A 108,606-nucleotide genomic window follows, 5' to 3' on the forward strand; every position below is an offset into this window, starting at 1 on the left:
CCACGAGTTCCTCATTCCTGCTTCTCTCCAGATAGACCTTTTAAAGGTCTGCATTTCTCTTTGACTTTTTTTTCTGCAATAGTATTCTTCATTATAGAAATACACAAGCAGACTTACTCTGTGGCCCAGGCTGCAGTGGAGTGGCACGATCTCAGCTCGGGGCAGCCTCTGCCTCCGGGTTCAAGCACTCTTGTGTTTCAGCGTCCCCAGTAGCTGCACCAACACACCCAGCTAATTTTTTTTCTGGAGACAGAGACTCACTCTGTCGTTCAGGCTGGAGCTCAGAGGTGCAATCTCAGCTCACTGCAACCTCTGCCTCTTGGGTTCAAGCAATTCAACTGTCTCAGCCTCCTGAGTAGCTGGGATTGCAGGCACCACCATACCCAACTAATTTTTTTTTTTTTTGAGGTGAAGTTTTGCTTCTGTCAGCCTGGCTGGAGCGCAATGGTGCGATCTCGGCTCACTGCAACCTCCACCTCCCGGGTTCAAGCAATTCTCTTGCCTCAGCCTCCTGACTAGCTGGGATTATAGGTGCCTGCCACCATGTCCGGCTAATTTTTGCATTTTTGGTAGAGACAGGGTTTCACCATGTTAAAGGCTGATCTCAAACTCCTGATCTCAGGTGATCCACTTATCTGGCCTCTCTAATTTTTGTAATTTTAGTAAAGACGGCGTTTCACCATGTTAAAGGCTGGTCTTGATCTCCTGATCGCAGGTGATCCACCCATCTCGGCCTCTCTAATTTTTGTACTTTTAGTAGAGACGGGGTTTCACCTTGTGGGCCAGGCTGCTCTTGAACTCCTGATCTCAAGTGATCCACTGGTCTCAGCTTCCCAAAATGCTGAGATTACAGGTGTGAGCCACAGTACTCAGCTTTATTTTATTTTTTTGAGACAGGGTCTTGCTCTGTCACCCAAGCTTAAGTACAGTGGCCTGATCTCGGCTCAGTGCACTCTCGAGTTCCTGGGCTAACGCAATCCTCCCACCTCAGCCTCCCGAGTAGCTGGGATTATGGCGAGTGCCTCCATCCCCATCTAATTTTTGTGTTTTTCATAGAGATGGGGTTTCACCTTGTTGGTCAGGCTGGTTTGGAATTCCTGACCTCAGGTGATCCGCCAACCTTGGCCTCCCCCCTAAGTGCTGGGGTCACAGGCCTGAGCCACCGTGCTGGCAGCTATTGTCCAGTTTCTGAGTGACATCATCTTGGTGATGGTTTTTATTTGCATTTCCCTGAAGGCTTGTGTGTTCCATCTCTTCTCCATGGATGTTGACCAACACGTGTGTAAATGTTCAAGACCCACATATTTAAAAAAGTAAAAAGAAACAGATGACATTGGCCGGGCACAACATGGCCAACATGGCCAAACCCCGTCTCTACTAAAAATAAAAATATTAGCCCAGTGTGATGGCACACGCCTGTAATCCCAACTACTTGGGAGGCTGAGGCAGGAGAATCACCTGAACCCGGGAGGCGGAGGTTGCAGTGAGCCGAGATCGTGCCACTGCACTCTAGCCTGGGCGACAGAGCGAGGCTCCATCTCAAAAATAAGATAAATAAAATAAAATAAAATAAAAAATAAAATAAAACAAATAGAATTTTAAAAATTGCCCATCCTTCTGAGGCCTCCTGTGCAGTCACAGCGCCCTGTGGCCCTGCGGCCAAGCGGGAGAAGCAGGCAGGGGACGTTGCTTCCAGAACGCCAGGACACCGACTGCAGGTGGAGAGAAACGGGAGGGGCAGCTGTGGTGACCCAGGCATCCCCCTCCCGGCGATGTGACCTACCAGGGACCTTGCCACGGGGCCTCAGTCAGCCTTCTGTTGATGACACGCTGAGGTCAGGACCAGGGCCACGGCCTGTGCCTGATAAGAAGCGGTTTCCAATTATTTGGTGAATCGGTGCTGGGGGTCTGGGCTGAGGGGTCCAGGGAGCCACACCTGACCCCATGTCCCTCTATCCCACAAAGTAGAGGAGCGTCATGGGTCACCTGCCCGGAAAGGCAGGTCCAACCTCTGCCTGCGGTCAAAGCTCAGAGGGGATCCCTGAGGCTGGCAGCAGAGCCACAAGGACACAGTGGCCTGGCGGCAGAGGTGGGGCAGCGCAGAGCCGCTTTCCAGGACAGACAGATGGAGCCCTTCTCCCTCTGGCCTTCCTGGGAGCAGGATCCCATCCAGTGACGCGAGGCCTGCAGTGGGGACAAAGCTGCTCTGGTTTCCCATCTGCTTCTCTGGCTTGGAAAGAAGGGCAAACAGCTCCAGAAATACAGAGGAACGTGGGCCACGCCCCCGGGGCGGCCACCTGGCGGCGGCACCAGAAGGTCAGCAGAGACAGAGCATAAACAGCAGCCACACAAAACACCCACGTGGGACACAGGCCGAGTGCACACATGGACACCTGATGCCCAGCTGCTGAGAGGACGGCACGGCCTGAACACCTGGCAGGAGGGGATGGCTGGGCATAGCGTGGTCCATTCACGCTGGAACGTTATCCCATGACCAACAGGAGCCAAGCCACAGCGTGAACCTGGAGGACATCATGCTCAGTCACAGATGCTAGACTCAGAAGGCCATGCAATGTGTGATCCCATTTCTATGAACTGTCCAGGACAGGCCCATCCAGAGGCATGGAGGGGATGTGTGGGTACCGGGGAGCGCTGGGATTACAGGCATGAGCCACTGCGCCCGGCCTGTCCCATATACATTTTGATTCACCTTGATCATTACGATTGCAATTGCTGGCCAAGTGTGGAGGCTCATGCCTGTAATCCCAGCACTTTGGGAGCTGAGGCTGGTGGATCACAAGGTCAGGAGTTCAAAACCAGCTTGGCCAACATGGTGAAACCCTGTCTCTACTAAAAATACAAAAAAATTAGCTGGGCGTGGTGGCGGGTGCTGGCAGTGCCAGCTACTCAGGAGGCTGAGGCAGGAGAATCGCTTGAACATGGGAGGCGGAGGTTGCAGTGAGCCAAGATTGTTCCACTGCACTCCAGCCTGGGTGAAAGAGTGAGACTCCGTCTCAAAAAAAAAAAAAAAAAAAAAGGTGCAATTGCTTTTTCCTCCTGGTTTGCTTTATTTGATATACCTATGCTGGCTGGGAACAGTGGCTCACGTCTACAATCCCAGCACCTTGGGAGGCCAAAGAGGGAGGATCGCTTGAGGCCAGGAGTCAAAGATCAGCCTGAGCAATTGAGGGAGACTTCATCTTTACAAAAAAGAAACAAAATCAGCTTGGCATGGAGGCACATGCCTGTAGGCCCAGCTACTTGGGAGGCTGAGGCGGGAGGATCACCTGAGCCCAGGAAGTTGAGGCTGCAGTGAGCTGTGACTGTGCCACTGCACTCCAGCCTGGGCAACAGAGCAAGACCCTGTCTGAAGAAAAAATTATATATATATACATATAAACGTTGCCTAAGCTTCTGCTTCTGCCAGTCTATATCTTTGTTATAGCAATTTTATGGGGACATAGTTCACACCTTATAAAATTCTCCCACTAATGTGTACAGTTCAGGGCGGGCGTGGTGGCTCATGCCTGTAATCCCAGCATTTCAGGAGGCCGAGGTGGGTGGATCAACTGAGGTCAGGAGTTCAAGACCAGCATGGCTAACATGGTGAAACCCCATCTCTACTAAAAATACAAAAATTAGCCGGGTGTGGTGGCGGGTGCCTATAATTCCAGCTACTCGGGAGGCTGAGACAGGAGAATTTCTTGAACCCAGGAGGCGGAGTTTGCAGTGAACCGAGACTGTACCACTGCACTCCAGCCTGGGTGACAGAGTGAGACTCCGTTTCAAAAAAAAAAAAAAAATGGCCGGGCGCGGTGGCTCACGCCTGTAATCCCAGCACTTTGGGAGGCCGAGGTGGGCGGATCACAAGGTCAGGAGATCGAGACCATCCTGGCTAACACGGTGAAACCCCATCTGTACTAAAATATACAAAAAATTAGCCAGGCGTGGTGGCGGGTGCCTGTAGTCCCAGCTTCTCATGAGGCTGAGGCAGGAGAATGGCGTAAACCCGGGAGGCGGAGCTTGCAGTGAGCTGAGATCCGGCCACTGCACTCCAGCCTGGGCCACAGAGCGAGACTCTGTCTCAAAAAAAAAAAAAAAAAGCCAGTTTCTAAATTAATTTCAAAATCATGAGATTTCCTATATATACCAGACTTCCACGTTTATGAAGTATAATGGAAAAAAAGGTGTCATGGAAAAATATCTCATTCATATTAACCACCAAAAATAATTACGAATTACCTTGGAAAGAAATGTACAGATAAGAAATGCCCAGAATAGGGCAACCCACAGAGATGGAGGGTGGATGTGTTTGTCAGGGGCTGGGGAGGGGATGGGAGTGAGTGCTGATGGGGACGGCGTTCCCTTTGGGGTGATGGAATGGTTTTGAATTTGACAGCAGTGATATTTGCATCACTTTCTGAATATACTGTACACAGCACCACTGAATTTCAAATTGTTTTTTTTTGATACAGGGTCTTGCTCTGTTGCCCAGGCTGAAATATAGTGGCACAATCATGGCTCACGGCAGCCTCAACTTTGGAGGCTTAAGTGATCCTCCTGCCTCAGCCTCCCAAGTAGCTGGGACTACAGGCATGCACCACCACACCCGGCTAATTTATTTTTATTTTTAGTAGAGATGAGGTCTTGCCATGATGCCCAGGCTGGTCTCAAACTCCTGAGCTCAAGTGATCCTGCTGCCTTGGCCTCCAAAGTGCTGGGATTACAGGTGTGAGCCACTGCACCCAGCCAATTTTAAATTTAGAAATGGTGAATCTTGGCTGGGTGTGGTGGCTCACACCTATAATCCCAGCACTTGGGGAGGCCGAGGTGGTGGGATAACCTGAGGTCAGGAGTTCGAGACCAGCCTGGCCAATATGGTGAAACCCCGTCTCTACTAAAAATACAAAAATTTGCTGGGCGTGGTGGTGGATGCCTGTAATCCCAGCTACTCGGGAGGCTGAGGCAGGAGAATCGCTTGAACCCGGGAGGCGGAGGTGACGGTGAGCTGAGATGGCACCACTGCACTCCAGCCTGGGTGACAGAGAGGGACTCCATCTCAAAAAAACAAAAACAAAAACAAATACAAAAATTAGCTGGGCATGGTGGCACATGCCTATAATCGCAGCTGCTAGGGAGGCTGAGGCAGGAGAATTGCTTGAACCCAGGAGGCGGAGGTTGCAGTGAGCCAAGATCGCGCCATTGCACTCCAGCCTGGGAAGCAAGAGTGAAATTCCGTCTCCAAACAAACAAACAAACAACCTAGTAAACAGCAGCCTCTCTGGAAGGCGGTTCCCAATCCCCAGCTCTGCCTAACAGGAGCCCGTCCCTTCCTAGCGCCACGGTGCCCTCTAGGGACGAGGTGTGGCAGCACAGCCTGAGGGGCATAGGGCTGAGGTTTCACCCTGTGGGTCCCAGTCAGCCCCTCCCTGAGGCGCAAAATACCAAATCGCGAGCCAAAGCTGGTCTTCCGTTAGGCCCCGGACCCACAACGTTTCACGTTGGAAGGGACCCCAGAGACTCACTCACTCAATGCCCACATTTTTCACATAAAGAAAACAAAAAGCAGCCGGGCACAGTGGTTCACGCCTGCAATCCCAGCACTTTGGGAGGCTGAGGCTGGAGGATCCCTTGAGGCCAGGAGTTTGAGACCAGCCTGGCCAACATGGTGAAATCCTGTCTGTACTAAAAATACAAAAATTAGGGCCGGGCGTGGTGGCGCACGCTTGTAATCCCAGTACTTTGGGAGGCCGAGGCAAGAGGGTCGCCTGAGGTCAGCAGTTTGAGACCAGCCCGGCCGTTATGATGAAACCCCGTCTCTACTAAAAATACAAAAAAATTAGCCGGGCGTGGTGGCGGGCGCCCGTAGTTCCAGCTTCTTGGGAGGCTGAGGCAGGAGAATGGCGTGAACCCGGGAGGCGGGAGAGCTTGCAGTGAGCGGAGATCACGCCACTGCACTCCAGCCTGGGCGACAGAGCAAGACTCCGTCTCAAAAAAAAAAAAAAAAAAAATTAGCCAGGCGTGGTGGCGGGCGCCTGTAGTCCCAATTCCTCGGAAGGCTGAGGCAGGAGAATTGCTTGAACCTGCGAGGTGGAGGTTGCAGTGAGCTGAGATCAGGCCACTGCACTACAGTCTGGGCAACAGCAAGACTGTCTCAAAAAAATAATAATAATAAAATAAAATAAAAAGAAATTTAAAAATGAAATAAATAATAAAAAGTTTTAGTGTATGTTAATTTGTCCAAGGCCATAGGAGCTAGGTAGTAATGGGCTGGCCTGGAGGTCACCCCTTTGGTCTTTTCCCTCTGAATCTGTTCCTCAGCACAAGGTAAAAACTTTACTGCTTCATTTTCTTTTCTTTTTTTTTTTTTTAAGACAGGGTCTTGCTCTGTCATCCAGGCCGGAGTGCAGTGGTGCGATCTCAGCTCACTGAAACCTCCATCACCTGGGTTTAAGCAATTCTCCTGCCTCAGTCTCCCAGTAGCTGGGATTACAGGCACCTGCCACTGTGCCTGGCTAATTTTTTTGCATTTTTAGTACAGGCGTGGTGGCTCCTGCCTGTGATCCCAGCACCTCAGGAAGGCTGAGGCGGGAGGATCACTTGGGGAGTAGAGTCTGAGACCAGCCTGGGCAAGAGAGCGAGACTCTATCTCTAGAAAAAAAATTAATTTTGCTTTCTTTTTTTTTTTTTTTTTTTTTGAGACGGAGTCTTGCTCTGTAGCCCGGGCTGGAGTGCAGTGGCCGGATCTCAGCTCACTGCAAGCTCCGCCTCCCGGGTTTAGGCCATTCTCCTGCCTCAGCCTCCAGAGTAGCTGGGACTACACGCGCCCGCCACCTCGCCCGGCTAGTTTTTTGTATTTTTAGTAGAGACGGGGTTTCACGGTGTTAGCCAGGATGGTCTCGATCTCCTGACCTCGTGATCCGCCCGTCTCGGCCTCCCAAAGTGCTGGGATTACAGGCTTGAGCCACCGCGCCCGGCCATTAATTTTGCTTTCTTTGAGACGGAGTCTCACTGTGTCACCCAGGCTGGAGAGCAGTGGTATCATCCCCACTCACTGCAACCTCCACCTCCCGGGTTCAAGTGATTCTGCTGCCTTACTCTCCCAAGTAGCTGGGATTACAGGCGCGCCACCACGCCTGGCTAATTTTTGTATTTTAGTAGAAACGGGGTTTCACCATGGTGGTCAGGCTGGTCTTGAACTCCTGACCTCGTGATCCGCCCGCCTCGGCCTCCCAAAGTGCTGGGACTACAGGCATGAGCCACTGCTCCTGGCCACTTTTTTGTATTTTTAGTAGAAATGGGGTTTCACTATGTTGGACAGTCTGGTCTCAAACTCCTGACCTCAAGTGATCTGCCTGCCGTGACCTCCCAAACTGCTGGATGACAGGCGTGAACCACTGCACCCAGACTACAAAAAAAATAAATAAATAAAAAAGAAGAAGAATAAAGAACATTAGCTGGGCGTGGTAATGTAGCTGTGGTCCCAGCTACTTGGGAGGCTGAGGCAGGAGGATTGTTTGAGCCTTGGAGGTTGAAGCTGCAGTGGGCTATGATCGCACCACTGCACTCCAGCCTGGGCCACAGAGTAAGACCCTGTCTCAAAAAAAAAAAAATTAAAAAATTAAAAAATAAAATAAAATTAGCTGGGTGCAGTGGCAGGTGCCTGTAGTCCCAGCTACTCGGGAGGCTGAGGCAGGAGAATGGTATGAACCAGGGAGGTGGCACTTGCAGTGAGCCGAGATCACGCCACTGCACTCCAGCCTGGGCGACAGAGCGAGACTCCGTCTCAAAAAAAAAAAAAAAAAAAAAAAATTTCTCAGCCCCAAGACCTGAAGCTCACCCCTGGGATAGGGCACCCTGTTAATAATGGCAGGAAAAGGGAAGTGAGCACCAGCCGCCATGGGCACCAAAACGACACCATTTATTCCGACGTCTGCGTCTGTAGTTTTATTCCGTATCTGGCCGGGGGAGGGTGGTCTCTGGGGTGGATGGAGTGAGGGTGAAGGGGACAGGGATGGTCCCTGCTCCCACCTCCCAAACCCACCTGGGAAGCTGCATGGCTGGGCTGCTGGGACATCCTGAGCCCTGGGGGAGACACAGGTGTGGGTGTGTGGGCTTCATCTTGCAGGTACAAGGGGATACATTCCATCAAGCAGATCCTGGTTTCATGGAGTCCTTCGAGGGCTCGGCTGGGAGGTCCCTCTCCTGGGGGCTCCAAGAGCCAGACCCAGTGGTTTCTGGATCAAGGACGAGTCCTGGGAGCTTCAGGCTTCGGTGGTGACAGTGTTAATTGCACTTGTTCGATTTTCTGGCAGAAGCCAGGAGAGACGGGGACAGCGTCCTTCTCTTCGGTGACCATCCCAGGCACCCAGAGGTGACCAGACTTCTGTGTGGTCTGGGACAATGCAGGGCTCAGGCGGGAAGGGCCACCATCATGAAAGGCCACTGACAATTCTGGTGAGGAGTAGGGTGGCGGGGGTTCAGTCAGGGAGAGGAGGTGGCTGCCTTTGCTCAGTGCCCTGCTCTCACCTTCCAAGGGTCTAGGGGACACAGAGCTCATGGATTTTGGTCCTGCAGCCCCAGGGGCCACACAGAAAAAGGGGTTCAACTGGAAGTCTGCAGCATCTGCGAAAGGCCAATTCTAGAAGAACTGGAAGATTCCAGACCGGGGGAGAGGCGTCAGGCACAGAAGAGTCCTGCCTGGGTTGGTCAGAAGGAAAGAGGACATCATGCCGAGGAGGCAGAGGGCTCACTATGTTATTGATTTAAAAATTCTTCAGGCCGGGTGCAGTGGCTCATGCCTGTAATCCCAGCACTTTTGGAGGACAAGGTGGGCGGATCACCTGAAGTCAGGAGTTTTCAGACCAGCCTGGCCAACATGGTGAAACCTCATCTCTACTAAAAATACAGTAATTAGGCTGGGCGTGGTGGCTCACACCTGTCATCCCAGCACTTTGGGAGGCCAAGACGGGAAGATCACGAGGTCAGAATATCAAGACTATCGGCCGGGCGCGGTGGCTCACGCCTGTAATCCCAGCACTTTGGGAGGCCGAGGCGGGCGGATCCCAAGGTCAGGAGATCGAGACCACGGTGAAACCCGTCTCTACTAAAAATACAAAAAATTAGCCGGGCGCAGTTGTGGGCGCCTGTAGTCCCAGCTACTCAGGAGGCTGAGGCAGAAGAATCACTTGAACCCAGGAGGTGGAGGTTGCAGTGAGCCGAGAGCGTGCCATTGGACTCCAGTCTGGACAACAGAGGGAGACGCCATTAAAAAAAAAAAAAAAAAGTAAAAAAAAAAATCTCAAGATGGTTGTAAATGTGACTATAAAAATCAAACCCTTTATGATACACAAAGGGGCCCTTAGGAAATGAGTCAGCAGCCGGGGTGCAGGACGTGGGCTCCCAGGAGTCCAGGAAGCCCTGAATGTTTCAGCTGAATGTTTCGGAAGAACTGAGGAAGCAGCGTGCACGGGGTAAGAGAGAGGGCTGCGGTGCGGTGGCTCACACCTGTGATCCAAGCACTTTGGGAGGCCGAGGTGGGAGGATCACTTGAGGCCAGGAGTTCTGCGAGACCCCTGTCTCTAGTTTGTAAAAAAAAAAAATCTGTAGGAAAATGGAAGAGATTGGGGAGGGAGGAAAGAGGATGCCCGGGTCCAGGTCGTGCCTCTGTGTGAAGGGACACCAGCGGCTGCCGGTGGGGAGCGCAGAGTAAAGGCCTGTGGCAGGAGATGTCCGCCCTCAGGGGCTCAGAAGCCCCTCAGCCTCTTGCCTCCCCAACAGGAGACATGTAGGAGGCTGAGCAAGCTGGGTGCCTTTGAGAGACAGGCCCAGGCAGGGCTGTGGCCATAGCAGCCCCGGTGGCTCCCCAGTGAGGTGGAGGCAGGATCAGGTGGGGACGAGGGTTGGGGCAGAAGTTCCAGGAGCCGGGGAGCCACCCAGGGCGGGGAGTGACCCTGGAAGCCGTCCAGCCTCCTGGAAAGTGGAAGTGGTTTAAAAAACACAGTGGCCTTTTCCGGTTGCTAGTAACACACAGAATTACACAGTTCACGTTCGGTCCCAGACGGGAGACTGAGGCTCGAGACGGTGAGGAAGGCGTCTGCCGTCCAGGGCTGGAGCTCCTGAGGACCAACACCTGCTCAGCGGCCCAGCCCCTGGGCTCCCTGAGATGCTCAGGCTGGAGAGAAGCGTGATGATGGTTCCAGAGCATCCTCCTCCAAGTCTCTGAGGCCCCAGCGGCGGTTCGGGCACCGGGGGGTCCGCGGGGCTCTTAGTGGCACATACGGGCGGTCATTTCTTTCTGTTAAGAGCAAGCAGGACATCAGCTCCCACCAGACACTCCCAAAAGGGGTGATGTGAAAAGCAGACACACGGAGATGCACAGGTGGAGGGATGGCAGCTGGGGGCTTCCCTGAACCCCCAAACAACAAAAACCATACAGGCAATCGCACACCTGGGACCAGGGGCAGCAAGCTACCCCTTGAGGCCAGAGTCAACATTTTCAGATCTGTGGGCCAGACGGTCCCTGTCATGATGGCTCAACTCTGTCTTGTACCTCAAAAGCCACCTCAGACAACTGGTAACCTCATGAGTGTACCTCGCTGTCAATAAAACTTTATTTACAGCCAGGCATGGTGGCTCATGCCTGTAATGCCAGCAGTTTGGGAGGCAGAGGAAGGCAGATCACCTGAGGTCAGGAGTTTGAGACCAGCCTGGATGACACGGTGAAACCCCATCTCTACTAAAAATACAGAAATTAGCCGCGCATGGTGGCGGGCGCCTGTAATCTCAGCTACTTGGGAGGCTGAGGGAGGAGAATCGCTTGAACCTGGGACGTGGAGGTTGCCATGAGCCAAGATAGCGTCACTGCACTCCAGCCTGGGTGACAGTGCGAGACTCCGTCTCAAAAGAGAAAAAAACAACTTTGGGAGGCCGAGGTGGGCAGATCACGAAGTCAGGAGATCGAGACTATCCTGGCTGACATGGTGAAACCCCATCCCTACTAAAAATACAAAAAATTAGCCAATCGTGGTGGTGGTCACCTGTAGCCCCAGCTACTCAGGAGGCTGAGGGAGGAGAATCACTTGAAACCTGTGAGGTGGAGGTTGCAGTGGCTGAGATCGCACCACTACACTCCAGCCTGGGCGACAGAGTGAGACCCTGTCTCAAAAACAAAACAAAACAAAACCCTACAAACTTTATTTACAAAAACAGAAAGCCAGCCGGGGGCTGCAGTTTGCTGACCCCTGTCTTATACAGACTGGGACACTGGAAGGAAAGTTCTAGAATACAGAAAAAAAAAGAAAAGAAAAACAAAGAAAAAAGAGAAGACCCCACTACTACCTTTAGACCCACCCAGTATGCAACTATTAATTTTAAATTTAGCAACATGTTTACCGGTAGCAAAGCCTGAAAGGGGATGCACAAAAATGAGGAAGTTATGTGAAGATTTTTTTTTTTTTTTTTTTTTTTGAGGCGGAGTCTTCACTCTGTCGCCCAGGCTGGAGCGCAGTGGCGCGATCTCGGCTCACTGCAAGCTCCGCCTCCCGGGTTCGCACCATTCTCCTGCCTCAGCCTCCCGAGTAGCTGGGACTACAGGCGCCCGCCACCGTGCCCGGCTAATTTTTTTTTTTTTTTTGTATTTTAGTAGAGAAGGGGTTTCACCGTGTTAGCCAGGATGGTCTCGATCTCCTGACCTCGTGATCCGCCCGCCTCAGCCTCCCAAAGTGCAGGGATTACAGGCTTGAGCCACCGCGCCCGGCCATGAAGATGTTTTTAATCTTTTTTTTTTTTCCGAGACGGAGTTTCATGCTGTCATTCAGGCTGGAGTGCTGTGCGCAATCTTGGCTCACTGCAACCTTCACCTCCTGGGTTCAAACAATTCTCCTGCCTCAGCCTCCTGAGTAGCTGGGATCACAAGTGCCCACCACCAAGCCTGGCTAATTTTTTTTTTTTTTTTTTCCCGAGACAGAGTCTTGCTCTGTCGCCCAGGCTGGAGTGCAATGGCGTGATCTTGGCTCACTGCAACCTCCACCTCCTGGGTTCAAGCGATTTTCCTGCCTCAGCCTCCTGAGTAGCTGGGATTACAGGTGCCCGCCACTACCACGCCCAGCTAATTTTTTGTATTTTTAGTAGAGACGGGGTTTCACCACATTGGCCAGGCTGCTCTTGAACTCTGGACCTCATGATTTGCCTGCCTTGGCATTCCAAAGTGCTGGGATTACAGGCGTGAGCCACTGTGCCCGGCCTTAATCTTTTTTTTTTTTTTTTGAGACAGGTTACTGGCTGTCACCTAGGCTGGAGTACAGTGGCACAATCTCGACTTACTACAGCCTCGACCTCCCAGGCTCAAGCGATTCTCCTGTCTCAGCCCCCTGAGTAGCTGGGACCACAGGCGTGCACTACTGTGCCTGGATAATTTTTTTGTTTTTTATAGAGAAGATGTTTCACTATGTTGCCCAGGCTGTTCTCAAACTTCTGAGCTCGAGTGATCCTCCCTCTTTGGCCTCCCAAAGGGTTGGGATTACAGGTGGGAGCCACCTCGTCCGTCCATTTTTAACCATTTTTTAAAGTTGTAAGAGAGTGATGGCTCCCACCTGTCATCTTAACCCCTTGGGAGACCAAGGCGGGAGGACTGCTTGCATCCATGGGTTTGAGAACAACCTGGGCATCCTAGTGAGACCCCATCTTGAAACACAATAAAAAATCAGCCAGGCGTGGTGGCTGTGGTCCCAGCCACTGGGAGGCTGGTGGGGTCCCGCTCTCATATCAGGGCCACCACATCCATACAATGCTCCACAACCTGGGAACAGAGCAGCCCCTGGGCAGGTTCCAGGGCCAGGCCCTGAATCACGGGCACCCACTCCACTGCTGGTCCCCATCACCGAGTCACAAATGTGGGCCCCAATTTCAAGAAGCCACATTGGCTTCAGGGACGTGGACTCCACACTGAGGAATCTGGTCCCTGGGTTCATCTCTAGATAAAACCTGGTAACCTGGAAAGCAGACAAGCAAGGGTGGGCGCAGAGGTACCAGGCTGGCTGCAGAAATCAGGTGGAGTCTAGGCCAGGTGCGCTGGCTCTCGTCTGTCATTCCAGCACTTTGGGAGGCCGAGGCAGGCAGACCACCTGAGTTCAGGAGTTCGAGACCAGCTTGGCCAACATGGTGAAACCCGGTTTCTACTAAAAACACAAAAATTAGCATGGCGTGGTGGCACGTGCCTATAATCCCAGCTACTTGGGAAGCTGAGGGGGAGACGTGCTGGAACCCAGGAGGTGGGGGTTGCAGTGAGCCAAGATCACACCACTGCACTCCAGGATGGGTGACAGAGGGAGACTCCAGCTCCAAAAAAAAAAAAAAAAAAAAAAAAAAAACCAGGCACGGTGGCTCCCGCCTGTAATCCCAGCACTTTGAGAGGCCGAGGCGGGCGGATCACGAGGTCAGGAGATCCATCAAGACCATCCTGGCTAACACGGTGAAACCTCGTCTCTCCTAAAAACACAAAAAATTAGCTGGGCGTGGTGGCAGGCGCCTGTAATCCCAGCTACTTGGGAGGCTGAGGCAGGAGAATCACTTGAACCCGGGAGGCAGAGGCTTCAGTGAGCCAAAATCGTACCACTGCACTCCAGCCTGGGCGACAGTGAGACTAGGTCTCAAAACAAACCCAAACAAACAAAGTTAGGGTGGAGTCTGCGCCGGCTCCTATCCCTTTCATAAGGGACACTGAGCTGCGCTCTGGGACACCTGAGCTCTGGACTGTGAAGGCGGAGCGAGCAGGAGGCGGGGCTGGCGCGGAGGAAACTGCACCTACCGCCCGGATTTGTTCCATGGGAAAACGCAGGATCCCTCCCGGCTACTGCCGCCCCGATTTGCTCCACGGGAGAACGCGGGATCCCTCCCGGCTACTGCCGCCCGGATTTGCTCCGCGGGAGAACGCGGGATCCCTCCCGGCTACTGCCGCCCGGATTTGCTCCGCGGGAGAACGCGGGATCCCTCCCGGCTACCTCACCACCTGTCCCATCAGCAGGGTACCCGGGACCCAACTCTAGGGCCCGGAGCTGTGACCCAGGGAGAGCCGGGGCCGCCAGCTGCTGGGCCGACCGCGGGCAGTCAGGGTCCTGGCCCCGGAAGGGTGCCTCTGCCACAGGCCGCCAGCCCCACCGTAACCCCAAGCCCTCAGCCCCAAGCCCGCGCACCAGTGGCTCCAGCTCCTTGGTGTCGATGAGGCCGAACTCCTTGACGAAGTAGTAGAAGTGCTTGTAGCAGGTGTTCACGTGGGCCTCGGAGCCCATCTGCGCGATGCGGTCAAAGTGGTGGATGTAGACGTGCACGAACACGCGGAACAGCCGCGACAGGATCTTCCGCACCGTCTGCAAGAAGTTCTTGGGGAACGGCGTGCCTGCAGGGAGAGGGGTGGGGCGGGTCCACGAACTCAGTCAAGTCCATGTCCAGAACCCTTTGCTCCTGGATGTGACAAGGGGCTTCCAGACAGAAATTGCCGGCAGACCGGGGGCTGGTGGCTCACGCCTGTAATCCCAGCACTTTGGGAGGCCGAGGCAGGCAGATCACTTGAGGTCAGGAGTTCGAGACCAGCCCGGCCAACATGGAGAAACCCCATCTTTACTGAAAAATAAAAAAAATTAGCCGGGTGTGGTGGCTCACACCTGTAATCCCAGCTACTCAGGAGGCTGAGGCAGGAGAATCGCTTGAACCTGGGAGGCAGAGGTTGAAGTGAACTGAGATGGTGCCACTGCACTCTAGTCTGAGTGACAGAGTGAGACACTGTCTCAAAAAAAAAAAAAAAAGAAAAAGAAAAGAAAGGTCTGCTGTACTCTGGAGGGACGTGCCCCAATGATCACCCACAAACCCACGTTTACGGGGTGCCCCGAGAGCCACACAGAGCATTACACATTGAGCTGGGCGGAAGGTCCCACCAAAGGGTGATGATCCTGGTGGGCCCAGGGGTTCCATGGCAGTGATTCTGAAACCACTGAGAACACTGGGCCCAGCGCTGGCGGGGGTACTTGTCTCCTCTGCGAAGGACTCCAGGCCTCATGCTGATCCCGCCCTTCTTTGCTTTGGGGTGAAGGAGACAGGAGTCACCAGGAGCGATTCGGGGTGAAGCGGGGCTACTAAGCGCAGCCCGACTTAGGAGAAGATTCAGAAATGGAATCTCTTTTTTTTTTTTGAGACAGGGTCTTGATCTGTCGCCCAGGCTGGAGTGCAGTGGCACGATCATAGTTTACTGCAGCCTCAACCTCCTAGCCTCAAGCAATCCTCCCACTTTAGCCTCCCGAGTAGCTGCAACCACAGGTGTGCACCACCATGCTTGGCTAATTTTTAAAATTTTTCATAGAGATGGAATTTTGCTATGTTGCCCAGGCTGAGCTAAAACTCCTGGGCTCAAGTGATCCCTGGGCTCGGCCTCCCAAAGCGCTGGCATTACGGGTGTGAGCCACTGTGCTTGGCCTCCCTGACTTTTCCGGAAGGCTGTGTATCCCCGAGCCCCTGCCCACCACTGACTCACCCACGTTGGTGGGGAAGAGGTCCTCGTTGTTGATTTGCGCCTCGATCCAGTCCATCAGCAGGTCCATGTACCTGGGGGCGGAGAGCGCCGTGGGCTTCCGGAACTTATGCTCGTCCTGCCAGCGGTACTCGTACTTGGGGCCCCCCGACATGACGGGGCAGGACTGCTCCGTGCAGCCGTCGCTGATGGTGCCGTAGATGAGGTTGACGCGGTTAAAGAAGTCCACCACGTGAACGGCCACCCAGTCGTTCAGGTCCTCGCCCGGGGGCAGCTGCACGGCTAGCCGCAGGTCCAGCCCGGCGTTCAGCGACGCCTGAGCCTTCTTGTGCAGCTCGAAGCGCTGGGTGCCCGGCTCGAACTTGCGCTTGGGGCGGAATGTCTTGTCCTTGTTGAAGACTTGCTTCAGGAAGGGGTTGGACATCTTGGTGACGCCTGCTCTCCTGGAATGCTTCTGCAGAGGGGTCCTGGGCCAGCGGCTGGGGGTGCCGACCAAACCGAGAGGCCACGAAACACTCACCAAGCTCCACAGCTCTCCCGTGGACCTGAAATACACAGGGGAATCACGACCTGCTGGAGGTGACAGAATTTCCCAGAAACTTGTGCTGACGGCACAAGCGGCAGGATTTTTTTGTTTGTTTGTTTTATTTTCTGAGACAGGGTCTCGCTCTGTTGCCCCCGGCTGGAGTGCAGTGGTGCCATCATGGCTCACTGCAACCTCTGCCTCCCAGGCCCAAGAGATCCTCCCACCTTAGCCTCCTGACTAGCTGAGACTACAGACACACACCACCACACCTGGGTAATTTTCTTTTAGTAGAAACGGGGTTTCTCTATGTTGCCCAGGATGGTCTCCAACTCCTGGGCTCATACAATCCTCCCACCTCTGCCCCCCAAAATGCTGGGCTTACAGTCCTGAGCGACTGCACCCAGCCCCTAGTGGCAGGCTTCAAAACATCCCCTGGACTTCTGACTTTAAGGAGTTTCACCCAAAGGGGGCCACCTCCTCAGTGGACAGAACAGAACTGCACATGGCGAGGCCTGACTGGCTCACAGCAGAAGGTGCAGAGAGCCGGGCCCCAAGAGCCCGCAGTGGCCGCATCTTCCCCGGTGCTGATGCCTGGCTGGGGCCTGGACTTGCTGCTACCTGGCACTCTGGGGCTTGAGTGTGGGGGCAGGCTAAGATGCCAGTTATAGGGGACTATGCAGGCCGGACTGTGGCCTCCACAAAGGAAGCCACACCCCAATGCCCGCACCTGTGCATGGCAGCCTAGGTGGAAAAAGGTCTTGAGGGATGTCATCTTGGATGACCTGGGTGGCCCTACAGTCAGAGACAAACGTCCTTATGAGCGAGGCGGATACGGGGGAGACGGCTGTGTGAGGACGGAGGCGGATATGGGGGAGACGGCTCCATGAGGACGGAGGCGGATACAGGGGATGATGCTTCCACAAGCGAAGGGCCCACGATGCTGGCCACTGCCAGGAGCAGAGAGAAGCCTGGCAGATGCCCCTCGGCCTCAGAGGGACCCAGCCCCGCCCACACCTTCGTCGCGGACGTGCGGCCCCAGAGCTGACAGAATGAATCTCCGTCATGGCAGTGTTGTCCGCTGTGCCCAAGTCACTGGTCACTGGGTCAGAGACCCCTGCGAGGCCGGGCGCGGTGGCTCAAGCCTGTAATCCCAGCACTTTGGGAGGCCGAGACGGGCGGACCACGAGGTCAGGAGATCGAGACCATCCTGGCTAACACGGTGAAACACCGTCTCTACTACAAAATACAAAAAACTAGCTGGGCGAGGTGGCGGGTGCCTGTAGTTCCAGCTACTCGGGAGGCTGAGGCAGGAGAATGGCCTAAAACCGGGAGGCGGAGCTTGCAGTGAGCTGAGATCCGGCCACTGCACTCCAGCCTGCGTGACAGAACGAGACTCCGTCTCAAAAAAAAACCAAAAAAAAACCAGAGACCCCTGCGATTGGTGTGATCCCTCTTTGCTTGATTTCATCTGCAAAGACCCCCTTCCATGTTGGATCACATGGCGAGATGCTGGGTGATTCCAGGGGCAGCTGTCCACCTCAAGGCACCGTATAAATGAGGAAACTTCCAGGCGCCAGCCCAAGTCTCACGCACACCTGAGTGGTGACTTGTAAGACACCTGGGGGTTGCTCTGGTGTGGGGCCCCGGCATCCGCCGACTCCCCTGAGAATCCTCAGGGGAGAGAGACAGAGTCCATCCCGCACAGGGCGGAGGGACGACCTGGATCACACACCACGCATGTGCCAGGTTCACACTCAGCACGCAGGGCCTGTCACTGCCAACACTGTTGTCACTACCAGGACGCCGGCACCGTGGCAGGCCCAGAGTGGACGCAGACCCCACCCTGCTCTGCTGGGTGCATCTCCTGGACTGGCAGACTTGACTGTGACACTTGGGGCAAGGCCCACGCAGGGCACTGGGCAGGGCAGGGGTCCTCACCACAGCATGAAGAGGACCCAGCAGAAGGGGGAGTCAGAGAGGGAAGAGGGAGTGAGGCCCACACATGCCCAGGCCCACTGGGCTCCACGCAACGCTCCCAAGAAATAAACACACATTCATTATGTTCTAGCACGTCCCAACCCCACCTCATTTTTTTTTTTGAGGCAGAGTCTTGCTCTGTCACCCAGGCTGGAGTGCAGTGGCACGGTCTCGGCTCACTGCCGCCTCTGCCTCCCGGGTTGAAGCAATTCTCCTGCCTCAGCCTCCCAAGTAGCTGGGACTACCGGCACTTGCCACCACGCCCGGCTTATTTTTGTGTTTTTAGTAGAGATGGGGTTTCACCGTGCTGGCCAGGCTGGTCTCAAACTCCTGACCTCATCTGATCCACCACCTTGGCCTCCAAAGTGCTGGGACTACAGGCGTGCGCCACCGCGCCCGGCCGTGTTGCTGTTACTTGTGACCAAGTCCTGTCTTGCGTCTCATTCCTCACGATGCATGACTGGGAGAGTGTCCTGGGGTTGCCATCAAAAATCACCACAAATTTCGGGCTGAAAACAACACCCATGTATCACGGGGAAGCTCCCAGCTGTTGGGACTGGATCCTGTAGGGTTAAATTTAAGGTGTGGACAGGCCAAGCACAGTGGCTCACGCCTGTAACGCCTGTAAGGACTTTGAGAGAGTGAGGGGGGTAGATGGTTTGCGTCCTGGAGTGTGAGGTTTGAGAGGGTGAGGGGGGTAGATGGTTTGCATCCAGGAGTGTGAGGTTTGAGAGGGTGAGGTGGGTAGATGGTTTGCGTCCAGGAGTTTGAGGTCAGCCTGAGCAACATGGCGAGGCCTCATCTCTACAAAAAAATTTTAAGGCCGGGCGCGGTGGCTCACGCCTGTAATCCCAGCACTTTGGGAGGCCGAGACGGGCAGATCACGAGGTCAGGAGATCGAGACCATCCTGGCTAACACAGTGAAACCCCGTCTCTACTAAAAAATACAAAAAACTAGCCGGGCGAGGTGGCGGGCGCCTGTAGTCCCAGCTACTCGGGAGGCTGAGGCAGGAGAATGGCGTAAACCCGGGAGGCGGAGCTTGCAGTGAGCTGAGATCCGGCCACCGCACTCCAGCCTGGGTGACAGAGCGAGACTCCGTCTCAAAAAAAAAAAAAAAAAAATTTAAAATTAGCTGGGTGTAGTGGTGCATGCCTAGGAGGTCCTGGGAGGACCGTTTGACCCTGAGAGTTCGAGGCTGCAGTGAGCCACGTTCATACCACTGCCTGGGCACAGAATAAGACTCTGTCTCAAAAAATAAAAAATAAAAACAAGGCGTGAGCAGAGATGGATCCTTCCAGAGGCCCCAGGGCTTACGGTTAGGGTACCCCCCAAGAGACAACAGAACGGCCCCCACCAGAGAATGATCTGGACCCAAATGCTCACAGGGCCTGGGCGTCGGGGGAAGAGATGCTGCATTGTTTGGAAGAAAAGCAAGTTAGAGGCTGGGTGCGGTGGCTCACGCCTGTAGTCCCAGCACTTTGGGAGGCTGAAGCGGGCGGATCACCTGAGGTTGGGAATTCAAGATCAGCCTGGTCAACACGGTGAAACCCTGTCTCTACTAAAAATACAAATATTACCCAGGCATGGTGGCGTGCACCTGTAATCCCAGCTACTTGGGAGGATGAGGCAGCAGAATTGCTTGAACCTGGGAGGCAGAGGCTGCAGTGAGCTGAGATCATGCAACTGCACTCCAGCCTGGGCGACAGAACAAGACTCTGCCTCAAAACAAAGCAAAACAAAACAAAACACGGTGTCCACTGTGAACACAGTGGCAACAGAGTCTGCACCATAAGAAGGTACAGGGTCAATGGTTTGTCACAAGGGAACACCTGGTGAGGACCGGCTGGGGGCACTGCTCAGGGCAGCCTGGGCACAGGTGGCAGGAGGACTCGGGTCCCACACACTCTGCGGTGACCAGAAAGGCCTGAACTTCCCCAGCGCCAACCTGGGGCCCTTAGCCACCATCGTGACTTCCTGCCACCAGGGTTAACACCCAACTAGGAACTTACACTTTTCATTTTCCTGGGACAAAAACCCCATCTCCACTTCACAGATGAGAAAACCAGGGCCCAGACAACCAGGCCTCTACCCGCTGGCTCTGTGGACATCGGGGTCGGATCGTTCTCTGAGGTGGGGCCGTCCTGGGCACTGCAGGGTGCTGAGCAGCGTCCCTGGCCTCCACCCACTCCCTGCCGGGAGCACCCTCAGTTGCGACAACCACAGATGTCCCCAGACATCACCCAGTGTCCCTTGGGGTTAAGATTAGATCGCTCTGGTGAGATTGTAGCTCAGAAGATTATGACTGACTCTACAGCCGTGTCTCACGCCACACAGCTAGTGGGTGGATCGGCCGGGGCTCGAACCCTGGCTTCTGTGGGTGAAGCCACCGCTGTTTCTGCCCCACAACTCCCTGAATTCAGCAACTCTCGGGGACGCGGGCAGCCGTCTGATCACGAACCTAGTGACACACGCTTCCCGGGCCAGTGCTGCTCCACCATGGGGCCCCTCCACTGCCCAGCAGAGCCACGTGGATGCTCCGAGTCCAGGGGCTGCTGACCCGTCCTGGTTTTGCTGGGGGGCACAACCCCAGGGTGAGCACACAGGTACCCCCCTGCTTGCTTCTATTTTTAGAGAGGTTCTTGCTCTGCTGCCCAGGTTGGAGTGCAGTGGCGGGATCACGGCTCACACTTCAGCCTGGACCTCCTAGCTCAAGGGATCCTCTTGCCTCAGCCTCCTGAGTAGCTGGGAGCACGGGCACTCACTGCCATAATATTTTATAATTTTTTCACCACCAGTTAATTTTTTTTTTTGTAGAGACAGGATCTCACTCTGTTGCTAGGCTGGTCTTGAGAACTCCTGGACTCAAGCGATCCTTCTACCTTAGCTTCTCAAGGTGCCAGGATCACTGGCGTGAGCCACTGTGCCTGGCCACCCCCGCCCACTTCCCAAGGAAGGAGCGATCCCACAGCCGAGTCTCAGACCCTCCCTGGGAAGCGCCTGATTCAAAGAGGCCACCTCGGTGCTTACGGTATCCCCCTGGGGCTGGGGAGCCCAGGACGCATCCATGCTGGGGCTGAGCAGGTGGGAGCCATTGGTGGGGACCTGAGGCCCTTCCCCATTGATGGCTCAGCACCCCAGAGGCCTGCACCTGCCCCGGCGATGAGCTCTGCAAACCACACCTGCCCTCAGGCCACACCGCCTGCAGCACAAGATCAATGAATCCCCTCCGGAGAAGGGAAAATGGCGGCCACCTCCAGGCCACGGCCCACCCGGCGCGGAGCGAGATGCTCCTCCGCACCGGGGATCAATCACCTCCGTCCCCACACGCCTGTCTAGATGGGGCTAGTGCAGGCCTCACTTTACCAGAGAGGAAACTGCGCAGGCGAGCGCATCCCCGTCCACCCAGCCAGGCCCACTCGCCTCCCTCCTCCCCATTTCCACTTCACGCCTGGGCCGACTCACAGCCGACTTCCCAACACCAGCAGAAATCACAGCACAGAGCAAAACCCAACCCGCCACGGCCCGGTGCTACCCTTTGGGGATTTCAGGGTCTCCCGTGCCAATTTGGGGGCTCAGCTTCCAACCATGCCACCTGGTTGGGCAGGCGGGGCCTTCCAGCAGTGTATGGCAGCCCTGGGCTGACTGCAGCCACAGGAGGAGACGCCTACCCGGGCTGCGTCTCAGGGAGAAAGTGGCTGTTCCCACAGGCCCCCGCTTGTCTTTTTAAAACTGTTTGTAGAGATAGGGTCTCACGACGCTGCCCAGGCTGGTCTCGAACTCCTGGTCTCAAGTGAGTTCTGCCTCGGCTTCCCAAAGCCTCTCCTCCTACTGCCTCGGCTTCCCAAAGTGCTGGGATTACAGGCGTGAGCCACCATGCCTGGCCGAGGCTTCTCTTTTTCTATATCCCTTTACACTTCTCTACCAGACTCATGCCAAAGACAGTTAGTTCCAGAAAACAAGACAGGGCAGCCCGAAGAGTTTGTAAACTCCCTCTCGGCATGTCTGTCTCCTTTCAGAAGGTGACGGGTGCGGGGCGAAGGGGCTCATGCCTCTAATCCCTGCACTTAGGGAGGCCAAGGTGGGTGGATCAGTTGAGGTCGGGAGTTTGAGACCAGCCTGGCCAACATGGTGACACCCCATCTCCACTGAAAATACAAAACACTAGCTGGGTGTGGTGGCGTGTGCCTATAATCACAGCTACTCAGGAGGCTGAGACAGGAGAATCGCTTGAACCCAGGGAGGCGGAGGCTGCAGTGAGCTGAGATCATGCCACTGCACTACTCCAGCCCGAGTAACAGAGTGAGACTCCGTTAAAAAAAAAGAAAAAAGAAAAAAAAAAAACAGGTGCGGGATTTTAAGTGGAAGTTAACATCTTCTGAAGAGCCCTGTGGACGGGCAGAGTTCCTGTCACAGCAAATGGTTTTCTTTTTCCTTTTTATTTTTTTTGAGACAGGGTCTTGCTCTGTTGCCCAGGCTGGAGTGTAGTGGCACGATCTCGGCTCACTGCAACCTCCACCTCCCGGGTTCAAGCGATTCTCCTGCCACAGCCTCCCCAGTAGCTGGGATTACAGGCGCCCGGCACCACACCCAGCTAATTTTTGTACTTTTAGTAGAGACAGGGTTTCACCATGCTGGCCAGATTGGTCTCAAACTCTTTACCTCGTGATCTGCCCGCCTCAGCCTCCCAAAGTGCTGGGATTACAGGCGTGAGCCACCATACCCGGCCTAATTTTCTTTTTTTTATAGAGACAGGGGTTTTGCCATGTTGCCCAGGCTGCTCTCAAATTCCTGGCCTCAAGCAATCCTCCCGCCTCAGCCTCCTGAAGTGCTGGGATTACAGACACGAGCCACTGTGCCCGGCCTAAGCAAACCGTTTTCTATCAGGAACAAACACAGGCTCCTTGGCGAAGGGGTGATCGGCCACAGAAAGGGGTTTTTTTCCCAAGAAAGGCCAGGACGGCCTCAGGACCCTGCCTCCCGCCCTCGTTGTCCCCTGAGGCTGGGGGCCGGTTACCGTGTCTGGGGCTCCCTCTGCTCTGCTCTTCTCAGATTTCTCCAGGGACAGTGTGGGGAAGACAAGGCAGGAATCAGCTCCCAGAATTCCACACCAAGGCCTTCTCGGCTGCCCTGGTCTTCCCACGGACGAGGCACAAGTGATCCTTGGAAACTTCTAGAGAAATGAAAGGTGAGATGACAAATTCCCCTGCTGCAACACTTTTTTTTTTTTTTTTTTTTTTTTTTTTTTTTTAAAAAAAACAACACAGTTTCTCTAAGCAACCAACTGGTATGACCCCTCCCCCGCCAAGGTGCAGCAGCTCACAGACCAGTCACCCACTTCCTTCCGGAGGTTTCCACATCCTGTCACTGCCTCGGGGACTGCTGCCCCAGAGCACAGGAGGCGCCTGAGAGACAAGCCCTGAGCAGAGACGTCAGTTCCCTATGTTCTAGGTCAGTGCACAACACTGGCTCCCGGCCTGGCAGCCCTGATACTTGGCTGGAAGATGCTCCCAGTCCAGAATCTGTCCTGTTAAAAAAGGCAGCGTCGGCCGGGCGTGGCGGCTCACGCCCGTAATCCCAGCATTTTGGGAGGCCAAGGAGGGCGGATCACGAGGTCAGGAGATAGAAACTATCCTGGCTAACGTGGTGAAACCCCGTCTCTACTAAAAATACAAAAAATTAGCCGGGCATGGGGGCGGGCGCCTGTAGTCCCAGCTACTCAGGAGGCTGAGGCCGGAGAATGGTGTGAATCCAGGAGGCGGAGCTTGCAGTGAGCTGAGATCGCGCCACTGCACTCCAGCCTGGGTGACAGAGAGAGAATCTGTCTCAAAAAAAAAAAAGCAGCATCCCAGAGTCACCTTCCAAAATTTGAGTACTTATTTTTTATTTTTACTGTTACCTTTTTTTTTTTTTTTTTTTTGAGACGGAGTCTAGCTCTGTTGCCCAAGCTGGAGTGCAGTGGCCGGATCTCAGCTCACTGCAAGCCCCGCCTCCCGGGTTCACGCCATTCTCCTGCCTCAGCCTCCCGAGTAGCTGGGAGTACAGGCGCCCGCTACCTCGCCCGGCTAATTTTTTTTTTTTGTATTTTAGTAGAGACGGGGTTTCACCGTGTTAGCCAGGATGGTCTCGATCTCCTGAACTCATGATCCGCCCGTCTCGGCCTCCCAAAGTGCTGGGATTACAGGCTTGAGCCACCGCGCCCGGCCTTACTGTTACTTTTTTGAGACGGAGTCTCGCTCTGTCGCCCAGGCTGGAGTGCAGTGGTGCGATCTCAGCTCACTGCAAGCTCCGCCTCCCGGGTTCACGCCATTCTCCTGCCTCAGCCTACCTAGTAGCTGGGACTACAGGCGCCCGCCCCCATGCCCGGCTAATTTTTTGTATTTTTAGTAGAGACGGGGTTTCACCGAGTTAGCCAGGATGGTCTCGATCTCCTGACCTTGTGATCCACCCACCTCAGCCTCCCAAAGTGCTGGGATTACAGGTGTGAGCCACTGTACCTACTGCATCTCTGACTTCTCTTGTGGGAAAGCAGGCAGGCAGGAAGTAAGGCCTGTCCAGGCCACTCCGCGCCAGGTGTTATCAAGGGGTTAGCATACTGTCCTAATTCTCCTGATCATCTTTTCTTCTGTTTTTAGATTGACATTTGACTCACATACCACACATTTTAACCTTTTCAGTTACAGTTCAGGAGTACAGTTACGTGACTCCTGGCATGTTTGGAGTTGCGCAACCACTACCTTTATCTAATTCCAGAACACTTTCATCAGCCCTAAAAGAAATCCTGTCCGGGTGCAATGGCTCACGCCTGCAATCGCAGCACTTTGGGAGGCCAAGGCAGGAGGACTGCTTGAGGCCAGGAGCTCAAGACCAGCCTGGGCAACAGAATGAGACCCCGTCTCTGCAAAAAATACTTAGAAATTAGCCAGGCATGGTGGATGTGCCTGTATAGTCCCAGCTACTTGGGAGGCTGAGGTGGGAGGATCGCCTGAGCCCAGGAGGTCGAGGCTGCAGTGAGCCATGATTGTGCCACTGCACTGCAGCCTGGGGGACACAGTGAGACCCTGTCTCAAAACAAAGCTAAGATCATGTCACCTAGGGGACAGTTACAGTGATGAGACATCACGGACACCTGTGGTGCCTGCTTCAGAGGACCCAGCCCAAGGTTTCAAGAAACAAGAGCCCAAGTGTCAGAAAGAGGAAGCCACATGGAGGAACGCCCCAAGCTCCCGTCCAAACCCAGGGCCACACTCCTTTCACGGAACTTTTACTGCCGGGGCCACAGGGTCTGGGCTTGACTGGGCACCACCGACTTGGCACCGCCTTCTTGGTCTCCTGGATGGCTTCAGTCTGAACGGTGAGGCAGGAGCCATGCTCTGAGCCCGCCCAGTAGGAGCCAGGGGCCCACCCCAGTCTCCCTCCTCGTGGCCACTGTGAAGAGCTCTCAGCCACACCCAGCTGCAGTGGGGGTCTCAGCTGGGGGGCGATTCTGCACCCCGGGGGATACTGGGTGATGTCTGGGGGCATTTGTGGTTGTCATAACTGGGGGATGCTCCTGGCACAGAGTGGGTGGTGGCCAGGGATGCTGCCCAGGGCCCTGCAGTGCCCAGGACACCCCACCCCAGAGGACAATCCGCCTTGAATGTCCACAGTGCCGAGGGGGAAAAAGCTTGTCCTGCCAGTGGCAGAGCCAGGGGCCTGACTGTTCTTGTTTGCTTTATTTATTTATTTTTTGAGACAAAGTCTTGCTCTGTCACCCAGGCTGGAGTGCAGTGGCACAATCATAGCCCACTCTAGCCTCAACCTCCGGGGCTCAAGCAATCCTCCCACCTCAGTCTCCTGAGCAGCTGGGACTACTGGGTGTGCGCCTGGCTAATTTTTGTATTTTTTTTTCTTTTTTCTTTTTTGAGATGGAGTCTCGCTCTGTTGCCCAGGCTGGAGTGCAGTGGCACGATCTTGGCTCACTGCAACCTCTGCCTCCCGGGTTCAAGGATTCTTCTGCCTCAGCCTCCTGAGTAAGCTGGGACTACAGGCGCCCACCACCACACCCAGCTAATTTTTTTTTGTATTTTTAGTAGAGACGGGGTTTCACCGTGTTGGCCAGGCTGGTCTCGAACTCCTGACTTCGTGATCCGCCCACCTCGGCCTCCCAAAGTGCTGGGATTACAGGCGTGAGCCACCGCGCCTGGCAATTTCTGTATTTTTTGTAGAGACGGGGGTCTTACTATGTTGTGCAGGCTGGTCTTAAACTCCTGACCTCAAGTGGTCCTTCCACCTTGGCCTCCCAAAGTGCTGGGATTATAGATGTGAGCCACTGAGCCTGGCTGTCTCCCTCTTTATTTTTTTTTAATTTGTTTTTTTTGAGACGGAATCTCACTCTGTCGCCCAGGCTGGAGTGCAGTGGCTGGATCCACCCGTCTCGGCCTCCCAAAGTGCTGGGATTACAGGCTTGAGCCACCGCACCCAGCCCTTGTCTCCCTCTTTAATGAGTACTTTTTACAAATTGCCAACCGCATTACTAGTTAGTACACAGTGACTGGGTTGTCAGAGGTGCAAACATGTATCTGCCCACCCGTGTTTCTCCTGCTTTCCGGGGAGCACTTCCCTATGCACTCATAAACTAACCCTACGGGGGTTCATGCTGCAGCCCTGTGAGGCTGGCAGGGTGGGTAGAAAGTGGACACTCTCATTCCTGCTAAGTGATCATGGACCTTTGCTGTTATTAGTAACAGGCCTGGCATCTGCTGGGGCCCTGGAGGACCTGCTCTTGTGAAACTCATCATTCCCTGGCTGGCGGGAGGGGCTCACCCATGCTACACGTCCAGAAGCTGAGGCCAGCTGCCCCGCCTGAGGGTGCGAGGTGAAAGGTACGAGTCTGGGCTTGAACTCAGATCCTTCAATTCTGAATCTGGTGTGTCTGCCACTAGGGCAGCGTCTCTGCACTGTGGACGTCAGCGTGGGTCACTCTCTGGGGAGGGGCCATCCTGGGCACTACAGGGTGCTGAGCAGCGTCCCTGGCCTCCACCCACTCCATGCCAGGAGCACCCCCAGTCATGAGAAAAACACAAATGTCCCAGGCTTGGCCCAGTGTCCCCTGGGGGCAGAATCACCCTCCATTGACACCCCTTGGGTTAGGGGATTCCACGGACCCCCAAGAGACTCTGCGGCCCATGATCCTCTGCTCTGCTGAGGTCCCAGGAGGCTACACACATTGAAATCCACACCCTGAATGATGATGGGGAGAGGAGGAGAATCCCAGGAGCTGGGGTCCCCTGGTTTATACTGTCTGCCATATTGGGAGTTTATTCTGGTGTCTGGTGTGAGGAGGGAGCAGACTTGATTTTCTTTTTCCAAATAACTAATGCAGTCCCCCACTTGGCATTCAGGGCTGGATCCTTCTCTGGGGTGGAGTGTCCTGGGCATTGCAGGTGCTGAGCAATGTTCCTGGCCTCCATCCACGCCATGCCGGGGGCACCCCCTCCTCTAGTTGTGACAAACACAAACGCAGCCCCCCACCATTTCCAAGTTCCCTGGGGGCAAAACTGCCCTGGGGCAAGACCTCAGTTAGATTGGCATCTTCCCCTCTGATGTAATCTACAAGGGACTCCACTGAGGGGACTCTGAGGGGATTCTGGGGCCCCCGACACCCGACTCATCTTAGCCCAGCCAAGTCCGCATCCTCAGAGATCCTCAGCTGCTGAGCGCTTCTGAAACCAGCATCTGCAGCCCAGGAGAGCTGGCCTGGTGACTCAGGCTGTCTTGATTCTCCAGGGCACTTAGGGTGCGACTCCCTGCCCAGGTGTCCCAGCTCAGCCCATCCCTTTGTCCCCTGTGGGAATTGTCCATGCTTTGAGTGGTTCACACCCCCGACCATTTCCTTTTTTCTCCCATTTGCCTCATGGCCCAGAGGGTGTTGGGGGGCAGAGTCAGGGCCAGACCACCCTGCCCCCTGCTCCCACAGGCCTGAAAACAGTGAGGATTCTGCCCCTCAAGGCTGGGTGATGTCTGGGGACATCTGTGATTGTCAGGTTTTGGGGGAGCTCCTGGCATGGAGTGGGTGGAGGCCAGGGACATTGCTCAGCACCCTGCAGTGCCCAGGACACTCCACCCCAGAGAATGACTCAGTACCCAGGGGGAGACCCTGGCCCCAGCCCCACACAGGAAGTCAGTAACAACTCCCTCCTTTCCTGTGGGACCTATGGTCAATGAAATGTGACATTAAACATAGCAATGATAAAAATATGTGCATTATTTTAACACACTTTTAAAACGAGTAAGCTAAATATAAGCTCTGCATTAAGACCAAAAGACCTAAGAGAAAAAACCCAGGATTTGCGGGGAAGAAAAGGGAGAGAAACCTATGTGAAATTGACTCCTGTAGTAAGTAACTCTACAACCAAGACTCTAGGCCAGGCGCGGTGGCACAGGCCTGTCATCCCAGCACTTTGGGAGGCCGAGGTGGGTGGATCACCAGAGGTCAGGAGTTCGAGACCAGCCTGGCTAACACGGTGAAACCCCGTCTCTACTAAAAATACAAAAAATTAGCCGGGCATGGTGGCGGGTACCTATAGTCCCAGCTACTCGGGAGGCTGAGGCAGGAGAATGGTGTGAACTCGGGAGGCGGAGCTTTCAATGAGCCGAGATCGAGCCACTGCACTCCCTGCACTTCCAGCCTGGGCGACAGAGCGAGACTCCGCATCAAAAAAAAAAAAAAAAAAAAAGGATTCCAGCACCGGCTGCAGGCCAGATCAGGGAACACACACTTCCTGCAGAATCATTTCCAAGCCCATCTGGCTAGAAAGAAAAGCCTTTAACTTGAGCCAAAGCCTGTCAATCCAGAGGAGACTTCTCCTCGCGTAATCCAGGACAGCCCAGCCACACAGTTTTAAGAAGAATGAGACACAGGCCCTGATGCGGAAGGACACCCAGTATCCAATAAGTGCAAAAAGTAAGTTGCAAAACAGTATGGATAGCCAGATCTTTTTTTTTTTTTTTGGAGATGGAGTATCGCTCTGTTGTCCAGGCTGGAGTGCAGTGGCGCCATCTCGGCCCACTGCAAGCTCTGCCTCCCGGGCTCAAGCAATTCTCCTGCCACAGCCTCCCGAGTAGCTGGGATTACAGGTGTGCGCCACCATGCCTGGCTGATTTTTGTTATTTTTGGTAGGAGACGGGGTTTCACCATGTTGGCCAGGCTGGTCTCAAACCCCTGACCTCAAGTGATCCGCCCACCTTGGCCTCCCAAAATGCTGGGATTTCAGGCGTGAGCTACTGCACCCAGCATCTAAGACCTTTTTTTTTAAAGAAGGAATAAAAGTCCAGGCGCGGTGGCTCATGTCTGTAATCCCAGCACTTTGGGAGGCCGAGGCGGGCGGATCACGAGGTCAGGAGATCAAGACCATCCTGGCTAACACGGTGAAACCCCGTCTCTACTAAAAAACCCCCAAAAATTAGCCGGGCATGGTGGTGGGTGCCTGTAGTCCCAGCTACTCAGGGAGGCTGAGGCAGGAGAATGGCGTGAACCTGGGAGGCGGAGCTTGCCTGGCGACAGAAAAAAAAAAAAAAAGGAAAGAATCATAAATTGGTACAACCATGAAAAAAATAAGGAACTACTGTGTCTGGAAGGAAGGTTTTTTTTTTTTTTCTGCTGTCTGTTTGAGACAAGGTCTCACTCTATCACCCGGGCTGCAGTGCAGTGGTGCGATCATGGCTCACTGCAGCCTCAACCTCCTGGGCTCAAACGCTCCTCCCACCTCAGCCTTTCAAGTAGCTGGGACCACAGGTGCATGCCATCATGCGCAGCTAATTTTTGTATTTCTGGTAGAGATGTGGTCTTACTATGTTGCCCAGGCTGGTCTCAAACTTCTGGGTTCAAGCTATCCTTCTGCCTTGGCCTCCCAGAGTGCTGGGATCACAGGCATGAGACACAGCACCCGACCCTCTGTAAATCTTTTGTGGTACACTGACACACTTTTCCCAGTCTGGTATGAGCAAAAAAACAGTCATTTTGATATACGCAAAAGGAAAAGGGGGTGGGGCGCTGTGGCTCACCCCTGTAATCCTAGCACTTTGGGAGGCCGAGGCAGGCAGAGTGCCTGAGCTGGGCAACGTGGTGAAATCCAGTCTCTAATAAAACACTAAAAAATTAAGTCGGGTGTGGTGGCGCACGCCTGTAATCCCAGCTGCTCAGGAGGCTGAGGCACGAGAATCTCTTGAGCTCGGGAGGCGGAGGGTGCAGTGAGCCGAGGTTGTGCCACTGCACTCCAGCCTGGGCAAGAGACTCCATTTCAAAGAAAAAAAAGGAAAAAGGAAGAGGCCAGGCGCGGTCCCCAGAAGGTATCGTGTCAACGTCCGAAAGAAAACCCAAGTTCAGCCTTTTTTTGTGTGCAGTCAGGCACACGCTGGACCACAGCCACCCACTGTGTGTTCCAGAGGCTTCGCTGGGACTCCGAAAGGCAGAAGTGAAGGCCTCCTCCCAGAACCCCGTTTCTGAAGTCGGATTTGCCTTTTCTGCTTAAGCCATTTGACCTTCTAAATGCCAGGAAAACAGACACAGAGCTCGTCGGCTGGGGAAGGTCTAAAACTCCCCACCTCAAAACCCCAAGCTCTGAGTCAGCTGTGTGGGGAATTTTTCTGAAACCTCCACTATCAGGTCCCTAAGGTGGGAGAATACCTCCTCGGAAGGGAATTTTCTTTTTTTTTTTCAAGATGTTGCCTCACTCTGTTGCCCAGGCTGGGGTGCAGTGGCATGATCTTGGCTCACTGCAAGCTCCGCCTCCCGGGTTCAAGCAATTCTCCGGCCTCAGCCTCCTGAGTAGCTGGGACTACAGGCACGCGCCAGCATGCCCGGATAATTTTTGTATTTTTAGTAGAGATGGGGTTTTGCCATGTTGGCCAGGCTGGTCTTGAATACGTGACCTCAGGTGATCCGCTCTCCTCCGCCTTCCACAGTGCTGGGATTGCAGGCATGAGCCACCCGCAGCTGGTCAGCACATCCCAGTTCGGACCAGCCACACTGCAAGGCCTCCACAGCCACAGGTGGTCAGCTTGGCTGCAGAGTTAAAAGAAAAGTCAACCTGTTGAAAGAGAGGGCGCTGGGAAGGGTGCAGTGGAGCGGGTGTTGCCTGAGGTGGGTGCCTGAGTCATTCCTGGGGAAAGGGAAAGACATCCGGGGGTCCGGAGGACAGGGACGTGGCATGCTGGGAGTTCACTTTCTTAGTCCTCACTCTGTAATCGGTAGATCTTCTCAGTGAGTTCTAATAAGCAGGTCCCTGACAACTGCGGTTAAGAACCTAGCTTCTGGAAGTTCTCAGGGCTGCAACTCTGCAACTCTGACAGCCCGGGGGCTCATCCAGCCCTCCTTCCTTTCCCTCTGTACGTTTTTTTTTTTTTGAGACGGAGTCTTGCTCTGTCGACCAGGCTGGAGTGCAGTGGCGCCATCTCGGCTCACTACAAGCTCCGCCTCCCGGGTTCACACCATTCTCCTGCTTCAGCCTCCCTAGTAGCTGGAACCACAGGCGCCCGCCACCACACCTGGCTAATTTTTTTGTATTTTCAGTAGAGATGGAGTTTCACTGTGTTAGCCAGGATGGTCTCGATCTCCTGACCTCGTGATCTGCCCACCCTGGCCTCCCAAAGTGCTGGGATTACAGGCTTGAGTCACCGTGCCCGGCCTTTTTTTTTTTTTTTGACAGAGTCTCACTCTGTCGCCCAGGCTGGAGTGCAGTAGTACAATCTCGGCTCACTGCAAGCTCTGCCTCCCCAGTTCATGCCATTCTCCTGCCTCAGCCTCCCGAGTAGCTGGGACTACAGGCACCCGCCACCACGCCCAGCTAATTTTTTTGTATTTTTAGTAGAGACAGGGTTTCACCGTGTTAGCCAGGATGGTCTTGATCTCCTGACCTCGTGATCCGCCCACCTCGGCCTCTCAAAGTGCTGGGATCCCAAAGTGCTGGTTCACAGGCATGAGCCACCGTGCCTGGCCATGCCCAGCTAATTTTTGTATTTTTAGTAGAGACGCAGTTTCGCCATGTTGGCCAGGCTGGTCTTGACCTCCTGACCTCAGGTGATCTGCCTGCCTTGGCCTCCCAAAGTGCTGGGATCGCCTGCATGAACCACCGCGCCTGGCCACCCTCTTGCACTTCTGAAACAACCAGCAAACCAAACAACCAACCAACCAAACATCCAGCTTTCCCTACACAAAAGCAAAACCAGGCCTGGAAAGGAAGTGAATCCAGGAGAACAGAAAAGGAAGGTGGGTTTTGTCTCACGGGTCAAAACCCATATTATCGCACACATGCAGGGAAATGAATGACTCGCTCATCAAGGCATCACTGTGGGCTCTAATGGCTCCAGCCCTCAGCAGCACCCCCAGCTCTGTGTCCCAACGCCTCTTCCGTGAAAGGGAAGCCCCTGTGACTGCATGATGCACAAGAAGGAAGGCGGTCATGACCACGGCTTAGAGGCCGGCCAGGGCACTCCCTCCTGCCTGTGCAGGAGGCGACTCCCAAAGCAGAAAGCACAGATGGGACGTGAAACATGCAAAACACACATCTCAACATTTATCCAACCATCTGCTTTGAATATGGGAAGTTTACTGCATGTCAATTAAACCCGTATAAACTGTTAAGGAGAAAACGAAGAAAAAAGCAAGTGTAAAAAAGCAGTGTGGGCCGGGCGCGGTGGCTCACGCCTGTAATCCCAACACTTTGGGAGGCTGAGGTGGGCGGATCACCTGAGGTCAGGAGTTCAAGACCAGCCTGGCCAACATGGCGAAACCGTCTCTACTAAAAATACAAAAATTAACTGGGTGTGGTGGCAGGTGCCTGTAATCCCAGCTACTCGGGAGGCTGAGGCAGGAGGCTCACTTGCACCCGGGGGGAAGAGTTTGCAGTGAGCAGAGATCCAGCCACTGCTCTCCAGCCTGGGCGACAGAGTGAGACTCCAGACTTCGTCTCAAAAACAAACAAAAAAGCAGTGTGTACAAAGACTGGAAATCTTACCCCCAGGATGAGCTGGGGCTTGGAGCACTGATTTTCTGCTCTGTGATTGGATTTTCCAATCTCCCCACCCCTCTCAGTGACTCCTAATAAAAATGCACCCTCGCTTCCACTTTCTAGCCCCTCCTCGCTGCAGGGAGGCGCAGCTTGTCCTTGGTGGGTGCCTCTTTCCGGGGTGGGGGGACCCCGCCAGCGACTTTGGGGACCCCGAGCAAGAAGGGCCTATTCGAAAGGGCCCCACTGCCGCGTGGGCTTAGGGGTCCTGACGCCCTGCAGCATTTTCACACACACCGGGAGGTGCGGGGTCCTGCGGCAGGACAGTGGGCAGGGCCAGGAGCTCGCCCCCGCAGCTCGACCCCGCACCCTGTATCCCCCTCCGGGGGAATCGGTCTCCCTGCTGCCCGCGTTCGCCCCTCCTGGGGAATCGGCCTCCCTGCCTGGGTTCGCCCTTCCTGAGGGATTCCGCTTTCCCGTCGCCAGAGTTCCCCCTTCCTGAAGGCTCGGCCTCCTCGCCGCCTAAGTTCACCCCTCCTGAAGGATCCGGCTTCCCCGCCGCCTGAGTTCGCTCTTCCTTTTTTTTTCCCCCCCTCTCTTGTTGCCCAGGCTGGAGTGCAGTGGTGCGATCTCGGCTCACCGCAATCTCTGCCTCCCGGGTTCAAGTGATCCTCCTGTCTCAGCCTCCCAAGCAGCTGGGATTACCGGCGCCCGCCACCTCGCCCCGCTAATTTGTATTTTTGGTAGAGACGGGTTTCACCGTGTTGGCCAGACTGGTCTCGAACTCCTGATCTCAGGTGATCCGCCCGCCTCGGCCTCCCAAAGTGCTGGGACTACAGGCGTGAGCCACCGCGCCCGGCCTCTCCCTTCCTGAAGGCTCGGCCTCCCCGCCGCCTAAGTTCGCCTCTCCTGAGGGATCCAGCTTCCCCGCCGCCAGGGTTCGCCCTTCCTCAGGGCTCGGTCTCTTCGCCGCCTAAGTTCGCCCCTCCCGGGCACCCACCTGGTCGCCTCTGCCGCCCGCCTTCGCGCCTCCTGGGCACCTACTTGGCCGCCTCTGCCGCCCGCCTTCGCCCCTCCCGGCACCCACCTGGCCGCCTCTGCCGCCGCCCCGCCTCGCAGCCGCCGCGGAAGGACACGGTCGCGGAGGACGCCTCACACGCAAGCCCGACCGCACCCACGGACCGGACCTACTTTCCTTAAAGGGCCCGGGGCTCCGCGCAGAAGCGGCCTGTAGGGGTCTCCCGTCCTCGGCCTGGCGGGCTATAAGGGGCCCGGGCGGCGAAGGCGCACGGAGCCAAGTTCCAGGCAGCAGCCCTGGGACGCCCTGACAGGGCCGGGCCAAGCCGGGCCGGGCAGGGCGGAGGTCTCCGTTGCCTAGCAACCGGGGCTGCGGCCTGTGGGCGGAGCCTGTACCGTCGCCGGGACACGGGGCGGGGCCTCAGCGGGAGCTGGCTGAGGAGCCGGCACGGGCCATTGGCGCATGCGTAGGGCGCGGCCTGGAGGCGGGGCCCACCTATCGGCGGAGTCTCCTAAGGGGCGGATCGTGGGCGGGGCCTGGAGGCGGAACCGGCGCCGTCAGTAGTCCGCTGAGGACGGAGGCGGGGCTGGGCCCGGGAGGGGGCGGGGCCTGCGCCGGTGGGGCGGGCGGGGTAGGAGGCGCGGCCTAGTGCCCGAGTGGGGGCCGTTGGTTGGTGCGCGGCTGAGAGGTGTGGCGCGAGCAGCGCCGTTGGTTGGCCGGCGGCGGGCCGGGACGGGCATGGCCCTGCTGCTGTGCCTGGTGGGCGTGACGGCGGCGCTGGCCCACGGCTGTCTGCACTGCCACAGCAAGTTCTCCGAGAAGTTCTCCTTCTACCGCCACCATGTGAACCTCAAGTCCTGGTGGGTGGGCGACATCCCCGTGTCAGGGGCGCTGCTCACCGACTGGAGCGACGACACGATGAAGGAGCTGCACCTGGCCATCCCCGCGGAGATCAGTGAGTGCCGGAGCCCAGCCCAGTCCCGACTACCCCCCAGCGAGACCCCCGGGCAGGCCGGTCACCTGGCTGCTTCTCCTGCCCGCAGCCCGGGAGAAGCTGGACCAAGTGGCGACAGCAGTGTACCAGAGAATGGATCAGCTGTACCAGGGGAAGATGTACTTCCCGGGTAAGGGGCGCGAAACCGAGGCAGGGCACGCCCACCCCAGGACACCCCGCCCACCGCCTGAGCCTGACCTTCTCCTGCCTGGACTCCTCAGGGTATTTCCCCAACGAGCTGCGCAACATCTTCCGGGAGCAGGTGCACCTCATCCAGAACGCCATCATTGAAAGTGAGCAAATAAGGCTTCAGGGGAGGGAGGTGTTGACCAGAGCCTCGGAGACCCACGGGGCTTGGCTGAGGCTGGAGCGATGTGAACAGGGCACCTGGCACCGGGCAGCTGGGGAGGAGGGCAGCTCCCCAGGGAGGGACCCAGCCCAGCCCCTGAAGGATCAATGCCATCACCCCGCGGGACCTCCCCTAAGTAGCCCCCAGAGGCGCTGGGAGCATTGCCACACCCTCCCCTGAAGTTTGCTCCATCCCACGCTGGGGGTCACCTTGGGGACCCCTTCCCTCCGGGCCATGGACACACATACATGAAAACCACGCGAGCCTGGGCCCCAGTGTCGAGGGACAGGCCCCGAGGCTTTGACGGATTGGGAGGAGGCAGGACTGGGGACAAGGCTGGGCCTGGTAAGACGGCACTGTCCTGCCTTCCCACAGGTCGCCTCGACTGTCAGCGCCACTGTGGTAAGCGAGGCTCTGTCCAGGCTCAGGAGCGCGCTGGTGGCAGCTTGGGGCCCTGGAGGCCGAGGGGAGCCCTGGCAGCTGTCGTGTGTTTCAGGCATCTTCCAGTACGAGACCATCTCCTGCAACAACTGCACAGACTCGCACGTCGCCTGCTTTGGCTATAACTGCGAGTAGGGCTCAGGCATCACACCCACCCGTGCCAGGGCCCTGCTGTCCCTGGGGTCCCAGGCTCTCCTTGGAGGGGGTTCCCCACCTTCCACCTGGCCCTCGTCATCGGGGTAGGGTGGGTCCGGGGGTTCAGGGGCACACCACTTCCAAGCCCATGTCCCATAGGTCCTCGGAGCAGTGGGAGTCGGCTGTCCAGGGCCTGCTGAACTACATGTGAGTGGGGTCTTGGGGCAGCAGCAAGCTCACCTGGGCCTGGGAGGGAACACTGGCCGTGGCCACTCGGCCTCCTGAGTCCAAACCCACTGTCCTTGTAGAAATAACTGGCACAAGTAAGTCCCCTCCTCAAACTGACACAGGCAGTGCGCATGTGTGAGCACCTCGTGGGTGAGTATGTGTGGGGCACAGGCTGGCTCCCTCAGCTCCCATGTCCAACCCAGCTCTGCGCAGGAGGTGGCCACAGTCCCTTTCACCCTCAAAGGTCTCTGACCCTTAGCTGGAGGGGGGCATCCTGCTTAAAGGGTCCCCATAGGGTCTGGTTCCACCCCTGCCCCAGGTCTGTGGTCAGAGCCTGGGAGGGTTCCCTGTGATGGTTAGGGGTGCCCCATGGAGGAGCTGACTGCCCCATATTGCCTTTCAGACAGGACGTGAGCATGAGGTAAGGCTAATTGACCTGGCCTTCAGGGGAAGGGAGTAAAGGAAGGGGGGGGACTGGGGGTCCTCTAGGTCAGTGGGGGCACCGCAGGTGGGGCTCTCCCTATACCTGGGACACCTGCTGGATGTCACCTCTGCAACCACACCCATGTGGTGGTTTCATGAACAAACTACGCTCCTCCTCCTTCTCCTGGCCTGGGACACACAGAGCCACCCCAGCCTTGTGAGTGACCTAGAGAAGGGAGGCCTCGGGAGAAGGGGTGCTCCTAAGCACTGCGTGCCGCGGCCCCCACACCATTCTGAAATCCCAGGCACGCGGGTGTCGTGGATGTGGCCACACGTAGGACCACACATCCCAGCGGGGAGGAGAGGCCTGGGGCCCCCCAGCAAAGACCCCCAGGGAGGGAGGCAGGGGGTGGGGGACATGGAGAGCTGAGGCAGCCTCATCTCCCCACAGCCTGGTATCGCCGGCCTTCAGGTGTCTGGAGCCCCCACACCTGGCCAACCTGACCTTGGAAGATGCTGCTGAGTGTCTCAAGCAGCACTGACAGCAGCCGGGCCTGCCCCAGCGCAACGTGGGGCCAGGACTCAGCTGGACAGCCCACGCCTGTCCCTCTGGAGCTGGGCTGCTGCTGCCTCAGGACCCCCCCTCCAACCCCAGACAGAGCCTGAGCTGGCCAGGGCCTGGAGGGCGGGAGGGAGGGAGCGGGGGTGGGCCGTGTACAGCGTCAGCACCTGGGCAGGTCTGCGGAGCTGTGAGACGTGATGATTAAAATCCCTGATGTTTCTCTTTGCAGAAGAGTTCTTGTCGGAGCAGGGGGAAGCCCCTGGGGGCTGGAGGTGGGCTTCTGGGGAGGCCTAAAAGTCCCAGACAGAGCAGGGCAGGTCCTGGCCTCAGGTCCGCAGCCATGGGGGACCGACTTGGAGCCAAACTCACAGGGCCTCAGGGAGTGTCCCCGGACTCCTAGATGTGGAGCCGTGGCCCACCTGAGCACACACAGGTAGGCTCGCACAAGCCCACAGAGCGCCTGGGTTCTTCCACCCAAAGCGAGGCCACAGTATGGTCGAGACCAGGGCCAGCGCTAGTGCGTTTACGTGTTGTGGTCACATCAGACCCGAGCCAAGGAACGCAGGAACTGTGGCTGTCTCATCTCTGTGGCAGCAACAGGTGTGGCATGATGGCCAGAGCCGGGGCCACGACTGCCTGACCCTGGCTGACCGGTCCTGAGACACAGGAGGGAGGGACTCGTGTTCCATCTGTGCAGTGGTGCCGCTCCAAGTCCCATTCTCACTCGGGCGACCTCAGCCCGGTGGTCTCCTCGCTTCTGCCGGTCTCCTCACTTCCTCGAGTGTCCCTTTGCTCCGGCGTTGGGGCGGCTGCAGGACACTGTCGAGAACAGCCCTGCGCACACTGACGCTGCCAGCACGGGCCCCGCGCACTGTTCCGCGGCCGCCTCAGGCTTCCGTCACGGGAGGGGCGCATGGGCACATTCGCTGTCAGGAACGGCGTGTGGGAAGGTGGCCGAGCGCCTCCCAGGCTCCGTGGGACATGGAGCCACACGCGTGTCAGGGGAGAACGTGGTAGTGGCCACTGAGGACAGCGTCCGGAGTGGTGGCGCCGGGTCCTGGCTGTGAAAGATGCTTCCTTCGAGGCCGGCGAGCGTATTTAACAGGAAAGAGGCTTGCGGCAGGTGCTTTCAAGGCACTGTTTTCTATAAAGGACGCTGGTGTGGGCCGCGGCTGGGGTCCCGTCTGTGCTGCTGTGCGCCCCCTGCCACCAAATGCCTGCCACCACGGCCGCGTCTTGGGTTAGAGTTGGCAGGGGCTTCACTGACCCAGCGTCACCTTGCTCGAGGCTCCCATCTTCAAGGTGTAAGGCTGGTGTAAAGGAGGCAAATTCACCCAGGGGCGGGGTGGCTGCTCTTCCGCAGTTCTCAATTCTGGATCTGTCCCTGCCCTGAGGGGCTCCTGCGGAACGGGAGGGAGAGTGGGCACCTGCTCCCCTGCACAGCCCTGGGGGGAGATGCTGGGAACCAAGGCCTCCACAGGGTGGGGGATTCCCTGGCCTGTGCCTGCCCGAGCCCCAGGCCGGCATGCTGCTGGGGACGGAGGCCACCTCCCAAGGGCCCGTGAGCTGAGGCGCAGAGGCTCCAACCCTGCAGCGCCGCATGACCAGGTCAGGCAGAAGGCCCCATGTGGAAATGCCTGTTTTACAACTTTATTGGATCATCTTGACACAAAATCATGACAGCAGCGTGATATGTCTCTCTTCTTTATACGGGAATGTCGATAGCAAATAAATTCTTATGTAACACATCATATAATTTCAAATCCTAGAATCACTGCACGGGATTCTGTAATAGATTACATGCTAAAGTGACAGTTTTCATCAAAAGGAAAAGATAAAATGTCATTATCTCTGAGGAAGGGTCAGTCCTGTGCCCACGCTGGCCACGGGGATTGAGCGGAGTCCCCTTGCCCTGCCTGGTGGGGGCTCTCCTAGGTCCTGCCCAAGGGCACTGGGCACACTCCTTCAACACAGGAGAACAGCCCGGGTCGGGTGCTTCCAGGCCCTGCCCGGGCCTTCCTAACAGTGCTGGGAAGGACGTGGGGAAACCTTGGTGCGCACAGTGGCAAGCAGGGGACGCGACCACACACCCCCACCCCAAACCTAAGCTCGTCGAGCTGCACTTCTGCTGACCAGGAAAAATGGTGGCAGAGGCCTCATCCCGCCCGGTCCATGGTTCTCACGGCATCCTCTCTTCGGCGTCCCTGGCCCCTCCCTGCCCACAGCCTGGCTGGTGCGTGGCCTGGGATCCCAGGGCCCAGCCACCAGCCCACGAGCACACTGACGATGGACAACGCCGGCAAAACCGCTTTCCCACTGTGGGTCCTGGGACAGAAAACCTTGGCAACAGCGGCCCTTCCTTGCCCTACCCCGGACGCCACTGTCAGGACCTTTGGGACAAAAGCAGGTGACCCCAGAGGAAGCCACGTCAGCCCCGCCCTGTCCACCAAGTGCCCCTCATGTGGTGCCCGTTGGGCCCTGGCCCAGGACAGGAGCCCCTGAAGCCACATTCAAGGACTCGGCCTCCAGCGCGGGGCAGGCACAGGCCAGGTGGGGGGGGCCCTTGCTGGTCTGGGGACGTGAAGGGGACTTCCTGCCAAAGAGAGTGGAAAGAGTCACAGTAAAAAAGGACGGTCGGATAATTCAACGCAACGTACGACCTCGGACGTCTACACGGCGGGCGACAACAAGGAGTTAATTAAATTAACACTCAGGCTTGCGTACAGTACACACGACCGAGGAGAGGCGAGACACGTCAGGGCTGCGGTCCCCGGGTGGGCGGGGCTCGCAGGCAGCTCTCAACACTTGGCCAGCGTCGCCTTCATCTCTTCTAACAAGTTGCTCAGCAGCGTGGAGTCACTGCACTTCCCATCGACCGAGACAGAGTTCTCCCCCTGTGTAAGGAAAAACATTGGTATTTTTAAAAGTGTGTGCAGAGGCCAGGCATGGTGGCTCACACCTGTAATCCCAGCATTTTGGGAGGCCAAGACGGGTGGATCACCTGAGGTCAGGAGTTGGAAACCAGCCTGGTCAATACGGTGAAACCCTGTCCCTACTAAAAATACAAAAAACAGACCAGGCGCGGTGGCTCACGCCTGTAATCCCAGCACTTGGAGAGGCCGAGGCGGACAAATTATGAGGACAGGAAATCGAGACCATACTGGCTAACACAGTGAAACCCCGTCTATACTAAAAATACAAAAAAAATTAGCTGGGCGAGGTGGCAGGCTCCTGAAGTCCCAGCTACTCGGGAGGCTGAGGCAGGAGAATGGCGTGAACCCAGGAGGTGGAGCTTGCAGTGAGCTGAGATCGCACCACTGCACTCCAGCCTGGCGGAGTCTCACTCTGTCTCAAAAAAAAAAAAAAAAATTCGACAGGCATGGTGGCAGATGCCTATAACTCCAGCTACTTGGGAGGCCGAAGCAGGAGATTTGCTTGAACTTGAACCCAGGGGGTGGAGGTTGCATGTGAGCTGAGGTTGTTCCACCACACTCCAGCCTGGGTAACAAGAGCAAACCTCTGTCTCAAAAATAAATAAATAAAAGTACATGCAGGTCAGGCCGGGTGGCTCATGCCTGTGGTCCCAGCTATGCAGGAGGCTGAGGCGGGAGGATCCTATGCAGAGCGGGGCTGGGGTGGGAGGATCCTATGCTGGGGGCTGGGGCGGGAGGATCCTATGCGGGGGGCTGAGGTGGGAGGATCCTATGTGGGGGCGCTGGGGCGGGAGGATCCTATGCAGGGGGAGCTGGGGTGGGAGGATCCTATGTGGGAGGCTGAGGCGGGAGGATTCTATGCAGAGGGGGGCTGGGGCGGGAGGATCCTATGTGGGAGGCTGAGGCGGGAGGATTCTATGCGGGGGAGCTGAGGTGGGAGGATCCTATGCGGGGGGACTGAGGCGGGAGGATCCTATGCGGGGGGACTGAGGCAGAAGGATCCTATGTGAGAGGCTGGGGCAGGAGGATCCTATGCAGGGGGAGCTGGGGTGGGAGGATCCTATGTGGGAGGCTGAGGCGGGAGGATCCGATGTGGGGGAGCTGAGGCGGGAGGATCCGATGCGGGGGAGCTGAGGTGGGAGGATTCTATGCGGGGGAGCTGAGGTGGGAGGATCCTATGCGGGGGGACTGAGGCGGGAGGATCCTATGCGGGGGGACTGAGGCAGGAGGATCCTATGTGAGAGGCTGGGGCAGGAGGATCCTATGCGGGGGAGCTGAGGCGGGAGGATCCTATGCGGGGGACTGAGGCGGGAGGATCCGATGCGGGGGAGCTGAGGCGGGAGGATCCTATGCGGGGGGACTGAGGTGGGAGGATCCGATGCGGGGAAGCTGAGGCGGGAGGATCCTATGCAGGGGGACTGAGGCGGGAGGATCCTATGCGGGGGGACTGAGGCGGGAGGATCCTATGCGGGGGGGGCTGAGGTGGGAGGATCCGATGCGGGGGAGCTGAGGTGGGAGGCTGTATGTGGGGGGACTGAGGCGGGAGGATCCTATGCGGGGGGGGCTGAGGTGGGAGGATCCTATGCGGGGGGGCTGAGGTGGGAGGATCCTATGTGGGGGGACTGAGGCGGGAGGATCCTATGCGGGGGGGGCTGAGGTGGGAGGATCCTATGCGGGGGGGCTGAGGTGGGAGGATCCTATGCGGGGGGACTGAGGCGGGAGGATCTGATGCGGGGGAGCTGAGGCGGGAGGATCCTATGCGGGGGGGCTGAGGTGGGAGGATCCTATGCGGGGGGACTGAGGCGGGAGGATCCTATGTGGGGGGCTGAGGTGGGAGGATCCTATGCGGGGGGACTGAGGCGGGAGGATCCTATGTGGGGAGCTGAGGCGGGAGGATCCTATGCGGGGGGGCTGAGGTGGGAGGATCCTATGCGGGGGGACTGAGGCGGGAGGATCCTATGCGGGGGGCTGAGGTGGGAGGATCCTATGTGGGGGGAGCTGAGGCGGGAGGATCTGATGCGGGGGAGCTGAGGCGGGAGGATCTGATGCGGGGGGGCTGAGGTGGGAGGATCCTATGTGGGGGGAGCTGAGGTGGGAGGATCCTATGCGGGGGGACTGAGGCGGGAGGATCCTATGCGGGGGGCTGAGGTGGGAGGATCCTATGTGGGGGGAGCTGAGGTGGGAGGATCTGATGCGGGGGGGCTGAGGCGGGAGGATCCTATGCGGGAGAATGAGGCAGGAGCATCACTTGAGCCCAGGAGGTTGAAGCTACAGTGAGCCGTGTTTGCACCACTGCACTCCAGCCTGGGCAATAGAGCGAGATCCTACCTCAAAAACATAAAAAAACAAAACAAAACACCCACTATGTGCAAATACTGCCCCACAGCTGTATGTGCTGACCTTTTAATTTTGCGAATTTGCTAATTATTAAGACACAAAACGGGAAGGGCTCGGGTGAGGGAGTGGCCCATGGCACCCGGGTGTCCCATGGGAGGGGCTCCGGCCTACACAGAAGTGGGAGCCGACACCTGAGGGCCCCGAGGCAGCCAGAGGCAGCTGGGGACAAAGACCAGAATCCGAAAAGCTCCTGAGCTGGCAGTGAGTTGAGCAGTCTGTCCTTCCGCCCTCCTGCCACTGGGCCCCCGAAGCGACTGTGGAAGAAGCCAGTGGAGTGGGGTAACCAGAGCCCCAGCGAGGGAGGTGCATGGGAAAGCAGCGGCTCAGGATCTGCTGGGCCCGCCCCTTGCCACGGAGCCCGCCCCAAAGAGCAGCCCAAACACTGAGTCCAGAGACCGCGGCCGGGTCCTGCCAGGCCAGGGACAAGAGGCAGCACTGAGAGGACAGAGGCTGGGCAGGTGGCAGTGCACTTGAGGCCACGGTCCCCAGAAGGCAGGAGGCACCTGCAGCTGAGACCTGACTACCCACGTCCTCTACAGAATGGAACAAGGCCCAGAAGCTCACAAGACTCCAAGGAAAAACCAGGAGAATCCACTCATACGGAGAGGCCCTTGGCAGACCCCAGTGCCAAGACCCCAGCCCCAGGGCACCAATGCCAAGGCACTAATGGCAAGGCTGTTGGTAGACCCCAATGCCAAGATCACATCACCCAGATGCCAACACCAAGGCACCAATGCCAAGGCCATCGGCAGACACCAACACCAAGGCACCAACACCCAGACCCTAATGCTGAGGCACCAATGCCCAGACCCCAGCACCAAGACCCCAACACCAAGGCCGTGAGCAAACACCAATGCCAAGACACCAACACCCAGACCCCAACACCCAGACCCCAACGCCCAGACCCCAACGCCGAGACCCCAACGCCGAGACCCCAACGCCCAGACCCCAACGCCGAGACCCCACCGGCCAGACCCCAATGCCCAGACCCCACCAGCCAGACCCCAATGCCCAGACCCCACCGGCCAAACTCCAATGCCGAGGCACCAACGCCCAGACCCCAATGTCCAGACCCCAACACCGAGACCCCAACGCCCAGACCCCAACGCCCAGACCCCAACACCAAGACCCCAACGCCCAGACCCCAACGCCCAGACCCCAACACCGAGACCCCAACGCCCAGACCCCAACACCGAGACCCCACCGGCCAGACCCCAATGCCCAGACCCCACCAGCCAGACCCCAATGCCCAGACCCCACCGGCCAAACTCCAATGCCGAGGCACCAACGCCCAGACCCCAATGTCCAGACCCCAACACCGAGACCCCAACGCCCAGACCCCAACGCCCAGACCCCAACACCAAGACCCCAACGCCCAGACCCCAACACCGAGACCCCACCGGCCAGACCCCAATGCCGAGGCACCAATGCCCAGACCCCAATGCCCAGACCCCAATGTCCAGACCCCAATGTCTAGACCCCAATGTCCAGACCCCAATGCCGAGGCACCAATGCCAAGGCCACTGGCAGAAACCAACATCAAGACCCCAACCCACAGACCCCAACACCAAGGCCACCGGCACACCAAGGCGGATGGATACTAGGACTCTCTGACACAAGTTTTCTTTTTCTCTTTTTTGGAGTCTCACTCTGTTGCCCAGGCTAGAGTGCAGTGGCACAATCAGGGCTCACCACAGCCTTGAACTCCTGGGCTCAAGAGATCCTCCCACCCCAGCCTCCCGAGTAGCAGGGACTAGAGGCTTGCTGTACTAATTTCTTAGTACTGGCTAATTTTTTAAATTTTTTGTAGTCCTGGGGTCTTGCCACGTTCTCAGGCTGGTCTCGACCTCCAGGGCTCAAGCGATCCTCCTGCCTCAGCCTCCCGAGTAGCAGGGACCACAGTCACATGCCACCATGCCCAGCTGGCCTAAGCTTTAAAGTAGCTCTTAGAAAACACTCCAACAGATCACCAGGGCATCAGCAAAGACATGGAAGATACAAGAAGAGCCCAGTGGGAATTTCAGACCTGAAAAACAGACCCTCCCTGTGTGGGCTCAACAGCAGAACAGCCAGGACAAGGCAGAGTGGTGAGCTTGGCAGGAGAGCAACAGCCATGAACCCATCTGAACACAGCCTCGGGTCATGAGGGGCAGCAGCCCAGGCTGGGGAGGAAGAGCGCAACACCCAAAAGCAGCAAAACAAATCAGCTCCCAGACGCCTCACGCCCATCAGAATGGCTGCTGTCAGCCGGGCGCAGTGGCTCATGCCTCTAATACCAGCACTTTGGGAGGCTGAGGCAGGCGGATCAGGAGTTCGAGACTAGCCTGACTAACATGGTGAAACCCCGGAAACCCTGTGTCTACTAAAAATACAAAAAAATTAGCCAGGCGAGGTGGTGCATGCCTGTAATCCCAGCTACTTGGGAGGCTGAGACAGGAGAATCGCTTGAACCCGGGAGGAGCTTGCAGTGAGCTGAGATCGCGCCACTGCACTCCAGCCTGGGTGACAGAGCAAGACTCTATCTCAAAGGAAAAAAAAAGAATGGCTGCTGTCAGCATAACAATGACAGGTGAAGAAATGGGGCCTCCTGCCTGGCGGCAGATGGGATACACGGTGCAGCGCTGGGGAAGACAGTCTGGCAGCTCCTCAAAACCTCAAAACCTCAAACATGGAATCACCACAGGACCCAGCAATCACACTCCTGGGTGTATATTCAAAACAAATGGGCTCACTCCTGCAATGCCAGCACTTTGGGAGGCCGAGGCAGGCGGATCACCTGAGGTCAGGAGTTCCAGACCAGCCTGGCCAACCTGGCAAAACCCCGTCTCCACTAAAAATACAAAAATTAGTCAGGCAAGGTGACGCACACCTGTAATCCCAGCTATTCAGGAGGCTGAGGCAGGAGAATCGCGTGAACCCAGGAGGCGGAGGTTGTGGTAAGCCCTTGGCTCCACTGCACCCCAGCTTGGCCAAGAGTAAGACTCTATTTCCAAAACAAATACAAAAACAAAAACTAAAACACTAAAACACAAAAACAAAAGTACTGAAGGCAGGGACTCAAACAGTTATTTGTTTAACAACAATGTTGACAGCAGCACAATTCACAACAGCCAGAAGGTGGGAGCAGCAATGGATGAGGGGACACACAGCACGGTCCACCCGCACAAGAGAATACGATTCTGCCCTGAAAACGAAGGGAATCCTGACAGAGGCTGCGATGTGGATGCACCTTGAGGACATGAGGCGGAATAAGAGTAGCCAGACACAGAAGGACACATCCCGTGTGGTTCCACTCCTAGGCGGTCCCTAGAGTCATCAGATTCACCAAGACACAAAGTAGGATACGGGGTGCCAGGGGCTGGGGAGGCGACGGGGAGTGAGTGTTTCATGGAAGGCCGTGAACCAGGAGAAAACTGGAACGTTAGGAATGAAAAGAACATCAATGGCAAGTCGGATGCAGTGGCTCACGCCTGTAATCCCAGCACTTTGGGAGGCCGAGGCAGGTGGATCATGAGGTCAGGAGATGGAGACCATCCTGGCTAACATGGTGAAACCGTCTCTACTAAAAATACAAAAAACTAGCCGGGCGTGGTGGCGGCGCCTGTGGTCCCAGCTACTTGGGAGGCTGAGGCAGGAGAATGGCGTGAACCCGGGTGGTGGAGCTTGCAGTGAGCCGAGATCGCGCCCCTGCACTCCAGCCTGGGCGACAGAGCAAGACTCCGTCTCAAAAAAATAAATAAATGAATAAAACAAAGTGTGTATGCACGATCCCTGGACACCCACACATAAAAATACAAAGCAAGGGTATCAAAACCACAACAGACCTCTAGGAACTGAGGAATGCTGAGTAATGAACATGAGAAAGAAGGCGGAGAAGCGAAAGAAACACGTGCAAACTGGAAATCCTCAGTATGCTCCCGAAGGGTACTGGAACCAAACCAAACATCAAAAAAAATTGGTTCTTTGAAAAGTGCAATAAAATGGACAAACCTCTACCCAGGAGAACCAGGAAAAAAGAGACACAAACCATGACCATCAGAACAGAAAGTGACCCAGGATCATCACAAGGAGCAGTGAAAAGAAACGGAGCAGCGAGACCGCGGCGCGCACCGCTCCGCACATCAGCTCAGTGACCCTGATGATTCCTTACGCTTGTTCTTTGAAAAGTACAAACCACCAAACTCACCCAAGATGAGCGATAACTTGGGGATTCCTATAACTGTTAACACAAAAAACTGCAGTTGTAGCTAAAAGCCTGCAGAAAAGGAACTCCCCAGGCCCAATGGTTTTCTGATGAATTCTGTACACACATTTCTTTCGAAGGAAAAAATGCCACTCATCACACAGTCTGTCCCAAAACAGAGAGGACACACTCTCCTGCGTGTCTGATGAGGTCACTGGATGACAAAACCAAAGGCGGTACCAGAAAAGAAAACTAAAGACCCAACTCCTCATATACACACACGAAAGCCCTCAACAAAACAGTCACACACTGAGTTTGGCAGTCGACACACTGCGAAGACAACCACCCTGCAATACTCAGGAGAGGGAGGCCTGGAGCGGAGCGAGCGAGGAGTCATTCTGGAAGCTCAGCAGTGAGAGGTGGAGAGTCCGACCCCAGGACCTTGGCTGCCTTGTGCACAGGGGTGGGGTGGGGGGCAGGAGTGCAGTGGGAGTGGGGGCCCCCGGAGCCATGTGTCAGCCTGGGGTGAGCGGCACAGCAGGAGGCGGAAGCCCCGTCTTGCTGAGGGAAGGTCTGCGCTGCCGAGTGGGGCTGGCGCAGGTGAGGGGCTCACGGCTGTGGTGCTGCCATCACTGTCCTTGAGCCCTCAAAGTCCCAAGGCTCACCCCTGGGGATGAAGGCCTGGGCATGGCCCCAGGAGAGGTGGGAGCCAGGGTGTGTGCAGCGACCTAGGCTCACCTTTTTCACCAGCAGGCAGACGTGGTGGCCCTGGATGGAGCGGCTGTACATGGAGGCGCAGGAGTCCACTCGCTCCACAACTGCAACAGAGCGGGCGGCGTCAGGCCCCCGCACCCCGCATGGCTGCAGCCCCACCCCCAGAGCAGAGGCCACCTTCCTGGGCTGCCCTTGGCCACAGCTTCAGGTCTGCAGGAGCAGGGTGTGGCCCTGGGAAGCCTGGGGTGTGGGGAATGCAGCCCCCGCGCCAGCTCCCAGGCCTCGGGGCCACCAGTTACCCGGGATCCCAAAGGGTGGGAGTTTGGGTGCGAGGGCCACAGACCCGGCTCCAAAAGGAAGGGACAGCCGCCGCGCGTGTGAAAGCCCCTCACTCTCCTTACCAGAAAAATGGTGGTGAAAACAGATCTTTGCCAGAAGGTTCTGGAAGGACATCCGAATGCCATCGACTTTGACTGAGCTCATGCTCAAGTCCCCAGACTCCAGCAACTTGGCAAAGGCGTCACTGTGGGAGGGACAGGGAGGCTGACTCCGGTGGGGCCGGGTTCCTCAGGCTCCCTGGCACAGAAGCCGACAAAACCTGCCACACATGCCACCTCCTGCCTGTCTGGGCCGGGAGGACTCGGGGGTCCTGGAAGATGTGGCTTATTTTCATGTGTGGAAGCCCTCACACCCAGAAACTGATAATGACTTGTCTTTAAAGAGGTCACAGAGGTGCCTGAAGTCATGGGGTGGGCCCTCCTCTGACAAGGACGGATGTCCTGTAGGAAAGGACTAGCGGGACAGGCTAGGACACAGGCACACAGAGGACAGCCTGCAACGACTCAGGGGGCAGGTAGTGCCGCACGCCAAGCCGTGCTGAGGAGAGGCCTCAGGAGCAGCCCGTGCTGCTGGCTCCTTGATCTCACTCCTCCAGCCTCCAGGACTGCCAGGAGCCAGAGCCTCTCTGGGTGACGCTGCCAGGCCTGTGGCTTCAACTACGCGGCCCCAGCTGGTGCAGACACCAGGCAGCCTGACCTGCACCAGCCACGAGCCAGGCCTCCAAATCCGTCTCTAAAGTCCTGCCCAGAAGCCTCAGTCTCCAGGGCACAGGTGTCTGTAAGGTCGAGGGAGGCGGAGGGGTGCGGGAGGCGGAGGGGTGCAGGAGGTGGGCGTGGCCGGGCCCCACCTGTAGCAGGGTGTGGTGGTCAGGTAGGAGCTGCAGCTGAAGTGCAGCCGGAAGTCCAGCTTCTCGTGGGTTGCGACCTCGTCATTCTGCAGTGGAGGGAAGGTGGTGCAGCTGAGTGGGGAGTGAGGCCCAGGTCAGAGCTCCGGGCTCCCCAGGCAGGTGGCCCACTTCCCCTAGGGACACCTGGACACCCACTGGAATGGGGCAGGAGGAGCCCCAGCCTGCAGAGTCGGCTCCCTGACGCCGAGTGGAGCCCCGCATACCTTGGCAATGAAGGACAGGGTTCCCTTGAGCTTCTGCGCCATGACGATGCTCTGGATGGTGAACACATACTGGGCTTCGTTGGAGACGCCTGGCGGGGAAGAGGGGGAGTGGGGCCTGAGACGCAGCTGGGGCTCAGCATGGGCGGGGCCCCCGGGTCTGTCCTTAGCCCCAGCTCCTCGATGGCTGATTAGGAATCTGAGCTCAGCCCCCAAGGGAGCACCAGGGGACAGGAGCAGAAACAAGAGGCTAGTGGAGTCCCCAGTTTGGCCTGGACCTGGCCCCATCCCTGTTTCAGAGGACAGACTCGGCCACTGGAGCCGTGGAACCCAGGAAGGCCCCAGCCCCCAGCCCAGCCCTTGGGGCTCTAGCCAGGTCTATCCGAGGCCATCACACTTCTCAGAGAGCTGCAGCGAGACCCCGACACTGAGGAGGCACTGAGGAGGCACTGAGGGCCTGGGGACCAAGGGAACGTGAGGAGGAAGCAACAAGAACCAGTGGATCCGGGCAGCCACCAGCTGCCACCGTGCTCCCACAATCCCCAGGAGAGGCCGTGAGTGGGGCAGGGCTCACCCGGGGGCAGCTGGAAAGGCACGGGGACACCATCATGGACGGAGGAGCCCTGCGGCCGGGTCATCCTGGCATTGAGTGAGTCCAGCACGCTGAGCTCCATGCCCTTGAGGATGCTGCTGCTCCGGTTCTCCAGCACGATGGCCACGGTGACCTGACTGTCCTCCTGCAGACTGCCCCGGATGTCACAGGTCTGCAGGGCATGGCCAATGTAAGCAGGGCAGGCACAGCTGCCTGTCTCTCAGTGACCACAGAGGCAGCACGGGTCCCACGGGCACAGGAAGGCACGGGGAGAGGCGACCCCCAGCTGCAGCCAGGCGCCTCCTGTGGTTGCTCTTTGAGTGCATGGCGGGGGCCCTCCTGCCAGCTCAGGGCATGTCTCTAACCTTACCCAAGCCAGAGGCGCTGCCCAAGCAATGCCCTGCCAGGGATCACAGGCCCTGGGTACACCAACATCTGGGAGCTGTGGGGGCTGCCCCGGTTCTGTGCAATCCCATGCCAAAGAGCAAGGGCTGGCCCACCCTGCCCCGGGGAGCAGCTCACCATTTTAACATAGGAATTTTCAGCGAGGAGGGAGTAGCTGGACTCAGGCTGGAAAGAGAAAAGGCCCATCAGCCTTGGGGGCCTCGAGCTCCGTCCTAACGAAGACTCCAGCGCAGCCCAATACCCTAGGTCAAATGCCACGACTCCAAGAACGCTTGGGGTGAGGGGCTTCAAAGGGGCCTGCGAGGGATGCCCGTCTCCCACACAGCCCACCGCGGGGGTGCCGAATGTGGGGCTGCAGGCCAGGGCCAGGTCCCTGCTCCCGCCAGGCTCAGCTTCTTCAAGAATCTGCTGTTCTCTCCCGCATGGAGGCCGCAGGAGTGGGGAGCAGCCCGCAGCCCGCCAGGAACCCTGGCACGGGGCGGGGGCGCTGAAGTACCCCTCACCGGGAGCGGCTCCTCCTCTGGTGCGCCGTTCTGCACCGGCTCCCCTGCCGCCTCCTCGCTGCCCAGGGGCTGCTTCTTGGACTTCTTCTTGCCTTTGGTGCGCTCCTCCTTCTCCTTCTTGTGCTTCTTCTTCTTATGCTTGGGAGATTTCTGGAGCAGGAGGAGGGTCAGGTTCAGTTCCCAAGCTGCTCCAGCGCGCCCCCCTCACAATGCGAGGTCGGGGCCACAGGCTGGGCTGCTCAGGCTGAGGGGCCCACGTGTCTGGGTGGGATGGCAGGACCAGCCACGCCTCAGGCCTACCGGGATGAGCTCAGGCCAGACCCAGCCCAGCAGAGGCTGGGGCCATCCCTGGCTGGCGGCAGGCGGCAAGCGCCAAAGCAGCTCAGGGAACAGTCCCTGCCGACCAGGGAGCCATGGATGGTCAACCGGTGAGGACGCCACGCTTGACGCAGCAACCCCACACCCACGCACACACCCGAGAGGGCACACACACGTCCATGCACACTGCACAAATGTTCGAAGCAGCACACTGTGTGGCCACAAAGTGGAAGCGGCCCAAGTGGCTATCAACAGACGAGTGGGCCGGCACAGCGTGGCCCGTCCGTGGAGGAACGGGGTCAGCAGAGGGCGGCCTGTCCACGCACCAGAACATGACCCAGCCATGAACAGGAACCAGGCTCTGACCCAAGCCATAGTGTGGATGCACCTTGAGGACATCACACTCAGTGACACGCCACACACAAAAGACCACACAGTGTATGACCCCATTTCTGTGAAATGTCCAGGACACACTGATCCACAGAGACAGGAAGGATGCGTGGGTGCCAGGGCTGGGAAGGGAATGGGGTGTAACGGCTGGTGGGAATGGAGTTTCTTTAGAGGTGATGGAAAGTTCCGGAACTAGGCCGGGCGCGGTGGCTCAAGCCTGTAATCCCAGCACTTTGGGAGGCCGAGATGGGCGGATCACGAGGTCAGGAGATCGACACCATCCTGGCTAACACGGCGAAACCCCGTCTCTACTAAAAAAAAAATACAAAAAACCAGCCGGGCGAGGTGGCGGCGCCTGTAGTCCCAGCTACTCGGGAGGCTGAGGCAGGAGAATGGCGTGAACCCAGGAGGCGGAGCTTGCAGTGAGCTGAGATCCCGCCACTGCACTCCAGCCTGGGCGACAGAGCGAGACTCCGTCTCAAAAAAAAAAAAAAAAAGGAAAGTTCCGGAACTAGACAGAGGTGATGATGGTTGCACAACGCTGTATATATACGGAAAACCACCGTATACATATTTTAAATGAATAAACTCTATTAGACTTATGAACCATGTGTGAATAAGGAGATTATTAAAAAAATAAAAGACCACAACCACAACAAAAGGCCTGTGAGAAGTCCGATGCAAAGGCGAGAGCAGGGCTGCCCTGGGATCTGGGTGGCGGAAGCTGTCCGGCCCCACATTGGGATGCTGGGGCGCATGCAGCCCTCCACAGCCACTGGGGAGTGACAGCCTCACCTTGTCCTGGTCTTGCCCCTCAGCGTTGTCCTCCTCGTCCTGTGCCTCCGTCTTGGCGTCCTCACACTCGTCCTTCGGGGTAGTGACAGCGTTCACACTGAGCTCCTCCTGCAGGGAGCCAGGGCTCAGGGCTCATGCTGGGCAATGAGGGGCCCCACTGCACTTCACTCCAGGCAGCCTCCACGCCGCACACCCTCAGCTCACCCTCACCCCTGCCTGAGAGGCCACAGTGCCCTCTGAGTGACAGGGAGCCTGTGGGCGCAGAGGCCCTGGCCATCCTCCCCTTCCCCTGGCCCCTGCTTGGCCCACTGGTACGTGGGAGCACGACCCCGGCCCCACTCAGTGCTGCGAGAGTGACTGCGAGAGCACAGGGCCTCAGGAGACCCCAGGGCTCTTCCCTGAGTGCCAGGTATGACCTCTGGAGACACGAAGGCTGGCAGTGGCCAGCTGCCGGTCTCTTACCGTGGATGGAGCAGGGGCAGGGGCGGGGGCAGGTGGTGGGGTGGTGGACAGCCAGAAGTCCAGGTCCTCAGCCTGAAACCACAAGACAGGCTGTCAGCAAACGCAGTGCATGGTCCTGGGAAGAGGCGCCGGGGACAGCAGGGGACAGCAGGGGCCAGCTGCCCTTGCTGCCCCCAGGGCCCTGGACCAGCTGGGCCTTGCAGAGCCTGGGAATCCAGGAGCTGATGGTGATGTCCTCAGCCAGCCCTGCTGGCTCTGGCTTTCGCTGCCAGAAGAGGGCCAGGGACATATCTGTGGGTGGGCATGCGCCATTCCAGTGGTCAGAAGGCCCCTGGCGGCCCGTATGTCTGCCTGGGCCCCTGACGTGGGTGTGCACAGGCCCCCAGGCCCTGCGAACATGCGCTCCTCTGAAACCCCATTTCTTTCTCTCTGTGAACATGTGCACACAGATGCCGCAGAGACAGTCCTGGAGCTGCACACGAGGGGGCATCTGGACCACACTGAGCTCTGACCATGGCTCCCCAACACAGGTGAGGACACGGCTCACCTGTCAGATTGTCGGCTCCTCCTCAGTCTCCCCTGACGCAAGCGCACAGCCAACTCCCCTCGGAAGCCACGCGTCCTCCCTCCGCCAGGGCACAGGGCGAGGCGGCTGGCGCTCACTGCCTCAGACTCACAGCCATTTCCCCTGAGCTCACTGCTGTCCCCAGGCTGTCTGGGAGTTCAGGGCAAGAGAGGGGAATGGAGAAGGATGCTACCCTGGGCACTAGGTTTACCTTCTTCTCCTTCTGCTTCTTCTTCTCCTTGTCTCTCTCTTTCTCTTTGTGCTTTTTCTCTTTCTTCTTGGGTTTCTTGCTCTTCTTTTCTACCACGGGAACGTCCTTCTCGGGGGATTTTGAGGTCTCGGCGTTTCTGTGTTTCTGAATAGGCAGCTTCTCGCTGTCGGCTAAGGGCCTGGAAAGGGGAATGACTGGGTCGCACATCAGCACCACTGGCCACCCCCCAGGACCACCAGTACATGCTGTGTCCAAGCATGTGGCAGCGCGGGACCTGCTCCTCCAGCCCCTGGCCCCAGCCATGGTCCGACGTGGATCTGCCCAACACGGCCTGCTGCAGGCTCTCACGGGAGAGTCTGTCGAGGCATGGGGACCTTCTGAGCACCCCAGGCCTGGAGACTTCAGAGCCCACACTTAGGGTCTTGGTTGGGAGGGCCAACCAAAAGCAGTGCAGTGAGGACATGGTCTGGGGAAGGCCCGCCTGCACCCCGTCCCAGCCTGTCCACCCTGCAGAGCCCGGCCCCGCCCGGGAGGACGAGAGGAAGGGAAGCAACCACCTGTGGCCTCCAGCCTCATCCTGAACCCCTGTGCACTCACTTATCCAGGTCAATGTCCAGAGCCCTGTAGGGATCATTGGGGTCTTTGTCATCCTCGTCGCTGGGCAGAGCGTTCTGACAGGAAGAGGTGAACACCATCAGTGGAACCCGCGCCCGTGGCCTGGTGGAACCCCATGTATCTCGGACGCAATGGGACTGCCTGAGACAGTCATGGTCATGGCCACGCCCACACAGGCCACACGCACATGCGGGCAGTGACATGGCTCCACCAGAGGCTCCGTTCAGCATCCAGGCACCAAGGGCGGCTGGGCCCCAGGACGCAGCCAACCTGCATCTGCCTCTGAAGCTGCTGGCCCCGGGGTGGGTGCGTGGGGACGTGCGCTCAAGGACAGAGGCGCCTCTCCTCCTAGGCTCTCTGGGGCAGGGCCTCATCCTGGCCACCAAGGAAGACCACGGGGAGATGCCGCTGTGCATGGCCCCAGGACACACACGTGCGGACAGACAGACATCCCCGGGCCGGGCCCTCCAGCGAGGCTGACCTCAGGCATCTCCTCCGTGACAATGTCCACCTGCTGGGCAGGGGCAATGTCCTCGTCGCTCTCCGTGGGCAGCGAGCTGTGGCGGCGCTTGCCCTTCTTCTCCTTCTCCTTCCTCTTTTTCCTCCTCTTGTCCTTCTCCAGCTTCTGCCGGTGCCGCCGCTCCTCCTCCAGCTTCACGTACTGGTCCGACATGGGCAGCCCTGGGGGCCGGCAGCGGGCAGGCACTCAGCACCGGGTCCCAGGGGCTCAAGGGGAGGGCAGCAGGAGCGGCCTACAGCCCATGTGACAAATGTGGCGCTGACACACGGGAGACACTTGCCTGGAACCTTCAACGGGACGGAGAGGTCGATCTGCACCACGGGAATGTGTTCCACGCCCGGGGCGTCCTGGTACCGCTGCGAAAGCAACATCCAGGCGTTACTGGCGCACTGAGGGGTGACACACGGGCAGGACAAGCCTCAGGGACACAGGGGGCGTGACGCAGCACTGACATCCTCAGGAGCCAGGGGTCCTGCCAGGGCTCTGGGCCACGAGGAGCACTGTGAGCATCTGGAGGAACCGACTCTTAAAGACAGTGAGGGCTGGAAAGCTCGTCACGCGAGTGACCCTGCAGGCCTACTGCACAGGGAGTAGCAAATCCTCATCCACTTTTTCTACCTGAATATTCTGTTTTCTCCTCAAATGAGAAAAGTAATGCGGCTTCAAGCCCAGAGTGAGGCAGCAGGTTGCCCACGACCGTGAGGTCAGGGCTGGACATCAGCTGGGCTGCCGTGCACACGGAACAGGCCCCTGGCTGGAGGTTCAAACGAATGGGGCCCACAGGGAGGCACCCGCCCCTCAAAGGCTCCGCACAGTCATTGTGTGGCCCCAGCTCCACTCCCAGGATCTTCCAGAAGGAACCTGAAACTCAGAAGGACGCCACAGGGCATGGGTGGTGAGGGTAGAGGGTGCTGAGGGACAGGCAGCCGGGGATGGGCCTCACCTTCTGTGGCGACGGCGAGCTCTTGATGTAGAAGGGGTTGTTGGCCTGCTCCTGCTTCCGGGCCTCTCGGCGCTGCGGGACACGACTAGGCATGAGCCCAAGCGAGCAGGCAGGATACCTCTCTATGGACGTCCACTACCAGCCACCCAACCAGGGAAGGCTGGATCTTTGGCTATTTTCACTACTGAGCTTTTACTAACAGGGAAACCAAGGCCCGCAATTGGGAAGAGCGCATATTGGAGAAAAGGAATCGCTAACCCTCTGGGAGGCAGGGACACACATGCCTCCACTGCCAGGGTCAGGACCAGGACCCACGGAGGCCGCTGACCTGCCTGGGCTACCCGGCTACTGATGAGCAGCTCAGACGGGCTGGGGCTGCTGAGCTCGGGACAGGGCCTCCTGATCGCCAGGGCTGCCTGAAAGCACGGCCTGGAGGATGCAGGAGCACAAAGGCCCGCACGCAGCCCACCGTGGGCATTCCCTCTGTCGGTGCAGGATGGAAGGAGAGGACTGCTGGAGGGGCTCCCCTCTCTGCACAGGTGAGCAGGGCGAGGTGGAGCCCCACACGGGGCACAGGGGCTGCATCTGCCTCGGGAGGATGGGGTCCAGGGGCCTCCTTCACCTTCCCCAGCTTCTGGTCTGGGTGGGCTGCACGTGTCTGCAGTGTCTTACAGCAGCTATGGCAGGGTCAGGGAAGGGCCCCACACAGGCACCCACAGGCCCCCAGCTGCAGGTCGGGTTAATGGAGTTCTCCTCAGGGGGGCTCCTGGATCTAGAGAAGCTGTCCCCCATGTCTTTTTTTTTTTGAAATGGAGTCTTGCTCTGTCACCCAGGCTGCAGGAGTACAATGGCATGATCTCACTGCAACCTCTGCCTCCCGGGTTCAAGCAATTCTTTTTTTTTGTTTTTTTGAGACGGAGTCTCGCTCTGTCGCCCAGGCGGGAGTGCAGTGGCCAGATCTCAGCTCACTGCAAGCTCCGCCTCCCAGGTTTACACCATTCTCCTGCCTCAGCCTCCCGAGTAGCTGGGACTACAGGCGCCCGCCACCTTGCCTGGCTAATTTTTTTGTATTTTTTAGTAGAGACGGGGTTTCACCGTGTTAGCCAGGATGGTCTCAATCTCCTGACCTCGTGATCCGCCCGTCTCGGCCTCCCAAAGTGCTGGGATTACAGGCTTGAGCCACTGCGCCCGGCCGGTTCAAGCAATTCTATTGCCTCAGTCTCCTGAGTAGCTGGGATTACAGGTGCCCGCCACCACACCCAGCTAATTTTTGTATTTTATTTTATTTTTTTTGAGATGGAGTCTCGCTCTGTCGCCCAGGCTGGAGTGCAGTGGCGCGATCTCAGCTCACTGCAAGCTCTGCCTCCCGGGTTCATGCCATTCTCCTACCTCAGCCTCCCCAGTAGCTGGGGCTACAGGTACCCGCCACCACGCCCAGCTAATTTTTTGTATTTTTTGTAGAGACGGGGTTTCACTGAAACCAGGATGGTCTCGATCTCCTGACCTTGTGATTCGCCCGCCTCAGCCTCCCAAAGTGCTGGGATTACAGGCGTGAGCCACTGCACCCAGCCAATTTTTGTATTTTTCGTAGACACAGGGCTTCACTATGTTGGCCAGGATGGTCTTGATCTCTTGACCTCATGATATGCCCACCTTGGCCTCCCAAAGTGCTGGGATTACAGGCATGAGGCACCGCGCCCGACCAAGATGCTCCCCATTTCAGTGAAGCTCAATGAAACTCAACCATAACATGAAATACCCACTTGGGGCGTCCTGGAGGGCGGCGGTGCACAATCTTGAGCCAACAGAACCAAGCCCCGGACTCAGGAGCCTCAAAGACTCCCTGGGACAGGAGGGAGGAGGCGAAGGCCCACCAGGGGCACCCAACAGCTCACCCGAGCCAGCTCTTCCTCGTCTGCCTCAGACGGCCGGTGCTTGGGGCGCCGCTGCTCTTCCTCGTGGAAGACGGCCCTGGGCCTCTCGTCCTCTGACTCGCTGTCCGAGAGTGGCTCGTTGATCCAGGCGTCTAGGTCCAAGCTGTGCCGGACAGGAGGGTCACACAAGGCAGTGTGTGTGACCGAGCACGCGCCTGCAGGCGCCCACCCTGAGCAGGCTCACCATGTGCCTGGCCATGTGAGACCCCAAACAGTGGTGCCTGCTACCCACACAGGGCCAGCGAGGCAGGTGTCACTGCCCCTTAGAGAGGATGCAGAGACCCAGGAAGGCTACAGCAGGGTCACAGTGGGGCCCTCACGGCAGGTTCAGGCTGCCTCAGAGCTTGATGGCAAGGGTGGAGCAGGCCCACCTCCCAGGGAGCATCCCCAGGTTCCAGCCAGGTCCCAGAAGCAGCGAGAGCCCCGGTGAGTCCAGCGAGGGGCGCCCGCCCCAGGCCTCCAATCAGCCCCACACCCTCCTGGCTGTTGAGGGCTGCAGTAGCCCCCTCTGTGCCTCCAGGCATCAGGCGACCACGTCAAGGCTGTGGTTGCAATGCCCCCACCCCCGTATCCTTACCCTTCAGGGACTGGAACCTTCTTCTGGGCCTTGGGGGCCACTGGGTTCAGCTCCCCAGCAAAGAGAGTGCTGACCTCCTCTGCCACGGGCACGTCCTTGGCCTGAAGCTTCTGGATATGCTTGACCAGCTGCAGGATGCAGGACGCCTGCGGGGGACGCAGGAGTCACCGCTGGCACCTGCCCGGAAGGCCATTTGGCCACCCTCAGGGACACTGGGTGGCTAAGCCCCTGGCACAGTGACGTGCGGGCCCTCTGGCACAGCCAGGTACCCACAGAGAGCCCAGCCTTCATGCCATCTCCATTGTCATCCTTGACAAGCAGCGGCGGAAAAGACCAGTCCACAAACAGAACAGAGATGGGGGCACAACAGGGAGCTTTGCCCACTGCAGAAATGCCTCCCATAAGTCCTGTGCCCCGACACCAGAAGCACCACCTTGTTCGGCCCCTGCGGGCTCCCTGCCTCTGTGCTGGCTGCAACTCAGACACAGCCAGGCTGGGCAGCTCCAAGAGTGACCATGGGCCAAGGATCATAGCCAGCCCCCAGATAATGCCACTGCTCAGAGAAGCCCGGGGCCACACCCCATGCAGCCTTGACGCTGGGTCTCCTCAGCCACTGGATGGGCTGATGCTGCTCCCGATCTCTCTCACAGATGACCAGGCGCAATGTTTCACATCTGTAATCCTTGCACTTTGGGAGGCTGAGGTGGGAGGATCATCTGAGGTCAGGAGTTTGACCTGGCCAACAAGGTGAAACTCCGTCTTTACTAAAAATACAAAAGTTAGCCGGGTGTGGTGGTGGGTGCCTGCAATCCCAGCTACTTGCGAGGCTGAGGCAGGAGAACCCCTTGAACCCAGGGGGCGGAGGGTGTCGTGAGCCAAGATCACGTCACTTCACTCCAGCCTGGGCAAAGGAGGGAAATTCCATCTCAAACAAAACAAAACAACAAACAGAAAAACAGAGACCTGGGAACTGGTGGGCACCAGCTGGCACAGGTGTACAGTCTGCTCAACCCAGAACCCACGTCACCTGCAGGGCACCAGAAAGAGCCACAGCCAGCCCCAGGCTCTCACACCTGCTGTCTCGCCGCATGTGAAACAGGCTCTTCCTATGGCCAGGAGCAGCACCCCCACATACCCAGCACCCCAGAGACCTGCCCAGTCCCACCGACCTAAAGGTCCCACTGACTAACCCCAAACCCCAGCTGGCACAAGTGGCAACAAAGGAATCTCAGTGAGTGGCTTCAGAAGAGGAAGGGAGGCCCCGTCAACCTGGCCGCCGCTGGACAGAAAGGCACTGAGGGCTCCCCGAGGCTTGGCCCAACGCCGAGTGCAGCCTTACCCGCTCCTGCACCTCCAGGTCTGCGCTCTGCACAAACTGGGGCAGCCGGTCCACCATGAGCTGGGTGACGGCCTGGGCGCCCTCTGCCTCCCCGGCCTGCTCCTTCTGCTGCAGGATGTTGGCGTACAGCTTGACCACGTTCTGCACATACACGGCCTGGATGTGGCCTGGCAGCGTGGTGACTTTGGGCCGTAGCATGGCCTCCAGAGTGTGGTGCGGTTCCTGCAGATGCCTGAGGACAGGAAACGCCGTGAGTCCCCAGGATGCCCGCCCCGGGGCTCCTCTCCAACAGGTGAGGACCTGGGAGGCCTGGGCTTGTCACAAACGAGGTGACTCTGGGCCTTTCCCATTCCCTGAGCTGTCTCCGGGGGCTGAGACACGAAGTAGAAGAAACCAGGGGCCATCCATAGCCCATAACACGAACAAGACAGAGACGTGGAGATGACAGAGCCACTGAGCGGAGGACAGGTCAGAAGAGGAAAAAGGACAATGGGGTCGACTGTGCAGTTGGCCCTGGGAAGATGAGCAGGACGGGCAGGGAGGAGACGGAGCCAGGAGACCCTGATCTGTGGGACACTGGGGCCTGGGGGTGTGCCTCACTCACATCTGACACAATGTCTTGGGACTTGGATATGTTTCTAGTCCACTTTTCTCCCACCAAGAAAATAATAGAAGTGGCCGGGCACTCACCTATAATCCCAGCAGTGTGGGAGGCCAAGGCAGGCAGATCATGAGGTCAGGAGTTTGAGACCAGCCTGGCCAACATGGTGAAAGCCTACCTCCACTAAAAATACAAAAAATGAGGCCAGGTGCAGTGGCTCACGCCTGTAATCCCAGCACTTTGGGAGGCCGAGGCAGGCAGATCACAAGGTCAGGAGATCGAGACCATCCTGGCTAACGCGGTGAAATCCCGTCTCTATTAAAACTACAAAAAATTGGGAGGGATTGCATTGGGAGTTATACCTGATGTAAATGACGAGTTGATGGGTGCTGACAAGTTGATGGGTGCAGCACACCAACATGGCACAAGCATACATATGTAACAAACCTGCATGTTATGCACATGTATCCTAGAACTTAAAGTATAATAAAAAAATATATATATATACAAAAAATTAGCCAGGCGTGTTGGCGGGCGCCTGTAGTCCCAGCTACTCGGGAGGCTGAGGCAGGAGAATGGTGTGAATCCGGGAGGCGGAGCTTGCAGTGAGCCGAGATAGCGCCACTGTACTCCAGCCTGGGCGACAGACAGAGCAAGACTCTATCTCAGAAATAAGAGATCGAGATCAGCCTGGCCAACATGGTGAAACCCCGTCTCTAATGAAAATACAAAAAAATTAGTCGGCCTTGGTGGCAGGTGCCTGGGATCCCAGCTACTCGGGAGGCTGAGGCAGGAGAATTGCTTGAACCCGGGAGGCAGACGTTACAGTGAGCCGAGATTGCGCCACTGTACTCCAGCCGGGGCAAAGCTTGGGAGACAGCAAGACTCTGTCTCGGGGTGAGGGGAAGAAAAGAAAATGACAGAAGCGCTCGTCTCCAGGATGCAGGCTGGCTGGGGACCCTTTTGGCATCCCAGCTCAGGGCGCCCTCCTGAGCTGGCACAGGCCCAGGGTGAGAAGCGCTTGCTGTGGCAGTAACGGGTGAAGGTAGCGGCTAGTGGTGCTGCTGCAGGGCCCGGGGCAATGAGGCATAGTGGCAAATCTCATGAATTTCCAAGAGAGCCTGGAAATCCAGACTGCTGTGAGAACCGTGAGTCTCAGCAACACATTCCCACCTCCAAGCAGGCCCCGTGACCCAAGCCTGCCCAGCAGTGGCTGTGATCTGTCCTCTCCGCTAGAGAGAATCTGACGCTCCTGGAGATGGCAGGGGCAGTTTCAATAAGACCCATCCCTGCGGCCCACCTGGAACCTGGCACTAAGACCCCTGTGCTCCCAGAGGGGCCTGGCGTGGGCAGGCTGGGGCTGAGCAGATGCCTCCCCGGGCCACCTAAATGCCACATGGAGCTCCCACCCCACCTATGGCAAGCAGGGCTCAGAGGGGCCGCCACTCGCCCAGCTGGGACTGAGTCTTGCAGACACCCAGGGCCAGCCCCCTATCTGCAGCCCACCCCATGGATCCTCCCACCTCCCAGTCCTGGTGCCCACGGGATCTACAATCTCCTGGGAGCTCCACAGATGCCCAAGGGCAGAGAGCAGGCAGGGCGGCACAGACTCGCCTCTGTAAAGGGGGGGATGGGTCCGACCATTGTCGGGGACAGCTGCTGGAAACCCATGGACCTGTGGGCTGGGACAGAGGGCGATGGGAGACAGCGGGAAAGATCTGCCAGGCACGTCCCTGGCCCCTACCCCTCTGAAGCTTGGAGAAGCTGCCGGCCCGGAGGCCCAGCGTCACTCACTCTGAGAACTCCCCGCAGATCCAGGCGGCAGCGTAGAGCACCTCGCAAATCCCGTTCCGCTGGGTGCTGCTGGCCAGCAGGTGTGCGCTGTCGAGCAGCGCGGACATCTGGGAGACGGCGAACTTGCGGATGGCCTTCACACGGATGGCCACGTCCAGCATCTGGGCAGCGATGAGGTGGCCGTGCCGCGTGCCCTCCAGCCGGGTCAGCTCCACCAGGATGCTGATGTACCTGCGGGCAGAGGGGGTGAGTGAGCAGCAGCGCAGAACCCCCAGCCGCGCCCCTGGGAGTGGGACGCACCACTCGAAGTTGGTGATGTACTGGTAGTTGGACTGGCTGCAGATGTCGATGATCTTGGTGAGCAGCTCGTCTCGGTAGGTGGTGCCCTCTGCCTTGTCCACGTGGGTCATCAGCTTCTTCACGATCTCCATCAGGTTCTTCTTGGACACCTGGGCAAGAGCGTAGGGACAGTGGTGAGGGTGGACCCGGCCTGGGGCCTGCTTGGTGAGACACCCAACACCTGCTTCTGAGACAGAATCCACGGGACACAGGCGGACCCAGATTCACAGATCGACCCCAGGGAGGCAGCAGGCCCCTGCGACATGGGCTGGGTTAGGGGCACCCAGCCCCCAGCCAGGGAGCAACAACTGGCCCAGCATGGTCTGTTCTATGGGCTTGGCCCCGCCCCCTCCACACACGCCCTCAAAGACACTTGTGGGCTTGGCCCTGGCCCCGTGTCCACACAGGCCTTGGAAGACAGGCATGGATGAGGCTGGCGCCCCTCTGCCCTGCCCCACCATACTAGCTGATGGCCGAGTGTGAGGGGACTCCATACGTTCCACGTGGCTCTGCACCTGACACTTAACGTCCCCGAGAGCACTAAGGCGGGCAGGCGGGCAGAGGGCACGCACCATCCCATAGAGCAGGTCGAGGGCCCGCAGCCGGATGGACTCGTCCTTGTCATCCAGGCACTGCAGGATGAGGTCCTTGTGGGACTGCACGGACTTAGGGTGGGTCTTCAGGATCTTGGACATGGCCAGCAGCCCCAGGTACTTCACTGCAGAGAGAGGCCAGAGCTAGGTCACTGGGATGGACATAGGCAGCAAGGTGCAGGCAGGGCCCAAGGCTCTCTGGGCCAAGTCTCCACCTCAGGAGGCTGCCTGGCCTTGGCAACCCGGGGGCGGACAGAGTGACACCAGCAGCTGGAGCCGGGGGCGGACAGAGTGACACCCCCAGCTGGAGCTCACACGAGGGATGTCGCCCCAGCAGAGCCCCCACACTGGGAGCCGGGGTGCAGGCTGCCCCATGCCGGCTCCCTCGGGAAGGCCTCCCCTACCTACTACCACGCTGTAGTAGCTGCTGTCGGCTTTCCTCTCCCACCCAGCCAGCACAGGGAAGAACGCAGAGAAGACTTTCCAGCAGCATCAGGCACCCTCAGCCCGGGGCAGGGTCTCACCCGTACCCAACACTCACTGTTCACCCGACTAGCCCAAACTAGCTCATGGAGAGCTAAGGGTGGCTGAGCATGAGGCACAGATGCCACAACCTAAACCAGGGACGCTCCAGCCACAGGGCACACAGCCGAACCCGTTCATACACTGCCATCTACGGCAGCTGTCAGGCCACAGGGCAGCACCGAGCAGAGACAGACAGCGTGAGGTCCACGGAGAAAACACAGCAGTCCCCACCTCGCCGCGGGGGATGGGCCCATGGCCCCCAGTGGAAGCCTGACATGGTGGGCAGTACTGAGACCCGCGTGTGGGTGTTCTTCCGACACATCTGTGCCTATGGCGAAGTTCAGTGTGTAAATTAGACACAGTAAGAGATAAACAACTAACAGCAACTAAGAACAGAACAATCATAAAACACACAGTCATGAGAGGTATGTCATCGTGGTCTCTCGGAATACCCGACTGTGCGGTCCTTGCCTATTTTTGGACTGTGATGGGGGTACCCAAAACCTCAGATAACAGGGGCGACTCCACTATCTGGGCTGTTGCAGGCGAGTTTGCCAACTCCTACTCTGAACAAAAAGATCTGGCTTCAAAATGAGCGTCCAAAACACCGCCCAGGTACCAGGTACCAGGCAGGGGCCATTAATTCTTTTTTTTTTTTTTTTTGAGATGGAGTCTCGCTCTGCCACCCAGGCTGGAGTACAGTGGCCGGATCTCAGCTCACTGCAAGCTCCGCCTCCCGGGTTCACGCCATACTCCCTGCCTCAGCCTCCGAGTAGCTGGGACTACAGGCGCCTGCCACCTCGCCCGGCTAGTTTTTTGTAGTTTTTAGTAGAGACGGGGTTTCACAGTGTCAGCCAGGATGGTCTCGATCTCCTGACCTCGTGATCCGCCCGTCTCGGCCTCCCAAAGTGCTGGGATTACAGGCTTGAGCCACCGCGCCCGGCAGGGGCCATTAATTCTAATTCCTCAGCAGAGCAGCACAGGGGCACCCACACACGGGCAGGCACTTAGGCAAGGGCGCCATACGCTGCTCCATCTCACAACACAAAGCCTCAGCATCCCTGCAGAAACATGCAGAGGCTGAAATATCCAGAAATCTCGGACCAAGGTGCTCAGTGAGTGGCATCTGTCCAACTGCCAGGGTCTCCCCAGTGGGGGTCACTGCCACGCCCCCTACATCCCTCCTGGGACTGGGGCTCAGCGGGAGCTGGTGTTTCCCAGCCTCCCCACACAGACAGGTCGGGGTGCAAAGGCGCCGCAGGGCAATGGCAGAGGGGTGCCTCTGAAGCGAGTGTCATACATCAGCGAGAGAGCTGGGGTCGCAGACGCCACGTCCACTTCCTCCTCACGCTGGGAGGACCCCTAACTTCACAGAGGGGGGGGACACGCAAATGACAGCACTGGGGAGGGGACGACTCACAGTTCTGATCGGAGTCCTCGATCAATATCCTTAATTTCTGAACACAAAGCTGAAAAAAAGAAAAAACAAGGCTGGTTAATTCCTCTAAACCAAGGGTGAGTCCCAGGAGCCCTCCAGATTCAACCTTAACCTGGCCTAAGGACTGGGGTCAGCCCCACCCAGCAATCAGAGCCCAGGAGGGAAACAAGCAGGGCCCACATGGGGCACTGGGGACAAAGGAGGCCCTGCTTCCCACGGGCGCACTACCCCACTCCTCAGTGCCCCACGCGTCTACCCCACAGACACACAACGGGGAGCCCAAGCAGGCTCGGGCCGGTAGTGCACACGGGACGCGGCCGTGCCCTCCCAAGCCCCAAGGATGGCGTGGGGGGGCCAGCACCTTGGTCACAGGGTGGGCAAGCTCCCGCCCGTGGAAAGGCGTGGCCTCCGCAGTGTGGGACCCCACGGGCCCTGCCCTGTGCGGGACGTACCTGGATGCTGGCGCTGTGGTTGGGCATGCCAGAGGACAGGGAGATGAGCACTGCAACAGACAACCTGGTCAGCACCGTGGTCAGCACCATGGCCAGTGCCGAAACTCACTCAGGGCCATGGGGCGCCAGCATCCCCTCGCCGGGAGCAGGGATGGGAGTAAAGACAGAAATGCCACTGGGTTTGGGACCCGCGCATCCCAACTGTGTTTGCAAAAATCTAGCTCCACTGCAGGCCTGACGTCAGGAACCTGCAGGGGCCCCCACCCTCACTGACAGGACAGCTCCCAGGTCTTAGCTGTTCCTGCAGACACTGTGGTTTACTTGCAACCCCTGCTTCCCTCTGGAGTCTGGAATCCTGACCCCGAGGCCACAGGACCAGACCCTGTAGGAACCCAGGCACTGGGTCTCTGGGAGCCTCCATGGTGACACTTCACGAACGATCACAGCTCACTGCTGGGGGATGAAGTACATCCTGTAGGACTGTACTGAAAGAAGGCTCTAGAAGCTGGGCCTGGCCCTCCCCAACATCCCCTGAGCTGTTCCCCTTTGCTGACTCTGCTGTGTCCTTTGGGCAGGGATAGGCAGGCAGCGAGAAGCTGACCATCAGAGCCCTGGTTCTAACAGCTTTAAAAGAAACACATGCGGCCGGGCGCGGTGGCTCAAGCCTGTAATCCCAGCACTTTGGGAGGCCGAGATGGGCGGATCACAAGGTCAGGAGATCGAGACCATCCTGGCTAACATGGCGAAACCCCGTCTCTACTAAAAACACAAAAAATTAGCCGGGCGAGGTGGCGGCGCCTGTGGTCCCAGCTACTCGGGAGGCTGAGGCAGGAGAATGGCAGGAACCCGGGAGGCAGAGCTTGCAGTGAGCTGAGTTCTGGCCACTGCACTCCAGCCTGGGCGACAGAGCGAGACTCCGTCTCAAAAAAAAAAAAAAAAAAAAAAAAAAGAAACACATGCAGCCACGGAACCGCCAGGCACATGCCGGAACAGAGACTTGTTTTCCAACAAGCCAGTGGCATGGAATGCAGGCATACAGGGGAGTGTGAGTGTGTGTGTGTGTGTGTGTGTGTGAGACTGTGTGTCTGTCTGTGTGTGTTTTTCTTTTTAAGATGTGGGTTCTTCGAAGCTAAGCTATGAGGACGCAAAAGCATAACAATGATCTAGGCCAGGCACAGTGGCTCACGCCTGTAATCCCAGCACTTTGGGAGGCTGAGGCAGGCAGATCACCTGAGGGCAGGAGTTCGAGACCAGCCTGGCCAACATGGAGAAACCCAGTCTCTACTAAAAATACAAAAATAAGCCGGAAGTGGTGGTGCATGCCTGTAATCCCAGCTACTTGGGAGGCTGAGGCAGGAGAATCACTTGAAACCTGGGAGGTGGCCGGGCGCGGTGGCTCAAGCCTGTAATCCCAGCACTTTGGGAGGCCGAGACAGGTGGATCACGAGGTCAGGAGATCGAGACCATCCTGGTGAACACAGTGAAACCCCGTCTCTACTAAAACTACAAAAAAAAAAAAAAAACTAGCCGGGCGAGGTGGCGGGCGCCTGTAGTCTCAGCTACTCGGGAGGCTGAGGCAGGAGAATGGCGTGAACCCGGGAGGCGGAGCTTGCAGTGAGCTGAGATCCGGCCACTGCACTCCAGCCTGGGCGACAGAGTGAGACTCCGTCTCAAAAAAAAAAAAAAAAAAAAAAAAAAAGAAACCTGGGAGGTGGAGGTTGCGGTGAGCCGAGACTGTGCCACTGCACTCCAGCCTGGGCAATAAAAGAGAAACTCTGCAACTGCCCCCCCGCACCCCCGAAAAAAAGAATGATCTAATGGACTCCAGGGACTTGGGGGAAGGGTTGGGGTGAGTGATAAAAGACCGCACATTGGGCCGGGCGCGGTGGCTCACGCCTGTAATCCCAGCACTTTGGGAGGCCGAGGCGGGCGGATCACAAGGTCAGGAGATCGAGACCACGGTGAAACCCCGTCTCTACTAAAAATACAAAAAATTAGCCGGGCGCGGTGGCGGGCGCCTGTAGTCCCAGCTACTCAGGAGGCTGAGGCAGGAGAATGGCGTAAACCCAGGAGGCGGAGCTTGCAGTGAGCCGAGATCGCGCCACTGCACTCCAGCCTGGGCGACAGAGCGAGACTCCGTCTCAAAAAAAAAAAAAAAAAAAACACCGCACATTGGGTGCGGTGTACACTGCTTGGTGTTACTGCACATAAATCTCAGAAATCACCACTAAAGAACTGATCCCTATAACCAAATACCACCTGTTCCCCAAAAACTATTGAAATAATTTTTTTAGTACAAAAAATACGAACATCTGGACATGAATAACCCTGGGTGGAAAATCTACATATAAATGTAAATATGAATGAAGAAATGTGGCAAAATAAATGCATATTCACGCATGCAAGATTTCAGAAATGCCACACCCAATCTTTGTAGGAATGTTTTTTTGTTTTTGTTTTTTTTTTTTTTTTTTTGAGACGAGTCCCTGAGTAGCTGGGATTACAGGCGCCTGACACCACCCCTAGCTAACTTTTGTATTTTTTAGGTACAGACGGGGTTTCACCATTGTTGCCAGGCTGGTCTTGAACTCTTGACCTCAGGTGATCCACCTCCCTCGGCCTCCCAAAGTGCTGGGATTACAGGCGTGAGCCATCACACCCGGCCAGGAGCGTTATTTGAATATAAAAGTAGATGGTAATTTTTTTTGTCTTAAAACAGGTATACAGATTATCGAGGTAGGAACAAATTTATTTTAAAAAGAAATGTAGGCTGGGTGCAGTGGCTCATGCCCGTATTCCCAGCACTTTGGGAGGTCAAGGCGGTGGATTACCTGAGGTCAGGAATTCAAGACCAGCCTGGCCAACATGGTGAAACCCCATCTCTACTAAAATTACAAAAATTAGCCGGGCGTGGTGGTGCGTGCTTGTAATCCCAGCTACTCGGGAGGCTGAGGCAGGAGAACTGCTTGAATCTGGGAGACGGAGGTTGCAGTGAGTGGAGACTGCGTCACTGGATTCCAGCCTGGGCAACAGTGTGAGACTCTCAAAAAAAAAAAAAGAGGGTCGGGCACGGTGGCTCATTCCTGTAATCCCAGCACTTTGAGAGGCCAAGGCAAGCAGACCATGAGGTCAGGAGTTCGAGACTAGCCTGACCAACATGGTGAAACTCTGTCTCGACTAAAAATATAAAACTTAGCCGGGCATGGTGGTGCGTGCTACTCAGGAGGCTGAGGCAGGATAATTGCTTGAACCCGGGAGGCAGAGGTTGCAGTAAGCTGAGGTCGTGCCATTGCACTCCAGCCTGGGTGACAGAGCGAGACTCCATCTCAAAAATAAAAAAAAGAAAGGAAAGAAAAAAAAGAAATGTAGATGTGTTAATTATCTGAATTGTGCTAACTTTTTCACAATCAAGTGGTGTACCTTAAAAATATACCATTCTGGCCGGGCGCGGTGGCTCACGCCTGTAATCCCAGCACTTTGGGAGGCCGAGGCGGGCGGATCACAAGGTCAGGAGATCGAGACCACGGTGAAACCCCGTCTCTACTAAAAATACAAAAAATTAGCCGGGCGCTGTTGTGGGCGCCTGTAGTCCCAGCTACTCGGGAGGCTGAGGCAGGAGAATGGCGTGAACCCGGGAGGCGGAGCTTGCAGTGAGCCGAGATCGCACCACTGCACTCCAGCCTGGGCGACAGAGCAAGACTCCGTCTCAAAAAAAAATACCATTTTAAGGAGCCGGGAGCGATGGCTCAAGCCTGTAATCCCAACACTTTGGGAGGCTGGGGCAGGCGGATCACAAGGTCTGGAGATCAAGACCATCCTGGCTAACATGGTGAAACGCCATCTGTACTAAAAATACAAAAAAAAATTAGCCGGGCGTGGTGGCGGGCGCCTGTAGTCCCAGCTAATCGGGAGAGTGAGGCAGGAGAATGGCGTGAACTCGGGAGGCAGTGCTTGCAGTGAGCCGAGATTGCACCACTGCACTCCAGCCTGGGCGACAGAGCAAGACTCTGTCTCAAAAAAAAAAAAAAAAAAAAAATTTAAATTGTCAACTATATCTAAGTAAAGCTAGAACAAAACAAAAAACAAACGAGATGAGGTGCTGGCCGAGTGCAATATCTGAGGCCTGTAATCCCATCACTTTGAGAGGCCAAGGCAGGAGGATGGCTTGAGCCCAGGAGTTCAAGACCAGCCTGGGCAACACAGTGAGACCCTTTCTCCACCAAAAATTCAAAAAATGACCTGGGTGGGGTGGCATGCACCTGTAGAGGCAAGAGGACCGCTTAAACCCAGGAGGTCAAGGCTGCAGTGAGCTATGATTGCACCACTGCACACCAGCCTCAAGAGAGGCGGGGTCTGGCTCTGTCTGTAGCCTGGAACTCCCGGGCTCAAGTGATGCTCTTGCCTCGGCCTCCTGAATAGCTGGGCCCTCATACCTGGCGAGAAGCTTCCACTTTATCAACCATAAGGAAGTGCACCGCCCAATGCCCCTCAGGCTTTGGCCGACTTGGAGGAGCCCGGCTGAGACCACCGGGGACACGGGGCGTTGGCCCTGGTGCCCTGGCCCGGCCGGAGGCGTGGGTTCTGACTCTGCCTTAGAAAATATTTTTGTGGTAGATGCTGCTGCTTAAGTACCCACGGGTGAAACAATGTGCTGTCTCAGGAGTGCTTAAAAGTCCCAGAAAAAACGCAGCTTTGTGTGCGAGCTGCTGGGAGGCCCTGAGCATCTGTGGAAGCAGGTAGGAGGAGAGGCTTCATCTGCAAATGCATCTTTCACACCCAAGGGGACTCCAGAGTGGCTGGGCTACCGAGCAGCTGAAGCAGCAAACTCCCAGCACCAAGGGCGGCGGAGGACCAGGCAGGTGCGTGGCCACCTCGATAGCAGAGGCCTGGGGCGGCCTCCCAGCCAGCTTTCCTTCTCAGCGCCAGCAGGGGTGGCGCTCAGGGACACTCCCAGCCAGCTTTCCTTCACAGTGCCAGCACGGGTGGCACTCGGGGACACTCCCAGCCAGCTTTTCTTCGCAGCACCAGCACAGGTGGCGCTCGGGGACACTCCCAGCCAGCTTTCCTTCGCAGCGCCAGCACGGGTGGCGCTCGGGGACACCAGACCTGGTGCCCTCCTGTCCCCACCCGAGACCCCAGCCTGACAGTGCCAGACCTTCCAGACGGGGAGAGTGCCAGTTCTCACCTGCAATCACGGTGTTCACACATTCGTAGAGGAGGGACATGGCAGACGTGCTAAGGAAAGGAACACAGGGAAGCGGCATGAGGACTGGCGGCCTCATCAGACACGGTGACCCAATGCCAGCGGCTCAGCTGGAGACGGCCTCAGCCCCACAGCCCAGGGAGCGAGCCCCCAGGAAGGAGCCCACGCCCTGCTCTCCAAGGCCTATGGTGCTTGGCTGCTCATCATCTCACCTTCCCAGAAAGGGCATGTGAGAAATCCCACTGCAGCTGCGGGCCCTTGACAGCATCCGGGCAGGGACGGACTATGCACCCCCGGCGGCCCATGAGCCCATGAACCCGTGAGATGGCAATACCACCTTCCTACTGCATCCTTACTAGGGTTTTTTGTTTGTTTTGTTTTTGAGATGGAGTCTCGCTCTGTCGTCCAGGCTGGAGTGCAGTGGAACGATCTTGGCTCACTGCAAGCTCTGCCTCCTGGGTTCACGCCATTCTCCCGCCTTAGCCTCCCGAGTAGATGGGACTACAGGCACCCACCACCACGCCCAGCTAACTTTGTTTTAGTATTTTTAGTGGAGACAGGGTTTCACTGTGTTAGCCAGAATGGTCTCGATCTCCTGACCTCATGATCCACCCGCCTCGGCCTCCCAAAGTGCTGGGATTACAGGCACGAGTCGCTGTGCCCAGCCTTTTTTTCTTTTTTTTTGAAATGGAGTCTCACTCTGTTGCCCAGGTTGGAGTGCACTGCTGTGATCTCGGCTCACTGCAACCTCCGTCTCTCGGGTTCAAGCGATTCTCCTGCCTCAGCCTCCCGTGCAGCTGGATTACAGGCATGTACCAGCACACCTGGCTAATTTTTGTATCTTTTAGGTAGAGACGGGGTTTCACCATGTTGCCTAGACTGGTCTTGAACTCCCGACCTCAAGTGATCTACTCGCCTCGGCCTCCCAAAGTGCTGGGATTACAGGCGTGAGCCACAGCTCCTAGCCCTTTTCTCTGTTTCAACGTGTTCACACACAGATACACGCCACAGAGTCGCAGCTGCTTACAGCTTTACAGTTGCCTGTGGGGCAGGGCCGCGGCCCAGGAGACGTCCGTGCCACGTAGCCTAGGAATGTGGTGAGCTTCACCAGCAAGGTGCGTGTGAGCGCACGCTACGCCGTTCACACGGTGAATCATCCTAATGACATCCTTCTGTGAACATGTCCTTGTTGCTAAGTAACACATGACTGCATCTGAAAGTCACGGCGATGACGAGTCTGCCTGTGGCCCACTCCACCCTCCCCTTCCCTGCAGTGGGGGCTGGGGGGTGGTCCTGGCTCCTCCTCAGCACTTGGTCTGAGGAATTAAAGTGTCCTCTTCTAGCAACCAAAGGCAGCCTGGCCTGAAAAGGCTCCTGACATACGGTCCCATTTCACAACCTTTCAGTGCTGAGACCCATGAAGAAAACCCAAACGCCTCAAATGTCTCTAGCAGCATGGAGAAGAGTCCAGTGGCCAGGAACGCCACCGCAGGCTTCCACTCCAGGACAGAGAGTCCGCTGAACATAAGAGCCTTCCATCTTTCAGCTGCTTCACGCCCAACTCCTGCTGTACCCCGCTGGGGCCGGGCTGCCAGCTGCTCCAGCACTGGACCCCATGGAGCCAGCCCACCCCACCGCTCCCGCAATGGACCCCGTGGAGCTGGCCCACCCCTGCCACTCCGACACTGGACCCCGTGGAGCCCGCCCGCCCCGCCGCTCCGACACTGGACCCGCCCGCCCTGCCGCGCATGGTCTCCACTCACCTGTGGATGAGGTTGGTGAGGGGCTCGATGAGCTTCTTGCCCAGCCGAGGCTCCAAAGGAGTCAGAGCACCAAACTGCGGGGACAGCAGGGCCTCAGTCTCCCGCGGGGAATGCACCACGCAGGGTGAGGAGGCCGCATCCCCGGGCAGTACTTGCCAGCTTGATGATCTTGATGAGGACCCAGTTGTTGGTGGAGGACGTCATCAGCTTGAAGAAGAGCGGGGCCAGGGACAGGTAGTTCTTAGGGTTCCGTCTGGCCAGCTCGCAGATGACGTTGACGGCAGCAGACTGAACCCCTGGGGAACAAGCGGTCCTCATGAGCATGCCTGCCCTTCTGCTTAGAAAACCATCCTCCTGTCTTCCTGGTCTGCGAGGAAGTTCTGGGGCGTGCGGCAGCTCTCACTCAACATGGCCCTGGCTCTGCCACCTCCTCCTGGTGACAGGGATAGCAGCTACAGGCCTGTTCCTCCAGGGAACAGGCCACAGCAGCCAGCTCCTGGCGCTGAGAAAGCATTGCCCAGCACTGTTGCCAGGCACAAGTGCGCCCGAGCATCACCACGCTCAGGACAGCCTGACAGTGGCCTTCGGAGTGGGGGTTTCGGCAAGGAGGGCTCCAGAAACAGCTGCCCAGCCATCGGGGCTCAGGGAGCCTTGCTGCTGCGCCTGTGGCCAGCACTCCAGGGAGAAGCTCGCCCATCGGGTCCCACGCTTAGAGCTGGGGTCTCCCCTCTTACACGCAGGGCCTCGGGATTCCTGTGGGCTGGCTTCGGAGTCCACCAAACCACGCCTGCCACACGCCAGAGGCTTCCCACACGCAGCCCAGGGAAACTCAGTGAAACTGAATTTGAAGCCATGTCCCACAGTCACCACGTCACAAATACACAACAGTCACGTGAGGTGGAGGCAGCTCCTGTGAGGGACATATGGTCTAGACCATCCCCTGCCCTGCGGAAGGCGCCCCGTGGCAGCGCTGGTCCTACGACGGGCCGGCGGGGTGGGGCGTACACCTCTGCTCAGGGATACACCAGGCTCACCAGCTGCCACATGAGATCTTACTGCCCCCACCTCCAGCACCTCCCTCCCGGCTGCCCCAGCGAGGGGAGGCCCAGCCACCTCCAGCCGGCATGCTCCTGGACGGAGCCCTCCACTGCTCCCCACAGCACCCCCCAAAACACACCACCACATCTTCCCAGGGTACCGGCTGAACCCCTACCCCCAAGCCTGAAGTTTAACTGAAATCCACAAACCAGGGTCGGGGTCCTCCAGCTTCTCCTTCAGCCGGGGAAAGGCGGGGCGCAGCGACTCAGGGTACTTCAGGAACACCTTGTACATGATCAGCACGGCCTTCTTCCTGATGTAGGGCTTGGTGTGCGACATCTGCGGGGCAGCGGGTTTCAGCCTACACAGGTTTTCTGCACCTCATCCCTGCTCATGCCTCTCCCCGTCACCCTCCTCCACAGGGAGAAGACGTCCTCCAGCCCGAGGCTGTGGCTGCACACCAGCCCCAGAGGCCAGAGAGCAGCATCTTAGATGGCACGGAAGCCGGCCTCCCTGTGCCCCGACTCAGGCCTGTCCTCCAGACTGAGCCCTTCTCCTGAGTGGCCTTCCTGCCCCAGGGTCCTGGGTCCCACAGTGGGAGGAGGAAGGCTGGAGAGGAAAGTCATGCTGGGAACACAGCCTACAGCCCAGCTCCCCACGGCTGTGCCCTGCAGCTGCTCAAGTTCCCCGGCAGGAGCCCTCCCATCTATCAGGCCCAGGGAGCTGCCCTGAACTGCCTGGTCCTGACAGAGCCACCCCATGATGGGGCGCTGACATCCGCCTGCTCATGCGCTCCCCACTGCTTTACTGTAGAGGAGCCGGCACTCTGTGAAGGCCAGAGTCAGTGTTTTCAGCTTCGTGGGCCAGACGGCCTCTGTCGTGACCACGCGGCTGTGCCCTTCATAGCCAAGGCCACTGGAGACGACATGACACATGGAAAGAAGGCGCAGCCGGCTGGATTTGGCCCTGGGCCGCAGCCCGCTGATCCCTGATCTAGAAGCTCAGCAGGCTGTGCTGACAATCTCCAAGACCATCAGCCACGATGTAGACACTGCCGGGCAGAGAGGCAGCCACGCGGGGACAGCACCCATCAGCCACGATCTAGACACCTCCGGGAGGACAGGCAGCCACGCAGGGACAGCACCCATTGGATAAGATTTAAACACCTCCAGGAGGACAGGCAGCAATGCAGGGACAGCGCCCATCAGCCACGATCTAGACACCTCCGGGAGGACAGGCAGCCACGAAGGGACAGCGCTTCCCAGGGAGGAAACCACGCCCTTCCACACTGTTAATCTGGCTGCTGTTTTTTAAATGAAAAGGAACAAAGGTCTCCCTCATGAGCTGGAGATTAAGTCAGGCACAAAACAGATGTTTCTGGGGCCAAAATTTCCAAGTGCTTCTCAGATTTTAGACTGTCACAGCCGGGGATGTAGCCTTTGACAAGCGGAGTGGCAGGGAGGAGTCCAGCTGCGGTCCGTGATGGAGGAAAGAGGACCACACAGAAGCCCACTGGCAGCTCAGACAGGAGCCACTGTCAGACCTTGGGGCAAACATCCCCCACCGGGCCTGGCCCATCAGGGAGACCCTGCTCCTCCTCTTGGCAGGATGATTTCAAACATAAACTCAAGACACGCAGGAATCAAAGCAGCCCAAGAGCTGCCCCACCAGCTGACAGTGATTTGGTTCCCATCTCAGGTAGGCCACACACCAGGGACCCCGGCCAGTTTCCGCACGGCCAAGCTTCCCTGGCATGCCACTTTGACCGCGTTTTTCCCCGAGCAGACGTGCAGGGTGGCGGGCAAGCTTACAAACTCACCAGTGTCATGATGTCATTTGCCAGGTCTCTGGCAAGGTCTGGGGTGACGAAGCAGGACAGACCCGTCAGTGCAACGCCTGTGTCGTACTGGCTAGGGCTGCTCAGGTCCTGGAAAGTAACAGAGAAAGGGCCATGGCCAGGATGCCCTGGGTGGCACGTCCGACGCCTGGGTCGCCAGGAGCAGCAGGAGCAAAATCCTCCCAGGACGCCCCAGGACTCGGCATATCCCCTTGGGGGACTCGGCATATCCCCTTGGGGTGCAGCTGTGCCTTATCACCCCTGCTGCAGAGGGGTCTGGAGCTGAACTCAGACAAGGAGGAACAATTTAGAGCCCATGGAAGACACTGTCACCAAGAAAGGAGCCGGGATGGGCACGGCTGGGGACACTGAGTTGTGAGGCACAGCCTGGAGGGCTGTGTGTGTGGCAATCAGCTGAGTTCCTTGGCTCCTCCTGGGTGGGCATGCCGGGCAACAGTGAGGTCTGAGGCACAGGCTGAAACACTCTGTGGGCGGGAATCAACTAAGTTTCTTGGCTCCTCCTGGATGGGCAGGGCTGGGGACAGGGAGGTCTAAGCCACAAACTGAAGCACTCTGTGCGGGAATCAATCGAGTTTCCTGGCACCTCCTGGGACAGAGGCACTTGTCACAAGTCACTGCAAGTGTGGGGAAGGGCCACCACGGGTGCAAGAGCAGAGCCAGGCCTAAAACCAGGGCTGCCCCCACCCATCACTGGCAGCTCCCAGTCCACAGAGACGGTGCTGCTGGGCCTGGCACGGAACAGGCGGAAGACGCGCCCCGCAGGATGGGGTCCTCGGACAGCCTGCTTCCATTTGGGGTCCCTTTCCCCAACAACTGAGGGGAAGGGCCCAGGAACAGCTCCCGTGGGCCCCTCTCCAACTTCAGCTGGCAGCTGCCCCCGCGCTCCCCTGGACTCTGCCCCAGCTCTTCACTCCCGCAGTTCTCACTAAAACACGGCATCCCCCCGGCTCCTATCTCAGCACTCGGGGAAACAAACCTTCTCTTGATATCACAAACCTGCTCTCGGGGAGAGATTTTCTTGAGGAAACTCCCAAGACTCCACCTACATATGCACCTATCAAGATCCGTTTTCAGGGTTACCATTCTGTGGTCAAAATATGACAAGGCCAGCTTTTTTTTTTTTCAGACGCGTCTCACTCTGTCCCCCAGGCTGGAGTGCAGTGGTGTGATCTCAGTTCACTGTAACCTCTGCCTCCCAAGTTCAAACAATTCTCTGCCTCAGCCTCCCAAGTAGCTGGGATTACAGGCCACATCACCATGCCCGGCTAATTTTTGTATTTTTAGTAGAGATGGGGCCAACTGGTTCTTTTGAAATGACACAGTGGCCGTGCACAGTGGTTCACGCTTGTAATCCCAGCACTTTGGGAGTCCGAGGTGGGCAGATCACGAGGTCAGGAGATCAAGACCATCCTGGCCAACATGGTGAAACCCCGTCTCTACTAAAATACAAAAAATTAGCCAGACATGGTGGTGCACACCTGTAGTCCCAGCTACTTGGGAGGCTGATGCAGGAGAATTGCTTGTACCAGGGAGGCAGAGGTTGCAGTGAGCCGACATTGTGCCACTGCACTCCAGCCTGGCAACAGAGCAAGACTCCGTCTCAAAAAATAAATAAATAAACAGAATAAAATAAAGTAACACAGTGAGTTGGAAGCGGTGGCACACACCTCTAATCCTACCACTTTGGAAGGCCGAAGCAGGAGGATCACTTGAGCCCAGGGGTTCGAGATCAGCCTAGGAAACATAGTGAAACCCTCCCTGCCTCTACAAAAAATACAAAAAAATCATCTGAGCATCGTGGTGCATGCCTGTAGTCCCAGCTACTCAGGAGGCTAAGGTGGGGAGATCGCTTGAGCCTAGGAGGTCGAGGCTGCAGTGAGCTGCAATCGCGCCACTGCTCTCAAGTCTGGGCGACAGAGCAAAACCCTCTCTCAAAAAAAAAAAAAAAAAAAGGTAAGAAAATAATGTTTTGTTTTGTTTTTTTGAGACGGAGTCTCACTCTGTCACCCAGGCTGGAGTGCAATGGGGCGATCTCGGCTCACCACAACCTTCACCTCCCGGGTTCAAGCGATTCTCCTGCCTCAGCCTCCTGAGTAGCTGGGATTACAGGCATGCACCACCATGCCCGGCTAATTTTGTATTTTTAGTAGAGACTGGGTTTCACCACGTTGGTCAGGCTGGTCTCAAACTCCCAACCTCAGATGATCCACCTGCCTTGGCCTCCCAAAGTGCTGGGATTACAGGCGTGAGCCACCACACCAGCCCAGAAAATAATTTTTTTAATTACAAAACAAGCCAGGAGGCTGGGCGCGGTGGCTCAAGCCTGTAATCCCAGCACTTTGGGAGGCTGAGACGGGCGGATCACGAGGTCAGGAGATCGAGACCATCCTGGCTAACACGGTGAAACCCCGTCTCTACTAAAAAATACAAAAAAACTAGCCGGGCGAGGTGGCGGGCGCCTGTAGTCCCAGCTACTCAGGAGGCTGAGGCAGGAGAATGGCGTAAACCCGGGAGGCGGAGCTTGCAGTGAGCTGAGATCCGGTCACTGCACTCCAGCCCGGGCGACAGAGCAAAACTCTGTCTCAAAGAAAACAAAACAAAACAAAACAAAAAAAAACAAGCCAGGCACAGTCGCTCACATCTGTAATCCCAGCACTTTGGGAGGCCACGGCAGGTGGATCACGAGGTCAGGAGATCGAGACATCCTGGCCAGCACGGTGAAACTCCGTCTCTACTAAAAATACAAAATATTAGCCAGGCATGGTGGTGGGTGCCTGTAGTCCCAGCTACTCAGGAGGCTGAGGCAGGAGAATGGCGTGAACCTGGGAGGCGGAGCTTGCAGTGAGCCGAGATTGTGCCACTGCACTCCAGCCTGGGTGACAGAGCAAGACTCCATCTCAAACAAACAAACAAAAGAAATGAGGGCCGGGTGCAGTGGCTCACACCTGTAATCCCAGCACTTTGGGAGGCCAAGGTGGGTGGATCACTTGAGGTCGGGAGTTCGAGAGCAGCCTGGCCAACATGGTGAAACCCCATCTCTACTAAAAACACAAAAAAATTAGCCAGGTGTGGTGGTGCACCCCTGTAATCCCAGCTACTTGGGAGGCTAAGGCAGGAGAATCGCTTGAACCCGGGAAGTGGAGGTTGTGGTGAGCTGAGATCGCACCACTGCACTCCACCCTGGGTGACAAAGACTCCATCTCAAAAACAAAACAAAAAACAAACAAACAAAAAACAAGGGCAGCTGTAATTCCAGCTACTCGGGAGGCTGAGGCAGTAGAATTGCTTGAACCCAGGAGTCGGAATTTGCGGTGAGCCGACATCACGCCACTACTCTCCAGCCTGGGCAACAGAGCAAGACTCAGTCTCAAAACAAAACAAATAAACAAAAATGACACAGTGGACTGCAAACATCGGGAGCGTGTGATCCTACACAGAGGAAGCAGGTGCTAACTTCCTGAGCCGGAGCCCCACAGGCACGACCTGCATCCGAGGCCAGCCAGTGGCAGGCACCGGGTCAGAGCCACGCCCAACACACAGGGCCTAACAGCTCCAAGCACCTGGCAAGGCAGTGGTGGATGTAAGTCCCCAGTGAGGTGCTCACACAGGGATCCGGCCATCCGAGCCCATCAGCAAGAGACACAAACCTGGGCCCAACATGTGGCCCTCCTTGCTGGGCAGCTGCCACCTGGGTATCCAGGGCGGCTGGAGACCTCCATCCTCCTCCCTCCCAGTTACCACCTGCAAAACCGCTCCCATCCTCCTCTCAGTGGGCCAGACTCCCACCCAGGCCCCTCCTGCTAGGCACTCCAGCCACCCTCATGGCCACAACCCAAGACCCCACGGCATCGAGGGCACATGTCGTCTGCAGCCCAGGCGGGATGCCCAGCTCCATAATCTTGCCCACAACAGTGAGCCCAGTAGAGCCAACAGTCCCGGGACCTGCACCACACCCTGTGCCGGGCACCAGTCACCGCCAGTACCCCCACACCTGTGCCTCGGCAGGCTGGGAGTCCCTGGCCCAGGTCGCCAGGTCACCCTGTGGGGTCAACAACACAGTCACAAGGTCCTGCCCTTGCACATGGACATTGGAGAGCTGGGGCCATGGCCTCTGAGGTGAGGTCTAGGGCCAGAAAGGGGCCAGGTGCCCATGAGAAGGGTGGGCCTGATTCTCCAACACCCCAACCCCTCCATCGAGAGGCAGGAACCAAACGTGTTCAGAGCTCAGGGGCCAAGGAGGACCTCTGCTACCCAATGGCCTCCGTGACCATTTCAAAATGCAACACTTACATGGTGCTGAAAAATGCACCTCATGGGACTCAAAAGAAACCGCGGGCAGGAAGCACCCCACATGGGGACGAAGGGCGCACAGCTACAGCAGGCACTACCATACGGGGAGAAGGGAAGAAAGGGGGCGACTGCAGAGGCCAGCCTCGAGTGGGCCCTGGAGCCCCATTTGCCGGCCCCTCCATGTGGTGAGCGAGGGAAGGGGGCACCGCACCCCTCAGCATCCCTCCACCTCACAAGCCCACCAGGGAGCGCAGACTCAGACCCGCCGGGCCACCTCTCCGTGCCTGCTGGGAAGACAGTGGCTACAGAAGCCCTGCTCGCACTCCAGGGTGCCACAGGTGCCTGCTGCCCACAGGAAGACCAGCGTGGAAACCAGATGCTCTGGCAGGGGACAGGCTACACTCAGCACAGAGCGGCCTGGGCCGGGGACCTACCTTACGGATCTGATTGGTGGTCAGCATGATGACGTCGGTGCCTTCGTGAAAGCTCTGGGAAGCAGCGAGGTAGCCGATTCGCTGGGAGAGAACAGACGAGCACATCAGAGGCCGGGCACCTGCAGCCTTCAGGAGCACCCAGCTTTGCTCTGCAGCGTCCGCACCAGGCAACACAGGTCCAGAAGCAACGCCCCGCAGCCTGGACACGGGGGCCACCAGCAAGTGGGAACCAACCCGCATTTGAAAACCAACCCAGATTTCTTCAAAATTCCAGAAGGAAATTCCCAGAGTTTGGAATATGTATGAGTTTTTTTTTCTTGGAGACAAAGTCTCACTCTGTTGCCCAAGCTGGAGTGCAATGGCACGATCTCAGCTCACTGCAAATTCCACCTCCCGGGTTCAAGCAGTTCTCCTGTCTGAGCCTCCCAAGTAGCTGGGATTATAGCCGCGCGCCACCACACCCTGTTAATTTTTGTATTTTTAGTAGAGATGGGGTTTCACTATGTTGGCCAGCATGGTCTCGAACTCCCAACTTCAGGTGATCTACCTGTTTCAGCCTCCCAAAGGGCTGGGATTATAGGCCACTGAATCCACCTTGGGTAACAGAGCAAGACTCCGTCTCAAGAATAATAATAATAAAAATTGGCCGGGCACGGTGCCTCACACCTGTAATCACTCCCCCCACCCCACCAGCCTCGCCGTCCCGGAACCTCACCTTGAAGGTGAACTTGGAAGCACTCATCACTTCTATGATGTTGAAGGCGGCCCAGCTGATGTCGTATCCCAGCATCTGTAACTGTTAAGGGACGCACAGGAAATTGCACTCACAAGCCAAAGTGGAGACAAAGGGTTTGGAGCCGTAGCATGAAGCGCTCCCTCCCAGCACACGGAGCAGACTCACTCATGGTCAACAAACACCCAACACACACCCCTGAGGCCTTTAATTTCTTCTTTTGACAAACGACTCTGACATTTAAAAGCTACAGGGACAGGTTAGTGACAGGCACTAAAAAGAGGCTCAATGTCTGCAATTGGCTAACTGGCACTTATGGGTACTAACTACCACCCCTTGGCGAATCAGCTCCTTGAAATAGTTACGAGATGAGCAGCGGCACGGGGGGCCCCGGACGAGCCCTCCGTCTCGCTACCTCCCACGGGAAAACAGGCCAGAGGGAGGCGCGCCCGTCCCCCACTCACGCATTGACCTGGAACTGCAGCCAGGAAGGGAGCCAGCCCAGGAAGGTCCAGGGCCCCAGCTCTCCCCACTAGGCGTCCTGGTGCGGCCTGTGGTGGGAGCCGAGACTGCAGGCGAGGGGCGTCCTTAGTGAACCCCACCCAGAAGAGGACCCCATGGGGCTCCCTCGGGGCTACCACCAGGGCCTGTGGGTTGCCACCCTCTGGCCTGTTTGCCAGTCATGTGACAATCACGGCTCTCCACTCCAGGACTCCGGGTTGGCCCTGAGGGGCTCACCGACAGCGGGTGGTACCAATGACTGACAGGTGGACAGACAGGCTGAGGAACAGGGGGACACGCGCTGAGTGGAGAAGCAGCCCGACAGTGCTGGGCACGGGCCACCGGGAGACACTTACATACGTCAGCTTGCAGACCGCGTTCGCCTTCACCGCGATGTTGTCCTGCTTCAGCTCCTGCTTGATCTCATCGATGCACTGAGAGATGTATTTTGCCTATAATGGGGGATAAACACAGAAATTACAAACATCTAGCTAAGATGGTTGGAATACTGATTCCAGGCCAGGAGCGGTGGCTCACGCCTGTCATCCCAGCACTTTGGGAGTCCAAGGTGGGTAGATCACGAGGTCAGGAGTTCGAATCATCCTGGCCAACTTGGTGAAACCCCGTCTCTACTAAAAATACAAAAATTAGCTAGGCGTGGTGGCAGGCACCTGTAATCCCAGCTACTCAGGAGGCTGAGACAGGAGAATCATTTAAATCCAGGAGGCAGAGGTTGTGATGACACCACTGCATTCCAGCCTAGGTGAGAGAGCCAGATTGTGTCAAAAAAAAAAAAAAAAAAAGAAAGAAAGAAAAGAAAGAAAGAAAGAAGCCAGACAGACACAAGAGAGCACACCATATGATCCATTTCTATGAAATGCCCAGATGAGGCCAATCCAAAGACAGAAACCGGATTTGTGGGTGCCAGAGGCTGGGGGAGGAAACGGGGCGGATTCGCTTTCTTTCTAGGCTGAGAATGTTTTGGAACTTGGCCGTGGTGGTGGCACATAGCATTCTGCTACACACGCCCCGCTGTTTGCCTACTCCTTGGTGGACGAACGTGTGGGGTCTTCCCACCTTCAGCCAGTGTGACCCTCGCTGCTGTGAACACCGTGCTCAGGTTTTGGGGGGATGTGTCTGGATCCCCCGGGCCTGCTCACTAACTGTGTGTGTCTCCAGAACACCATTAAGGATAGTTCTGACCCAAGCAAACTCAGGTACAAGGTCCAAATGGCAGATGAGGTTCCCAAGAGACAGGCAGGCGTGAGCCGCTCAACATGGATGGCACCAGAGACAAGCCAGGTCGATGCCATGCTGGCCCCAGAGACAACCCACCCCACCTGGGAGGAGAGAGAGGAGGGAACAGCAGAGGCTTGGAGCGCCTCCCTCAGTAGACGATGAGGCCCCCACGACAAGCCCTCCTAATGCACAGGAGCCCCTCTCCATCATCCGACAACAGACCAGGAGTGATGGCTCCCTGGGCCCCATCCTGCCAGCCCCTACGTCGGGATGCAATGTTCCTCCTGCTGTGCCCACCAGAGGCAAGGATGGCAAGCCCACCCTATCGCACTTCTGTCCCCAGCCCCACTGTAGCTGGCCTCAAAGCAGCCCCAGGAATACCCACCACTCATGTGTCACCCAGGACCACACCCCAAGCTCGGCTGCCAGCTACACCGAGTGGGGAAGGAGCCACAGCTGTGGGGGAGTGGGGGGCTGGGGGGAGCACAGACACACAATATTTTCCTGAATGTTTTATGATCCAACTCTGTACAAAGGAACAAGTGTCACCCGATCCTCCAGACGCACTTCAAATTACTACACCTCGCCCCAGGACTGTGCTCCCATCCCCACAGCAAGGATAACTCACTCCTCCTGCTCAAAGGGTCAGGACTGTTGATGATTTATAAGGGAAAGAACAAAAAGACCATCACAGGCGTGGAGAGGTCAGACCCTCACGAGGGCAAGGGGGATGGGATGTCAGGCAGCGTGGCTGCCGTGGAAACCAGCCTGGGGTTCCTCCAAGGTTCCATGTGGAGTTACTGCCCCGGCAATTCCACTGCTGGGCGTGCACCCAAGGAGATGGAAAACAGGTGTCCAAACAAAAACAAGCACACGAACGCACATGGTAGCACCATTTATAGTGGCTTGAAACAGGAACAGCCACCACGCTCACGGCTGATGAATAATACACACAACGTGGTGGGTCTGCGCCAGTCAACTTGCTTGATTTTATGGATTTTTTTTGAGACAGGGTCCCACGCTGTCCCCCAGGCTGGAGTGCAGTGGGGAGATCACCGCTCAATGCAGCCTCCACACCCTAGACTCGAGTGATTCCCGTGCCCAGCCTTTCAAAGCACTGGGACCACAGGGGTCGCCACCACGCCCAGCCACTAGTCAGCTTTCTAGGAACTCGGCAGTGGGTCGCAACCCTGGGACTCCTTCCTGGCTTTTTAACTGCTGATAAAGTCCAAGTAGCTCCTCTCAGACCAAGCCTCACACAAACATTTTTTTTTTTTTTTAGACGGAGTCTCGCTCTGATACAGGCTGGAGTGCAGTGGCGCGATCTCGGCTCACTGCAACCTCCGCCTCCCGGGTTCAAGTGATTCTCCTGCCTTAGCCTCCTGAGTAGCTGGGATTACAGGGGCACACCAGCACGCCAGCTAATTTTTGTATTTTTAGTAGAGACGGGGTTTCACCATGTTGGCCAGGCTGGTCTTGAACTCTTGACCTCAGATGATCTGCTCACCTCAGCCTCCCAAAGTGCTGGGACAACAGGCGTGAGCCACCACGCCCGGCCTGAAGAAAAAAATTTATTAGTCGGGGTATGGAGACATGATCTAGACCCAGAAGATTATATTACAAACATAGATTTAAATTATTTGAAGGTAGCCGGGTGCGGTGGCTCACGCCTGTAATCCCAGCACTTTGGGAGGCCGAGGCGGGTGGATCACGAGGTCAGGAGATTGAGACCATCCTGGCTAACACGGTGAAACCCTATCTCTACTAAAAATATTTTTAAAAAATTATCCGGGGCCGGGCGCGGTGGCTCAAGCCTGTAATCCCAGCACTTTGGGAGGCCGAGATGGGCGGATCACGAGGTCAGGAGATCGAGACCATGCTGGCTAACACGGTGAAACCCCGTCTCTACTAAAAAATACAAAAAAAAAAATTAGCCGGGCGAGGTGGCGGGCGCCTGTGGTCCCAGCTACTCAGGAGGCTGAGGCGGGAGAATGGCCTGAACCCAGGAGGCGGAGCTTGCAGTGAGCTGAGATCCGGCCACTGCACTCCAGCCTGGGCGACAGAACAAGACTCTGTCTCAAAAAAATAAACAAATAAAATTAAAAAAAAATAAAAAATTATCCGGGCATGGTGGCATGCGCCTGTAGTCCCAGTTACTTTGGAGGCTGAGGCAAGAGAATGGCGTTATCCCAGGAGGTGGAGCTTGCAGTGAGCCGAGATCATGCCACTGCACTCCAGCCTGGGTGACAGACAGAGCAAGACTCCGTCTCAAAAAAAAAAAAAATTATTTGAAGGTATAACGTGGCTATACAAGACACTTTTTTTTTTTTTTTTTTTTTTTTTTTTTTTTGAGACAGAGTCTTGCTCTGTCGCCCGGGCTGGAGTGCAGTGGCCGGATCTCAGCTCACTGCAAGCTCCGCCTCCCAGGTTTACGCCATTCTCCTGCCTCAGCCTCCCGAGTAGCTGGGACTACAGGCGCCCGCCACCTCGCCCGGCTAGTTTTTTGTATTTTTTAGTAGAGACGGGGTTTCACGGTGTTCGCCAGGATGGTCTCGATCTCCTGACCTCGTGATCCGCCCGTCTCGGCCTCCCAAAGTGCTGGGATTACAGGCTTGAGCCACCGCGCCCGGCCTATACATGACACTTTCTACAAAAACAAAGGGAAATTAGAGGAGCAACATGTGAAATTTCTCAAATACCTCAGCTAGTTCCGCACCAAATTCACACTTCACCACACAGCAAGTGAGATTCTAAAACACTGATGCTGGTTTCAGCACCTATTTAATTCTGGGATGTAATTTGGAACACAGCACGCGTATTTCCTTTATACACTAACTTCTCAGGACTACAGTAACACAGGCCATTTAAACCCTAGATACACAGGAGAACTCCCTGGGGTACCTTTTTTTTTTTAATCAAGTCTTGCTCTGTCACCAGGCTGGAGTGCAGAGGTGTGATCTTAGCTCACTGCAACCTCTGCCTCTCGGTTCAAATGATTCTCCTGCTTCAGCCTCCTGAGTGGCTGGGATTACAGGCGTGCACCACCACGCCCAGCTAATTTTTGCATTTTTAGCAGAGACAGGGTTTCTTTTTTTTTTTTTTTTTTTTTTTTTGAGACGGAGTCTGGCTCTGTTGCCCAGGCTGGAGTGCAGTGGCCGGATCTCAGCTCACTGCAAGCCCCGCCTCCCGGGTTCACACCATTCTCCTGCCTCAGCCTCCCGAGTAGCTGGGAGTACAGGCGCCCGCCACCTCGCCCGGCTAATTTTTTTGTATTTTAGTAGAGACAGGGTTTCACCGTGTTAGCCAGGATGGTCTCGATCTCCTCAACTTGTGATCCGCCCATCTCGGCCTCCCAAAGTGCTGGGATTACAGGCTTGAGCCACTGCGCCCAGCCCCAGAGACAGGGTTTCACCATGTTGGCCAGGATGGTCTCGATCTCTTAACCTCATGATCTGCCTGTCTCGGCCTCCCAAAGTGCTGGGGTTACCAGCGTAAGCCACCACGCCCGGCCTTTTTTTTTTTTTTTGAGACAGGGTCTTCCTCTATTGCACAGGCTAAAGTGCAGAGGCCTAATCACGGCTAACTGCAGCCTCAACTTCCCAGGCTCAAGAGATTCTCCCGCCTCAGCCTCCCGAGCAGCTGGGACTACAGGTGCATGCCCCCATATTAAACTAAGTTTTTTGTTTTTTTTTTTTTTTTTTTGAGATGGAGTCTGGCTCTGTCACCCAGGCTGGAGTGCAGTGGCCGGATCTCAGCTCACTGCCTCCCGGGTTTACGCCATTCTCCTGCTTCAGCCTCCCGAGTAGCTGGGACTACAGGCACCTGCCAACTCGCCCGGCTAGTTTTTTGTATTTTTTAGTAGAGACGGGGTTTCACCATGTTAGCCAGGATGGTCTCGATCTCCTGACCTCGTGATCCACCCGTCTCGGCCTCCCAAAGTGCTGGGATTACAGGCTTGAGCCACCGCGCCCGGCCATTAAACTAAGTTTTTAAATTACATATATATATACACGCATATATATATATATACACACACACACACGTTTTTTTTTTTTTGAGATGGAGTTTTGCTCTTGTCACCCATGCTGGAGTGCAGTGGTGTGATCTCAGCTCACTGCAACCTCCGCCTCCCAGGTTCAAGCAATTCTCCTGCCTTAGCCTTCCCAGTAGCTGGGATTACAGGCATGTACTGCCACGCCAGGCTAATTTCTATTTTTTTTTTTTTTTTTTTTTTTTTTTTGAGACGGAGTCTCGCTGTGTCTCCCAGGCTGGAGTGCAGTGGCGTGATCTCGGCTCACTGCCAGCTCCGCCTCATGGGTTCACGCCATTCTCCCGCCTCAGCCTCCCAAGTAGCTGAGACTACAGGCGCCCGCCACCACGCCCGGCTAGTTTTTTGTATTTTTAGTAGAGACGGGGTTTCACCATGTTAGCCAGGATAGTCTCGATCTCCTGACCTCGTGATCCACCCGCCTCGGCCTCCCAAAGTGCTGGGATTACAGGCTTCAGCCACTGCGCCCGGCCTAATTTCTATATTTTTAGTAGAGACGGGGTTTTGCCATGTTGGCCAGGCTGGCCTTGAACTCCTGACCTCAAGTGATCCTCCCACCTTGGCCTCCCACAGTGCTGGCATTACAGGTGTGAGCCACCGCACCTGGCTGGCACTTTTTCTAGTTTTAAAGTTCCGATTCTCAGTCCTTCGCCTTCAATGAATGAAGTCAGCATCTTGAGACCACGGAGGCCGCATGGTCACAACCTCAGCAGCTGATTCTCGGGTGCTGTCCAGCTCAAAGACCAACGAGCTGAACCCTCGACACATCCCACGGTGCTTTCCACGTGCCTGCAAGGCTGAGGGAAGCCGGGCCGCTGAGCTGCATGCAGGCTGAGGGCCTCGGAGCTCACCCAGCTCATGAGAGCAAAGCCCGACACCCCTCACCCCACTGGGGGCTCTGAGGGGTTTTTACTTTTTTTATTTGAAATAGTTTCGCTCTTGTTGCCCAGGCTGGAGTGCAATGGTGTGATCTTGGCTCACTGCAACCTCCACCTCCCGGGCTCGAGCATGGTTCTCCTGCCTCAGCCTCCCAAGTAGCTGGGATTACAGGCATGTGCCACCACGCCAGGCTAATTTTACATTTTTGGTAGAGACAGGGTTTCTCCATGTTGGCCAGGCTGGTCTCGAACTCCTGACCTCAGGTGATCCGCCTGCTTCGGCCAAGGCCTCCCAAAGTGCGGGGATTACAGGAGTGAGCCACCACGCCCAGCCTCTTTTCTTTTTTTTTTTCTTTTTTTTGAGACGGAGTGTCGCTCTGTCGCCCAGGCTGGAGTACAGTGGTGCAATCTCGGCTCACGGCAAGCTCCGCCTCCCAGGTTCACGGCATTCTCCTGCCTCAGCCTCCCCAGTAGCTGGGACTACAGGCGCCTGCCACCACACCTGGCTAATTTTTTGTATTTTTAGTAGAGATGGGATTTCACCATGTTAGCCAGTATGGTCTCGATCTCCCGACTTCGTGATCCGTCCACCTCAGCCTCCCAAAGTGCGGGCGTTACAGGTGTGAGTGAGCCACTGCACCTGGCCATGCCAAATTTTTGTATTTTTGTGTAGAGATGAGGTTTTTAAGGCCCTGTCTCAAAAAAATCAAAAAATAGGCCGGGCGCGGTGGCTCAAACCTGTAATCCCAGCACTTTGGGAGGCCGAGACGGGCGGATCACGAGGTCAGGAGATCGAGACCATCCTGGCTAACACGGTGAAACCCCGTCTCTATTAAGAAATACAAAAAACTAGCCGGGCGAGGTGGCGGGCGCCTGTAGTCCCAGCTACTCGGGAGGCTGAGGCCGGAGAATGGCGTAAACCCGGGAGGCGGAGCTTGCAGTGAGCTGAGATCCAGCCACTGCACTCCAGCCTGGGTGACAGAGCGAGACTCCGTCTCAAAAAAAAAAAAAAAAAAAAAATCAAAAAATAAAAAATTAGCTGGGTGTGGTGGCCACATTGTGTAGTCCTAGCTATTTGCAAGGCTGAGGTAAGAGAATTGATTAAGGCCGGGCGCGGTGGCTCAAGCCTGTAATCCCAGCACTTTGGGAGGCCGAGGCGGGTGGATCACGAGGTCAGGAGATCGAGACTATCCTGGCTAACATGGTGAAACCCCGTCTCTACTAAAAATACAAAAAACTAGCCGGGCGTGGTGGCGGGCGCCTGTAGTCTCAGCTACTTGGGAGGCTGAGGCGGGAGAATGGCGTGAACCCATGAGGCGGAGCTGGCAGTGAGCCGAGATCACGCCACTGCACTCCAGCCTGGGAGACACAGCGAGACTCCGTCTCAAAAAAAAAAAAAAGAGAATTGATTAAGCCCAGGAAGTCAAGTCTGTAGTGGGCCGTGATCGCAGCCCTGTACTCCAGCCTGGGCAGCACCTGCAATCCCAGCACTGCGGGTGGTCGAGGTGGGTGGATTGCCTGAGGTCAGGAGTTCGAGACCAGTCTGACCAACATAGAGAAACCTCATCTCCACTAAAAACACAAAATCAGCCAGGCGTGGTGGCACATGCCTGTAATCCCAGCTATTTGGGAGGCTGAGGCAGGAGAATCACTGGCACCCGGGAGGCGGAGGTTGTGGTGAGCCGAGATCGTGCCACTGCACTCCAGCCTGGGTGACAAGAGTGAAACTCCATCTCAAAAAAAAAAAAAAGAATTCCAAGTCCCAACAGTAACTGGGTCAGGAAAGGAGACATGCCAGCGAAGTGCTCCATCCTGCCCAGGATAAGTTACCATCCACAATCACCCTCACTTCAAATTCGAACAGAAAAGCCACTGAACCCCAGAACCCCAGAAGCAGCATGAAAGGAGCTTATCATGCAGAGTGCGCTGCTCCTTCTACAGCCCGGGACGCTGTCCTGGTTTACCCTCTCGTTGTGGACAGGCTCAATGCCCTCTGTACCCAGCAGCAGAGCAGCCGCGGCCATGCTGAGACAGCATGGAGCCGAGGCCCCCACACCGGGACCTACCTCCACTCCCACGACTGAGGCTGGTGCAGCACACTAACACCCAACAGGGCAGAGGCCAGAAACAGCCCCGTCCAGCACCAGATCCCAGCCGGCCCCATCTAGTCCAGCCCCAGCCCGTCTCTGTGCTCAGTCCTGTAACTCATGGCCCCTCACCTCAGCCTGGATGTCTGTGGGGTGGCACGGTCACCAATAAAACCCTCTGAGTCGAGGTGGGGCACGGTGGCTCACACCTGTAATCCCAGCACTTTGGGAGGCCGAACAGATCAATTTAGGTCAGGGGTTCGAGACCAGCCTAGCCAATTTTTAGTGAAACATTGTCTCCACGAAAAATACAAAAATTAGCCTGGTGTGGTGGCGCATGCCTATAATCCTGGCTACTCGGGAGGCTGAGGCAGGAGAATTGCCTGAACCTGGGAGGAAGAGACTGCAGTGAGCCAAGATCGCACCACTGCACTCCAGCCTGGGTGACAGAGGGAGACTCTGTCTCCAAAAACAAACAAACAAACGCAACGCTTCTGGCTCAAATCCACAGAGACAGCAGGTCAGTGGCTGCCAGGGCATGAGGTTTCTCTGTTCGGAATTTACTGTGCTGAATCACCGCACGCTTGTAAACATACTGAAATCTACTGAATTTCATGCCTAGAACAGGCGGATTTTATGGCATGCAAATTGTATCTCGATACAACTATTCAAAGAAAGGAACCACCTTGGCTCAGCAGCATCACAGGACAGGACAAAACGCCAGGACAGACGTGAGGCTCCACCTGGACTGCAGTTCCCTGAGGGCTGGAGGCCTGGGCAGAGCAGAGGGTCCTCAGGCCCTGGTCACAGATTAACAGGACCATCAGAGACCACTCAGCACAGAGGGGGCCACATGGCGGATGCCCAGGCCACCCGGGACCCTGCATCCTTCTGCCTGTCTCACTGCCATGTGGACAAGTCGGCCACCAGCCAACCCAAGAACTCCTAGGGCAGTGGTTCCCAGCAGGTGACTCTGTCCCCGCAGGGGACACTGGGCGATGTCTGCGGCATCTGTGCTTGCCATGACTTGCAGAGATCTAGGCATGGAGTGGGTGGAGGCTGGGGACGCGCTCAGTGCCCTGCAATGCCCTACCACCCCCACCCCAAGAACCATCCAGCCTGATGTCCACAGTGCCAGGGCTGGGCCAGAGCACACCCAGGTCTGGTGTCGCCACTCCTGCCCTCTGGTCTTCCTGGCTCTCCAGGGCACAACGCAAGCGAGCATCACCCAGAAGCTGGTTACAAGGCAGAGCTCACCCCCACCCACACATCCCTCCAGGACCCACATGCCTCGGCCTTGAAGCCACCTCCACACACACACACCAAGCCTTCTGCCCAGAGGCTGCCTTTTGAAAACCCCTGCAGAGTAGTAAAACAGACAGAGGCCCAAGCCCTGGGGAGAAAGCTTCAGGAAGAACGGAAGCAGTTAAACACCCGTGAATGAGTGAACCGCACTCATAATCAGGGGAGCTGAGACTATGGCTGCACCCCCCAAACACCCTAGCCCTGCTGGTGGTGCAGGAGGCGAGGCTGTGGCTTCCACGCTTGCTGCTCCCCACTCTGTGGGGAGTGGGCGCTGTCCCAAGGGCTGGGCGCGCTGCATGCCACCACGGCTTGAGACCATTCATAAAACGATCCCACATGGAAACCACCCACGCGTCTGACCAGAGACCACGTAGGGAAGCTGCGTGTAAACAACAGAGCACAGCCACCCACGGCAAGGACCGAGGACAGCTCCCCACCACGCCGGCAGCAAAGCACACACACCTTAGGCAATCACGCCTATGGTTCAGGGACACGAATTTAAGTGATAAAACTACAAGCAAGTCAAGGAAATTAAACTCACAGAAGTCAGGATCATTACCATAATAATCAGCTGTACAGGCCAGGCGCAGTGGCTCACGCCTGTCATCCCAGCACTTTGGGAGGCCAAGGCGGGTGGATCACTTGTGGTCAAGAGTTCGACACCAGCATGGCCAATATGGTGAAACTCCGTCTCTGCTAAAAACATAAAAATTAGCCAGGTGTGGTGGCGGGCACCTGTAATCCCAGCTACTTGGGAGGCTGAGGCAGGAGAATCACTTGAACCCAGGAGGCGGAGGTTGCAGTGAGCCAAGATCATGCTGCTGCATTCCAGCCTGGGCGACAGAGCAAGACCCCATCTCAAAAAAAAAAAAAAAAAAAAAAGGCTGTACAATGTCCTATGCATTGCATATGTTGCCATTAAAGAGGCTCAAAGGAGAAAAAAAAAAAAAAAAAAGCAACCTAGAATCCACGCCCTCCGGTCTACCACCACCGTGACAGCATGGGGGATAAGGGCACCTGGACAACAGGGAGGCATTCGGGAATTCTGGGAGACTTCTCTTACCGGCAAGTGGGCTCAGGGGCTTTTAATCTGGGGTTGATTCTACCTCCAAGGGACACGTTCGTCTGGGGACACCTGTGGCTAGCATGACCAGAGGAGCTCCTGGCATGGAGTGGGTGGGGGCGGGGACACTGCTCAGCACCCTATGGTGCCCAGAATAGCACTACCCAGAGAATGATCCAGCCCCAACATCCACAGTGCTGAGAGGCAGACGCCGATCTAGGGGAATGACTGATGGTATTAAAAGAAAAGAAGACACACTCAGTTCAAATTGAATATCTTTATATCTTTTTTTTTTTTGAGTTGGAGTCTGCTCGGGAGGCTGAGGCAGGGAGAACTGCTTGAACCCAGGAGGCGGAAGTTGCAGCAAGCCAAGATTGTGCCACTGTACTCCAGCCTGGGCAACACAGCGAGACTCTGTCTCGGAAAAAAAAAGAAGAAAACAAAACAAAACAAAAAAATAATAAAAAGAAAAAATGGGCTGGGCGCGGTGGCTCATGCCTGTAATCCCAGCACTTTGGGAGGCCGAGGTGGGCAGATCACGAGGTCAGGAGATCAAGACCATCCTGGACAAAATAGTGAACAATCATCTCTACTAAAAATACAAAAATCAGCTGGGTGTGGTGGTGCGCACCTGCAGTCCCAGCTACTTAGGAGATTGAGTCACTCAAATCTGGGAGGCGAAGTTTGCAGTGAGCAGAGATGGTGCCACTGCACTCCAGCCTGGTGACAGAGAGAGATTTAGTCTCAGAAAAAGAAAAAAGAAAAAATGGAGAAAACTTTGCCAAAACTATGAAAAGGGCTTGTGAGAATAAAGTGTTAAAAGTCGTTTGGCTGGCTGGGCGCGGTGGCTCAAGCCTGTAATCCCAGCACTTTGGGAGGCCGAGACAGGCGGATCACGAGGTCAGGAGATCGAGACCATCCTCGCTAACACGGTGAAACCCCATCTCTACTAAAAAAAATACAAAAAACTAGTCGGGCGTGGTGGCGGACGCCTGTAGTCCCAGCTACTCTGGAGGCAGAGGCAGGAGAATGGCGTGAACCCGGGAGGCGGAGCTTGCAGTGAGGTGAGATCCGGCCACTGCACTCCAGCCTGGGTGACAGAGCGAGACTCCGTCTCAAAAAAACAAAACAAACAAAAAAAAAAACAAAAGTCGTTTGGCTTTTGTGCCAATTCTACCGAGCTTTAGAAACTGAGGACACTCTCAAGTGGACCAAGACACGTACGAATGAGACCACTACTTATGCTTTTTAAAAGGACTCATCTGGGCCAGGCGCGGTGGCTCAAGCCTGTAATCCCAGCACTTTGGGAGGCCGAGACGGGCGGATCACTAGGTCAGGAGATCGAGACCATCCTGGTTAATATGGTGAAACCCCGTCTCTACTAAAAAGTACAAAAAACTAGCCGGGCGAGGTGGCGGGCGCCTGTAGTCCCAGCTACTCGGGAGGCTGAGGCAGGAGAATGGCGTGAACCCAGGAGGTGGAGCTTGCAGTGAGCTGAGACCCGGCCACTGCACTCCAGCCTGGGCGACAGAGCGAGACTCCGTCTCAAAAAAAAAAAAAAAGGACTCATCTGAATGGGTTTTGCATGGGAACCCGATAGGTTCACATGTGCACACAAGTATCACATGCAGAAATCAAAGTTTCAGGACCGGACAGTTACCGTATGTGTCTGTACCCTGGTCTTTTCTAGTTTCTTTTCCTTTTTCTTACCTAGCATAACCCATTAAATTGAATTTACAACCCACAAAGAGGTCACAGCCTGAGGTCTGGAAAACAGTGAACTAGACAACCTCAGCGCTCTGGGGCTTCCAGGAAACCGCGTTTCACTGCAGCATCCTCAGCGTCGTTCAGCAAGGAGGCAGGTGACCGTCATCCCCACTTACACAGAAGGAGACAGAGCAGGGGGCTCTCCATGGGCCGCCCCAGGAAGTCAGCCACTCAGCCAAGCACCTGGACTCGGATTTCCCAAACCTCACGCCATTTCCACTCCATCGCGCTGCCTTTCCACGCCGCTTTCAAAGTCACGGCTGAGCCTCGCTTCCATGATGCCACGCTCAAGTTTTAGGGGAAAATCCATTACGAAATGGAAACTGTTTTTGGAAACTATACTGCTGCAGAAAACGCACACCATCCAGAGTCTTCGTTCCGGGCGCGGTGGGTGGGAGGGAAGAGCCCACAACATACGGTCTACAGGGTAGCTGCGTTTTCAGAGTGAGTGCGGGTGCTGGGGGGACGGCTAGAACCGTCACTGAACAGTCATTTGCTGCTCTCCAATCAGGAGACTCCAGCAGCTGCAGACAACATCCAGAATCAGACATGAACAGCTGAGTTACGACCCTCTGGGCCACAACAACGGTCTTTCTGGCAAGAAAGCCGGGTCCCCAGACACCACACGTCCTGTCTGAAATCACCCACTGGCCAACGGCAGGGCCCATGAGGAAGTCTGGGACTTTCAAGGATGCGCTGCGCCGTTTAAAAATGATTCCCAGCCGGGTGCAGTGGCTCACACCTGTAATCCTAACACTTTGGGAGGCTGAGGCGGGCGGATCACCTGAGGTCAGGAGTTAGAGACCAGCCGGACCAACATGGTGAAACCCCCTCTCTACTAAAGATACAAAAAAAAAAAAAAAATAGCTGGGCGTGGTGACGTATGCCTGTAATCCCAGCTACTCAGGAGGCTGGGGCAGGAGAATTGCTTGAACCTGGGAAGCAAAGGTTGCAGTGAGCCAAGATCATGCCTTTGCACTCCGGCCTGGGCAACAAGAGCAAAACTCAGTCTCAAAAAAAAAAAAAAAAAAAATGTTTCCACCACTAATACCCCCTTGAAGGGGCCCATGCTTGTAGGGAAAGCGCTATGAACTCACACCAACTCCAAAGGAAGAAACCCAGGCTCAGGGGCTTCCCAGTGAAGACAGGCACATCCCCCTGAAAACCAAGCCCCAGACTAGAGGTGTGGTCCTCCACTGGACAACCCCCCCCCCCCCCCCCCCCCGGCCCATCCTCAGGATTCCAGAACAGGCTGCTCAGTGACATGTGCTGACAGGGACAGGGACGGGCACTGGGAGATCCTGCCTGTGCAGAAAAAGGCCTCTCGGGAAGCAAAGCACATTTCCAATCTGGTGAACCACGCTCAGTACAGTAAAAGCAGGCCCATCAGCCACGCTTTCAACTCACAAAGAATCTGAACATTACTCCAGTTAGTTACACATTGTAACCAAAGCAGTTAGGCAGAGCTTCTGAGATGATGAAAACCAAGGAGGCCGAAGGTAAGAGGGGTGGAGAAGAACAAAAATGACCTCATTAAGGTGGGGGCAGGCGAAACCACACCACTTCCAGAAAAGTGTAAAGGTGTAACAATCCGGCAAGAGCTCAGGTTCCCAGGGAGAGGGGCAATGGGCTGAGGGACACAGAGCCTGCAAGCAAACCCCTTCACTTCCCTGCCCTCCTGGGCACCTCGTCCGGGACACAGCCTCTGGCACTGGGACTGGTGCGGTATCAGAGGCGGATCTCCTTCAGGCCGGCCTTGCTGTCCACGCAGGGAAGCAGACAGGCAGTCCTCAGGTAGGACACTTTCTAAGGCTCCCACTGCCCAAGGGCTGCATGGGTATCCTTCAAGGAAGCAAGACGCTTGCTGGCCACTGTGCCCATTCTTTTTCAATCTAGGTCACAGGTTGGGGGAAGGGAGAAGCGGGAAGGAAACGATCCCCATAGTTGTAATTTTACTTCTGGAAAACCGTTTCCTCGCGCTGGCTTTCAGGTTCCTACTTGAAGTCAGCTTCCCCATTCCAGGTTCCCCCAGGCTGCTACCTCACTCGGGCTTAGGATGCCGCTGTCCTCCCTCCTTCCCAGCAGCAGCCTCGCCTTCCTGGGAACCGGGGCACTGGAGGCAAGGCCCCAAGACCCTGCCCGGTTCCGAGCCAGGCCCCAGGCAGCAACCTGGACACGCATTTACACTATCCAGAAGGAAGGAGTTTCTCCAGGGGCGGCCCAGGACCCCCTGCCCCGGTCTCCCAGGGAGGGTCCGGGGGCGGGGCCCGGGCTCCTGCATTTTTAATCGGTGATTCGGAAACACACTCACGTTGGAGAAACTCTGTCCAAGGACCTCGGAAGTCTCCTGGGAGGGTCACCCGAGCCAAGGGGGAGGTGGGCCCGAATCTCCCTCTGAGCGAGTAAACTGAGGGTCCAGGGGGAGAGCACGCATCGGCGGGGCTCAGAGCATTGCATTTTGAACAGCGCTTCCCCGCGGTGATCCGATGAGGCGAGGACCCTAGATGTGCTGCTCTAAGGCCTTCGCCCCTCGGGGGTAAACTGAGGCTGAGGGACCGAAGACGAGGGCGGCGCCCCAGGCCCAGGCCAGGCAGGGCCGGAGCCGAGAGCGGGACCTCGAACTAAGACAGAGCCCGGGCCGAGCAGGCCCAGTGAGCAGCGCTGGGCCCGGGGCTGGGGCGGTGACCAGGCCGAGCCGCCCCTTGGCGCGCCGGGCTCACCTCGTCCTCCTTGTGGTTACGGATGCCGCGGACCAAGTCCTGCAGATTCTTGTCGAACATGCGGTCGATGCTGCCCTTCACCATCTTGAGGGCCATCGCGGCGGCCCACGGGCTTTTGCCCCGGGAGGCCCGCGGCTGGGCGCCGTGAGGGGGCCTGGGGCCCGCGCCTGCCGCCCGCGGAGCGCTGCGCTGCCGGCCGCTGCGGCGGGGCAGGCTCCCAGGCCAGGGCGGCGGCGGGGTCCAAGGACCGCCGCAGAGGTGGCAACCCGCTCGGCAGGTGCCGCGATCTTGCTCCGGGCCACTTGCAAATGGCGGACAAGATGGCGGCCGGTCAGCTGACCGCGAGCGCCCGGTCCCAGCCGAGCCGGCCTCAGAAGCCCCACCTCCCAGGAAGCCCCGCCCCTTCACCTCCCTGGCGGGGAGACGCTGCATTTCCCTGACGACGACAGGTATCCCAATGGAAATGTGGCACCACCTTCTCCGGCTCGCGGCCCCGCCTTTTCCGGCCAAAAGACCTGCGCTTTCATTGGTCAGTGACCTCCGGAACTCCGCCTTCTTCCTCGTTCTGGGCTCTAGCCACGCCCTTAGAGTCTGGTCCTGACCCTCCCATCAGCTGACGGGTGTGGGCGTGGCTGGATGTGGGCGGGGTGCCCACGTGGAGCTTAGCCGGCAAGTTCTCGGGGAAGACTGGAGCTCCGCCTTTCCTGAATGTAAAAGCTGACGCGTCCTGAGAGCCTGCAAACCCAACGCCTGGGCGGGTGGGGGAACGGGTCCTGTGGTTCCTGCAGCCTCACAACATCCTGTGAAATGGGCAAGACAGAGATTAACATGCCCACAGGAAGAAAATGAGGCCAGAGACAAGACTACGACATTGTCATTCATTCAATAAACATTTGTCGAGGGCCCACTGTGTGCCAGGCATGGTAAGGGGCGCTAGGCATGCAGCAGTAAATGAGATATACTGAGTCCCGGCCGGGCGCGGTGGCTCAAGCCTGTAATCCCAGCACTTTGGGAGGCCGAGATGGGCGGATCACGAGGTCAGGAGATCGAGACCATCCTGGCTAACACGGTGAAACCCCGTCTCTACTAAGAAATACAAAAAATAGCCGGGCGAGGTGGCAGCGCCTGTAGTCCCAGCTACTCGGGAGGCTGAGGCCGGAGAATGGCGTGAACCCGGAAGGCGGAGCTTGCAGTGAGCTGAGATCCGGCCACTGCACTCCAGCCTGGGCTACAGAGCGAGACTCCATCTCAAAAAAAAAAAAAAAAAAAAAAAAAAAAGAGATATACTGAGTCCCTGCCCTCCGAGATACATCACTGAGATTGTAAAAAAAAACTTTAAGCTCGGCCAGGCGCGGTGGCTCATGCCTGTCATCCCAGAACTTTGAGAGGCCAAAGCGGGAAGATCACTTGAGGTCAGGAGTTCGAGACCAGCCAACATGGTGAAACCCCGTCTCTACTAAAAATACAAAAATTAGCTGGCTGTGATGGTGGGCACCTGTAATCTCAGCTACTTGGGAGGCTGAGACAGGAGAATCGCTTCAACCCGGAAGGCGGAGGTTGCGGTTAGCCAAGATGGCGCCACTGCACTCCAGCCTGGCAACAGGGCAAGACTCCGTCTAAAAAAAAAGAGAGAAAGTAACAGCAATAAAAACTGGGGTAAGATGGGCCAGGCGCGGCAGCTCACACCTGTAATCCCAGCACTTTGGGAGGCCAAGGCGGGTGGATAATGAGGTCAAGAGTTTGAGACTAGCCTGGCCAATATAGTGAAACCCCATCTCCACTAAAAATACAAAAATTAGCTGGGCGTGGTGGCATGTGCCTGTAATCCCAGCTACTTGGGAAGCTGAGGCAGAAGTATCTCATGAACCCAGGAGGCGGAGGTTGTAGTGAGCTGAGATAGTGCCACTGCACTGTACCCTGGGCAACAGAGCAAGACTCTGTCTGAAACAAAACAAAACAAAACAAAAAAACTGGGGTAAGATGTTTATAATACTTATATCTGACAAATGACTTATATCCTGGTGGGGCAGGATGGCTGACACCTGTAAAATCCCAAAGTTTAGGAAGAATCTCTTGAGCCCGGGAGATAAAAACCAGCCAGAGCAATATAGTCAGACACTCATCTTAAAAAAAAAAAAAAAAAAGGCCAAGGGTGGGGCAGGGAGGATGGGTGCAGTGGTTCACACCAGTAATCCCAGCACTTTGGGAGGCCTAGAGGGACAGATCACATGAGGTCAGGAGTTCGAGACCAGCAAATTAGGCCAGGCGCGGTGGCTCACACCTGTAATCCCAGCATTTTGGGAGGCCGAGGCGGGCGGATCACTAGGTCAGGAGATCAAGACCATCCTGGCTAACACGGTGAAACCCCGTCTCTACTAAAACTACAAAAAATTAGCCGGGCGTGGTGTTGGACACCTGTAGTCCCAGCTACTCGGGAGGCTGAGGCAGGAGAATGGCGTGAACTCAGGAGGTGGAGCTTGCAGTGAGCCAAGATCCCGCCACTGCACTCCAGCCTGGGCAACAGAGCAAGACTCCGTCTCAAAAAATTAATTAATTAATTAACCGGACGTGGTGGAAGGCGCCTGTAATCCCAGCTACTCAGGAGGCTGAGACAGGAGAATGACTTGAGTCCAGGAGGCAGAGACTGCAGTGAGCTGAGATCGCGTCACTGCACTCCAGACTCAGCAAAAGAGCGAAACACGGTCTCAAAAACAAAGGGGGTGGGGTGGGATGGGGACTGGGCACAGTGGTTCATGCCTATAATCCCAGCACTTTGGGAGGCCGAGGAGGACAGATCCCTTGAGGTCAGGAGTTTGAGACCAGCCTGGCCAACATGGTGAAATTCCACCTCTACTAAAAATACAAAAATTTGTCAGGCATGGTGGTGGGCGCCTGTAATCCCAGCTACTGGGGAGGCTGAAGCAGGAGAATGGCTTGAACACAGGGAGCAGAGGTTGCAGTGAGCTGAGATCACCCCATTACACTCCAGCCTGGGAGACAGAGCAAGATTTCCGTCTCAAAAAAAAAAGGGAACTGCTGGGCATGGTGGCTCCATATCTTCGGAGGACATATTCATGCATTTCTATCAGGAATAGTAGAGGAATCGGTGGGTAATAGAACATATATGTGCCAGCACTGGAAGCTGGTGCCAAACAGTTTCCAGCCATCCTTGTGATTTCTTTCCCCCCACCCGAGACGGAGTCTTGCTGTGTCGCCCAGGCTGGAATGCAGTGGCGTGATCTCGGCTCACTGCAACCTCTGCCACTGCAACGACCTGATTTTTTTTTCTTTCTTTCTTTTTTTTTTTTTGAGACGGAGTCTCGCTCTGTTGCCCAGGCTGGAATGCAGTGGCGCGATCTCAGCTCACTGCAACCTCTGCCTCTTGGGTTCAAGCAATTCTCCTGCCTCAGCTTCCTGAGTAGCTGGGATTACAGCTGCCTGCCACCACCTCCAGCTAATTTTTGTATTTTTAATAGAGACTGGGTTTTGCCATGTTGGCCAGGCTGGTCTCAAACTCCTGACTTCAGGTGATCCGCCCTCCTCGGCCTCCCAAAGTGCTGGAATTAGGGGTGTGAGCCAGTACACCAGCCTGCTCACTGCAACCTCTGCCTCCCGGGTTCAAGCAATTCTCCTGCCTCAGCCTCCCAAGTAGCTGGGACTACAGAGCCGTCCGCCACCACGCCTGGCTAATTTTTGTGTTTTTAGTAGAGATGGGGTTTCACCATGTTGGCCAGGATGGTCTTGATCTCCTGAGCTCGCAATCTGCCCGCTTCGGCCTCCCAAAGTGTTGGGATTACAGGCATGAGCCGCCGCGCCCGGCCTAAATATGGGTTCTTTAGTCCTCAGGCGAAGGCCTAGGGAAACAATCTCTCTGTCTTTCTGTCCTCTTTTCACTGCCCAAGGCAGGACTGTAATCTGATTGGGAGCCCAAAGACCTCATTCCAGAGAGGCTCATGCCCCACACCTTGGAGGAAGGAAAGCCGCACAGAGACACAAAGAGGAATCTGGACAGACAGGCCCCGCCGGGCTGCCCAGTCAGTCTATTCATATGAGATCATACTAATGCCTAATTACATTTCTTTTTTTTTTTTTTTTTTTTGAGACAGAGTCTCACGCTGTTGCCCAGGCTGGAGTGCAGTGGCGCGATCTCGGCTCACCGCAAGCTCCGCCTCCTGGGTTCACGCCATTCTCCTGCCTCAGCCTCCTGAGTAGCTGGGACTACAGGCGCCCGCCACCGCGCCTGGCTAGTTTTTTGTATTTTTAGTAGAGACGGGGTTTCACTGTGGTCTCGATCTCCTGACCTTGTGATCCGCCCGCCTCGGCCTCCCAAAGTGCTGGGATTACAGGCTTGAGCCACCGCGCCCGGCCTTTTTTTTTTTTTTTTGAGACGGAGTCTCGCTCTGTCGCCCAGGCTGGAATACAGTGGCGCAATCTCGGGTCACTGTAAGCTCCGCCTCCCAGGTTCACGCCATTCTCTTGCCTCAGCCTCCTGAGCAGCTGGGACTACAGGTGCCGCCACCTCTCCCGGCTAATTTTGTGCGTGTGTGTTTTTAGTAGAGACGGGGTTTCGCCGTGTTAGCCAGGATGATCTTGATCTTCTGACCTTGTGATCCGCCCGCCTCGGCCTCCCAAAGTGCTAGGATTGCAGGCCTGAGCCACCGCGCCCGGCCTACGTTTCTTTATGATTGTGAATCATGTCTATTTAATGAAGCCGCCATTAAAACCCAAAAGGGGGCCGGGGGCATGGCTAGTGCCTGTAATCCCAGCACTTTGGGAGGCCGAGGTGGGTGGATCACCTGAGGACGGGAGTTCAAGACCAGCCTGGCCAACGTGGTGAAATCCTGTCTCAACTAAAAACGCAAAAAAATTAGCCAGGCATGGTGGCAGGTGCCTGTAGTCCCAGCTACTTCAGGAGGCTGAGGCAGGAGAACTGCTTAAACCCAGGAGGTGGAGGTTGCAGTGAGCCGAGATCACGCCTTTGCACTCCAGCCCAAGCAGGAAGAGCAAAATTCTGTCTCAAAAAAGTAAAAATACACAGACAAAATTAACCAGGTGTTTTTAGCACACCTGCAGTCCCATCTACTCAAGGAGGTTGATTTGCAGGAGAATTGCTTGAATCCGGGAGGCAGAAGTTGCAGTGAGCAGAGATCGCACTACTGCACTCCAGCCTGAGTGACAAGAGCAAAACTCTGTCTCAAAAAAAAAAAAAAAAGCGAGGGTGGGGTAGGGCCAGGCGTGGTGGCTCATGCCTGTAATCCCTGCACTTTGTGAGGCCCAGTTGGGCTGATCACTAGGTCAGGAGTTCGAGACCAGCCTGACCCACATGGTGAAACCCCATCTCTAGTAAAAGTACAAAAATTAGCCGGGCGTGGTGGCGCACACCTATACTCCCAGCTACTCAACAGGATGAGGCAGGAGAATCGCTTGAACCTATAAGGTAGAAGTTGCAGTGAGCCAAGATCGTGCCACTGTACTCCAGCTTGGCAACAGAGTGAGACTCAATCACACACACGCACACACACAAAAGAAAGGGCTCAGAGAGCTTCCAGAGAGCTGTACATGAGGACGGAGGGGTGAATGAGAACTCATCCACCTTCCGGGAGGGTGGTACACACCCCAATTCCACAGGGACAGAAGCTCCTGCCCTCAGGCTCCTTGCAGACCTCATCCTGTGTATCTGTTCATCTGGCAGTGTATTTGTGTCCTTTAAAATATCCTTCTGGGCCGGGCGCGGTGGCTCAAGCCTATAATCCCAGCACTTTGGGAGGCCGAGATGGGCGGATCACGAGGTCAGGAGATCGAGACCATCTTGGCTAACACGGTGAAACCCCATCTCTACTAAAAAATACAAAAAAAAACCTAGCCGGGCGAGGTGGCGGACGCCTGTAGTCCCAGCTACTGGGGAGGCTGAGGCAGGAGAATGGTGTAAACCTGGCAGGCGGAGCTTGCAGTGAGCTGAGATCCGGCCACTGCACTCCAGCCTGGGTGACAGAGCGAGACTCCGTCTCAAAAAAAAAAAAAAAAAAGTCCTTCTTGCTGGGTGTGGCGCCTCGCACCTGTAATCTCAGCACTTTGGGAGGCCGAGGTGGGAGGATCACGATTTCAGGAATTCGATACCAGCCTGACCAACATGGTGAAACCACGTCTCAACTAAAAATACAAAAATTAGCCAGGTGTGATGGAGCGCACCTGTAATCCTAGCTACTCGTAAGTCTGAGGCAGGAGAATACCTTGAACCCGGGCGGCAGAGGTTGCAGTGAGCCAAAATCATGCCACTGCACTCCAGCCTGGGGGACAGAGTGAGACTCTGTCCCAAAGATAAAAAATTAGCCGGGCATGCTGGTGTGTGCCTATAGTCCCAGCTACTCCAGAGGCTGAGACAGGAGAATTGCTTGAACCCTGGAGGCAGAAGTTGCAGTGAGCTGAGATTGTGCCACTGCACTCCGGCCTGGGCGACAGAGCAAGACTCCGTCTCAAAAAAAAAAGAAAAAAAAGAAAGAAAGAAAGAAAGAAAGAAAGAAAGAAAGAAAGAAAGAAAGAAAGAAAAAGTTAAAGCTGGTCTATAAGGATTGCCAGGGGCGGTGACTCATGTCTGTAATCTCAGCACTTTGGGAGGCCAAGGTAGGTGGATTTCTTGAGCCTAGGAATTCAATTCAAGACCAGTCTGGGCAACAAGGCAAAACCTTGTTTCTGCAAAAAAATACAAAAATTAGCTGGGCATGGTAATGCCCCTGTGTTCCCAGCTACTTGGGAGGCTGAGGTGGAAGGATTATTTGAGCCCAGGAGGTTGAGGCTGTCGTTGAGCCATGACCTCGCCACTGCACTCCAGCCTGGGTGACAGAGCAAGCCTCCTTCTCAAAACAAACAAACAAACAAGCAAAAACACAACAGTCAGGCGTGGTGGCTCACTCCTGTAATCCCAGCACTTTAGGAGGCCGAGGCGGGCAGATCATGAGGTCAGGAGTTCAAGACCAGCCTGGTCAACATAGTGAAACGCTGCCTCTACTAAAAATACAAAAAAAAAAAAAAAAAAAAAAATTAGCCGGGCTCAGTGGCAAGTGCCTGTAGTCCCAGCTACTCTGGACGCTGAGGCAGGAGAATTGCTTGAACCCAGAAGGTGGAAGTTGCAGTGAGCTGAGATCACGTCATTGCACTCCAGCCCGGGTGACAGTGTGAAACTCCAGCTCAAAAAAAAAAAAAAAGAATTAGCCAGGTGTGGCACACACCTGTAATCCCAGCTACTCAGGAGGCTGAGGCAGGCGAACCACTTGAACCCAGGAGGCGGAGGTTGCAGTGAGCTGAAATTGTTCCCCTGCACTCCAGTCTGGGTGACAGAGCGAGACTCTATCTCAAAAAAAAAAAAAAAAAAAACAAGTCCCTATCATACTCCCTGCCCCCTTCTCTACTGGACTTTTCCCCTATTTTCCAACACGCTCTGTTTTCTACCTAGTTATTTTGTTTATTATTATCCTCCTCCCACCTGAACACAAATTCTATGGTATTGGGACTTTGTCCTTTTGTTTTCTGTATGGGTGGGCATTTAAGAAATGTTTAACTTGGCCGGGTGCGGTGGCTCAAGCCTGAAATTCCAGCAGTTTGGGAGGCCGAGACGGGCAGATCACGAGGTCAGGAGATCGAGACCATCCTGGCTAACACGGTGAAACCCCGTCCCTACTAAAAAATACAAAAAAGTAGCTGGGCGAGGTGGCGGGCGCCTGTAGTCCCAGCTACTCGGGAGGCTGAGGCCGGAGAATGGTGTAAACCTGGGAGGCGGAGCTTGCGGTGAGCTGAGATCCGGCCACTGCACTCCAGCCTGGGTGGCAGAGGGAGACTCCATCTCAAAAAGATTAAAAAAGAAAGAGAAGAAAAAGGAAGAATGGTTTTGACGACAGTGCTGTTCTTCCATCACTGGGAGTTGGTGGGCTGGCTGCAACCTCCAGGGTGGCCAGCAGAGAGCAGTGCTAGCCAGACTCAAAGAGGGGGCAGCTTCTCTCCGAAAAGATCCTGGCCTGGAGCCCTGAGCTCTAGCAGGAGATAGGGACAGTTGTCATCAGTCCCAGCTCCAGCCCGAATCTGTTATCTTGTCCCCAAATTATCCATCCTTTCATCCATCCTTCCACCTCCCCATCCACCCAGCCACATATCGAATCATCCATTCATACATACATACATCTACCCACCCATCATCCATCCATCCACCAACCCATCCATCCATCCATCCATCCATCCATCCATCCATCCATCCATCCATCTATCCATCCATTCACCCATCCACCTATCCACTCACCCACTAACCCATCCATTCACCCAGCAATCAACAACATTTATTGAAAAAAAACCAAACATGGCAACAAGCAAAAACACAACAGTCAGGCGCAGTGGCTCACGCCTGTAATCCCAGCACTTTGGGAGGCCGAGGTGGGTGGATCATCTGAGGTCAAGAGTTCAAGACCAGCCTGGGCAACATGGTGAAATCCTGTCTGTACTAAAGATACAAAAATTGGCCGGGCGCAGTGGCTCAAGCCTGTAATCCCAGCACTTTGGGAGGCCGAGGCGGGTGGATCACGAGGTCAGGAGATCGAGACTATCCTGGCTAACACGGTGAAACCCCGTCTCTACTAAAAATACAAAAAACTAGCCGGGCGTGGTGGCGGGCGCCTGTAGTCTCAGCTACTTGGGAGGCTGAGGCGGGAGAATGGCGTGAACCCGGGAGGCGGAGCTTGCAGTGAGCCGAGATCACGCCACTGCACTCCAGCCTGGGAGACACAGCGAGACTCCGTCTCAAAAAAAAAAAAAAAAAAAAAAAAGATACAAAAATTAGCCGGGCGTGGTGGTGTGCGCCTGTAATCCCAGATACTTGGGAGGCTGAGGCAGGAGAAGCACTTGAGCCTGTGAGGCAGAGGTTGCAGTGAGCCGTGATTGCACCATTGCACTCCAGCCTGGGCAACAGAGCAAGACTCCGTCTCAAAAAAAAAAAAAAAATTAGCGAGGCATGGTGGCACGTGCCTGTAATCCCAGCTACTCGGGAAGCTGAGGCAGGAGAATACCTTGAACCCAGGAATTAGAGGTTGCAGTGAGCCAAGATCGTGCCACTGCATTTCAACCTGGCGACAGAGTGAGACTCCATCTCAAAAAAAGATTAAATAGGCCGGGCGTGGTGGCTCAAGCCTGTAATCCCAGCACTTTGGGAGGCCGAGACGGGGCGGATCACAAGGTCAGGAGATCGAGACCATCCTGGCTAACACGGTAAAACCCTGTCTCTACTAAAAAAAAAATACAAAACACTAGCTGGGCAAGGTGGTGGGCACCTGTAGTCCCAGCTCCTCAGGAGGCTAAGGCAGGAGAATTGCATAAACCTGGGAGGCGGAACTTGCAGTGAGCTGAGACCCGGCCACTGCACTCCAGCCTGGGCGACAGAGCGAGACTCCGTCTCAAAAAAAAAAAAAAAAAAGAGATTCAATAAATAAAACAAAACAAAACAAAACAAAAAAACAAACAGCCACGCACCCATCCATCCACCCACCTATCCATTCACCCATCCACCTATTCACCTATCCACTAATCCATCCATCTACTCATCCACCCATCAACAACCTTTGTTGAAAAAACAAACATCCACCCATCTATCATCTATCCATCCACCCATCTATCACCCATCCACCCACCCATCCATCCATCTATCCACCCATCTATCATCCATCCACCCACCCATCCATCCATCCATCCACCCATGTATCATCCATCCACCCACCCATCCATCCATCTATCCACCCATCTATCATCCATCCACCCACCCATCCATCCATCCATCCACCCATCTATCATCCATCCACCCACCCATCCATCCATCCATCCACCCATCTATCACCCATCCATCCATCCACCCGTCTATCATCCATCCACCCACCCATCCATCCATCCATCCACCCACCCATCTATCATCCATCCACTCACCCATCCATCCATCCATCCATCCACCCACCCATCTATCATCCATCCACCCACCCATCCATCCATCCATCCACCCATCTATCATCCATCCACCCACCCATCCATCCATCTATCCACCCATCTATCATCCATCCACCCACCCATCCACCCATCTACCCACCGACTCATCCATCCACCCACCTACTACCCCATCCACCCACTCACCCATCCACCCATCAACAACGTTAGTTGAAAAAAACAAACATCCACCCACCCACCCATCCATCCCCATCCACCCATCCACTCACCTGTCCACCAACCCACCCATCCACCCATCCATCCATCCACTCATCCATCCATCCATTCAACAACATACTAAGTATCTACTGTATGCCACTTTGGCCAGGAGCAGGAACGGAGAACAAAGCCGTAGGCAGCAGAAGGATTAGAGAAAAGTGATCCAGCAGACGTCAGGACAAATGGAAGAGCTTGCTCAAGTTTGTCACATGGAGGAGCAGAGAGGAGGCTGGCAGAGCTGGTGGGGATGGAGGAAATTGAGCTTGATGGGTTGATAAGGGGCACATCAGACATCATTTCACAGAAGCATTCATTTAGCAACTGTGTTGTATCCCACGTGTGTTTTTTTTTTCTTTTTTTTCTTGCCTCCACGGCTCAGCAGAATTTTTTTTTTTTTTTAGAGACAGGGTCTTGCTCTGTTCCCCAGGTTGTAGTACAATGGCACCATCTGAGCTCACCGCAGCCTCAGCTCCTGGGCTCAAGCAGGGGCCCAGCTACTTTTTTTGTATTTCTTTTTTTTTTTTTTTTTTTTTTTTTTTTTGAGGCGGAGTCTCGCTCTGTCGCCCAGGCTGGAGTGCAGTGGCGATCTCGGCTCACTGCAAGCTCCGCCTCCCGGGTTCCCGCCATTCTCCTGCCTCAGCCTCCCGAGTAGCTGGGACTACAGGCGCCGCCACCACGCCCGGCTAATTTTTTTGTATTTTTAGTGGAGACGGGGTTTCATTGTGTTAGCCAGGATGGTCTCGATCTCCTGACCTCGTGATCCGCCCGTCTCGGCCTCCCAAAGTGCTGGGATTACAGGCTTGAGCCACTGCGCCCGGCCCTTTTTTTGTATTTCTTTCTTTTTTTTTTTTTTTTTGAGACGGAGTCTCGCTCTGTCACCCAGGCTGGAGTGCAGTGGCCAGATCTCGGCTCACTGCAAGCTCCGCCTCCCGGGTTCACGCCATTCTCCTGCCTCAGCCTCCCGAGTTGCTGGGACTACAGGTGCCCGCCGCCTTGCTCGGTTATTTTTTTGTAGTTTTTTAGTACAGACGGGGTTTCACCGTGTTAGCCAGGATGGTCTCGATCTCCTGACCTCGTGATCTGCCCGTCTCGGCCTCCCAAAGTGCTGGGATTACAGGCTTAAGCCACCGCGCCCGGCCTGTATTTTTTATAGATAATGGGTCTCATGATGTTGCCCAGGCTGATTTAGAACTCCTGGCCTCAAGTGATCCTCCCACCTTGGCCTCCCAAAGTGCTGGGATTACAAGCGTGAGCAACTGAGCCCGGCTCTTTCTTTTTTTTTTTTTGAGATGGAGATTCGTTCTTGTCACCCAGGCTGGAGTGCAGTGGCGCAATCTCCGCTCACTGCAATGTCCGCCTCCTGGGTTCGAGTGATTCTCTTGCTTCAGCTTTCCTAGGAACCACCACCACACCCAGCTTGAACCGTACTTTCTAATCTCGTTGCTAATCTGTTAGTCCTGCAAAGGCAGTGTAGTCCCCAGGCAAGAAAGGAGTTTGTTTGGGGAAAGCTGTTATTGTCTTTGTTTCAAAGTTAAACTATAAACTAAGTTACTCCCAAAATTAGTTTGGCCTCAACCCAGGAATGAACAAGGACAGTTTGCAGGTTAGGAACAAGATGGAGTTGGCTAGATCAGATCTCTTTCACTGTCAACATTTTCTGTTATAATTTTTTTTTTAATGGAGTCTTGTTCTGTCGCCAGGCTGGAGTGCAGTGGTGTGATCTCTGTTCACTGCAATCTCCACCTCCCTGGCTCAAGTGATTCTCCTGCCTCAGCCTTCTGAGTAGCTGGGATTACAGGCGCCCGCCACCACACCAGGCTAATTTTTGTATTTTTAGGAGAGACGGGGTTTCACCGTGTTGGCCAGGATGGTCTCAATCTCTCTTTTTCTTTTTTGAGACGGAGTCTCCCTTTGTCACCCAGGCTGGAGTGCAATGGTGCAATCTCGGCTCACTACAACCTCTGCCTCCCAGGTTCAAGTGATTCTCCTGCCCCAGCCTCCCGAGTAGCTGGGATTACAGGCGTGCGCCACCATGCCTAGATAATTTTTGTATTTTTTTTAGTAGGGACGGGGTTTGACTATGTTGGTCAGGCTGGTCTCGAACTCCTGACCTCCTGATCCGCCCACCTTGGCCTCCCAAAGTGCTGGAATTACAGGCGTGAGCCACCGTGCCTGGCCTTCTGTTATAATTTTTGCAAAGGAGGTTTCAAACCTGTAACAGGAACTATGAGAATGACCAGAGGAAATGGCTCAGGAAAGAGGTGTACAAAAGTGGGAGGAGGCCGGGCGCAGTGGTTCACGCCTGTAATACCAGCACTTTGGGAGACCAAGGCAGGCCGATCACCTGAGGTCAGGAGTTCGAGACTAGCCTAGCCAACATCGTGAAACCCCGTCTCTACTAAAAATACCAAAATTAGCTGGGAGTGGTGGCACATGCCCGTAATCCTAGCTACTTAGGAGGCTGAGGCAGGAGAATCGTTTGAAATCGGGAGGAGGAGGTTGCAGTGAGCCAAGATCACACCACTGCATTTTAGCCTACATGACAGACCTAGACTCCTCCGTCTCAAAAAAAAAAAAAAAGAACAGGGGGTGGAGATACAGGTTGCCACACCTGGAGTCCAGTGCATCCTCCAGCAGCTCCCAGTAGCCTATGGGAGGGGCACAGGCATTTGTCCATTCATCCCCAGTGTTTCTTAGCCCGCATGCCCTG

At 56.3% G+C, this 108,606-nt stretch overlaps 3 protein-coding genes across 15 annotated transcripts; 1 reads left to right on the plus strand and 2 right to left on the minus strand.

Annotated features, from left to right (window-relative positions):
* Positions 1–7,932: 7,932 nt before the first annotated feature.
* On the minus strand, positions 7,933–34,285 carry LOC105485919 (MOB kinase activator 3A). Of its 4 annotated transcripts, none has more exons than XM_071086057.1 (5): positions 34,096–34,285; positions 23,039–23,194; positions 15,524–16,065; positions 14,193–14,395; positions 7,933–10,297 (listed from the first exon to the last, which is right to left on the minus strand). In XM_071086057.1, the coding sequence occupies exons 3-5, from the start codon at positions 15,942–15,944 to the stop codon at positions 10,268–10,270; spliced, it is 654 nt and encodes a 217-aa protein (XP_070942158.1). In that variant the 5' UTR covers positions 15,945–16,065; positions 23,039–23,194; positions 34,096–34,285; the 3' UTR covers positions 7,933–10,267. The 4 variants fall into 4 exon arrangements, with proteins under 4 accessions (XP_070942158.1, XP_070942157.1, XP_070942159.1 ...); XM_071086056.1 differs by having other exon boundaries at positions 34,009–34,115; XM_071086058.1 differs by lacking the exon at positions 34,096–34,285 and adding an exon at positions 33,649–33,760.
* A 386-nt stretch (positions 34,286–34,671) lies between these two features.
* On the plus strand, positions 34,672–37,384 carry LOC105485904 (IZUMO family member 4). Of its 8 annotated transcripts, none has more exons than XM_071086062.1 (10): positions 34,673–34,981; positions 35,070–35,150; positions 35,242–35,313; positions 35,745–35,771; positions 35,866–35,941; positions 36,105–36,152; positions 36,254–36,268; positions 36,577–36,593; positions 36,783–36,813; positions 37,048–37,384. In XM_071086062.1, exons 1-10 carry the CDS (start codon positions 34,765–34,767, stop codon positions 37,136–37,138), a joined length of 675 nt encoding a protein of 224 aa, XP_070942163.1. In that variant the 5' UTR covers positions 34,673–34,764; the 3' UTR covers positions 37,139–37,384. The 8 variants fall into 8 exon arrangements, 6 of the variants coding, with proteins under 6 accessions (XP_011746833.1, XP_070942160.1, XP_070942163.1 ...); XR_989840.3 differs by having other exon boundaries at positions 34,674–34,981; positions 36,254–36,323; positions 36,577–36,594; positions 36,799–36,813; XM_011748522.3 differs by having other exon boundaries at positions 34,674–34,981; positions 36,577–36,594; positions 36,799–36,813.
* A 1,402-nt stretch (positions 37,385–38,786) lies between these two features.
* On the minus strand, positions 38,787–95,998 carry LOC105485897 (adaptor related protein complex 3 subunit delta 1). Of its 3 annotated transcripts, XM_011748496.3 has the most exons (32): positions 95,670–95,998; positions 80,919–81,014; positions 80,044–80,124; positions 79,329–79,409; positions 74,566–74,673; positions 72,956–73,085; positions 71,865–72,004; positions 71,709–71,782; positions 69,928–69,977; positions 64,743–64,792; positions 64,273–64,321; positions 62,307–62,452; positions 61,696–61,844; positions 61,396–61,626; positions 59,001–59,232; positions 57,662–57,807; positions 57,046–57,187; positions 55,151–55,222; positions 54,488–54,563; positions 54,169–54,368; positions 53,670–53,743; positions 53,073–53,250; positions 52,297–52,368; positions 51,835–51,942; positions 50,332–50,481; positions 49,946–49,993; positions 49,406–49,595; positions 48,835–48,923; positions 48,572–48,657; positions 47,787–47,908; positions 47,410–47,489; positions 38,787–40,052 (listed from the first exon to the last, which is right to left on the minus strand). In XM_011748496.3, the coding sequence occupies exons 1-32, from the start codon at positions 95,763–95,765 to the stop codon at positions 39,957–39,959; spliced, it is 3,642 nt and encodes a 1,213-aa protein (XP_011746798.2). In that variant the 5' UTR covers positions 95,766–95,998; the 3' UTR covers positions 38,787–39,956. The 3 variants fall into 3 exon arrangements, with proteins under 3 accessions (XP_011746798.2, XP_070942156.1, XP_011746807.2); XM_071086055.1 differs by lacking the exon at positions 52,297–52,368 and having other exon boundaries at positions 95,670–95,845; XM_011748505.3 differs by lacking the exons at positions 38,787–40,052; positions 47,410–47,489; positions 47,787–47,908; positions 48,572–48,657; positions 48,835–48,923 and having other exon boundaries at positions 49,516–49,595; positions 50,325–50,481; positions 95,670–95,847.
* Between the last annotated feature and the right edge of the window lie 12,608 nt (positions 95,999–108,606).

The sequence above is a fragment of the Macaca nemestrina genome, chromosome 20 (genome assembly GCF_043159975.1).
Source record: "Macaca nemestrina isolate mMacNem1 chromosome 20, mMacNem.hap1, whole genome shotgun sequence".
In the NCBI taxonomy this organism is placed as follows: Eukaryota; Metazoa; Chordata; class Mammalia; order Primates; family Cercopithecidae; genus Macaca; species Macaca nemestrina.

Bases quoted from the DNA above. Each gene is read 5' to 3' on its own strand.
- LOC105485919 (XM_071086057.1), bottom strand. From the start codon at position 15,944: ATGTCCAACCCCTTCCTGAAGCAAGTCTTCAACAAGGACAAGACATTC. The intron at 14,396-15,523 runs GTGAGTCAGTGG...CTCTCCCTGCAG, and splicing joins CCTCTTCCCCACCAACGTGG to GCACGCCGTTCCCCAAGAAC. The intron at 10,298-14,192 runs GTGCGCGGGCTT...TGCTCTTAACAG, and splicing joins CCAAGGAGCTGGAGCCACTG to AAAGAAATGACCGCCCGTAT.
- LOC105485904 (XM_071086062.1), top strand. From the start codon at position 34,765: ATGGCCCTGCTGCTGTGCCTGGTGGGCGTGACGGCGGCGCTGGCCCAC. The intron at 35,942-36,104 runs GTAGGGCTCAGG...CATGTCCCATAG, and splicing joins TGCTTTGGCTATAACTGCGA to GTCCTCGGAGCAGTGGGAGT. The intron at 36,814-37,047 runs GTGAGTGACCTA...ATCTCCCCACAG, and splicing joins CACAGAGCCACCCCAGCCTT to CCTGGTATCGCCGGCCTTCA.
- LOC105485897 (XM_011748496.3), bottom strand. From the start codon at position 95,765: ATGGCCCTCAAGATGGTGAAGGGCAGCATCGACCGCATGTTCGACAAG. The intron at 64,793-69,927 runs GTGAGAACTGGC...TGTCTGTTGCAG, and splicing joins TGTGAACACCGTGATTGCAG to TGCTCATCTCCCTGTCCTCT. The intron at 40,053-47,409 runs GTGAGCCTAGGT...TTCCTTACACAG, and splicing joins TCTGCCTGCTGGTGAAAAAG to GGGGAGAACTCTGTCTCGGT.